This window comes from Tamandua tetradactyla, chromosome 5, assembly GCF_023851605.1.
Source record: "Tamandua tetradactyla isolate mTamTet1 chromosome 5, mTamTet1.pri, whole genome shotgun sequence".
NCBI classification, from domain to species: Eukaryota; Metazoa; Chordata; class Mammalia; order Pilosa; family Myrmecophagidae; genus Tamandua; species Tamandua tetradactyla.
Genome location: NC_135331.1, coordinates 44088663 through 44217538, shown reverse-complemented (window position 1 = coordinate 44217538; position 128876 = coordinate 44088663). Strand labels below are relative to the sequence as shown.

The 128876-nt window shown below is 39.2% G+C and overlaps 1 protein-coding gene and 2 non-coding genes across 6 annotated transcripts; 2 read left to right on the top strand and 1 right to left on the bottom strand.

Moving 5' to 3' along the window:
- The first annotated feature begins 41573 nt into the window (after window positions 1-41573).
- LOC143685341 (U6 spliceosomal RNA) lies at window positions 41574-41679 on the top strand. Its single transcript, XR_013176587.1, has one exon. It is a non-coding gene; the product is annotated as a U6 spliceosomal RNA (small nuclear RNA).
- Window positions 41680-53740: 12061 nt separating this feature from the next.
- Window positions 53741-117471, top strand: ERICH6 (glutamate rich 6). Of its 4 annotated transcripts, none has more exons than XM_077160776.1 (15): window positions 53741-54156; window positions 54849-54906; window positions 57661-57752; window positions 65558-65620; window positions 65856-65911; window positions 66019-66135; window positions 68726-68839; window positions 71277-71434; window positions 73080-73150; window positions 74026-74171; window positions 75272-75313; window positions 80134-80219; window positions 86295-86450; window positions 88602-88653; window positions 117208-117471. In XM_077160776.1, the coding sequence occupies exons 1-15, from the start codon at window positions 53787-53789 to the stop codon at window positions 117469-117471; spliced, it is 1845 nt and encodes a 614-aa protein (XP_077016891.1). In that variant the 5' UTR covers window positions 53741-53786. The 4 variants fall into 4 exon arrangements, with proteins under 4 accessions (XP_077016891.1, XP_077016889.1, XP_077016890.1 ...); XM_077160774.1 differs by having other exon boundaries at window positions 88602-88830; XM_077160775.1 differs by lacking the exon at window positions 75272-75313 and having other exon boundaries at window positions 88602-88830.
- Window positions 74788-74890, bottom strand: LOC143685373 (U6 spliceosomal RNA). Its single transcript, XR_013176616.1, has one exon. It is a non-coding gene; the product is annotated as a U6 spliceosomal RNA (small nuclear RNA).
- Window positions 117472-128876: the final 11405 nt, after the last annotated feature.

Genomic DNA, 128876 nt, shown 5'->3' with positions numbered 1-128876 from the left:
CAAGGGAGAGACCGCCCATCCCTCGTGTGGCCCGCTTGCTGCCCTTCTCCCTGGCCAGCCTCCCCTGTCACCTGTCCCTGAGGGACTGGAGGGGGTAGGGCTCTGGGTGTGCACTCTGTTTCCTTATATTTCTGGCTATGGTATCGATGCTCATTATTCAAAACCTAACTTGTTTCTCCACAACTCAAGACACATCACCTGATTGCACTTTGCACTGTGCTTTTACATTCTTGTTAAAATTCAATCACAGCAAACACTTTGAGACGGGTATAATCATTCCCATTAACAAATGAAGAAAGCAAGGCTCAAAGGGGCTAAGTAACTTGCTCAAAGTCATACAGTTGCAAGTGGTAGAAATGGAATTCAAACCCAAGAATGAGGTCCTTGCAACAGCCCTGACTGCGCGCAAATGTGACTATAGTCTAGAAGGAGTCCTAAAGTATAAGACAGAGAGTCTAATTACAATAGCAAAATACGCAAGTACATAAACTATGCCACCACAAAGCAAATTAAGGTGAGAGGAGGACATATAAATTGCTGTGACATGCACGGAAGGATCAGAAAATGCTTCTTGGAAGACGTACTGTGTGGGATAGGTCTCCAGGGTTGGAGAGGACTTTGCAGAGCTGGGGTAATTTAAAGGATATGGTAATTGAAAGGATATGCCAAGAGAAAGGAGTAGTCTCTCCTTTCAATCTCAATCCATTTAGTGGCTAAATCCAGTCTCCTGCAGCTCACCATCCTCTCTGCAGGGTTTTCCATGTCTCACATTTCTTGTTTCCCTATAACCCTAGCACTGAACACAAGGCGGCCAGTGAATATTTGCAGAGCTCAACAGTGTCTGTGTGGTCTCCTAATGCCAGCCCCTCCCTTTTCTAACCCATCCCAGTACTATTTAAATTGCATGGCCAACCGTGCCCACAGCTCCTTCTATAGAATTTTCCTGGCCCCACAGTTCCTGGAAAACCTCAGGCGAACCCCCATCAGTCCACCGACCCACAAGCGCACTGCCACACTGCTAAGACCTATGCCAAAACCAGCCCGTGCATTGGCTGAGCAGTGGCCAATCAGATTCTCCTGAGAGGATGGAGCCTGTGAGTGGTGGGCCGCCACCCCCCATCCCCCACCCCACCCCCACCTCCACCCCTCCCCCGCCCGGGAGAGCCACCGGAGGCGCAGGAGAGGGCGGGCGCCCTCCCCCCACCACCAGCCCACCCTTCCAGGCCCTGGGCCCCATGGGACAGCTCAGCTGTGTCTGGGAGATGGCCTATGGTGCCCTCACAATCAACTCCCCTTGTTACTTTATCCCTCGTCTCAGTTTTAGACCATATTTATTGATTCCCGCCATCAAAGGTGAAGAAAGTAACACCCTTGAGCTTCCTCCGGCTTTCTGGCTTTGTTTGAGTCTATGGTTACTGTCAAGATTTATAACGTTTCAGAAAACCTGTTTTTAGGTGGAGCATGGGGGCCTGGAAGAGATGAGGTGGGGCGGGGAAAGGGAAACGGGGACGAGAGGGGGCGCCGGGAGGAGGGAGGGGGACAGGGAGGGAAGCACGGGGAGGGGCTGAAGGGGGAGAGAGGAAAGTATGGGGAGGGAGGAGGGGGGAGGGAAGTACGGGGAGGGGGGAGGGGGAAGGAGGAAGTACGGGGAGGGGGAGGGGGAAGTACGGGGAGGAGGGAGGGGCGAGGTGGGGAAGGAGAGAAGCACGGGAAGAGGGGAGGGGGGAGGGACGCATGTTGGTGGGGGGAGGAGGGGAGCAGATGGGGTGGGCCCTGAGGCCGCAGGTAGAGCCGTGGGTACGGAGCCCAGGAAGAGATCCTCACCTTGGAGTCAGAACTCGTCCAAAGCGCAGGGGACTCTGCACCGGGGAGCCTGAAGCCCAGAAGGGACCGGCCAGGAGGACTCATCCGAAGGTCCAGCTTCTGCAGCTCGCCCGACACCTGGGACGCTCGCGGAAATGGAGGCGACCCAAAGAGAAGAGGGAGGGTCACAGAGACCCGAGGTCACGGTCCGGTCAGCCCCGTGGAGGCGCAGCGTTACTGCCGGATTCGTGAAATTGAGTGGAACTCACCGATTCTGAACCAGGCCGGTCAAAGGCACCCCTCACAGCCCGGTCCGCCTGGACAGCACCCAGCTCTCCGAGAACTTCAGCAGCAGCGCTCTCGGAGCTGGGTGGACACGGAGGGGCAGGCGCGTACTGCGAGGACGCCCTTATCTTGTGCGCAGGAGGCGGGGATGTCAGCTGCTGCCGCGGGTGACGGGTGCCTCAGGGGTGGGGTCAGGGTCCAGGGGAGTGTTTAAGTTAAAAAACATCCCGGCCATTGCACTTCCCCCACAACCCCGCAAAACGGATTTTTTTTTCACGCAATGATGCTTCAATAACGGGAGAGTCGCTTGGAAAAAGAATGAAATGTGACCCCCGCCGTACAGCATACAAAAGGAATTTATTATCGAAATTTTTCAAAAGAAGAAGGTTAAATAATATGATGAACTTTATGTGTTGATCATCAGTATCAACAATTATCAATATTATTTCATCTATCCCCTCACCTGGAGTTTTTAAATCAAATCCCAAGTATTATATCATTTCATCTGAATATATTTCAGTACAGAATAATCTGAAGATGAGGACTTTAAAAGAAAATATACTCACAATTCTGTTATCACATCTATAAGAAACTAACAATAATAACCCCTTAATATAATTAAATATCCCATCAGTTTCTTGTTGCAGTGTGGTCTGAGTTGGGATCCATACAAAGTCCTTACACTGCTATTAATGAAATGGTTCCTAAATGGCTTTTAACCTACCCGCTTTCCCTCATCTCTTTTCTTTTCTAGCACTTATTCATTGAAGACAAAGGATTTCCTGTAATAGCGTTTGGTGAGTCTCATGCATTCCCAGAATATCATTTAACATATATCCTCTGCTCCCAGCACTCCTTGTAAATTAGTAGTTAAGACTAGAGGCTTGATTATACTCGATTTGATCTCTCCCTGTCTCTCTGTTATCATTTATTAGGGGCTACAAAATGACATTCCAAATCTATCATTGCTTCTTCTTTTAATAACTAGAAAACTTCTAGAGTGAGAAACTTCCCCTCTTCAGCTATTTGGTTATCCTGAAGGACGTTTCACAAGGGAAAGGTAAGAAAAAAAATGCTTGACTAGCTTGCTTTAATTTATCAGATTTCAAAAATAAGAAGGTAGTTGGGTGGGCCACCGTGGCTCAGCAGGTAGAGTTCTCACCTGCCATGCATGAGACCCAGCTTCGATTCCTGGTGCCTGCCCATGTTAAAATAAATAAAAATAATGAGGTAGTTCCCTAGCACCCTCCAAAAGTAACAAATGAAGTACATTTTAGAAAATGCATTGATTTAAACATTTTTTATGTATTTCAATCCATTGCAGCTATTATCCTCATTGATAGATATTCAAACCATTTATCTTAGCCTGGTGAATACTTATTCAGCTTGATTCCTCTGTCCTTTGGACATGACTGTAGAGAGTAATCTTCACTGTTCCAGGCTTGTCTTGTCCTTCCCCAGCACTCAGCCTACAATCAACTAAGGAACCTTGGTTTCTTTTGGTGGGAAATAATATTCAAGACCACAGTCTGGGCACCAGATAAATTCTTTTTATTCTCTTTTTTTTGGCGTGGGCAGGCACCAGGAATTGAACCCTGGTCTCCAGCATGGCAGGCGAGAACTCTGCCACTAGCGCCACCATTGCCCACCCCACCCCCAATCTCTTCATTTCTTGAGTGAGTTTGAATGGTTTCTCTGCCTTGTAGTCTGAAAAACACTTTGACTAGACTTTCCAATGCTTCCACTATATTGCATCAATAAAGAAGCAAATATGTTCACATAAATCTGATTTTAAATCTCCCCTGCTTTAGACAAAAGTATCAAGATAATTAATTCAATGAGGGAAAGAATAGTCTTTTCAACAAATGATTCTAAGACAATTGGATTTTTACATGCAAAAGAATGAAAATGGACCCCCCCTTCCTCAAATCGTATACAAAAGTTAAATCAAAATAGATCAAAGACCTAAATTAAAAGGCAAAACTATAAAACTCTTAGAAAAAAGCATAGGCATAAATCTTTGTGATGTTGGATCAGGCAATTATTTCTTATATATGATACCATAAGCATAAGCAACAAAAGAAAAAAGAGGTAATAAGATATCATCAAAATTTAAAACTTTTGTGCTTCAAAGGACATCATCAAAAAAGTGAAAATACAACCCATAGAATAGGAGAAACTTTTTGTGAATTATGTATATATCTATTAAGGGACTTGTGTCTAGAATATATAAAGAGCTCTTACAACTCAATAATAAAAAATAACCCAAGTTTTTAAATTGGCAAAAGATCTGAATAGACACATACCAAAGAAGAGAGACATATGAATGGCCAATGTACACATGAAAAAATGTTCTAAATCATTAGCCATCACAGAGATGCAAATCAAAATTGCAAGGAGATACACTTCACACCATTACAATGGCTACACTCAAACAGATAAATTCTCACAAAAGTTGAGGATGTGGCGCAATTGTAAACCTCATATGTGAGAATGGAAATGTAAAGTGGTACAGCTGCTTTGGAAAACAGTCTGGCAGTTCTTCAAAAGGCTGAGTACAGAGTTACCATGTGACCCAGTAATCTCATTCCTAGGTATATGCCCAAGAGAAATGAAAACATATGTTTATGAAAAAACTTGTGCAAAAATACTCATAGCCAATCAAGGAGAGGGCGGGGTTAGGGGTATGGCATGTATGAGGTTTTTTTTCTTTTTTTCTTTTTATTTCTTTTTCTGAATTGATGCAAATGTTCTAGGAAATGATCGTCGTGATGAATGTACAACTATGTGATGATATTGTGAATTATTGATTATATACCAAGAATGGAATGATCATATGGTAGGAATGTTCGTTTTTGTATGTCATGTTTATAAAAATTTTTTTTAAAGCGTTAAAGAAATGAACATTTACATGCTTCAAATCTAAATGAAACTGCTAAATGTATTAAAAAAAAATGCTCATAGTATTATGCATGACAGAAAAAGTGGAAACAACCCAAATGTCTATCAACTGATAGATAAATAAAATGTAGTATATCCACACAATGGAATATTATTCAGCAACGAAAAGAAATGAAGTACCGATACATGTTACAACATGGATGAATCTTGAAAACATTGTGGCAAGTAAAAGAAGCCAGTCACAAAATAACCTCTAGTGTATGATATTATTTATATGAAAAGACCAAAATAGGAAAATCTGTAGAGACAGAAAGTAGACTAGTGGTTGCCTAGGGTTGGGGAAGTTGGAAAATAACGGAAAGTGGCTGCTAATGGGAACAGGATTCTTTTCTGGTGATAAAAATGTTCTAAAATTGATTGTGGTGATGGTTATACAAGTCTTTGAATATGCTTAAAACCATTGAATTGTCCACTTTAAATGGATGAATTCTATGGCATGAGAATTATATCTCAATAAAGCTTATTATATATATTAAAATATATATATCTCCCTGGCTTTCTGGTGTCTCTAGGACATGAGGTGACATTCATTCATTCATGTATTCATTCAACACACATTAACCAAGCACTCACTATTTATTAATTGAGTTATTCATTTACACAACAAATATACATTGACTGCTTACCCTGTGCCAGGCACTATTCTATATACTGAGGATCCAACAAAACATACAAAAAAAAAGTCCTTGTGGAGTTTACATTCATGTGGAGGGAAACAGACAAACAAAATATATGAGAGGGTTTCATACAGTGTGACACATTTGAAGGCAGTAAGTGCTGTGGACAAAATAAAGCAGGAAAGGGGAATGAACGATCAGTAGGGAGTACAGAGGAGGGGGAGCGGGCACAATCATGAATAGAGTGGACAGGAAGGTCTCACGGAGAAGGTGACGTTTGAGCAAAGACGTGTAGATTTCGGGAGAGGGGGTGGACATTCCAGGCAGGGGAAATAGCAGATGCAAAGGCCCTGAGGTGAGTGTGCCTGCTGTTAAAAGAATATCCAGGGAGCAGAGAGTAAGAAGGAAAATAGGAGGAGATGAAGTAAGAGGAAGGAGAACTTCTGCTATTTTCTTGTAGGGGAGCATAGTCCAGTGTGTACATGTAAGAGTAGCAGAGATTACTCTGGGTAGTGACTCTAGGAGGTGTGCAGGTGCAGCTTGCATGGTTTCAAGATAATGGCTACAATCAGAGATTACGAGAGGTGTGAGATTCAATTGTTGAATCTTCAAGACTCTTGAGAGTCAGCTGATAAGTGCAGCTATTGTTAAAAGTGAAATTATGTAAATCTACAATTAAATAAGTCATATTTACAACAAGGGTAGTAATACTCACACCTTTGCAATTACTTTGCTACATTTTACAACTATCCAGGCTTTTGAGGTTATTTGCATCTATTGTACGTTTATGGTGGAAATACTATAAAAGGTGTGCTATTGTACCTCGCAACTCCGAGTTAAATGATGTCACATTGGTAGCTAAAATGGGCCATGGTGGGTCTTGCTACATCCAGAAATTGGTAAATGTTACAAATCAGGGCTTAGTTTATTATTTTGTTTTCTATCTAGACTTAAGAAAGTGATGGAGAAAAGATTTAACTTTTAAGTGTCATGTTTGGATTCATTACATTGTGAATAAGAACACAATGTTGAGGAAATATTCTTCTAATAACCAAAAACTATTATCCAGTTCAGTAAAACAGTCCGTCCCATTGTTGATGACGTAGATGAGCTAGTGAAATTCTGATAAATGTCTTCATTGCCTCACTCTTACCTTACTAGTATACACCAAGACTCTTGTGGCAACTACATTTATTCATTGTTCTAGTTTGCTAGCTGCCTGAATGCAACACACCAGAGATAGATTGGCTTTTAATAAAAGGGGATTTATTTCATTAGTTCTTCAGAGGGAAGACAGCTAATTTTCATCTGAGGTTCTTAGTTATGTGGGAAGGCTCAGGTAATCTCTGCTGGCCTTCTCTCCCGGCCTCTGGGTTCCAACAGCTTTCCCTGGAGTGATTCTTTCTGCATCTCCAAAGGCCTGGGCTGAGCTGTGAGTGCTGAGATGAGGCATGCTGAGCTGCTTGGGCTGTGCTATGTTGCGGTCTCTCATTTAAGCACCCGCCAATTAAATCAAACATCATTCATTGCAGTAGGCACACCTCCTAGCCAAATGCAGATGTAATTAGCAACAGATGAGGTTCATGTACCATTGGCTCATGTCCATGGCAATAAATCTAGGCACCTTTACCTGGCCAAGCTGACACCTGAATCTAACTACCATATTCATCAATTTCAACTATAGGTTGGCCACATATACAAGGGTTCAGCAAAAAGCAGAGAAAAATGAAATGTCTAAAACATGATCATGGTGATGATATTGTGAGCCACTGATTGCATCCCATGTATGGAATGTTTGTATGGTAAGATTTATCAATAAGTAAAAAAAAAAGCAATGAAAGCACTTTTAGGGAATCAGTTGACTACATGGTATTTACAATAAAGGGAAACTGTATTTTCTTACAATTTGTAAATTGTGTGCTACAGATTGATAAGATTTATAAAAAAATTATTCAGGAATAGACACTTATTTTTCCACAGAACCGGTTGTTAACCTTTGCCAGCACACCTCTGGGCACATACCAATATTTCAAATGCAATTTTACAGATCTTGGGGCCCAGGCAGATAGAGGGGATAGAGGCCTCTTCTGGGCAACGAACCAATTAAAAGGAAGGGAACACTTCCAAAATCATTCTGTTCTGAAATCCAGAGTCCACCAGGCTGGAAGCCAGGGATTCCTTTGTATTTCTATTTATGGTTACTTACCTTCTATTTCCAATAGATGATTCTAGTTCTCTGTTTATGGTAGTAATAGACTCTCCTTTTCACACAAACATTGTTTAAGGTACAAAGAATAATCCACTTCAATAATAATATGAAGTAAATAATAATACTGGCCAATCACAGAAGTGACCACTAATGCGGGTCTGCAATGAGTACAATTTAGGAGACATTGACTCGGTGGTTGGGAACCCAGGCTTTGAAGATAAATACCTGGGCTGCTAATGGATGGTGGTGTTGGAAGCACAACCTGTGAGTATCATTAACACCACTGAATTGTATATTTAAAAGTGGCTAAAATGGGAAATGTTATGCTGTTTTTATGTTACCACAATACGGAAAATGTAAACACAAAATTCAGGTGCTTTGTGAATTTACTAGCCTCGTAGTCCTCGATGTAAAATGGGGATGGTGCTTATTCTATAGGAAATTTCAGCGAAATTCAGGAAGCCCAGGGCTGAGTAAAGAGGGGTTCTGGGAAGGAAGCCTGGTCTGGGGCCCTATCTCCTCTCTCACCAAACACTGGGCAATGTCTTCGACTTCCTCTCTCCAACATGTGTAAGATGAAAATATCTGTTCACACACACACATCAGTTTTTCCTTCTGTAACTGAGTCACAGCAGCAGAGAACCCTCTCTCCATGACTCAGCATCACCACCACCACCAGCACCACCCTCCCCCTCCCTCCTCCTCCCCCTCCCCCCCTCCCCCACCTCCTTATCACCCTTCCCCCTTCCCCACCATAGACTGATGTTACTTTTCAGCTCTTGTTGGCTGGAGTAGCTGGTTCTTGCAGGAAGCCAGCTACTGTGACAGAGTGAAATAAAAATTGTCCCCACCACAGTGGATTATATCAGTTTTGCATTTTTTTCATCCTTATTCTTTTTTTCTTTAACTTTCCTGGAGGGTTTAAAGGTTATCGTGGAAGTAGGGAAAGTAGAGTTTAATAGTTAAATACTATAAACTATTTGTTGTAAAAGTTTTCATCCTTGCTGTATTAACTCTGGGGCAAATCAAACAGGCCAGAGTTTATGTAAAAAGGCGCCACGGTGGTCACAAGTGCCTTCAGGATGGCCCAGTAGAGCCTGTGGTGGTGTGTGGGGCGTGCGGGATAAAAAGAGGACAAAGGATTGTGGAAACCTTGTGCCTGATGCTCCTTTTATCGACGGTATGGACAGATGAGTAAAAAATATGGATTAAAAAATAAACAAATAGTAGGGGGAACAAAGCTTAAAAGCAATTGAGTAGCTTGAAATACTAGAAGTCAATGAAAGGGAGTGTGGTAAGGGGTATGGCATGTATCAGTTTTTTCTTTTTCTTTTTTCTCTTCTTCTGAAGAGATGCAAATGTCCAAAAAAATGATCATGGTGATGAATACAGAACTATGTGATGATATTGTGAGACACTGGTTATAACCATGTCGAGAATGTTGGCATGTTGGTTTGTTGTTTATAATAAAAATATATAAAAAAGAAAGAATGGCTCATTACTATTTGCCCACCACAAATAATAATATTGATAATTAACTGAACAATAATAAAACCTGAAAACTTTTTTTTACTAAAAACAAAACAAAGAGGACAGGTCTCTGCCCCTGCCCTCAAAGAATTTACCAGCCACTGGGGAAGACCAGTGCATTATGTTATCGTGAGAAGGCCTATTGGCCTCCCCGCTCCTCGCCTCAGATTGCCTTTCTCTGTGTTAGGCTGCTTTGCTCACAAGAAATGGAGATTCAGTCAAGTCTTCAAGAAACAGGCATTTATTGTAATAATAATAATAATAACATAACACTAGCCAACACTCTGTGCTTTCTAGGCCCCACTGGCTGTGCCAGATCCTCCTTCTGCCCTTCAGCCCTGCTCTGTGCCCTGGCAGGCTGACCTCTATGTTTTGGTTTTGTTTTGGTTTTGTTTTTATCAGAGCAGTTGTAGGTTTACAGAAAAATCATGCAGGAAGTACACAGCTCCCATATACCCCTCTGACCTCTGCTGCATTCACTTAACTGCCTTGCCCTTTGGCCTCCAACTGGATTGGCCTTTGGGCAGCCTGGGCAGGAGATCAGAGCAAGGGAGGAAAGTGGGCTTGGGATGTGAATCCCCTCTGCGCCTGCTGTGTAAGGCCAGGCTGGTACAGTTGCACGTCTTTATTTTTTTTATCTTTGCTGCACACGGATGTTGATTGTTTCTCAAGCTCCCAGGGTTGAAGATGTAGGGTCAGGGGCTGGCAGGTTAAGATGGGGGGGCTCCCCCTCTACTTGTCCTTCTTATCATAGGTCACAGTTGCACTTCTATACGGAGCTCCACAGTTCCTGTCTGCCACGTATACCGACCCCCCAACCCTCATCAGACCTGGGAATTACATGAGCTCCCTGCTCTTACTAACTCCCAGGTACTCCACCACCCTTGGTTGGTTTCCCTTCATCCTCCCCACACCTTTGTAAACAGTCCCTTACCCTCTCATCATTTACCCATATTGAGTGTCCTACCCAGATCCAGATTGCTACATACAAATAGGGTGCTTCATATATGCCCGACTCCTCTATGCATTCTATATCCATTGTTTAATCATCATAACAACCCTACAAGGTAGATATCAGTATTAGTCAGCCCTAGTTTACAAATGAGGGAACTGAGGCACAGAGAAGTCAATTTCTTGCACAAGGTCACACAGCAGTAAATAGCAAGGCTAGGAATCAAGCCCAGGCAGTATACCTCCTGACACTACTCTGTATTAGGATATATAAGAGAATAGGAAAGCGTATGTCTATTTTTTCTTCTTGAGAGCACAGGAGCAGCTGCACAAATAGGTTTATGGGAGTCTATAATGTACTTCAGAAACAGAAATATCATCCAGGACCTACTGAGGTCCTCCAGCCTCACTATCTCACAGTTTCTGGTGCTGCAGCATCCCTGTGACTCAGCCAATGCACTCTGCTCCTCCTGCCACTAGCACCTGCTTCTCTGTGCCCTCCTTCTCTCACCCTCATGCCTTCAGCCAGGGGCCTTCTCTGTGTGTGTCCTTCAGTTTCTACCTTCCACCCGCTCCTGCTGACAAAGTCCCCCAAGAGATGGTCTGCTCGATTCAGATGGATTCCAGTAGATGTGCCCTACTCCAAAGGGCACTGACCCCTACAACAGGTGGTACCAATGGAAAGATCCGAACACACCCAGGACAGAACTGTTTATGGCAGAGAATACAGAAACATACACGACAGTGACCCTGATAGGAGCTTGTGCAGCCTGCAGCAGAGATACGGGCCTTCCCATGGCGGGTGGTGCATACATCCTTCCCAGTTGTTCTGGAGACCCTGGCTGCCTGCCTGCTCTCCCCTCGAGCACAGAACTGATGCAAAACAACCCCAGCAAGTTATTGTAAGTCTAGGTGAGGCAGGACTCAGCTTCCCAGGGGCACGGGCAGCAGGTTCAGGCCTCAGGCCTGCCTGAGGTCCATTTCTGCAGGTGTCCACTCCTCGTCAGCCAGCTACAGCCAAACTGGGAGGACCACATAGAGCAGAAGTACAGAACCAGGCCAGTGACCCATCAGAACCCACTGAGGGGTCCTGCTCCGAGGTCTCTAGGTGTGGCTGGCTCCTCTACAGCACATTCTTTAGGCCCCTCCACGCCACTCTCCATGACCTTCCCATGGGTTGCAACACACCGTGTGAACTTCATGACGTCACCTCTGCCCAGACCATGTCTCAGCTCCGAAGGTCTCTCCCACCCTTCTTCTGGCAACCTACTTCTTCCTCATCCTTTAAAACACACTCCTGAGAACCCCACCCCCATCCAGACACCCCAAACTGTATCAGCTGTCCTATCCTCAATGGTCACCCTCCTGGGTTCTCTGGAATAGCACCTTCCATGGTGCAGTGGCACTTTTGGCTGTCTCCTCTCTTAAACCGTGGGCTCCTCAAGAGCTCTTGGCCAGTGTCTGATTCCTTTTTATATTTTAGGTGCTTCTCCAGACCAGGAACCCAATAGATGGTCCCCAAATGATCGTTAAGGAAATGAAGAGGTGAGGCGCCAGAAACATAATTTTTTAAATAGGAAATAGGATGATGACTATTGCTTAGATCTGGTCACCCCAGCAAGGAATGGAGGCAAGCCTTGAGTGCAGTTTAGTTAAGAAAGTGATCCCAAAGCACATCAATGAGGGATGTGGGGAGAAGAGAACACGCAGGCAGGAAGGCACAAGGGTGCCTTACCAGCTGGTGCTGGCCATGGGCAACTGTGGCCCAGTCCTTCCTGGGACTCCTGAGGCCATGGGCATGATGAGAATTGCCCATCTGAGGTGTCTTCACCCACTGGCTCCCGCCCCCTGTTCATCAGATGTTGCCCCTTGGCATGGTAAGTCCCTTACAAGTCCTGGAGACAACCAGGAGGCGTGTATGTCTGTGTCCCATACCACAGGCTCAGAGGGACATCCGGAAGGAAGTGAAGCAGTCTCAGTCCAGCTAAAACAAGGGCCACACCTGCACAAAGCTGGTTGTCATGGCAGCGGCTGGGGTACTGGGTCCACCAAGACAATGTACAGCATCCATACAGGTTTGTATAAAGAGTAGGAAATGTTAAGGCTGAAAAATAGGTTTAGGGTTTGTAGAGGGTCTTTCATATTAGCCCAAAGCATTACAACTTTATTTGGTAAGCTATGAGGAACCAATGAAAACGTTTTATGCAATGCCATAAATGGCAGCACCAAGGGGTGGCTTGATTCGTTTTAGCCCTCCCAACCCCCCATAAATCCAATTAGCCCTTCCCCAAGTTCGCTCTCAATAAACATATAATCTTAGTAAAAGCCAAATGCAAGTCCTCTATTCCTAGTTCCGTCAGTCAATTACCACATCTAAGTTTATCCTATATAGAAATGCTGAGCCCGGGTTGCGTGCAACTGTCTCTCTCCACCCTTCCATGAAGTAATCCCATTAAAATGTAGTTTTAAATGTTTAGTTCTTTACGTACATCTTTAAGATCTAAAGAAAGAGGAGCTTGGGGACCTCTAAGAAAGAAACCAGTCAACAGATCTTCCTTATCGCAATCCACAGAGGTCTTCAGATGATGGAGGACCAGTCAGGCTTCCAATTTCCAAAAAGGCCTAGAGAAATAGTGGGGAAAGGAAAATGTAAAACCTCAAACATGAAAGGAATCAAGAGGGATGAGTCTGGAGAGTACATGATTTGCAAAAGATAGTAATTTTTTTAAGAATCCTATCAGGACAGTCATACAATGAGAGCTGGCCTTCGGGACACCTAAAACTTAATCCTTGATGCATGTTCATTGCTCCAAACAGTGCAGGAAATGCTCCTCTATTTTACCTCTCGACTCTGGCGGCAGCTTTATATGAATATCCTCAGTGGTTCCTTTGTCTTTCCATGGTAAATTAGGTGTTCCTGATTCCAAGATCAGAGGCAGGAGAGAGTGAGACTGATTTTCTTGTGTGAGTCAGAGCCTGGAGCACCAAACACAGAGTTCACCAAGTGTTCTGAACAGTGATGACATTATGCGGACATGATTATGGACCTCGGGTGTGACGTTTAATTAAACCATTTCATTTGCTCAAGGGCACTCTCACTACCGGGGCCAATGTAAATTACCCATCACCCAGAAATTCTGTTTATGGGAATTAATCCTAATGAACTAACAAAGAACGTGGGTTAAGGGGTTTAGCACAAGAATCTTCACCAGACTGGTTTTTTTTTTTTTTGCATGGGCAGGCACTGTAAATCTAACCTGGGTCTCTGGTATGGCAGGCAAGAACCCTGCCACAGAGTCACTGATCCCCCCCCACCCCCTCGACTGTTCTTTAAATTAGCAAAAAGTTTAGCAAGAATCTAACTTCCCAAGAGAGGTAGATTACTTAAATAAGAATAGTATTGTCATAATATCTAATACTAAGTCCCAAATTGCCATAAATGTAAACACTTTATAAACTTTGACATAAGGTGAAAGGAATTTGTGGTATTTCCCAGAGGTAATATTGTAGATGGGATTATAAGTATTTTAAATGTTATTTTTGCTTGTTTTTTTCCATTATGAGCACCAACTGCTCTTGCAACATAGAAACAATAATTAAAGAAAGTGCACAGGGTGGAGAGATCCCATTTTTGAGCCCCACTGCTCAGGCACAAAGTGGTCATAACTTCCTTCTTTTTCCAGTTCCAACTCATGAAGCAGTTTATTCCAACAGACATTTATCTGGTGTTCTGGTTTGCTAGCTGCTGGAATGCAACATACCAGAAATGGAATGGCCTTTGTAAAGGGGAATTTAGTGAGTTGCTAGTTGACAGTTCTAAGGTTGAGAAAATGTCCCAGTTAAAACAAGTCTATAGAAATGTCCAATCTAAGGCATCCAGGGAAAGATGCCTCGGTTCAAGAAGACCGAGGAAACTCAGGGTTTCTCTCACAAATGGAAGGGCACATGGTAAACACTGTCACAGTTTCTCTCTCATCTGGAAAGGCACATGGTGAACACAGAGTCATCTGCTAGCTTGTTCTCCTGGCTTCCTGTTTCACAAAGCTCCCCGGGAGGCGTTTTCCTTCTTTATCTTCAAAGGCCACCGGCTTGTGGACTCAGCTTCTCATGGCTATGTCATTCTGCTCTGCTCTCTCTGAATCACTTTCATTCTCCAAAATGTTTTTTCTTTTATAGGACTTTAGAAACTTATCAAGACCCACCCAAATGGGTGGAGACATGTCATTACCTAATCCAGTTTAACAACCACTCTCGATTAAATCACATCTCCAGGGAGATGATCTGATTACAGTTTCAAACATACAGCATTGAATAGGGATTATTCTGCCTTTATGAAATGGGATTTAGATTGAAACACGGCTTTTCTAGGGGCCATACATCCTTTCAAACCAGCACATCTGGCTCCCTCTAGGACACAGCAAGCACTGCAAACTGCTGGGAACACAAAGGTGAATGAATTACAGTCTCTGTCTTTGAGGAATTCATATTGAGTGGAGACATACACACTTCAACAGACACTCATCAGGTACCTCAGGCACACCTCGGATTTAAAGCACAAAGTTTGGGAACTGGTTTCTTCTCCCTATATGAGCCACCATCCTCCTCTGAAGAATCTATTGCAGAGTCCCTGAGGTCTCTTCCATTATTTATTAACTGCCAAGGTAGGGTTTCTGAACATTTCTAAAAATGATGGATCTTCCTTGAAACCATGGGCTTTGTTCATACTTGGAAGATGTTTCTTCATTAGCTGTAGCTTCAAATAACAAGAGATGAAAGTTGCTGGTGAGAGAAAGAAGGAATTGCTCCAAAGTTTATAGATCTCCCAGAGACTGGATATCTTGTTATAAAGTGCTTTGTAAGGCACAACTATCCCACTGGAGGCTTCCAAGCTCCTCCGGTCAGAGCTTCCCATCACAGGCAGCAGGCCACAGGAGAAACTGAGGGTTCTCATGAGAATATGGTGTACATAGTATACAGCGTGTGAGAAATGGTTATATTCCCTCTTCACAGGCAGGCACATATGAGTAGAATCCGAGTAAAGCTACTATTCTTCCAGAAGCAATATCCTCTGTATAGTAATAATATTTGCCTTCTATAGTAGAATACCACAAGACACTATATTAAAGGAAGACATTTCGTTTCCTTCATACTAGACATTTTATATCTTCTGCTCCGAGTTTCAAGAATACCAATTTTTTTAAAAATTGCAATTGCATATTGCCCCCTGGCGTTCAGTTATATTATTGCTCTCCGTTGTAATAGCACGGACGGAGGTCTGGGCTCCCTCTACTTCTTCCCAGAAGGGGGGAAATAAATGATTGAATGTGTGATAGAACTGTCAAAGGCACACATATAACAGCCGCATAAATCGTGAAACATAAGTCATGGCTCTACTTTTTCTGTAACAATATAAAGTTTGCTAATTTTTTTTTCGGGATAATAACAACAGTCAATATTGATTTCATGTTTACCGTGTGCCAAACACAAGGCTAAGAGCATTGCATGCGCTGACTCGTTTAACCCTCGCAGCAGCCGTAGGAGGGGAGGAGCTTGCACAGTGCCCCACAATTCAAGGGTGGGGGCACGTGGAATATCACATCAAAACGAAGCAAAATCAACGGGCGAATGATCTGCAGAGAGACGTGTACCGGACTGATGCCCACGGCAGGGTCCGTACTGTTTATGGTCGATGTGCCGTTATTAATAATGTCTGGGTGGTGTGCTTTCAGCTTATCCTAAAATAGAAGCCATTTCTTTTCTTTCTTTTTTGTAAACAGCTTTATTGTGATATGGTTCCATACCATGCAATTCGCCCATTTAAAGTTTACAAATCATTTTTTTAGTATATTCACAGAATTGTACAGCCATTTCATCATCTCAAAAAGAAACCCCTTGCCCATTTAGCAGTCACCCCCTATCCCCTCAGTACCCTCAGCCCTAGGCAACCACTAATCTACTGACTATGGATTTTCCTAGCCTAGAAATTTCACATAAATGGGATAATACCGTATGCGGTCTTTTGTGGCTGACTTCTTTCACTTAGTATAATGTTTTCAAGATCGATCCCTGTTTGGCCACGTGTTAGTATTTCATTTCTTTTTATTGCCTAATAATATTCCATTGCATGAATATACTCTATTTTTATTTATCCATTTATCAGCTGATGGGCATTTGGGTTACTTCCAACTTTGGACTATTACAAATAACGCTTCTGTGAACATTCATGCACACATTTTTGTATCCTCAGGGATGTGCAAAGGAATGCAATTGCCGGGTCAGATGGTAGCTCTATATCTAACCATCTGAGGAACTGCCAGGTTGTTTCCTAAAGTGGCGGTACCTTTTTTATCGTCCCACCAGCAAGGTAGGAGGGCTCCAATTTCTCCACATCTTCGCCAACACTTGTTATTATCTGTCTTTTTAATTATAGCCATCCTAGTCGGTGTGAAGTGGTAGCTCATTGTGGTTTTATTTTGAATCACCCTGACAGCTAATGAAGTTAAATATCTTTTTATGTGAAACCATTCCTTTTTTTTTTCTTTATTGAGAAATCTTCACACACATACAGTCCATACATGGTATACAATCATTGGCTCACAGTATCTTCACATAGCTGTGTTTTCATCACCATGATCATTATTTAGAAGATTTGCATCACTCCAGGAAAAGAAATAAAAAGAAAAGAGAAAAAATTCATACATACCAAACCCCTTACCCCTCCTCCCTCTCATTGACCACTAGTATTTCCATCTACCCACTTTATTTTACCCTTTGACCTCATATTTTATTTATTTTTATTCATATTTTTTTACTCATCTGTTCATACCCTAGATCAAAGGAGCATAAGACACAAGATTTTCACAATCACAGTCACATTGTAAAAGCTACATTGCTATAAAATCGTCTTCAAACTATTCCTTTTTGATTTTGATAATACAGTAGCCATGTAGGCCAAATTAATGCTGGCTTGTTTTACTTTAGTTCACAATCTAAACATTCCAGGTAAAATATGAGTAAGGAACAATCCAAAGTGATGAAGTTGAAAATTCCGAAAATGCAAGTGACTGTTTACTCAGTCAACAAATATTTATTGTGCTCCTGTTAGAGGCAAGTAAAGGCAAGAAATTTTGCTGGGTCCTGGGAAAAGGGTGCACAGGCACTCGGAGGCAGTCTCTGCCCTGATGGTGCTAAACGTTCTAGGAGAGGGAGGGCTGACATGAAGCAATATTTACATAATTAGTCAACTACAATCATGAAAAATTCTATGAAAAAGAAGTAATGGGGCTCTGAGACATATCACAGAGGGTCCTCACTTCATCACAGGGCTCAGGGAAGGCTTCCCAGTGGCAGTGGTGCTTGAGTGGACGGCTCCAGGATGAGTTCACTGTCAGGAGAGGGGTGGTGGCATGGAAGGGCTCTGTGCTGGGTGGAGCCGGGACGTTGGCCACTGGGGCTGTGGTGCTGCCAGCGGAGGGGACAGGAGGCCTGTACAAGCCAGAGAGGGAAGCCACAACACGCAGGCCAGTACATACACATTGCGTTTAGGGTTCTGATCTGTGTCTCACAGACAATAAATAGTCATGGCTTAAAGGGTTTTAAATTGGGAAGGCAATAGGATTGGATCTGCACTCTGGCTACAATTTGGAGAATGAAGAGATTTGAATAGATGGAGGCAGCCCTTTCAGGAAGCGATTTAACTGATCCAGGCCAGAGATAAAGATAATTTAGTCAAGGGTTGGGGGCAATGAAGAGGAACTGTGGAGAGATTTGAAGGATTATTAGGAGAAAAACTGAAGAAATAGTGAACGATTCGATTTGGAGGTGAGAGAGTAGAGGATGTGAAGGGTGACTCTTACAAATGGATAGACGGTGGGGTCAGGGACTAGATTGTGGGTACCCCAGAAAAGGAGTAGGTTCAGTGAGGGAAGATCACAAGCTCATTCTGGAGAAGCTAAACATAGATACCCAGGAAACACCAAAGTGGAGAGGTGAGGTGGGCCGCTTGATAAAGTCTGGAAAGATACACATTTGGGATCCTCACAGTGTAGATAGGAAATGTGGTGATAGGTGAAAATGAGCTTATTTAGGGAAAAGGGCAAGGAATCAGAAGAGGAGGGAGCCCAGAGTTGGGACATGAGTCATGCATCCCTTTCTTTAGGTCGCACAGAAGTGGGTTAGCCAGCAGAAGAGACTGAGGAGAGAGGTTTAAAGGTAGAGTGAGAATTAGGAGACTGTCGTGTGATTCAAGCCACAAGATGAAAGAGCTTCGAGGAAGGAGTGATCAACAACATTGAAAGCGGCTGAGAGGACACGTACAAAGTGATCATTCCATTGGATTTAGCAACATAAAGGTCACTGGTGGCCTTAGCAGTTGCGGTTGAGTGGTGGGGGCTGAAGTCAGTCTGGCCTGAGATGAGAAGTGAGGGGAGACGAGGAAATGGAAACAAAGCCACTAGGCAACTCTTTCAAGAAGGGTGTCAGCAAAGGGCGGAGAGGCAGAAGCAGCTAGAAAAAGAGGTCAAGGTGGGGGCTGCTGAATTTAAGATGGCAAGATGGGGCATGTTTGACCGTGCAGGAGAAGGCTGCAGAAGAGGGAGGATGAAGGAATAGAGGGGAACCACAGCTGAGAGACAAAGAGGCCAATTCTGGTTCCCCTGCCTGCTGCCTGTGTTCCTCATCTGTAAGGGGGGTGGGAGAAGGAACTATCACACCAGACATCCAGGAGGGTTAAAGAGTAGAATGGATGGAGTGGGCTGAGGTTTGGATTCCAGAGCCACACGGGCAATCTTCACTCCTCACCTGTTCTTTGCCCATTTATCCTCCCTTAGTTCCTCCCGGCCATCCCCAGACGGTTCCAGGCTCACAGGGCATGTCAGTGCTGACAGCGTGTGAGCATACGCTCACCAAAAGTCCTGTACTAGAAAGTTCAGAGCAGCATGACTCACGATAACCTCAAACTGGAAGATGCCCAGATATCCATCATTAGAAAAACGGATAAATAAGTCATGGTATAGTCACTCAATAAACATATATAGTAACAAGAGTGCATAATCTACAATTACACACAACAATAAGGAAAAAAGAAGGCAGATACAAAGCGGTTCATTTTGGATGATTCCATTTATATAAGGGACAAAAACAGACAAAACTAATCGATACTGTTAGAAGTCAGGCAGGGATTCCCATGGAGGGGAGAGGGGTGGGGAGTGAATGGAAGGGGAGGTAAAGGAGGGGAGTTTTCAGGGGGCTGCTAATGTTAATGTTTCTTGATCTGGGACTGGTTACATGTTCATTTGTGCAAATTCCTTAAGCTGTGAACTCCAATATGTACTTTCATAAAAAGTTAAGCATTAAATAAAGTACAAAAAAAAAAAGACATGTTTGTAAAAAACCCTCCTTAGTACTCTCCACATCCATCTTTCAAATTCGAGTTCCTTTAGCAGGTCAGTGAGGTAAATTCTGAAATGCAAAGCAACCAGAGGATTTTGCATTGTTCCCACAAAAACAATAATACCAGACCATAGAATATCTGTTAAGAAAATGCAGAGCAATTCTTGTGTTAAAAGCCCAGTGTGATGGTGTCATGATGTAGTAGTGTCTAACTGGTTTTGTAATAAATCCTTTTGTATTTAAAAAAAACTGGCAATGTGGGACAGAAATCCTAGAATGAACTGGGACTCAGCATCAAGGGATTGAGAAAACCTTCTCGACCAAAAGGGGGAAGAGAGAAATGAGACAGAATGAAGTGTCAATGGCTGAGAGATTTCAGAGTTGAGAGGTTATGCTGGAGGTTATTCTTGGGCATTATATAGATATCACCTTTTTAGTTAAGGTATAATGGAGAGGCTGGAGGGAAGTGCCTGAAAATGTAGAGCTGTGTTCCAGTAGTCATGTTTCTTGAAGATGACTGTATAATGATATAGCTTTTGCAACATGACTAAGCAATTGTGAAAACCTGGTGTCTGATGCTCCTTTCATCTATGGTATGGATAGCTGAGTAAAAAATATGGGTCAAAATTAAATAAATAATAGGGAGAACAAATGTTAAAACAAATTAAGTAGATTGAAATACCAGTGATCAATGAAAGGGAGTGGTAAGGAGTATAGAAAAAAAATAGGGGGAACAAAGGTTGGGTAGATGGAAATACTAGTGGTCAATGAAAAGGCGGGGTAAGGGGTATGGTATGTATGAGTTTTTTCTTTTTCCCTTCTATCTCTTTTTCTGGAGTGATGCAAATGTTCTAAAAAATGATCATGGTGATGAATATACAATTATGTGATGATATTGTGAGTCACTGATTGTACACCATGTATAGAATGTATGTTAAGAATGCTTGCATTGTATATTGTTTATCAATAAAAATAGTAAAAAAAAGAAAAAAAAGAAAATGTGTTTAAGAACCACCACTTTTCAGAGGAAAAACTAAATGTCTTCCTAGGAGTTGAGGTCCTCCATTTAGCTTTTTGGGTAGCTTTAAAGGAAGGGTTTTGCCAACTCAGCCTGAGTGTCCCAAAGATGTCTGCATGGGGGAGAGAAAGGGAGAGTTTCCAGTCACTTTGTCAGCCCAGGCAATTTAACCTCCTTATTTGAAATGGCATCTAACTGTGGAGAAGTTGTCCTGACCCTCTCTACAGAATGCTTGCCCAGAAAGCTGGTGGCGTGTGGATGGACAGCCACTTCTGCTCATGTGAGACCTGAAGTCTGGAATGCTTCAGGGACAAACCCGGGAGGCAGCCACAGTCCTACCCAGCCTTCTCCTGCCTGGGTCCATGCACTTATTTTTCTATTCATTCAGAATTTCTGCCCGGATTTTTGACAGGGCGATGGAGTAGCCTATGTCTGTACACAATATCAAAGAACTTACGTTTTCTCCTTGTTTCCCCAGATTAGATCCCCTCGGATTCCAGGGAACTAGAACTGGACTGTGTGAGCCCCACACTGCTGGGGAGTTGACCCGAGGGGCAGCCTCCTCCCTGCCTCTTGCTCCCATCCCTGCATGTCCTACATTTCTTGTTCCTCTCACACTGGGGCTCCTTCCTGTTTTCCCAGATTTTTCCCCTTCATGTCCCGCCAAGGATCAGCTGTGAAACTGCAAGGTTAAAGAGCACTCTTCCTCTCCTGGCCTGCAAAATGCCACTTGGAATTGGAAATAAAACAACCCACCCTTAGCTACATTGCTGATATCAATCATCGAAAGTGAGAACTAGAGCTTCCATCCAGGTTTTAGTCATTTCCTCAGGAAACAAACATAATTCTTTCTAGGATTGATCTGCCTTCATTTTCAATTCCATTCTCTAAGCTGGTAATAGTAACTCAGTTATCTTATTTGGTACATTCAATACCTTCCCTAAAATAAAAATAAAAAATAAAGCAACTAGATAAATTGTGTTCCATCTTGACCTGAAGAACCAAGACTTATAAAATCCGCATTAAAATATGAATAAGCTATACAAATAATATTCTGCACATCTTTGAGAAGTAAACACACACTGAAATCTCCTGATCAAAGACACTTCATGTGAAGAGCTTTAAACAGTCTTTACAGGCTATTCAATTGGAATTAGCAGGGGAGAGAGAAACTGGGTATTAAGAAATCAAAAGTAAAGCGATTATGCACATCTATGTTAAAGAGTTTTACCTGTTTTTTATTGTTTTTTTTTTTTGCGTGAGCAGACACCAGGAATTGAACCTGGGTCTCCAGCATGGCAGACGAGAACTCTGCCTGCTGAGCCACCGTGGCCCAGTTGTACCCATTGTGCTGGTTTGAAAGCAAGCATGCCCCCTAAGAAAAGCCATGTTTTAATATAAATTCCATTTCATAAAGGTAGAATAATCTCTATTCAATACTGTATGTTTGAAACTGTAATGAGATCATCTCCCTGGTTGATGTGATTTAGTTAAGAATGGTTGTTAAACTGGATTAGGGGATGACATGTCTCCACCCATTTGAGTGGGTCTTGATTAGTTTCTGAAGTCCTTTAAAAGAGGAAACATTTTGGAGAATGAGATATTCAGAGACAGCAACACTACGAAGCAGAGAGTCCACCAGCCAGCGACCTTTGGAGATGAAGAAGGAAAACGCCTCCCGGGGAGCTTCATGAAATAGGAAGCCAGGAGAGAAAGCTAGCAGATGACGCCGTGTCGGCCATGTACCCTTCCAGCTGAGAGAGAAGCCCTGACTGTGTTTGAAATGTCCCTTCTCACTTGAGAGAGAAACCCTGAACTTCATCGGCCTTCTTGAACCAAGGTATCTTTCCCCGGATGCCTTTGGTTGGACATTTCTATAGACTTGTTTTAATTGGGACATTTTATCGGCCTTAGAACTGTAAACTAGCAACTCATTAAATTCCCCTTGTTAAAAGCCATTCCAGCAGCTAGCAAACTATAACACCCAGCTTTGATAGAAATAATCCCCTCAGTAATACAATGGTGAAGGATTCCAAAACTTCACAACTGAAAATGTAGACCTTCATGACGTCATTTACTGTCATTCGTATCTCTTTTTGCACCTGTTAGAAGAAAAGTCAAGCCAATCAAGTTGGACACAAATTACAGCATTCTCAAAATGTGGTCTTTGGCCAGTAGCCTCAGCATCATCAGGAAATATGTTAGGAATGAAAAATTTCACTCCCACTCCAGATATACTGAATGAAAATTCTAGAGGGTAATGGCCAGGAATCTATATCTTGACAGGTCTCCCCAGTGATTTTGATGCATGTTCACACATGACAGTCACACTCAAATTCATTTTTCCCTAACCCAAAATCATCAGGTACCCCAACATCAGGAATGCATCCTTGGGTCACTGGCCCATTCTGTACGTGAGATGCGTTCTGAGATGCCATTCTCTTAACCAGGGCCCATGATAGAGACTGTTAATCATCCCTCAGAATCCGTTCTGCTCTCCTTTGGCCTATAATATAAAATCACACCCTCACCCCCCACCCCTACACTCAACCACAACTTTCAGCAGGCCTCATGGCCTCCCAGCTAGAAATTACATTTCCAATCCCCAATTGCCTCTAGATATAGCCATACAAATAAAGAGTTTGAACCAACGGTCTGTGGACAGAAGTGATGTGTTCAACTTCCAGATTATATCCGTGAAACAACAACAGCCACTACAAAACCTGGCTGCCCTACTCTTTCGTTTCCCCTCTCCAACTAGAATGCATATGTGCTGCTGTTGGCTGGCATTAATTATGAGAATGAGGATCACATTCTAAGGGAAGCAACAAGATGGAAAGAACTTGGGTCCTTGGGTGCTCATCTATTAGAGCTGCCCCAAGAGATTAAATCACTCTTTTTCTGGACTGTTACACAAGAGAGAAATACACTTGAATTTTGTTTGGGCTACTATATTTTGGGTCTTTATTACAGCTACCTAGCCTGTACCTTTAAAGGGCAGAGCTTCCTTCTTATGTCTCCACTAATATTTCCTGAGGCTGATATTTCATGCACTCTTTCCCATAAATCCACCTTTTATTTATATTCCCATCTAAGACTATTGGATTCTACTTCCGGTAATTATGCACTAGATACTTTGGGACCCACCTTCTCACAGAGAACATCTAATGTACTTAAAACAACAACAAAAAAATCGACTTAAAGGAGTTGAGTAAGGCAGGTTAAAATAACTAATGTAAGATCATTAAGACTCCAGAGTCTGAATTCTGGACTCCAGAGAGGTGAGACCGGCATTTGGGCATGCTTGGTCTCTAGAATTTTTGCCAATTCTATAGCAAGTAATTGAGAGACTGAGCAAGATTTTTGATAGCCTTGAATGGGCTAAGGGATAAAAATAAAAGCCAAAGTTCACCAAAGGTGGGAAAGAGGTCCTAATAACCCCCACTGACTCTGAGCATATCGGTGAAATGGGGAGTAGAATAACCCTCATGGGAATTGAAACCCAGCTTTGAACCACGGTTATCATTAAAATTGGATTAAAATCATCCTGCCTTCCTGAAGCCTATGCAATTCCTCTTCAGAGGAAGATTATATAATCCTAAACCTTCAATTATTTCCATAAACAATCTTTTCAAATAACAGCATCTAGAAAATAGTACAAAACAGCCAGGCATTTAGAGACAAGACTATGTAAACAAAAACAGTAACAAACTGAGCCCCCAAAATAGACAATAGAAACAGACCCACACATAAAAAATAACTATGCATACTTTTATTTTTTTGGCATGGGCAAGCTCCGGGAATATGCATACTATTTTAAAGGAGACAAAAGACAAGACTGAATTGTAACAGAGGATTCAAAAATTTTAAAAAGCTATCTTACCAGAATAAAATAATTAAAACAAATTTTTTTTCTGAATTGTGTCTATAATCTATTAAAAGGGTATGTAGCAACTTTGACAAGGACTAGTATATACTTGTTATGATAAAGTGGAAATTCTTCTTTTCAACTTTCTAATTTTGTTGCTAATATGTACCAATATAACAAGCACTTAAAATTAAAAAATATATATATATGGACAGAACACATTTTTTTTTAGGTTTATTATTATTTTAAATAAATGACAGTTTTTAATTTCTGGGTTTTAATTTAGAGTATGGTAAATATTGATAGATATGGCATTCATAAACAAAAGCTCTTTGGAGGGCCTCAATAATTTTTATTTATTTATTTTTTAAACATAACAACACACAAACACATTCTTACCATATGATCATTACATTCTTGACATATAATCAATAACTCACATCATCACATAGTTGTGTATTCATCATCATCATGATCATTTCTTAGAACATTTGCATCAATTCAGAAAAAGAAAAAAGGAAAAAATGCATACATACCATACCCCTTACCCCTCCCTTTCATTGATCACTAGCATTTCAATCTACTAAATTTATTTTAACATTTGCTTCCCCTATTATTTATTTATCTTTAGTCCATATGTTTGACTCATCTATCCATATGGTAGATAAAAGGAGCATCAGACACAAGTTTTCACAATCACACAGTCACACTGCGAAAGCTGTATCATTATACAATCATCTTCAAGAAACATGGCTACTGGAGTACAGCTCTACATTTTCAGGCACTTCCCTCCAGCCTCTCCAATATACCTTAAGTAAAAAGGTGATATCCATATAATGCATAAGAATAACCTCCAGGACAACCTCTCCATTCTGTTTGGAATCTCTCAGCCACTGACACTTTATTTTGTCTCATTTCACTCTTCCTCCTTTTGGTTGAGAAGGTTTTCTCAATCTCTTGATGCTGAGTCCCAGCTCATTCAAGGATTTCATCCTAGGATATTTTTAATAACCAAATAGAAATTCTAGAATTAGGAAAGTCTGTGCCAGTCCTTCATTATGGGAGAGGTTTTGCAAGGTCATCCTCATGTAAATCCCATGGAATGCGTCCTCCACCAGAAAGAGCAGAGAGGAGATATGCTGGACCATCAGAAACAGTCCACCAGAGGGCTTTATAACTACAAAGAGAACAAGGATAGTTAGTAAAATTAAATAGAGGGTAACAAAGTTTCTGAAGGTTTCCAAATTCTGTACTTTCCCTAGTATAGAATTTTAGCTTAACTAAATTCCCCACCCCTCCCCATGCTTGGCCATAGTCTCTTCCTCCACAACCCCCTACTTTCTTGCCTCTGTCTCTGGAAACCCCTGACCCTGTCCGCTTGCAATTGCTCTGTTCTGCCCCCAAGATCTAATCTCCACAATGTTTCCACTCACTCATCAGTGAGGTCAGGAAGGAGCTTCTGGTTCAGCAAACATGTTACACAGAACAGATCAAGACAACCCCCTGGGGAATCACCCCCAAAATGCCTGAGGTTATTTCTTCACCACTGGAAACAGCAGAACAGTTTTTCTTCTTCTTCCCACCTTCTCTTCACCTCCCCGCACCCACCACTCATCTCCCACCAATGGACACAAAGAGGGGCAGAGAACTTTCCAACTGCAGCGAGCACCACCATATCAGGCACGGGGGGAGGGGGGGGGGATTTCCTCCCACCTCCCCAGGGAAGGGGAAGCCCACAGGGCTGTGGTTGAGGGGGAGGGGGACTTCGTCCTCTGGTCATGAATTGGGACTGCTCATAGAAGCCCCTCAGCATGACGTGGGCACTTATTTAACTTCAGAAATCACTCAGGTAATATTGCAAGTACATATTTCTTGCAAAAAATGTCAAACCACACAAGGTACATACACCATTTCATTCCCAACCAACTCATTCCTGCTTCCCAGAAGTATTTGCTTTTAAAAACGTATCCTCTCTTGGGCAGGCCACTGTGACTCAGCAGGCAGAGTTCTCACCCACCATGCCAGAGACCATGCCAGAGATACTAGGGAAAGTACAGAATTTGGAAACCTTCAGAAAATTAAACCTCTGTTTAATTTTACTAACTATCTTTGTTCTCTTTGTAGTTATAAAGCCCTCTGGTGGATTGTTTCTGATAGTCCAGCATATCTTCTCTCTCCTCTTTCTGGCGGAGGACGCATTCCATGGGATTTAGATGAGGATGACCTTGCAAAACCTCTCTCATAATGAAGGATTGGCCCATGCAAAAAATAAATAACTAAAAGAAGTATCCTCTCCCTGTATATTTGGGTATATGGGTGTGTTTATCTCAATCTATGTCTAGAGTTGCAATACAACTGAAAGGTATGAGATGGGTGTTTATTCATTTCTTGAGGGAGAGAAGTTCCAGCTATTTCATCCATCAATATAGGCTAGAACAGAAAATAATTTTTAACTCAGTCATCTATTGCTTCATAATGAACTACCCAAAAACTTAGGAAAACAATCACTTAGTTTAGTTTACAATTGTGTAGGTCAGCTATGCAGTTCTTCACATCTGGGCCAGATGACTCATTTCTGTGGTCAGCTAGTGGGTCAGCTAGAGCTTTCATTCACATTTGGCTACTTGACAGATGGTTGGTCTAGGGCCCCTCGGCGGTGATGGCTTGTCCCCACCCCACATGTTCTCTCACCTTCCAGCAGACAAGCCTAGGCTTTATCACGTGGTGACCTCAGGGCTCCAAGTGTCAAAAGCAGGCAAGAACCCACTGCATAAGTGCTTTCAGCTTCTGCTTACATGATATTTGTTAAGGTTCCATTAGTCAAAGCAAATCACACAACACACCACCTGCATTCAAGGAGTGGAGAATGGACTCCTCCTTTTGATGGGAGGAATAGCAAAGGTTCATTGCAAACTGTATGTGCAGGGAAGGGAGGAATTTGGGGCCCTTACAGCAATCTACCACACTCCCTAGGGCAGGAATAGGACACCTGAGAATTCCTAAGGGTAGCTCTTAGAAGCTACGGCACCTTATCAGAAGAGCAAGGAGTGCCCATGTCTAGGGAAAAGGCACACCCCTTTTTCAGATCCTTTGTGCTTTGAGTATCTGAACGGAAACTCTGCCTCCCTCAAATGCCAGCTCTAGGAAGGAAAGACAGATGGTTCTGGGTCTATGAGAGGGCAGATACTGGACCAAGCCTGGCCCAGCACTTCCAGGGCAGCTGTGATGGGAACAGAGGGGCTGAACGTTGAGCCGAAACTTTGTGAACCCAAGCAAGGGGCAAGTCTGGAAGCACTTAGCAACCAGAGAGGTAGACCATCCTCTCTGGAACGACCAAAGCGGCAGCCTGTGTGGCCCAGCTGTGCCAACAAGGCAGGTGAGGGCTTCAGTGATCAACTGGGAAGAGAAGACAGCTGTGACTGCATTTTCACACCAAATTTATGGATAAATTTATATCATTTATTTTTAATTAATATTTAATCATTAAAGACTGCCCTAATGTGTTTGTCAATGCACCAAGCTATAGCCTCAACAATTTGCACACTTTTCTGACTGTGTGTTTTATTATAATAAAAAGTTTATACTTTCGAAAATTGCCCCAAATTGATCATCAGAGTGCTAAGGATGTACAGAGTTTGGCTGTTGCAGGAATTACATTGCCCTAGGAGCCAGGAAATGGGAGCTCTAGGCCCCATGCTGCATTAACTAGTTCTGCGGGCTAAGACAAGCCACCAGGGATCTCTGAGCCAGAGTGGTTCACCCAGGAAGTGAAGGGTTACAGGAAATTATAACTGCGGTAGATTGGATTATGTCACCCCTGGAAAGGCATGTTCTTAATCTTAATCCGAATTCCTGTGGCTGTGAACTCATGTATAAATAGGACTTTTTGAAGAGGTTCTTTAAGATTTGCCCATCTTATATCCCTTTTTAATTCATGGTGTACTGGAGGGGAGTACCTGAAACTGTAGAGCTGTGTTCCAGTAGCCTTGTTAGATGATTGTATAATGGTATAGCTTTCACAATGTGACTGTGTGATAGTAGAAACCTTGTGTCTAATGCTCCTTTTATCCTGGGCATGGACAGATGAGTAAAAAAATATGGATAAAAAAATAAATAATAGGAGGGATAAGGGGTAAAATAAATTGGGTAGATAGAAATACTAGTGGTTAATGAGAAGGAGGTGTGAGGGGTATGGGATGTATGAGTTTTTTTTTTCCTAGAGTGATGCAGATGTTCTAAAAAATGATCATCATGATGAATACACAACTATGTGATGATATTGTGAGCCACTGACTGCATACCATGTATTGAATGTATGTGTGCGAAGATGTGTCAATGAAAATGTTATTAAAAAAAAAAAGATTTGCCCAGTGAATTAACTTAACCCATTATTACTAGAAGCCTTATTTATAAAGAGAAGAAACTGGAAGCCAGAATTCAGAGAAAGCCACTGGGAGGAGCCAGAAGCCAGAAATCAGTGGAAACCTGAAGAGCAGACACAAGGGGAGAGAGATCAGCAGGTAAAGGGAGGCAGAGATGCGAGCCAAGATACCTCAGGATTGCCGCAAGCCAGCACCAGAACCCATCACATTGTGGAGAAGGTACAGTCTTGTTGACGACTTGATTTGGGACTTCTTAGCCACCAAGCCTCCAAAACTGTGAGACAATAAAGTCTTGCAGATTCCCAGACACACTGAGGGATGAGAAACAACTGCACGTCACTCTCTCTCTTTGCAAGTTCATCCACCCACAGCCCAGCAGCAGGTACTCTGGGACAGTAGTTCTATACGAGGGTGTGGGAACTGGAAAGACCTGGAGTCCTCTGAATCCCACCATCAAAACTATCCGCTCAAACCAGTGAATTCTCTAGATCTCAGTTCCCTCATCTCTAAAGTGGGCATAATGATTCTACTGCCTTTACTTCCTAGGATTAAATAATAAGCTGAATGGACTCTGCACAGGGCCTAAAACAGAGAAAGCACTCTATAAATATCTGCTCCCATCATCATCATCCTTCAATTATGATTATTATTATAATCATATTAGGTTCTTGAGGACAGGGATGGAGTTTTATTCGTTTCATACTCCTGGAGCACATTATAAGCTCAACAATGAAGAAGTTAATCCCTCCCAATTCATTCCTCAAATCCTTGCACGTAATGGGAAAAGCATGATATTTGAACCTAAACTTTCTCCTAACTAGATACTCATGCAATATTTCCTAGGTAAATTATTTAACTGAGCTCGGTTTCTTCATGTTCACAAATGGAACTAGGGGACCCCTATTCCCTTCCAGCTCCTGCATTCACTGGTTTACATTTCTCCTGGACTCTGATTCTTCACTTCCAACCCTGCTGAACAACCTGGACACCCCATTAAACTCACACCTGCAGAAAACCCTAAACTAAACTAATCATGCCCCCTCTCCTTCAGACTAACTCCTCCCAACTTTCCTATTTGCATTGAAGACACAGCGATCCTCCCAGCTGCCCAGGCCTGACCCTTGGATGGTGCCATCCCCTGCTTCTCTCCCTGCCCTTCGCAACACACTCCGGTCCTGCCAATCAATCCTTAGGTTCCTGTGTCTTCCTTTACAGCACCTCTTGCTCCCTATCTCTCCTTGCTGGTCCCTCACCTCCACCTTGGTTCAGCAGTGAACTGCAACAGCACCTTGACTGTTTCCCAGCACTAGCCCCACCACACTTCCACTCCTTTCCACCAACACAGCATGTGCCTTATCAAGGCCAACCACTGCTCTTGTTATTTTCCCACTCAAAAACCCTTCAATCACTTTGGCTTAGTGATTGAAGCCCAAATTCATTAGCTTGACAGCCAAGGCCTTATCTCCCATTGTCTTCTGTGCACACCCGGCAAACCAGCCAAACGGTTACTTCACTGTTTTTGGAACATGCCATATACTCTCATCTCCTGTCTTCTCCCTCATTCTCCTGCTACATCCTCTGAGAGCCATCTCTTTAATCTCATATATGTCTTTCCAAATTCTCTGAGGTTCCACTTTGAGGAATCTGGCCTCAAGAATTATTCTAATAAATAATAGGGGGAACAAATTTTTATATAAATTTAGTAGATTGAAATGCTAGAGATCAATGAAAGGGAGTGGTAAGGGGTAGAGGAAAAAAATGGGGGAAACAAAGGATAAAATATATTGGTTAGATGGAAATACAAGCAGTCAATGAGGGAGGAGTAAGGGGTATGGTATATATGAGTTTTTTCCTTTTTTCTTTTTTTTTTTTTTATTATCCCTTCTCTCTTTTTTTTTTTTTTTAATTAACGGAAAAAAAGAAATTAACCCAACATTTAGAGATCATACCATTCTACACATGCAATCATTAATTCTTAACATCATCACATAGATGCATGATCATCATTTCTTAGTACATTTGCATTGGTTTAGAAGAACTAGCAACATAACCGAAAAAGATATAGAATGTTAATATAGAGAAAAAAATAAAAGTAATAATAGTAAAATCAAAACAAAACAACACAAAACAAAACAAAAACCTATAGCTCAGATGCAGCTTCATTCAGTGTTTTAACATGATTACTTTACAATTAGGTATTATTGTGCTGTCCATTTTTGAGTTTTTGTATCTAGTCCTGTTGCACAGTCTGTATCCCTTCAGCTTCAATTACCCATTGTCTTACCCTGTTTCTAACTCCTGCTGAACTCTGTTACCAATGACATATTTCAAGTTTATTCTCGAATGTCCGTTCACATCAGTGGGACCATACAGTATTTGTCCTTTAGTTTTTGGCTGGATTCACTCAGCATAATATTCTCTAGGTCCATCCATGTTATTACATGGTTCATAAGTTTATCTTGTCTTAAAGCTGCATAATATTCCATCGTATGTATATACCACAGTTTGTTTAGCCACTCTTCTGTTGATGGAGATTTTGGCTGTTTCCATCTCTTTGCAATTGTAAATAATGCTGCTATAAACATTGGTGTGCAAATGTCCGTTTGTGTCGTTGCCCTTAAGTCCTTTGAGTAGATACCTAGCAATGGTATTGCTGGGTCGTATGGCAATTCTATATTCAGCTTTTTGAGGAACCGCCAAACTGCCTTCCACAGTGGTTGCACCCTTTGACATTCCCACCAACAGTGGATAAGTGTGCCTCTTTCTCCGCATCCTCTCCAGCACTTGTCATTTTCTGTTTTGTTGATAATGGCCATTCTGGTGGGTGTGAGATGATATCTCATTGTGGTTTTGATTTGCATTTCTCTAATGGCCAGGGACATTGAGCATCTCTTCATGTGCCTCTTGGCCATCCGTATTTCCTCTTCTGAGAGGTGTCTGTTCAAGTCTTTTTCCCATTTTGTAATTGGGTTGGCTGTCTTTTTGTTGTTGAGATGAACAATCTCTTTATAAATTCTGGATACTAGACCTTTATCTGATATATCATTTCCAAATATTGTCTCCCATTGTGAAGGCTGTCTTTCTACTTTCTTGATGAAGTTCTTTGATGCACAAAAGTGTTTAATTTTGAGGAGTTCCCATTTATTTATTTCCTTCTTCAGTGCTCTTGCTTTAGGTTTAAGGTCCATAAAACCGCCTCCAGTTGTAAGATCCATAAGATACCTCCCAACATTTTCCTCTAACTGTTTTATGGTCTTAGACCTAATGTTTAGATCTTTGATCCATTTTGAGTTAACTTTTGTATAGGGTGTGAGAGATGGGTCTTCTTTCATTCTTTTGCATATGGATATCCAGTTCTCTAGGCACCATTTATTGAAGAGACTGCTCTGTCCCAGGTGAGTTGGCTTGACTGCCTTATCAAAGATCAAATGTCCATAGATGAGAGGGTCTATATCTGAGCACTCTATTCGATTCCATTGGTCGATATATCTATCTTTATGCCAATACCATGCTGTTTTGACCACTGTGGCTTCATAATATGCCTTAAAGTCAGGCAGCGCGAGACCTCCAGCTTCGTTTTTTTTCCTCAAGATGTTTTTAGCAATTCGGGGCACCCTGCCCTTCCAGATAAATTTGCTTATTGGTTTTTCTATTTCTGAAAAATAAGTTGTTGGGATTTTGATTGGTATTGCATTGAATCTGTAAATCAATTTAGGTAGGATTGACATCTTAACTATATTTAGTCTTCCAATCCATGAACACGGTATGCCCTTCCATCTATTTAGGTCTTCTGTGATTTCTTTTAGCAGTTTTTTGTAGTTTTCTTTATATAGGTTTTTTGTCTCTTTAGTTAAATTTATTCCTAGGTATTTTATTCTTTTAGTTGCAATTGTAAATGGGATTCGTTTCTTGATTTCCCCCTCAGCTTGTTCATTACTAGTGTATAGAAATGCTACAGATTTTTGAATGTTGATCTTGTAACCTGCTACTTTGCTGTACTCATTTATTAGCTCTAGTAGTTTTGTTGTGGATTTTTCCGGGTTTTCGACGTATAGTATCATATCATCTGCAAACAGTGATAGTTTTACTTCTTCCTTTCCAATTTTGATGCCTTGTATTTCTTTTTCTTGTCTAATTGCTCTGGCTAGAACCTCCAACACAATGTTGAATAATAGTGGTGATAGTGGACATCCTTGTCTTGTTCCTGATCTTAGGGGGAAAGTTTTCAATTTTTCCCCATTGAGGATGATATTAGCTGTGGGTTTTTCATATATTCCCTCTATCATTTTAAGGAAGTTCCCTTGTATTCCTATCTTTTGAAGTGTTTTCAACAGGAAAGGATGTTGAATCTTGTCGAATGCCTTCTCTGCATCAATTGAGATGATCATGTGATTTTTCTGCTTTGATTTGTTGATATGGTGTATTACATTAATTGATTTTCTTATGTTGAACCATCCTTGCATACCTGGGATGAATCCTACTTGGTCATGATGTATAATTCTTTTAATGTGTTGTTGGATACGATTTGCTAGAATTTTATTGAGGATTTTTGCATCTGTATTCATTAGAGAGATTGGTCTGTAGTTTTCTTTTTTTGTAATATCTTTGCCTGGTTTTGGTATGAGGGTGATGTTGGCTTCATAGAATGAATTAGGTAGTTTTCCCTCCACTTCGATTTTTTTGAAGAGTTTGAAGAGAATTGGTACTAATTCTTTCTGGAACGTTTGGTAGAATTCACATGTGAAGCCATCTGGTCCTGGACTTTTCTTTTTAGGAAGCTTTTGAATGACTAATTCAATTTCTTTACTTGTGATTGGTTTGTTGAGGTCATCTATGTCTTCTTGAGTCAAAGTTGGATGTTCATGTCTTTCCAGGAACCCGTCCATTTCCTCTAAATTGTTGTATTTATTAGCATAAAGTTGTTCATAGTATCCTGTTATTACCTCCTTTATTTCTGTGAGGTCAGTAGTTATGTCTCCTCTTCCATTTCTGATCTTATTTATTTGCATCCTCTCTCTTCTTCTTTTTGTCAATCTTGCTAAGGGCCCATCAATCTTATTGATTTTCTCATAGAACCAACTTCTGGCCTTATTGATTTTCTCTATTGTTTTCATGTTTTCAATTTCATTTATTTGTGCTCTAATCTTTGTTATTTCTTTCCTTTTGCTTGCTTTGGGGTTAGCTTGCTGTTCTTTCTCCAGTTCTTCCAAATGGATAGTTAATTCCTGAATTTTTGCCTTTTCTTCTTTTCTGATATAGGCATTTAGAGCAATAAATTTCCCTCTTAGCACTGCCTTTGCTGCGTCCCATAAGTTTTGATATGTTGTGTTTTCATTTTCATTCGCCTCGAGGTATTTGCTAATTTCTCTTGCAACTTCTTCTTTGACCCAGTTGTTGTTTAGGAGTGTGTTGTTGAGCCTCCACGTATTTGTGAATTTTCTGGCACTCTGCCTATTATTGATTTCCAACATCATTCCTTTATGGTCCGAGAAAGTGTTGTGTAAGATTTCAATCTTTTTAAATTTGTTAAGACTTGCTTTGTGACCCAGCATATGGTCTATCTTTGAGAATGATCCATGAGCACTTGAGAAAAAGGTGTATCCTGCTGTTGTGGGATGTAATGTCCTATAAATGTCTATTAAGTCTAGTTCATTTATAGTAATATTCAGATTCTCTATTTCTTTGTTGATCCTCTGTCTAGATGTTCTGTCCCTTGATGAGAGTGGTGAGTTGAAGTCTCCAACTATTATGGTATATGAGTCTATTTCCCTTTTCAGTGTTTGCAGTATATTCCTCACGTATTTTGGGGCATTCTGATTCGGTGCGTAAATATTTATGATTGTTATGTCTTCTTGTTTAATTGTTCCTTTTATTAGTATATAGTGTCCTTCTTTGTCTCTTTTAACTGTTTTACATTTGAAGTCTAATTTGTTGGATATTAGTATAGCCACTCCTGCTCTTTTCTGGTTGTTATTTGCATGAAATATCTTTTCCCAACCTTTCACTTTCAACCTATGTTTATCTTTGGGTCTAAGATGTGTTTCCTGTAGACAACATATAGAAGGATCCTGTTTTTTAATCCATTCTGCCAATCTATGTCTTTTGATTGGGGAATTCAGTCCATTGACATTTAGTGTTATTACTGTTTGGATAATATTTTCCTCTAACATTTTGCCTTTTGTATTATATATATCATATCTGATTTTCCTTCTTTCTACACTCTTTTCCATATCTCTCTCTTCTGTCTTTTTGTATCTGACTCTAGTGCTCCCTTTAGTATTTCTTGCAGAGCTGGTCTCTTGGTCACAAATTCTTTCAGTGACTTTTTGTCTGAGAATGTTTTAATTTCTCCCTCATTTTTGAAGGATAATTTTGCTGGATATAGGAGTCTTGGTTGGCAGTTTTTCTCTTTTAGTATTTTAAATATATCATCCCACTGTCTTCTAGCTTCCATGGTTTCTGCTGAGAAATCTACACATAGTCTTATTGGGTTTCCCTTGTATGTAATGGATTGTTTTTCTCTTGCTGCTTTCAAGATCTTCTCTTTCTCTTTGACCTCTGACATTCTAACTAGTAAGTGTCTTGGAGAACGCCTATTTGGGTCTAATCTCTTTGGGGTGCGCTGCACTTCTTGGATCTGTAATTTTAGGTCTTTCATAAGAGTTGGGAAATTTTCAGTGAAAATTTCTTCCATTAGTTTTTCTCCTCCTTTTCCCTTCTCTTCTCCTTCTGGGACACCCACAACACGTATATTTGTGCGGTTCATATTGTCCTTGAGTTCCCTGATACCCTGTTCAAATTTTTCCATTCTTTTCCCGATAGTTTCTGTTTCTTTTTGGAATTCAGATGTTCCATCCTCCAAATCACTAATTCTATCTTCTGTCTCTTTAAATCTATCATTGTAGCTATCCATTATTTTTTCTATGTTTGCTACTTTATCCTTCACTTCCATAAGTTCTGCGATTTGTTTTTTCAGTTTTTCTATTTCTTCTTTATGTTCAGCCCATGTCCTCTTCATGTCCTCCCTCAATTTATCGATTTCATTTTTGAAGAGGTTTTCCATTTCTGTTCGTATATTCAGGATTAGTTGTCTCAGCTCTTGTGTCTCATTTGAGCTATTGGTTTGTTCCTTTGACTGGGCCATATTCTCAATCTTTTGAGCGTGGACAGTTATCTTCTGCTGCTGGCGTCTGGGCATTTATTCAGATTTCTCTTTGTGTTGGACCCAGCAAGGTTGTAATATTTTTCTGTGAAATCTCTGGGTTCTGTTTTTCTTATCCTGCCCAGTAGGTGGCGCTCGTGGCACACGTTTGTCTGCGGGTCCCACCAGTAAAAGGTGCTGTGGGACCTTAAACTTTGGAAAACTCTCGCCGTCCTGGGGGTTCGCTAGCCGAAGCGGCTTGAGCCGGCCCTCGGTCCGAACGCAGGGAGGGTTGCTGGTCGCCGCAGCCAGGGAAAGAGCCCGTCCGAATTTCCTAGTCGGCCCTGGGCAACAAGCGTGGCGGGAGGGCGCCAGCGGCAGCGGCCCGCCCGAGAGAGTGCACGTTCCCCGGGAGTCACGGGTTTGGAAGGGGCCTCCCCCACCCGTCACCATTCTCCGCGGCCTGGGGGGTTTCCGATCCAATTCTCTCAGTTGGTCCGGGGGCTGCGCGTGGTGTGGGCGCCAGTCGCCTTGGTTTCAGGGGACCGCCTCTCCAATTCTCCCAGCCGGCCCGGGAAGGGGGAAGGGAGTAACTCCGGCCGCTTGCCACCCCGCCCGGTAAGGCCCGCGCGCCTCGGCGATCTCACCCGAGCTGCTTCTCTCAGCCAGCCAGCCGTTCCAGGATGGAGTACGCTGTCTTTTTTATCTCTGTTGTGGCTTTGGGCGCTTTCTGTATCGTTTCTACTCCCCTAGTAGGTGTCCTGGAGAAGAAACTAAGATCCGCGCGTCTTACTAAGCCGCCATCTTCCAGGAAGTCCTCCTTTTTTCTTTTTATTTCTTTTTCTGAATTGATGCAAATGTTGTAAGAAATGATCATGGTGATGAATATACAACTATGTGATGATATTGTGAGTTATTGATTATGTACCAAGAATGGTTAGAACGTTCATGGTTGTTTGTTGTTATGTTTAAAAAAATAAAAAAAATTTAAAAATATGTATATATATATATATATATACTCAATGTCAAAAAAGAAATATTCTAAAAAGTGGAGAAAATTTTCACAGCACAAGTGTTTTTATAATAGTGAAAACAACCTACATGCTTAATAACAAAGGAATAATCATTAAAATCCTCTAGCTTATGACAGTTTGAAACTGTCATATATTCCAGAAAAGCCATTTTCTTTAATCCTCATTCAATATTACTGGGTAAAATCTTTTTTTATCGTTTCCATGGAGATGTGACCCACACAATTGTAGGTGGCAACTTTTGATTAGATGGTTTCCATGGAGATGTGTCTCCACCCATTCAAGCTGGAGTTGCCTACTGGAGTCCTTTCAGAGGGAATCATTTCGGAAAGAGCCCACAGTGTGGACAGAGCTCACATAGCCAGAGATCTTTGGAGATGCACAAGGAAAACGCCCCTGGGGAAGTCTTATGAAATGAGGAAAGAAAGCCAGCAGATGTCACCATCTGCCCTCCTGGCTGACAGAGGTGTCCAGAAGCCAAAGATCCCAGCAGATGCCAGCAGTGTGCCTTTGCAGCTGACGGAGGGGTTCCAAACAATATCAGCCTTTCCTGAGTGAAGGTAACTTCTTCTTGGTGCCTTAATTTGGATACTTTCATGGCCTTAGAACAGTAAACTTGCAGCTTAATAAATTCCTTTTTAAAAAGCTGTTCCATTCCTGGTATATTGCATTCTGGAAGCTTAACAAATGAAAACACTGCTGTTTCTTCAAGGCTTAGAAGAGTGTCAACTATGTGACATATACTCTATAAATATTTTTTTGAGTGAATGAATTACTGAGCATGTTAAATGAGTTGATGAGTGAATGAATGCATGAATGCAAAGTCTTGTAGGAGGCAGGAAGAGAGGGATGACCTTGGAATTGTTAGTTTCGGCAAAGAGAAAGGGATTCTCTTTCTCTGTAACTGTGGGAACAGTCCAGAGACCAGAAATAGAATTAAGCCTACAGATCAAGCAGGATGGACTCCAAAGGGCAATGAAGCTGGGCTGGACCTCAAAGAAACTAATGAGAAGATATGAAGTCAGGGAGTAGAGAGTAGGCAATTCAAGGACTGGCATAACAGAAGACTGATATTTCCGCCCTTTTCCTTATCAACCTTCCTCAAGGCAGACTCTGCTAGTGGTATAGAAATCCAGAAGGAGCTCATCCTCGGAAATATTAAGAGCGAAGGTAAAGTGGATGTCACTTCTAATTAAGAGGCATAAACATGCTTTCAGGAGTCACCTTCTGAGAGGAAATTGTGCGGAAGAGGGGATCTGACGTTTAGAAAGATGCCCTTCAAAGCTAACACAGCCAGGCACATCCCTAATAAGCCATCATGATGCCTAGGGTTCTTTGCTATTGTACATCCACTGTGAATCAGCACAATGCTAAACAAAAGCATTCCAAGAGACACTGTGCTTTCTTCATAAACAGAGAGTTATCTATGACATTTTTTAAAGCAGTCTGCACAAATGTTTGACCTGGGCAAAAATTTACTCTCTGTCCTTTCTCAAAGTGGTCATATTCATGGCAGATTTTAGAGAAAAAATATTAAATAGAAAGGGAAACAAGCAAAGTGCCAATGATAACAAGAAAAAAAAACTTACAGAATACCATGTACATGTGATAGAAAAATGATTTTTTTTAACTCCACTGAAGCACCCAAAACATTATTTTACAGATCTAGATTTCTAAACAGAACTACACGGCCCTAAAAATGAAAATAAAACTCAAGATCAGTTCTCATTAAGAAAATGAAAATAATTGCATTTATCTCAAAATAGCCCTAAGTGGGAAGGTACTGATATCTTCACTTTACAGATCAGGGAGCTGAGGCTCAGTAAGCTCAAAATCAGGCAATTAGTGAGGAGTGCTGCCTGCTGCTTAAACCCCAAGGTCCCAGCTCCATGGAGGCACTGAGGATGGGGGAGTAGGAAAATCCAGCACCACCTCATCTCCGAATGGCCTAATCAAGACAGTGGCATTCCCTGATTGGGAAATAGGAAAACGTTCTTTGTTGAATAAGTGGATCCAAGGGAAGATTTCCTTAGACTTTCAAAAAGAATTTAACAAAGGTTCTAAGTGAGGGGTATTTAAAAAATTTAATTCACCACTGATTTAACGAAATGTCAAATCAATCATAAAACTAGAGGGAAACCAGCCTCCAGCCCAGGCATGTTTAACCTCCTCTTAACCAGCTCCCACCTCACCCTCCCAACCCTGAGTTTGGCTGTGCTCTGTGAGCATCCTGGAAACTGAACCAAACTTGAATTTTCTTGAACCCAACACCGTCCTTCCTAGAAGAAGCCAGTTAGATTTCATGACCTCTAAGATCCCTTCCAGCGTCAAAATGCTATTATTGGGAGTGAGGCTAAGTGGGAGATACTGTTCCAATATCATGAATGTAATTAATGTCACTGAACTGTGCACATGAAAGGGATTAAAATGGGAGCTTTTGCGTTGCGTATTCATTACCACAATAAACGATTTTTAAAAGTTAAATAGAGCTATTATTGCACAGAAAAGGATTTGACTTTTTCCTTTTTTAATTCAACCATCTTACTGAAATCTCAACAGTGCTACTCACAGTTCCCAGTGCTGACCCCTGCTTACTGATCTTGAGTCTGAGTTGTCCTTTTCTCTCCTCCTGGAATGCTTTTCCATTCGTCTCTCCAGCCATCCTTTTACCCTTCCTTCCGGAGCAGCTCAAATTCCACTCTTGTCTGTGCCCACTGCTCTGCTAGATCACTTCTTCTTCCCAAACATATCCATTGTATTTTTCTCTCTGACTCCTGAAGTGCAGGGACAATTTTGTGCCTCACCCCTTCTACCTACCCCCAGGGCCTGGCTTGACCACTGTTAGTGGTCAGTGAGAGCAAGACTGTGCCCCTCCTATTCACTGCCATGGCCCCGGCATCCAGTAGAGGACTAGCTCCTGGTGATGCTCAATAAACATTTGTTGATTGATTTGATGGTCATAAAATAGGGCCTAACTTTTCACTTCCTCCTTCCTTGTACACTCAACTGGTAAAAATTCACCCTGGGCTGGAAAGCTCATGGCCTAAAACCCCCCTTTGCAGGTATTTGGCTTTAAGGGAGGGGGGGAAAGAAAGCAGCCCCTGACACCAGGAACTGACCTGATATTCACAGTTAGTCCTCAACATTATGGCAAGCTGATCTGAGGCTGACAGCCAGCCAAGTCATTCTGTTCTCCTGTTGGACATAAATATTCTCACAGAATAACAACCGCAGACAAGGTTACTCTGACACAGTGATAAACTGAAACAAAGCAGGGTCTCTTCATAGTTTTTTTAAACACAGAAAAAAATCAGGTCACTGTGCCACCCACAAAATACCCCACCATGGACTCATTACCATTTTCTGATAGCATTCAATCTAGAGTGAAATCTCACTTCCTTAGACTCACTCCCAAATCATACAACCAAAGCATAAATCCTGGTATAAGTCCTTTCTAATATCCTTTTACTGAGATACCTTGCTGCAATGAGTAATAAACCAAACTCATTTACCTACAGGTGTGTCCTGGCGGTCTTTTGGCTAAAACCAGCCTTGACAATTGTAGGCAGTCATTTCACATTCATTGATATCCATAACCATCTTAGGCTAAGCATTGTTCTTCTCAGTTTATACCTAGGGAAATTGAAGCATAAAAGGGTCGAGTGATTTAGCCAAGATCATACAAGGAAACATGTAGGCTTAACTCAGTAACTTAATGTAAGGGTCTGTCCTGCATCTGTTTTGCAACCCCAACAATTTAGAATCTCAGTTCACTTCCTTCACCTTAGAGACTTAGGCAAGCATACAGAAACACAATCACTCCCACTAGGAACACTTCCCCATCCCTAGAGACTTTTAAAAGGGAACAGAACTCATGGTGAAGGTGTATGTTTCAATCTGGATAGTGGGTAAATGGATGTCCATTATAATATTCTTATATTTGGGGGGGGGGGGGAATACTTCAGAAAAAGTAAGTACAATGGGCTGAAAACAAAGTCCAGAAAGACAGAAAGACCTACTAGGTGGTCCCTAGGTGGTCGGATGCCTTAGGTTTCCTCCACTTCCAGGATGGATGATGGATGGAACTAGCAACAAGAGGGCCAGGACTTGAGAGAAGCACTCATCTCAGAAGGAAAATTTAAGGGACACCAAAAGACTCAAGATAATAATATTTAATGCAATATTTAAAAAAATCAAATGCACAACTATGGCCCAAGGACTAGGTACCTGTTTTTGTAAATAAAGTTTTATTGGAAGTTCTAACAAGCATCTGTCTACCCAATAAAAACCAAATCCTGCACCCACAATACCAAATGGCATATGAGCGTCCATCGCTAGAAGGTACTTCCCTGTCTTTTAGGGCAAACAAACAAGCAAAAAAGCCAGAGTGCTTGCTCCAGTGGCACATCTACTAAAATTGGAATGATACAGAGAAGATTAGCAGGGTCCTGTACAAGAATGACACAGAAATTCATGAAGTGTTCCATATTTTTAGCAGTAAGAGAGAGGCAATTCATCACATATAAGGCACGCACAATAAGAATAAGTCCCAAGTTTTCATCAGAAATCATGGAGATGAGAAGCAGTTGTACAATATATTTAAGGTGCTGAAAGAAAAAAACTGGCAACTAAGAATTCTTTATCTGGCAAACTGTCCTTCAAAAATGAGGGAGAGTTTAAAATATTCACAGATAAACAGAAACTTAGAGAGTTCATTAACAAGAGACCTGCCCTAGAAGAAATATTAAATGGAGTGCATCAAGCTGAAAGGAAAAGACAGGAGAAAGAGGTTTAGGGAAAGTGTAGAAATGAAGAATACCAGTAAGGTATTAGAAAAGTATAGAGTATAGAAAGAGACAAAAATAAGACATGACATGTAAAAGTCAAAGGACAAAATGGTTGCAGTACTATCTTTCCAGTAACAACATTGAATGTAAATGGATTAAACTCCCAATCAAAAGATACAGATTGGTGGAATGGGTAAAAATAAATAAATAAATAAATAAATAAATAAATAAATAAATAAACATGATCCATCTATATATATCGATCTATAAAAGACTCATCTTAGACCCAAGGACACAAATAGGTTGAAAGTGAAAGGTTGGAAAAACATATTCCATGCAAATAGTAGCCAGAATAGACATGGGATAGCTGCCCTAATATCAGAAAAATAGATATTAAATGCAAAAGTTAAAAAAACAACAACAAAGAACATTATATATTAATAAAAGGAAAACTCCATCAAGAAGAAGTAACAACCATAAATCTTTATGCACCTAGTCAGAGTGCCCCAAAATACATGAGGCAGGCACTGAAGAGAGAAATAAACATTTCTACAATAGAAGAAATAGCAACCATACATATTTATGCACCTAACCAGGGTATCCCAAAATACATGAAGCAAACACTGGAAAAACTGAAGGCAGAAATAAACGTATCTACAATAATAGTTGGAGACTTAAATACACAACTCTCATCAATAGATAGAACATCTAGATGGAGGATAAATAAATTAACACAGAACTTGAATAATATGGTAAATTAACTAGACCTAACAAACATATACAAAGAACAGTGCACCCCCAAAATAGCAGGACATACATTGTTCTCGTGTACTCATGAGTAATTCTCCAGGATAGACCACCACATATCAGGTCTCAACAAATTTTAAAAGATTGAATTATGCATACTACTTTTTCTGATCATAATGGAATTAAGCTGGAAATCAACAACAGCTGGAGGACTGGAAAATTCATGAATATATGGAGGTTAAACAACATATTCTTAAACAGTCAGTGAGTCAAAGAAGAGATTACAAGAGGAATAAGTAAATATCTTGAGATAAATGAAAATGAGAACCCAACATATCCAAACTTATGGCATATAGAGGAAGCAGTGCTGAGACAGAAATTGATACCTCTGTCTACATTGAAAAAGAAGAAAGAACTAAAATCAAAGACCTAACTGCACTCTTGGAGGAACTAGAAGAACAGCAAACTAACCCAAAGGCAAGCAGGAGGAAAGAAATAACAAAGATTAAAGCAGAAAACAAATGAAATTGAAAATTTAAAAAAAAATAGAATCAACAAAACCAAAAGTTGAATCTTTGAGAAAATCAATAAAGTTGGCAAGCCCTTAGCTAGACCAACAAAGAAAAAGAGAAAGAAGATGCACATAAATAAAGTCAGATATGAGTGAGGGGAAAACCCACAGAAAATTTTTTTAAAAATCATAAGAGGATACTATGAGCAACTGTATGCCAGCAAGTAGACAACTTAGATGAAATGGGAAATTTCTTAGAAACACACAAACAACCTATACTGACTTTACAAGAAATACAAGACCGCAACAAAAACAAAAACAAAGTAAAGAGATTGACAGGGACATCAAAAACCTCCCAACAAAGACAAGCCCAAGACCAGATAACATCACAGATTAATTCTACCAATCATTCCAAGAATAATTAATACCAATCCTGCTCAAACGCTATTGAAGAGGAGGGAAGATGACTGTCATGGTTAGGGACAGGTGTCAACTTGGCCAAGTTGTGGTACCTGTTCATCTGATTGGGCAAGCGCTGGTCTGTCTGTTGCAATGAGGACATTTCATAGGATTAGGTCATGATCACGTCAGCTACATCCACAGCTGATTCCATTTGTAATCAGCCAAAGGGGAGTGTCTTCTGCAATTAGTGATGCTAAATCCAATCATGGGAAGCCTTTTAAGGAGGACTCAGAGGAGACAGGTTGCATTCCTGCTTTGGCTGGTGAGCCTCTCCTGTGGAGTTCATCCAGGCCATCCATTGGACTCATCGGCTTCGCAGCCTGCCCTGTGGATTTTGGACTCTGCGTTCCTACGGTCACGTGAGACACTTTCATAAATTTTATATTTGCAAGTGTTCCCTGTTGGTTCTGTTTCTCTAGAGAACCCCAACTAATACATCTTGGTACCGGGAGTGGTTCTTAAGGAACAGAATCTTAAAAATGGGTTTTTATGAATGGTTTTCTACTCTGACTGGGCTCAGAGACACTAAGGACTCTGATTCCCGTAATCAGAATGACACTCCCAATCCATGGACTGAGTTGGCAAAGGAGATAGTCAAAATATCATCATTTGATTCTCCTAATGCTTCGCTTGTACGAAGCCAGACTCTGGGGGATAATGTTTTTGACACCTTTACAGAGTTTTGTAGGAATAAGAGTTATAGAGATGTTGGTTGGTTGTTGTTAGATACACTGTCTACATTAAAGGCTGAAAGGGATGGGCTTAAGGCTTCAAACAAGAAGCTTAAGTGCCATCTGAAAGATGTAGAGGTTTCTATGAGTATCCTGAAGGAAAATTTTATTTCCTGTAGCCGTAGACTTGAGATCTCTGAAAATCAGACTCAGAATCTTATTGTTAGAGCAGCAACTTTACAACGTAAACTGAAATCTCAGTCTTGCATGGTGTCTGCCGTTAAAGTGAGGGCATTGATTGGAAAGGAGTGGGACCCTGAAAAATGGGATGGTGACATATGGATTGATAATGATGTTGGGGGTGAGGTTGAAACCCTAGACCATGCTGAGCCTTCTTTAGATAACCCTGTAATAGTCTGCCCTGAGGACATAGCCGCCCCACCTCCAGCTTGCCTTGAGGAATTGGCCACCCAACCTCCTCCTGAAGGGATTAGCCCTAGAGTTATTAATCCTGTTTCACCAGATGAAACTGCAAATGAAAGCCCTGAAGCAAATGGCTTGGAAGATATTTCTAATTCTTTTCATGACCCACCCCCACCATCCCTCATTTCTTCTAGACCTATAACTAGACTAAAGTCCCAACAGGCCCCTAAAGGTGAGGTACAAAGTATCACACATGAGGAGGTACGTTATACTCCAAAAGAACTGTGTGAGTTTTCCAATTTATATAGACAGAAATCAGGGGAATATGTGTGGCAATGGATCTTAAGAGTGTGGGATAATGGTGGGAGGAATATAAGGCTGGATCAGGCTGAATTTATTGATATGGGCCCACTAAGCAGAGATTCTGCATTCAATGTTATAGCTCGAGCAGTTAGAAAAGGTGTTAACAGCTTGTTTGGGTGGTTGGTTGAAACATGGATCAAAAGGTGGCCAACATTACCTGAAATGCCAGAACTGCCCTGGTATAATGTAGATGAGGGGATCCAGAGGCTTAGAGAGATTGGGATGTTAGAGTGGATTTATCATGCAAAGCCTGCTCGTAAGAATGTCCAGAGGATGCACCTTTTACCAGAACAGTGAGAAATAAATTTGTGAGACTAGCACCATCATCCCTCAAGAGCTCTGTGGTTGCACTTCTCTGTAGGTCAGATATTACTGTAGGAACTGCTGTCACTGAGCTGGAATCCTTAAACACAATGGGGATGACAGGATCCTGAGTTGGCAGAAGCCAGGTGGCAGCACTTAATCACCAAAGACAGGGTAGACGTGGGTATTATAATAGACAACAAACTCAAAGGAGGCATCAAAATTATATGACACGCAGAGATTTGTGGCATTGGCTAGTAAATCATGGGGTGCCTAGAAACACAATAGAAGGGCAGCCTACTAAATTCTTGTTGGAGCTGTATAAACAAAAGAGTTCTAGGTCAAGGGAACAGAAGTCTAACCTGAATTACAAAAACACAGAGTCACGGCCCCTTAACCAATTTCCAGACTTGAAACAGTTTACAGACCCTGAGCCCCTTGAATGAAGGGGAGGCCAGGTCCCTATGGGGAAGAAACCTGTTACACTGCCACAAATTTATACTGTTAACCTTCCTCTAAGTCTTCCCCAAGGAGACCTACGGCCTTTTACCAGGGTAACTGTGCATTGGGGAAAAGGAAATGATCAGATATTTCGGGGATTATTAGACACTGGTTCAGAAGTGACATTAATTCCGGGGGACCCAAAACGTCACTCTGGACCACCAGTCAGAGTGGGGGCTTATGGAGGCCAGGTGATCAATGGAGTTTTAGCTCAGGTCCATCTCACAGTGGGTCCAGTGGGCCCCCGGACCCATCCTGTAGTTATTTCCCCAGTTCCAGAATGTATAATTGGCATAGACATACTGAGCAACTGGCAGAATCCCCACATTGGTTCTCTAACTCGTGCAGTGAGGGCTATTATGGTGGGAAAGGCCAAGTGGAAGCCACTAGAATTGCCCCTACCAAGCAAAATAGTAAATCAAAAGCAATACCGTATTCCTGGAGGGATTGCAGAGATTACTGCCACTCTTAAGGACTTGAAGGATGCAGGGGTGGTGATTCCCACCACATCCCCATTCAACTCTCCTATTTGGCCTGTGCTGAAAACAGATGGGTCTTGGAGAATGACAGTGGATTATCGTAAACTCAACCAGGTGATAACTCCAATTGCAGCTGCTGTTCCAGATGTAGTATCATTGCTTGAGCAAATCAATACATCCCCTGGTACCTGGTATGCAGCTATTGATCTGGCAAATGCTTTTTTCTCAATAGCTATTAGTAAGGACCACCAGAAACAGTTTGCTTTCAGCTGGCAAGGTCAGCAATATACTTTCACTGTCCTACCTCAGGGGTATATCAACTCTCCAGCCCTATGTCATAATCTTGTTCGCAGAGACCTTGATCGTTTCTCCCTCCCACAAGACATCACACTGGTCCATTATATTGATGATATCATGTTGATTGGACCTAGTGAGCAAGAAGTAGCAAGTACTCTAGATTTACTGGTAAAGCATTTGCGTGTCAGAGGATGGGAGATAAATCCAACAAAAATACAGGGGCCTTCCACCTCAGTAAAATTTCTAGGTGTCCAGTGGTGTGGGGCATGTCGAGATATCCCTTCTAAGGTGAAGGATAAATTGCTGCATCTGGCCCCTCCCACAACCAAAAAAGAGGCACAATGCCTAGTGGGTCTTTTTGGATTTTGGCGACAACATATTCCTCATTTGGGTGTGCTACTCCGGCCCATTTATCGAGTGACCAGAAAAGCTGCTAATTTTGAGTGGGGACCTGAACAAGAGGAGGCTTTGCGACAGGTCCAGGCTGCTGTGCAAGCTGCTCTGCCACTTGGGCCATATGATCCAGCAGATCCAATGGTGCTGGAAGTGTCAGTGGCAAATAGAGATGCTGTCTGGAGCCTTTGGCAGGCCCCTATAGGAGAATCACAACGCAGACCCTTAGGATTTTGGAGCAAAGCCTTACCATCTGCTGCAGATAACTACTCTCCTTTTGAGAAACAGCTTTTGGCCTGCTACTGGGCCTTAGTAGAGACTGAACGCTTAACCATGGGCCACCAAGTTACCATGAGACCTGAGTTGCCTATCATGAGTTGGGTGTTGTCTGACCCACCAAGCCATAAAGTTGGGCGTGCACAGCAGCACTCTATTGTAAAGTGGAAATGGTATATACGAGATAGAGCCAGAGCAGGTCCTGAAGGCACAAGTAAGTTACATGAAGAAGTGGCCCAAATGCCCATGGTTTCCACTCCTGCTGCCACATTACCTTCTCTTTCCCAGACCAGAGCTATGGCCTCTTGGGGAGTTCCTTACAGTGAATTGACTGAGGAAGAGAAAACTCGGGCCTGGTTTACAGATGGTTCAGCACGATATGCAGGTACCACCCGAAAGTGGACAGCTGCAGCATTACAACCCCTTTCTGGGGTGTCCTTGAAGGACAGTGGTGAGGGGAAATCCTCCCAGTGGGCAGAACTTCAAGCAGTGCACCTGGTTGTTCATTTTGCTTGGAAGGAAAACTGGCCAGAGGTGCGTTTGTATACTGACTCATGGGCTGTTGCTAATGGTTTGGCTGGATGGTCAGGGACTTGGAAAGACCATAATTGGAAAATTGGTGACAAAGAGGTCTGGGGAAGAAGTATGTGGATAGACCTTTCTGAGTGGGCTAAAAACATGAAGATATTTGTGTCCCATGTGAATGCACACCAGAGGGTGACTTCAGCAGAGGAAGATTTTAATAATCAAGTGGATAAGATGACCCGTTCTATGGATACCAGTCAGCCTCTTTCCCCAGCAACTCCTGTTATTGCCCAATGGGCTCATGAACAAAGTGGTCATGGTGGTAGGGATGGAGGTTATGCATGGGCTCCGCAACATGGACTTCCACTCACCAAGGCTGACCTGGCTACAGCCACTGCTGAGTGCCCAATCTGCCAGCAGCAGAGACCCACACTCAGCCCCCGATATGGCACCATTCCCCGAGGTGACCAGCCAGCTACATGGTGGCAGGTTGATTACATTGGACCACTCCCTTCATGGAAGGGGCAGCGATTTGTTCTAACTGGAATAGACACATACTCTGGATATGGGTTTGCTTTCCCTGCACGCAATGCTTCTGCCAAAACTACTATCCGTGGGCTTACAGAATGCCTTATCCATCGTCATGGTATTCCACATAGCATTGCTTCGGATCAAGGAACACACTTCACAGCAAATGAAGTGCGAGAATGGGCACATGCTCATGGAATTCTCTGGTCTTACCATGTTCCCCATCATCCAGAAGCTGCTGGATTGATAGAACGGTGGAATGGCCTTTTGAAAACTCAATTACGGTGCCAACCAGGTGGCAAAAACTTGAAAGGCTGGGGTAATGTTCTCTAGGAAGCTGTGTATGCTCTGAATCAGCGTCCACTGTATGGTGCTGTTTCTCCCATAGCCAGGATCCATGGGTCCAGGAACCAAGCGGTGGAAATGGGTGTGGTGCCACTCACTATTACTCCTACTGATCCACTAGGAAAATTTTTGCTTCCTGTCCCTGCTACCCTGAGTTCTGCTGGTCTACAGGTTTTAGTTCCAAAACGGGGTGTGCTTTCTCCAGGAGAAACAACAGTGATACCACTGAACTGGAAGTTAAGATTGCCACCTGGCCACTTTGGGCTACTTATGCCTCTGGATCAACACACCAAGAAGGGGATTACATTACTGTCTGGGGTAATTGACCCTGACTATCAGAAGGAAGTAGGACTGCAACTACATAATGGAGGTAAAGAAGAGTTTTCTTGGAATATAGGAGATCCCCTGGGGCGTCTATTAGTACTACCATGCCCTGTGATTAAAATCAATGGAAAACTGCAACAACACAATCCAGGCAGGACCACTAATGGCTCTGAGACTTCAGGAATGAAGGTTTGGGTCACCCCACCAGGCAAAGAACCACGGCCAGCTGAAGTGCTTGCTGAGGGGAAAGGGAACATGGAATGGGTAGTGGAAGAAGGTAGTGATAAATATGAACTTCGACCACGTGATCAGTTACAGAAACGAGGACTGTAATGCTGTTTTGTTTGTGTTATACTATTTAAGTTGTAAGATATCAAGTTTAAGAATGAATGTTGCCCAAGGATTTGCAAGCTATTCTGGAGAGATTTAATGTGTTTCCAGTTATATGCAGGACAGTTGAGTATTGTCAAAAAAAAAAAAATGTGTGCTTATTTGTTTTCATTTGGAAATTAAGTATGGTCTAAGGTGATATATATATATGTGCCAAGTTGACAAGGGGTGGACTGTCATGGTTAGGGACAGGTGTCAACTTGGCCAAGTTGTGGTACCTGTTCATCTGATTGGGCAAGCGCTGGCCTGTCTGTTGCAATGAGGACATTTCATAGGATTAGGTCATGATCACGTCAGCTACATCCACAGCTGATTCCATTTGTAATCAGCCAAAGGGGAGTGTCTTCTGCAATTAGTGATGCTAAATCCAATCATGGGAAGCCTTTTAAGGAGGACTCAGAGGAGACAGGTTGCATTCCTGCTTTGGCTGGTGAGCCTCTCCTGTGGAGTTCGTCCAGGCCATCCATTGGACTCATCGGCTTCGCAGCCTGCCCTGTGGATTTTGGACTCTGCGTTCCTACGGTCACGTGAGACACTTTCATAAATTTTATATTTGCAAGTGTTCCCTGTTGGTTCTGTTTCTCTAGAGAACCCCAACTAATACAATGACCTTACTCATTTATGAAGCCAGCATCACCCTAACACAAAAGCCAAATAAAGATGCTACAAGGAAAGAAAATTACAGATCAGTTTCCTCAATGAATATAGATGTGAAAATCCTCAACAAAGTAATAGCAAATCAAATCCAATAGCACATTAAAAGAATAATACACCATGATCAAGTGGGCTTTATCCCAAGTATGCAATGGTGGTTCAACACTAGAAAACTGATTAATGTAGTCCACCACATTAACAAATCAAAGGAGAACAAAACACATGATCATCTTGATTGGTGCTGGAATGGTATTTGATAAAACCCAGCATCCTTTCTTGATAAAAACACTTTGAAAGATAGGTATAGAAGGAAACTTCCTCAACATAATAAAAGCTATATATGAAAAAACCCATAGCTAACATCATACTCAATGGCAAAAGACTGAAAACTTTCCCTCCAAAATCATGGACAAGACAAGAATGGCCACTGTCGCCACTGTTATTCAACATTGTGCTCAAAGTTCTAGCTAGAGCAGTTAGGCAAGATAAAGAAATAAAAGACATTCAACTTGGAAAGGAAGAGGTAAAATTTTCACTGTTTGCAAATGACATCCTCCTATATTTAGAAAGTTCCAAAAATTTTACAACAAAGCTACTAGAGCTAGTAAGTAAATTCAGCAAAGTGGTGAGACAAAAGACCAACACACAAAAATCAGTAGTGTTTCTATACTAGTAAAGAGCAATCTGGGGAGGAAGTTAAGAAAATCCATTTACAACAGCAACTAAAATAATCAAATATCTAGGGGAAACTTTAACCAAGAATGTAAAAAAAAAGATCTAAATAAATGGAAGAACACCTGTGTTCATGGATCGGAAGACTCAATATAGTTAAGATGTAAATTCTACACAAATTGATTTATAGATTCAATAAAAATTCCAATAGACTACTTTGAAGAAATGGAAAAGCCAATCAGCAAATTTGTTAGAAAGAGCAAGAGGCCCCGAATGGCCAAAAAACATCTTGAGAAAGAACAGAGTTGGAGGATTCACACTTCCTGACTTTAAAGCGTATTACCAAGCTGTAGTGGTCAAAAAGCATGGTACTGGCATAAAGATACATATATTGATCAAATAAATAGAACCAAGATTTCAGAAACAGACCCTCATATCTATGGTCAATTAATTTTTGACAAAGTTGCAAATCCACTCAATGGGAACAGAATAGTCAGTTCAATAAATGGTGCTAGGAGAACTGGATATCCATATCCAAAAGAATGGCAGAGGACCCTTATAGCACACCTTATTAAAAAAAATTAACTCAAAATGGCCAAAGACCTAAATATAAGAGCTAGAACCATAAAACTCCTAGAAGAAAATGTAGGAAATCATTTTCAAGACCTTGTGGTAGGGGGCGGTTTCTTAGACTTTATACCTAAATCACAAGCAATGAAAGAAAAAATAGATAAATGGGACTGCCTTGAAGCTGAGTACTTTGTCCAAAAGGTGAAAACATAGCCTACTTAATGGGAGAAAATATTTGGAAACCACATATTCGATAAGGGTTTGATGTCCAGAATATATAAAGAAGTCATACAACTCAACAATAAAAAGACAAACAACCTAATTTAAAAATGGGCAAAAGACTTGCCTAGACACCTTTCCAAAGAAGAAATGCAAATGGCTAAAAAGCACATGAAAAGAAACTCAACATCACTAGCTATCAGGAAAAGGCAAGTCAAAATCACAACGAAATATCATTTTACACCTCCTAGAATGGCCACTGTTAAACACACAGAAAACTACAAGTGTTGAAGAGGACATAGAGAAATAGGGACACTTATTCACAACTGGTGGGAATGTAAAATGATACAGTCACTGTGGAAGACAACTTGGCAATTCTTCAGGCAGCTAAGTATAGAATTGCCAAATGATCCAGCTATCCCGGTATATACCTATATATCAGGTATACACTCAGATGAACTGAAAGCAGGATGTGAACACACATTTGCACACCAATATTATAGCGGCATTATTCGGAATTGTCAAAAGATAGAAACAACCTAAGGATCCATCACCTGATGAATGGATAAGCAAAGTGTACTGTATACATACCCTGATGCTTTAAAGTGTGTGTACCCCTAGAAAAGATTATGTTCTTAAAGCTAATCCATTCCTGTAAGTGTAGACCTATTGTAGGGCAAGCTCTTGATTAGGTTATTTCATTAGGTTATTAGCTCTATGTAGATCTAAATCTCTTACTGGTGTCCTTTATAAGAAACTGAGAGAAAAGGACACACAGAAGTTAAGTGAGGCAGAAGCTAAAACAGAGAGACATGAGAAGCTCAAAGAGGAAGCCACTGAAGCCAGAAGCTAGAAGCAGTAAAACCTGGGAGAGAAGGGAGAGACCAGCAGCTGTGCCATGTGCAGCATGGAGTCCCAGATCACCAGTAGCCTTTCTTCAGGAAGAAGCCATCATCCTGTTGATCCCCTGATTTGGATATTTTCATGGTCTCAGAATTGTAAACTTGTAAGTTAATAAATCCCCATTATAAAAGCCAACCCATTTCTGATATACTGCATTTTGTCAACTTTAGCAAAATAGAACACAAATGATGGAATATTATTCAGCTGTAAAAAGAAATGAAGTTCTGATAGATGTGGCAACATGGATACACCTTGAGAACACTATGCTGAGTATAATAAGCTGGACACAAAAGGACAAATGATGTGTGTTCTCACTAAGATGAACTAATTATAATGAGGAAACTCTTGGAATTAAAATCTAGAGTGTAGGTTACCAGGAGACAGAATTATGGTAGAGAATGAGGAGCTGATGCTTACTTTAGGCAGAATATTCAATAAGGTTGATTGGAATGTTTAGAAATGGATAAAAGTGGTGGTAGCACATTACGGTAAGTGTAATTAACTGCACTGAATTATGGGTGTGATTATGTTTGAAAGGGGGACTTTAGGGTTTTGTATGTCACTAGAAGGAAAACTAGAGTATAAAACACGGACAGTTGATCCCTGTTATCGACAATGTCTGTGGTTAATTGTACAAATATAAGAATGTTTTCCCATGAACTAGAACAGATGTACAAGGTGTTAACAATAGGATGGTATATGGAAAAAAAAAAAACAACTAATGCAAACTACGGACTATAGTTAACAGTAATATTGTAATAGTCCTTCATAAACCGTAACAAAGTACTAAACCAATGCTGTGTTCATTCTAAGGGTATATAAGGATTATGAGATTTTTATTTTTGGGAAATGTGAACGTTCTCAAATTGATTGTGGTGATAAATGCACAACTTTGTAATTACAGTGAGAGCTACTAAGTACAGACTTTGGATGGATTATATAGTGTGTGAGTAAAAGTGTAAAAAAAAAAGCCAAAAAGGCTCCAAAAGAGCTGAGAAGATAGGCAGCTGCCAGGCGGCTCTCAGACCCGGGAGAAGGGGATTAGAGAGAAGCAGGCTGGAGTCCGGCTCCCCCGGCTGCAGCGCCCCTTGGCTCGCCAACCGCCCACGGTGGTAAAGGGGTCCGGGACCTTTAAATCCCGGAGGGGCCAAGGCGAAGCAGCGTCCGGTCGCTCGGGAAACGCACGCCCTAGAGCGCAGCGTGCGGGGTCGCAGGGCGACGTGGCTGCGTCCGCCGCTCCCCGGCTGTTTGCCCGCCATGGCCGCCTCGCGCCCTCAGCGCAGCTTCCCAGAGCCGGGGAAGGAGGAGAAGACTCAGAATAGGGGAAACGAGGCCGAGGGGCAGGAAGAAGAGGAAAAAGGAGAGAACGGGAAAGGAGAGGAGGAGAAACAGGAGGCCGAAGCCCTTGACACGTCCGACAATGAGGACTTGTGGACGCTCATGGCCGAGGGTGACGGCGAAGAAGACGGAGAGGAGACATTCATCCCCCGCGTCGTCAGCGTCAGCAGCCCCAGCCTGAGCCCGACGCCGCCGCTCAGCAAGGAGTCTAGTGGTTCGCAGAGCCTGACGCGGAGCGACAGCCCGACCCGGCGCGAGAGCCCACAGTCGGCCACCTCCTCCCAAAAATGTACCGGCGCCCCGCCCTTGTGGGCGCCCCAACCCCTAGGGCAAAGATGGTGCACCTGGCCCAACCGGTGTCTGGTTCCCCAGTATGTGCACCACCCTCTCCGCACACACTGCAGTCTATCCGAAGTTCGAGCTTTTCATCACTCTCGGTCTCTGTGTCTGTCAAAGGCACTGAAAATCTTCCCTGGGCTGTTGCAGTCGTTCACTATTCTTCCTCTCTGTCTCTCTGTCTCTCTGTCTCCTCTCTGTCTCCTCTCTGTCTCTCTGTCTCTCTCTCTCTCCACCCCCCCCCCCCCACGCACACTTGCAAAACGTGTCACTCCTGGTGATGGAGTAATGTCTTAACGACGTTGCACTATTAAAAACATGCTCCTGAGAAAACGCAATTCACTTTTCTATTTGACATCGCATGCTCAAAGCACTCCAGACATTTCTAAGAGAGACGGAGGAGTTAGAGTAGGTGTCTCAAGTTCGGCACTATTGACGTGTGGGGTTGAAAAGTTCTTTGTCTTGAGACTGTCCAGTGCATTACAGGATGTTTAGCAGCGTCCCTGGCCTCTGCCCCTTGGATGTGCTAGTAGTGCCCTCCATCCTTTACACCAATCAAAATGTCCCCTGGTGGGCAACATCACCCTATTTGAGAACCACTGATTTAGAAGGAATGGCTAAATTTTTTGATGTTTCATTCAACAGCTTTTCCTAAAATATTTCAAACATTTAGAAAAGACATATCCGAAACGGATATAGATAGGTAAGAAAATGTGTTTTCAGTTATTATTTCTTAAAGCTGTTATTGTTTACCTACTGGGTAAACATGTCAGGAAGTAGAGTAAAATAAGGCAGGATATTTATTTTATTCAAGCTAAATTTACTGAAACTCCACGCTATGGGTTACATATTGTGAAGGAGATAATGACAAAGTCCCTGCCTACCTCATGGTCTTTCCTCTTTTTTGTTTTTCTTTTTCTTGTTGTTGTTACTGTTATTAGCCTTCAGGCACTTTAAATAGTAAGATACCATACAGACAACTTTTGGAACATCTGTATATATCTTTCCTTAAACCTCACATGAACATGAATCCACAATCATGAATTACTGTTCACCTAAGCTTTGCCTTTATGAGCAACTTTTAAATTCTTAAATATAAGCATTGTCCTGTCCCATGTTCGTGTTTTTATTTATGCTTTTTTTTTGTATGCTGTATAACAGGGTCACATTTCATTATTTTTCCATGTGCATACTCTGTTATTGCAGCATCATTTGTTGAATATTTGTTTTTGCCTGTTTGTTTGTTTTTTGGGGGAAATGCATGGACCTGGAATAGAACCCAGGTCTCCCACATGGCAGGCAAGAATTCTACCATGAACTACCCTTGCATCCTTTTATTTATCCTTTTAATTCACCTTTTCAATAAAAGATAATAAATGCACATGGTTAAAAAATATAAGTATACAATGGTATAAAATTTTAGCTCCCCACCTTTTCCCCACCTCCAACCGTTCTCACCAGAGTTAACATACTGTTAACAGTTTTTTTGCTTCCTGGGGGAAACAGAAGTAACTGCAACCAACTGCCCAGTATAAGCGGAAGAGAACTGACAGGCTCAGCTCTTCTAAGTTAAGTCCTTGAACTTCTTTGATGATTGTCCACAGCTCCCTCCTCTCTGCATTTGGTAGAGTCTGAGCCAGGACCTTCTCAGGAGTTCCCTTTAGGAGAACCTTACTTGCTTCTCTTGACTTAAGCTGTGGTATTGGTTATTCTGTTTTTCCATCAACCTGACACCATCTATTTTCTTTCTTTTAGGGACATTTTCAATAATAGCTGATTACTGATGATACCTGTCTTGTTTTCCAAGACTTTTTGTTTAGTTTGGTTTGGTTCGCTGTGTGTTGTTTCAGTGAGATTTTGGAAACGAAGGGAAGGAGAATTGTGTGCTTAGCTGTCACTTTACCCTGGAATTCTTATTGTATGATTTCAAAGCCCATAGGAACCTCTCTTTCCTAGATCAAATTCTTAATTTTTCCTTATAAGTTGTCCTAAGGAGGTGCTTGTTTTATATTTTGAAGCATTTGCTAGTGAATTTGGTGAACTTAGTAAGGTTGTGAGTGATTTTTAAGAACTCTGTCCTGAAAACTTATAAAAATGCAACCAGTGTTGGCTCAATGTCTACTTTTAATTGCCCTCTTCCTTTGTAGTTAAAAATGGAACAGACTTTGGGAGGCAACAGAAGGTAGAAAGAGACATTGTCTTTTCAGGCCAGACAGGTCCAGGTTCAATCTGCCTCTACCACACGTTTTCTTTGAGAGGTTCCCTAAATCTCCACGGACTTCTGTTTCCTCATCTGTAAAAGGGGAATACTAATACTTACCTTGACTGATTTTTGTGAGGATAACGTGATATCATACAGGGAAAACAGCTGCTGTGTTTCTACTGCTACATATTAAGTTCTAAATAAATGTTGACTTTGTTATTACACTCAGTTTTCTACCTTTACACAGAATTTCTTTGTGTGACCTTTGGTAATTGTATAAGGAAGTAAAGAACTTAGATGAATAATGTATTGATTTCTGTTAACCATTGAATTAGAAAAAAAATTAAATGTGGTCTAGGAATTTTTTTTCAGTGTTCCTTTACTCTTGGCTCCTTTAACTTGTTTCTCTGGGATGTTAAACAGGACTCCCTCTGAGACTTGCACAGGTAGCCTCAGCAAAGGAGTTCTTTGCCTTTTACAGAACACAGTAATTTCAGAATTAAAAACCCACTGATGCCATATGCCTCAGAGCAAAGAATCCAAAAGGAAGGTGTTGTAAGAGACATGAGAGAGCTGAAAAAGGTGAAAAGGTGACGAGTCTAAAATTGACTAAATTATTTGAAAAACTACTATTTGATCATTTCAGAAGATCTGGCAAATTATTCCAAAAAATGAAAGAGACAAAGTAACTTAAGCAATAGCTATTGTTTACTTGTTGCATAACAGTTATTTTAACTAATAAAAGTCAATAAATTCCTCCCTTCCTGCCGTGTCAAATAATCAATTTAACAACTTGTAGAAGGGATATAAATCATTTAATTACAATACACTTAGTTAACTGCAGCTCTTTGAAAAGAGTATGGATTTTTTTAAGCTATTAAAAATGAGCGTGTGATTTTTCTTAAATTCAAGTAAATATTTAAGCACACATACTTAAATAGTAACCATAATAACCACCACAAACAACCACACGCATGCACAGATAAAGCAGTAGTAATTTACTCTCTGAGGAAAATAATAAGGTATCAGGACTCTCGGGATTTAGGAATACTTTCCAAAAAACAGATTGGATACAAATGCATGTGCCTGACCTAACTCTACTAAAGAGAAAAATCTGAAAGAGAGTATTTCAAAGAACACAGAATCAGGTCTTCTATGTGCATATGTTATTTGATTGTTAAACATTCTATATTTAGAAGACCAGCCAATAACTATTTAGCTGTACTGAAAACTAGAATTTTGTCTAAATTTCAGGACTGTCTATCAAAATTTATATCCAGGAATTCAAACATCAGTACAAACAGAAGAAAGCTGGCTTCAAGACATGTTTGGCCAAAAGTACCTGAGTGAGTAGTTTGATTTTTTTAGCTTTTTCTAGGAGGTGGGATGGCATATTGGAAAGAGCATAAGTATAGAAGTCCAGTGAAGCTAGGTTTGAATCTCAGCTCCTGAACAAACTAATAATGTGATGTTGGGCGTGCTACTTAACTTCATTGTCTCAGTTTCCTGATCTATTGGTAATGGAACTTCTGTTACAGGATTGTTAGGAGGATCAAAATGAGATTAAAAATGTAAACTTCCAGGCACATTGCATTCAGTTAATGGGAACATTTAGGTTCACATCAAGAAATAATCTGCCATTACATTTTTCATACATTTCTTTGTCTTTTTCATGATAGAAATATAATGAAAAAACAGCATGCTGTTTTTAAAAAGTCAAACCATTAAGAAATATATAATAGAAAAATTAAAATTTTACTGATCCCAGTATATTCGTTAGAGATAATCATGAATAACTTTTCTTTTCTGGCATTTATATTTAACTTTCATGAGATGTCACTTATTTCTCAAATACTTATTGAGCATCTACCATATGCCAAGCATCTTTCATAGACCAAGCCCTACTAGGGAAACAGCAGCGAACAATACAGACAAAATCCCTGTCTCAGTGATTTTATATTAAAGTATGGGCAAAAGAGTTATATATGAGAAAAACAAAATACAAAATAAATTTAAAAATAAATATAGTACATTAGGTGACTATAAGGGCTTAGGAGAAAAAGCAGGGAAAGGGTGGAAAGTATAGGAGTAGGAGGGCTGCACATTTATTCAGGGTGCTCTGGGAAAGGTGCACTGAGAAAAGCTTCTTTGAGTAATGTGCTGGTTTAAAAGGATGTATGCCCCCTAGAAAAGTCATGTTTTAATCAAAACCCCATTTCATAAAGGTAGAACAATCCCTATTCAATACTGTATGTTTGAAACTGTAAACAGATCATTTCCCTGGATGATGTGATTTAGTCAAGAGTGGTTGTTAAACTGGATTAGGTGATGACACGTCTCCACCCATCTGGGTGGGTCTTCATTGGTTTACTGGAGTCCTATAAAAGAGGAAACATTTTGGAGAATGGGAGATTCAGAGAGAGCGGAGTCCACCAGCCAGCTACCTTTGGAGATGAAGAAGGAAAATGCCTTCTGGGGATCTTCATGGAACAGGAAGCCAGGAGAAGCTAGCAGATGACACCGTGTTCACCATGTGCCCTTCCAGATGAGAGAAGAACCCTGACCATGTTCACCATGGGCCTTTCCAGATGAGAGAGGAACTCTGACTGTGTTTACCATGTGCCCTTCCACTTGAGAGAGAAACCCTGAACTTCATCAGCCTTCTTGAACCAAGGTATCTTTCCCTGGATGCCTTTGATTGGACATTTCTATAGACTTGTTTTAATTGGGACATTGTCTCAGCCTTAGAACTGTAAACTAGCAACTCATTAAATTCCCCCTTTTAAAAGCCATTGCATTTCTGGTATATTGCATTCTGACAGCTTGCAAACTAGAACAAGTAAAAACCTGAGAAAGTGAGCCATGAAGATCTCTGAAGGCAGAGTATTTTAGGCAGAGGAAGCAGCAAGTGCCTTCTTCTAGAACAGAAAGGAGGCCAGTGCAGCTGCAGTGGAATAAGCAAGGAGAAGACTCCAAAAGAATGAGATCAGAGAGGAGACGCCGAAGGAATGAATTCAGAGAGATAATGAGGACTGAAGGGTTTCAAACAGAGAAGTGACACAATCTGGCATATATTTTAATGGCTCCCGACTGCTGAGGAAATGTTGTAAGGGGTCAAGGGCCCACAGGTTGGGCCCTGGGGCACTCCCTTGTTAAGAAGTTGGGCATTAAGAATGTTCATGTTTGTATGTTGTTTGAGTTTGATAATAAAAAATAAAAAAGAAAAGCTGGGCAGATGAGGAGGAGACAACAAAGGAGACTGAAATAAAAGCTTCATGTAGGTGAAAGGATAACCCATCAATTGTCCTAGATGCCAAGGAAAGAAGTATCTTAAGGAGAAGGGAACAATTAGCTAGGATCAGATGTTACCTAGAGGCCAAAGAAGATGAAGACTGAGAATTGACAACTAGATCTATTGTGAGGAGATCATTGGTGACCTTGATAGGACCCATTTTAGTGTAATTGTGAGGGTGAAGACCTGATTGGTATGGGTTCAAGGGAGACTTGGAGAAAGGAAATTGAAGTCAGTAAGTGAAGAACAAAGAATTGCCCAGTACACGCCTATTTCATTGCCAAGTTTTTAACAGTATAACTAGTACATAAACACCATTGTATTTTTTGAAAATCAAACACAAATAAAATAATAGTTTCTTTTCACCATTATCTCCAATTCCAGAGGTCACCACTATTACCATGGGTTGTTTATCTTCCCAGGTAGATCTTTTTCTAAACTTTTGTATCCATATATATATATGTAGTGAGAGAATTACAGACAATAGTTTGGTCCTTTTTGTTTGTTGCTGTTTATGGTATCACACTGAATATATTGTTCTATCTGCTTTTTTACATAACAATATGCCTTGGACATTTTTCCAGGTCAATAAATGCAGGTCTTCCTTATTCTTTTAAATGTTGCATAATATTGTACAATGTGGATGTGCAGTGGTTTATGTAAAGATTCCCCAATTGATGGGGAATAAAATTGTTCCCAGATTTTTACTGATGCAGTGTTAACCCTAAGCATTCTTCTCTTTATGTACACATCCGAGTGTTTCTCCAAAACAGATGCCACAAAGTGGTTTTATTGGGTGAAAACATATGCATACTAATTATCACCTCTGAGACTTTCTTTTTTCTTATCACTCTTTTAATGGTTTGACAATCTGGTAGGTCTAAATTATACTGTATCTTACAATTTTATTTGGTATTTCTTGTTTACCAGTGAAGTTGAGTCTTTTGCTACCAGCATGATTTTTTGCCATTTGAATATCCTCTCTTCTTCAAATTAAGCAAATAAACACGTATGCCACTTGTTCTTTTGCCCATTTTCCACTTGGGTTGTCTTTTTTTTTTTTTGGTACCTCTTTATATATGATATCATACTTTGAATTTTGTTAATATTACAAATATTTCCTCCAAATTGTCTTTTGTCTTTTACCTTTGTTTGTGGTACAATATGTGATCTAAAGTTTTGATTAAGTAAGTTTTTTCTTTTGTGGTTTTTACATTTAGTGGCTTATTTAAGAATTCTTTCTCTAACTCAAGATTATAAATACATTTTCCTATATTTTTTCTAATACTTCTATGATTTTATTTTTTACACTAAGCTTCTTAATCAATATGGAATTTATTTTTGTGAATGGCTTGAGAAAATATCCATCCTTAATGTTTCCATTTTTCCCAATAACTATGCATTAAATAGTTGAACCCTTCCCCTCTGTTTTTTATTTTTATTAATTTTTCAATTTTATATATATATATATTTCTTGAGATAACTTCATGCACCATATAGTCTATCCAAAGATATAATCAGTGGCTTACAATATCATCAATCTCATCACATAGTTGTATAGTCATCATCATGATGAATATTTGCATCACTTCAGAAAAAGAAAGAAAGAGACAAAAGAAAAAACAACAATAAATCCCATACTCCTTACCCCTCCCTCTTATTGACCACTGGTATTGTAATCTACCCAATTTTTTTTAACCCAATCCCCCCCCATTATTTGTTTATTTTTGTCCTTATTATTATTTTTTTAAGTCTTTTCTCCATACCCTGGATAAAGGAAGCATCAGACACACCATTTTCACAATTACACTGTCACATTTTAAAAGCTATATAGTTATGCAGTTGTCTTCAAGAATCAAATCTATTGAAATGTAGTTCAACAGTTTCAGATATTTTCCACTAGCCATTCCAATACGCCATAAACTAAAAAGGGATATCTATATAATACATAAGAATAACATCAACCACCGAAGCTTTATTTTGTCTCATTTTTCTGTACCCCCCTTTGGTCAAGAAAGCTTTCTTAGTCCCATGATGCGGGGTTCTGATTCATCCCTAGGAGTCATGTCCCACGTTGCCAGGTAGTCATGTCCCATGTAGGAAGTAGGACATTGAATTCATCTGCCAAGTTGGCTTAGAGAAGCCACATCTGAGCACAAAAGAGGTTCTCTGGGGGTGACTCATAGGCATAATTAAAAGTAGGCTTAGCTTCTCTTTTGCAGGAATAAATTTCATAAGGGTGGGCCCCAAGATCAAGGGTTCATCCTTTTGAATTATTTGTTCACACTGCTTATAAGAATATGAGGAATTTCCCAGATGGGGAAGTTTAATATTTCCTCCTTTCTCCCCAGTCTCCTAATGGGACCTTGCAAATACTTTTTTATTCTCTGCCAACATTATTTTGGGATGTATTAGGGCATCACAGTAACCTGTACAAACCAACAAGATCTCACTCCCTATTCAAGATTCCATGTAATATGGTGTTTGAATAAAATAACCATATAAGTTAAATTAGGTAATGCATTACCCAAAATTCACAAAGAAGTTAAAGTTTTAAAATATGGACTGTATCATCCTTTATCCTCTATTCTGATTTACCTTAGTCCTATCCAGATAAGAGTCATCATATCTCTACTTGAAGTCTGATCACTTTTTCAATTTTTTAAACAGTTACTATATGGGGTAATGCTGATTTTCATAGCTTCAGACCTCTAACTCTGAGTCTCAGGTGTCACATAAATACCTAAAGTCCCAGGGAACACCAGATTATACACAAATAGCTCAGAATGGCAGAATTTAGAAAAACAATTACAACTCCAGAATAGATATGACTGCTGTAAGAGCTTACACTCTAGGACCTTTCACAGTAGGCCCCAACCTGATAACCCACACTCTCAACTTCAATTCTCCAAGTTTGTATATTATAGTTAGTCCATATGAGTGAGGCAGGTTAATGTTTGTCTTTTTGTTTCTGACATTTCATTCAGCATACGATTCTCAAGATTCATTCATCTAGTTGCAGGCCTCACAACTTCATTCCTTCTTGCAGCCACTCAGTAGTCCATTGTATGTATACACCACAATTCCTTCTTCCCTTCCTCAGTTGATATTCCCGTAAGCTACCCCCATCCATTGCAAATAGCAAACACTGCCACCATAAACACCAGTGTGCAAATGTCCATTCATGTCCCCACACTCAGTTCCTACAGGTATATACCTAGCAACAGGTTTGCAGGATCATATGGCCTCCTGTGGAACCACCATGCTGCCCTCCAGGGTGGCTGCACCATTCCACTTGCCTACCAACAGTGAATAGGTACATCTTTTTTTTCACATTTTTTCCAGTATTGTATCTCTCTCTGTTCATTTTTAAACAGTTTTATTCACACATCATACAATCTAACCTAAGTAAAAAATCAGTTGTTCCTGGTATAATCATGTAGCCCTTCCCCTCTGTTTTGAAATGCTGTATTTATCCCATTCTAAAACTGAATTATTTGTATTTTACTACACCAGTACCACAGTGTTTTCATTATTTTAGCTTTGTAATATATTTAATATTTGATAAAGCAATTATTTCCCTCCTTATTCTTTTTAAAAATATTTCTAGTTATTCTTGAGCATTTACTATTTCAGAAGCACTTTAGAATCAGTTTGTCAAATTCCACTGAAAAATCCCTTCAGGATTATATTGACTATATAGATTAATTTGAGAATAATTGACATTTTTTTAAATATTTAGTCTTGCTATGCAGAAATCTAGTATACCTCTCCATTTTTTTCGAATCCTCTTTTATAGTTTTTTTCTCATATAGGGCTTATGCAGCTCTTATTCATTTATTTTAATGTAGCAATCAAAATCTTTTTTTATATTATATTCTCTAATTAATTATTGTTGATGCATAAAAAAGCTATTGATTTCTATATAATAATCTTGTATTTAACCTCCTGCTGAACTTTCTTACTGATCCTGTGCTGGTTTGAAAGGAAGTATGCCCCCTAGAAAAGCCATGTTTTAATCAAAATATCGTTTCATAAAGGTAGAATAATCTCTATTCAATACTGTATGTTTGAAACTGTAATCAGATCATCTTCCTGGATGATGTGATTTAGTCAAGAATGGTTATTAAACTGGATTAGGGGACGACATGTCTCCACCCATTTGGGTGGGTCTTGATTGGTTTATTGGAGTCCTATAAAAGAGGAAATATTTTGGAGAATGAGAGACTCAGAGAGAGCAGAGAATGCTTCAGCACCACAAAGCAGAGAGTCCACCAGCCAGTGACCTTTGGAGAGGAAGAAGGAAAACACCTCCCGGGAAGCTTCATGAAACTGGAAGCCGGGAGAGAAAGCTAGCAGATGATGCTGTGTTCGCCATGTGCCCTTGCAGCTGAGAGAGAAGCCCTGACTGTGTTCACCATGTGCCTTCTCACTTGAAAGAGAAACCCTGAACTTCATCGGCCTTCTTGAATTAAGGTATCTTTCCCTGGATGCCTTTGATTGGACATTTCTATAGACTTGTTGTAATTGGGACATTTTCTCGGCCTTAGAACTGTAAACTAGCAACTCATTAAATTCCCCTTTTTAAAAGCCATTCTGTTTCTGGTATATTGCATTCTGGCAGCTAGCAAACTAGGCCAAATCCCAATAATTTGTCAGTTAAAAGTCTACTCCTGCAAATAATGGCAGTTTTATCTCTTCCTTGATTTTAGTGTATCTTTCCTCCATGTTAGGAAAGTTTGATCTAATTCTTATTGTATAGTATTCCTTAATACTGTTGTGTCATATAATAAACTTCAGGGGTTGGTTGGTTTTGGTTTTGTTTTGTTTCGTTTTGAGCTTTTCCCAAAACAAATATTGCTTTGATGAAAATGCTTATGCATTCTTTTTCTTTTTTTTGTATGCTGTAAGGTAGGAGTCACATTTCATTCTTTTTCCATGTGACTATCCCATTATTGCAGCACCATTTGTTGATTTTTTTTCTTTTTTTTTTGAAGTGCTGGGAATTGAACCCATGTCTCCTGCATAGCAGACAAGAATCCTACCACTGAACTACCCTTGCACACTCTGCATTCATTTTTAAACAGCTATTTTGACATTTCTGATGGGTAAAATGACTGGAAACGTATTTATTTTTTTTCAGATACTCTACATTTCCTCCCTTCCCCATCTCTCCCCACAAGAAGATCAGCTTTTGAAGTCCATCTCTTTCCCTGAAACAGCTTTTGCTGTCCCTGGCTCTGTTGGGAAAAGGGGTCACTTACATCTCAGCAGCCCCCTTCCTTTGACTCTCCCTTAGTCTGTAGGTGCACTGATTGTTTTTTCATCATTCCAATCCTGTCTGCCTTATATCTTGTAGACCTTTACTCAAAGTCACTGATGTATTGATAGCCTCCTTCCCCATATCCATTGTTGCTCTGTAACCTGGGGAGGAAAGAAAATAAGCCTGGTAGTTTAATTAACTTTCTGGACCTGAAACCCCCCCAGCATCCTCCTCCCTGAAAAAACTCATACAGAATAATGGACATAAAGTAGACATGATAGCAAAAGAAACTGAAAACATAAGGATATGCATGCCATGATTATAAGCAAGTACAATAGGTATCTGTATAGTATTCTAGGACTAGAAAGGAGCAGAGAAACATTATAAAACATGATAAATTAGAGAGGTAAGTTTCCTAAGTTTGGTCCTTATTGTTGATAAAATGTTATTTGGAAAAAGACAAAAAGTTGGAAGAAAGATAAGACAAACATATATAAAAGGTATACTTATTTAAGAAATATATTTTATATTAAACTTCTTTTCTATTTTGTCAGAGTTGATGACAAGTACATCTCTTTTTTTTTTTTTTTTTACAGAGATGGAAATATCCCCTTTGTCGAAGAAACTTGAGCCTAAAAGTGTAGCTTCTGAGATAAGAGGTAAATAGGTGTTTAGAGTCATCCCCTTTTGCTGGCAAAAGCAAACTACCATTAACGAACCAACTTTAAAAGGTGCCCATACCCCTTTTAAAAAAAAAACACTTCCTGAAGACTGTATGCAAGAAGGTGGTAAATATTTAAGATTTTAGGTGTGTGAATGGAGTAGGAGGATAGAGAAATGGAATGCATAGCACAAAGGTGAACTTTTCTTCTAAATCTATCAATTTCTCTTCAGGAAAATGGGTAATTAATCCAGAAGAGTCAAAATTAAATATTTTGTGTCAGCTGGAGGTAAGAAATATTTATCACATCAACTAGTACACTATTCTTGTGCCTTAAAAAAGTAAAAAGATTGTTCAGTCTTCAATTTCTCACTCTCTCTTTTTTTTTTTATTTAGTTTAAGGAAGATTTCATAAAACTATTTGAGCCTTCTCTGAGAACTTTACCCAGCATTGGACCACCATCCATTCTGTCGTACAAACCAGAGATTTCAAATTTAAATATTAAATTTAAGGTGATTTTAATTCATATTCTTTAAAAATTATCATTATTGTAATAAATGACATAAAAAGCCACATGAGAATTTGCACAATAAATAGTGAACCTAGTTAAAAAAATAATCAAAGAGCTCATTTGCCTGAATTAGTATATAAACAGGGTGGCCAAAAAGCGTGGAAACATAGATAAGCATTTGTCTTATCTGATCATTTTAGTGCCTGTCTCAGTTTCCCAGAGCTGCTGTAACAAATTACCAAAGACTGGTTGGCTTAAATAACTGGAATTTATTGTCTTATAGTTTTGGAGGCTAGGAGTTCAAAATCAAGGTTCCGGCAAGATCATGCTTTCTCTGATCTGAAGTCTAGCATTCTGGTGATGACTTGAAGGCAATCCATTATCCAACTTCTGCCTCCATCACATGGCCACCTCTCCCACTGTGTACAAATTTTCTTTACTTATAAGGACTCCAGTAATACTGGATTAAGGCATAACCTGATTCAATTTGGTCTCCTTAACTAATAGCACCTTTAAAGATCCTGTTTACAAATGGTTCACATCCACAGGACCTGGGGTTGGGACTTGACCATGTCTTTGTCAGGCGACATGATTCATTCCCTAGCAGTGATCGATTAATGCTTGCACTTGATGGGTGATGGAAAGCTCAACTCAGTGATTCCAACAGGTGGCACCCCACCCTCCCCTCACGTCCCTGGTGGGATAATAATTTCCAAACGTGGATTGGATGACGTGGCCATTTGGAGAGAGTTGCATGTCCACCAGATTTGAACCCCCTTGATTACTTTCTCAGGGATACATGAAAATTTCAGGTTTATTCACTGAAAATAAGAGACCTTAATTATTCACAGATGCATGTGCAGGAACTGATAGATATGCTGTGGTTGATGCATTGATGCTGAGTTCACAGCACATTGAAGTATGCAATGCTAATGAGCAGCTACATGTTGTATGTATATGTAATGGATATTATTTTACAGTTTTATTTTACAAATGGGTATAAATTTGCAGTTTATATTTGCCCAGGTTTCTAGACTTTATGGTCACCCTGCTGACTCTTCAGGCTGAAATTCTTTATTCAAACATAGCACCCTCCTTTTCTGAGCCACAAAGCTTATATCCAGGCAAGTTTCTGGAGCTGGGGTTACAATCTCTTTCCCTGACACCCAGAGATAAGCCTGAACATAGGAAAGGCCTTAAGGCCTTTCTGCCAGGGAGCTGTCCCTGCACTAGCCCCAGGACAGAAATGGCTTCTGCTCCTAGGACATGCCTTTTAGGCCCTCTGAGACTGGGTCTAGCTCAGGGACAGGGGCAATTGGCTTGCTTATCTCCAGCCATACCCTCTTCAGGTACAGATCCACAAATGATCTTTTGAAGCATCTCCACCTTGCTTCACCCCTGTTCCTTAATGGAATACAGAGATCACCGGCTGAGGAATTCATTACCAAATCCCAGTGTGGAACAGGTTGTAAATGGCCTGACAGTGTTCTCTCTGCCCTAATCCATCATTTGTAACTTCCTAGATCTTTCATCTCCGTATTGTAAGGCTTCACTTCCCAAGCATTCTGCTTGTAGTAATATGCAATACTTCCTATCAGGTAGTCTTGATGATCTATAGATATTGGATATTACTCTAAAGTGGGGAATCCCTGGCTGCACTGGCCACTTCAGTCACCCTCTGAGCCCATGTAGGTGAATATTTTGCCAGTCCCAGATAATGATTGCCATAACAGATACAGATGTCCTGGTGATATTCATGATATACAAGAATCTCAGCCTTTTTCTGGGCTCAGGAGCCTTTTCTATCACAGACATGAATGAACTCAGGCCATTCGCGCGGCCGTAGTATGTCAAGCCATCACTGAGTCAGTTGAGCCCCTAACTTGGTCTCTCTTCTTTGCTTCTCCCCATCTCCCCCTCCTGAATTATCTTCACAGCACAGACAGGAGAATGTGTAGCCCCACCCTGAAGCTCCCTTGAGATGACTCTAATTTCTTTCAGACAGTTGATAACTGTAAAAGCTGGCCTACACAGGAATGTCAAGGCTTTTTCTTACCTGACACCTCTTGAAAGAGTATATGGTATTCAGACATCTGAGGCCATTTGTGTAAAATTGAATATAGGTTATCCTTTGTCTCTTGCATCTAATTTTGCACACTGTACATTCCCCTTAGGGGCTTTGTTATCAAAAAAGTTTACATTAGATGAGCAGTTTTCTTCTTATGTTGGGGACCCATTCCAAGGACCCACGTATCTCCTGATGAATTCAGTTCTGTCCTGGTGAACTGCACCAGACAGAAGTCCTCCAAGTGCCTCCTCAGTCTCTTTGAACCTCACAGCCTGTGAGAGGAAATGCTGTTGCCTTAACTGGAATATGCAAATTTTGCTGGCTTAGTGCCTTCTGGTATGGGATCTCAGTCCCTTGAAAGTTCCCCAGGAATTTCAGGGAGTTCCCAGGGTGCCTGACATTCCCTGCCACCTTGCTGTCCCACTGAACATACACTGATTCTGTCCAGAGCCTTGGCTCCTGCTGCTCACGGAGTCTCTTGACCTTGTTGTAAGTTCTTCTTTATTTTTCCCCCTTTATGAAGGATGAAGAGGAGGAGATATCAGCCCAGTGTGAATTTTGTGGGAGAGATATAAGAACATTTCTTTCCAGTGTGGATGTTTCTTCTGACTACAGTATCTATGAACTAACAAAACATGTAAGTTTAAAGCAGATTTACTAAGGGGAATAGCATTATTTTTAAACACGTGTATAGTGTTTCTTCCTGCATGTTTCATTTGTATTGCCATTCTTAAAACAGTTATGTGTTAATTATCAGGGAAATGCAAATCAAAACCTCAGTGAGATACCACTTCACACCCACTAGAATGGCTATAATCAGATAGTAATAAGTGTTGGTGTAGAAGTACAGAAATTGGAAACCTCACACACTGCCGAGGAGGGAAAATAAAGTAGTGCAGCTGCTTTGGAAAAAAGTGTGGCAGCTCCTCAAAAAGTTAAACATAGAGTAACTTTGTGACTTAGCAATTCCACTCCCAGATATACGCAAGAAAACTAAAAACATGTGTCCACACAAAACTAGTACATGAATGTTCATAGCATCATTATTCACAATAACCAAAAAATGGACACAATCCACATAACCATTAACTTATGAATGGATAAATAAAATGTGATAGATTCATAAAATGGAATATTATTTGTTAATAAAAAGAAATGAATTACCAACACATGTGTTTTAGTTAGGGTTCTCTAGAGAAACAGAATCAACAGGAAACACTCGCAAATAGAAAATTTTAAAAACTGTCTCACGTGACCGTGGGAACACAGAGTCCAAAATCTGCAGGGCAGGCTGTGAAGTCAGTGATTCTGATGGAGGGTCTGGACAAACTCCACAGGAAAGGCTCGCCAGACGAAGCAGGAAGAAGGGCCTGCCTCTTCTGAATCCTCCTTAAAAGGCTTCCAGTGATTAGATTAAGTATCACTCATTGCAGAAGACACTCCCCTTGGCTGATTACAAATGGAATCAGCTGTGGATACAGCTGACATGATTATGATCTAATTTTATGAAATATCTTCATTGCAATAGACAGGCCAGCACTTGCCCAGCCATATAAACAGGTACCACTACTTGGCAAGTTGATACATGAACCTGACTATTACAGTCCACCTCTTGTCAACTTGGCAGCTATACATATCACCTTAAACCATAACTAATTTCTATATAAAAAACAATAAAACACACATTTTTTTCTTTCACCTAACAATACTCGACTATCCTGCATATAACTGGAAACACATTAAATCTCTCCAGAATAGGGTGCAAGTCCTTGGGTAATATTCATTCTTAAACTTGATATCTTACAATTTAAATAGTATAACATGGACAAAACAGCATTACAGTCCTCGTTTCTGTAACTGATCATGTGGTCATAGTTCATATTTATCAACCTTCTTCCACTATCCATTCCATGTTCCCTTTACCCTCAGCAAGCACTTCAGCTGACCATGGTTCTTTGCCTGGTGGGGTGACCCAAACCTTCATTCTTGAAGTTTTAGAGCCATTGATAGTCCTACTTGGGTTGGGTTATTGCAGTTTTCCATTGATTTTAATCACAGGGCATGGTAGTACTAAAAGATACCCTAGGGGGATTTCCTGATTCTCAAGAAAACTCTTTTTTTACCTTCATTGTGTAGTTGCAGTTCTATTTCCCCCTGATAGTCAAGGTCAATCACCCCATACATACAATAATGTAATCCCCTTCTTAGCTAGTTGATCCAGGGGCATGAGTAGCCCAAAGTGACCAGGTGGCAGTCCTAGATTCCAGTTCAGTGGAATCATTGTTTTTCCAGGTGGAAGCACTCCCTCTTTTGGAACTAAAACTTGTAGACCAGCAGAGCTCAGGGTCACAGGGACAGGAAGCAAAAATTTTCCTAGTGGATCACTAGGGGTAATAGTGAGTGATACCACTCCCATTTCCACCCTTGTTTCCTGGACCCATGGATCCTGGCTATGGGAGAAACAGCACCATACAGTGGATGTTGATTCAGAGCATATACAGCTTCCTGGAGAACGTTACCCTAGCCCTTCAAGGTATTGACACCTAGTTGGTACCGTAATTGAGTTTTCAAAAGGCCATTCCACCGTTCTATCAATCCAGCTGCTTCTCGATGATGGGGAACATGGTATAACATGCTATAACATGGATGAACCTTGAAAACATTATGTTAAGTCAAAGAAACCAGTCACAAAAGACTATGTGTTGTATGATTCCATTTATATGTTCAGAATAGGCAAATCCATAGAAACAGAAAGTAGATTAGTGATTGCCAGGGGCTAAGGGAATGGTCAACGGGGAATTACTGCTAAAGTCTACAGTGTTTCTTTTTGAGATGATAAAAATGTCCTAAAATTGACTATGGATGGTTGTTTAACTCTGTGAATATACTAAAAAAAATTGTTGTACATATTAAATGGGTGAATTATATACCATACAAATTATATCCAAATAAACCTCTTACCAAAACAAAAAAGTGTTATTATATATTGTTATCCAAACCCCATTAACCATTTTTATTTTTTCCCCCTCTAATCATCATCTAGGACTTAGGAAAATGAACTCTTTATTTTTCAGAGCACTTGTTGTATCCATTTCCAAAATCTGCTTGAATACATCTTTGAAGAAGAAAAGAAAATAAAAAGTGTGAAAGCTGATTTGATCTGTATTGATCCACATGCAGCCCATGGCAGTGAAGTCGATAGACTCAAGGCCAAGGAGAAAGCCCTGCGCAGGTAACCCACCTTTGGTACTGGAACTCAGATAGGCCCACTTATAGAGAATATTTTGTAAAATGAACCTTTTTTCCAAAATTAATCATCTTGAAGACATATTTTCAGTGACAAAATTAAAATTAGTCATAGCAAACCTATTACAATTTTTGGTGGATGTCATGAGATTCAGAAGCTTTCAGAAATTGGAGACTCACTGATTTAAAAGCAGTGTGAAAGTTAGACAACTGTACAATTAGAGGGAACGCAGTCCACACAAGACTACCCTCATTTCTGATACCAGTTGCGTGTTTTGGAGCTTCCAGAAACCACCCTCAGGCTCAATAATTTGCTAGAAGAACTCAGAAATCACTAAGAGTTTTTTCATTTTATAACAGGGAAAGGAAACAGATCTAAATCAATCAAAGGAAGAAGCACATTGGGCATAGATCAGGGAAGCGCAAGCTTCTATTGTCTTCTCCCCACAGACTGGCATCTATGTGACAATATTAATAGAGTATTGCCAACCAGGAAAGCTCACTCAGACTTTGAGGTCCAGAGTTTTTATCAAGGCTCCTTCATATAGGCATGATTGATTGCCCACATGGCTGATCTCAGTCTCCAGTCCCTCCAGAGATTAACTGATACCCATGTGTTCTAGTTTGCTAGCTGCCAGAAGGCAATATACCAGAAACAGAATGGATTTTAAAAGGGGGAATTTAGTAAGTTGCTGGTTTACAGTTCTAAGGCCAAGAAAATGTCCCAATTAAAACAAGTCTATAGAAATGTCCAATTTAAGGCATTCAGGGAAAGATACTTTGGTTCAAGAAGGCTGATGACATTCAGTGTTTCTCTCTCAGCTGGAAAGGCACATGGCGAACATGGCAGTATCTGCTGGCTTTCTCTCCAGGCCTTTTTTTTTCATGAAGCTCCCCGGGAGGCATTTCTTTCTTTATCTCCAAAAGTCGCTGGCTGGTGGACTCTCTGCTTTGTGGTTCTGTGGTATTCTGTCATCCTCTTCTGCTCTTTCAGAATCTCCAGCTTTCTCCAAAATGTTTACTCTTTTATAGGATTCCAGTAAACTAATCAAGACCCACCCAAATGTGTAGAGTCACATCTCCAGCTAATCAAATTTAATATCCACAAATGATTGACTCAAATCTCTGTGGAGATGACCTCATCAAGTTTCCAACCTGTAGTACTGTTACTCCCACAAGATTGATTAGGATTAAAGCATGGCTTTTCCAGGGTATATGAATCTGTTTAAACTGGCACACCATGTGACCCAAAGCCCCCACCCTAAAGCACATTGTTAGAAACTGAATGACCACAGGCCCCAGGTGAACAAAGACACTCCTATCAGCTATGACATCCCGAAGACTTAGACGTTACTTCCCAGAAGCTAAGGGCAAACGCCAAACCTCTCTATGGACAAGGTTAAACTCTTTCTTCAAAAAGTACAAATTTATCTATCTCAGTCTCTCAGGGTAATTCAGAAATAAATACCATATTGGAGAAATTTATCCACTAAGTTTATATAGGCTGTATTCACAAGTAATAACAAATAAAAATGATAAAGTATGGCATTCAACTAATTAAAATTTAGAGTATACTGTTTTAACCTTCAACTACATTTCAAACTTATATATTATATATTTTGGTTTTATAGAAAACAGGAGCGACAGATGGTCAAACATCTTGCAATACTATCAAATGAACATTCTAATTTTACTGAAGAAGGTGAGTTCATCAATACTGATGCTATGTATCAGCTGTACAACATCAGAAAGCTGAGATGATTGACCAAGGGCTAAAACAGGTGTATTTTTAAATTTAAATTTAAATTTTTCATTTCTAAGAACAATAAATCCTGCCCAAATCAAAATGATCAGGAAATCTGCTGTTTCAGTTGCCTGATCTTTGTAATTCCTAGTCTTCATCTCGTTGTTATTATTGATTGAAATAAATAAGCAACATTCAAAGATAGCTACAAAGAGCTTTCAGCTCATTGTGTTTTCTTTTATTAAGGACATATTCCATTTTGTTTTCAAGCCTGGGTATGGAAAATCTTTCAAAAATAAATTAGTTTCTTTTCTTCTTATGTTGGTGCAATCACTTGGCTGGCCTTGTAGGTGTTTTTCTAGTACAGTCAGAGGAGCACTGATTTTAAAATCAAAAGTTATAAATTTATATCCTTGCTTCTGTCTTTATAGCCTACCTGATTTTGTAAATTCTTAATCTTTCTGTGCATCAAGTCTTCCTTTACTACTCAGAACTATTGAAAAGATATTTAGGGAACATATTTGTGTGGGTTTTTTCTTGTAACTAAATCCCTATTTTAATTTAATTGATATTCAACCATTTCTTATTAAAACTAAAGATCAGAAAATTCCACTTAGTGAAAATTATCATTTTTCTTCTTTTAGCTACCATAATGAAAGTCCTCATTTTTTTAACATAAGAAAATCCTAATTTTAACATAATGAAGGCCCTTATTTTCTTCCTTTAAAGAAATGTCTGATGGATTTGTCATTGAGTTTGAAATTTCATTTTAGAAGAGAAGTATTGAAAATTTTAAGTTGTATATTATTTTCATGTGATTCTTTTTCCATTAGATTCAAAGCACTTAAAAACTATTTCTTATCAACTTTCTGTGGATATTCCAGAAAAAGATTCAACTGATAAAACAATATTTGATTTTCTACTAGAAAACAATAATATACCCATTGTGTGTTGTGATTCTGGGATAGCAGGTGGAAAGGTAATTAGCTTAAAATTTTCATACTTGCTACTTTTAAAAAATCTGTTTTACCTAAAAATTATAAAAGCTCTCGTGAATATGGAAGCTAGGCTACAAAACAGTTTAGTTATTTGCTGAATATAATTATACAGATTTGACCTTTTAATTTCTACTGAAGAACTTTTAACAAAATTTTGTAAATTTTTTTTGGGTGGTTATTTTGATTAAGACCTTTTTACTTTCAAAATGTGGTCACTGCACATGAATGAACATTTGAGACTCAGGGTAAACTAGATAGAGGGGAAGAAGCTCCCTAAAAATCCCAGCTACTCTCCCCACAACTACAAAACGTATTAATATTTTAACAGTTTTACTAGACCTACATTACTCAATATGGTAGCAACTACCACATATGACTATTAAATTTTTTTTTAGTGTTACCTTTTCTTAAAAATAGTTTTATATATTCATATGTCATACAATCCACAAAATGTTCACAATCTCATCACATAGTCATGCATTCAGCACCACAATTTTTGAACATTTTCATTACTTCAAAAACAAATAAAATAAGAATAAAAAAGAACACCCCAAACATTCCTCCCATCCCCCTCATGACCCCATTATTTATTTATTTAAAAATATGGAACACTTCACAAATTTGCATGCCATCTTTGCTCAGGGGTCATGCCATTCTTCTCTGTATTGTTCCAGTTTTAGTGTCTGTGTTGCCAAAGCGCGTACTCTAGTGTATTTTAAAAAATATTTTCATGGAGATATCTTCACACACATACAGTCTATCTGAAGTATATAATCAGTGGCTCACAATATCATCACATAGTTGTGTATTCATCACCATGATCATTTTGAGAACATTTGCATCACTCAAGAAAAAAAAATAAAAAGAAAAAACTAATACATCCCATACCCCTTACCTCTCCCTCTCATTGACCACTAGTATTTCCATCCACCCAATTTTTTGTACCCTTTATCCCCCCTATTATTTATTTATTTATTTTTGTACTTATTTTTTTTACTCATCTGTCCATACTGTGAATAAAGGGAGCATCAGACACAGAGTTTTCACAATCATACAGTCACATTGTAAAATTGTCTTCAAGAATCAAGGCTACAAGGTCAAGAATACAGCTCAACAGTTTCAGGTACTTTGTACCTCTATCATTTATATATAATTTTATGTCTTTTTTTATTTAGTTGTAACAGATTTTTTCCATGATATTACATGGTTTACATTAACATCATTTTAATAACTAGGTTACTTTCCATATAGTCTTTATTACCATTTCTCTGTTATTGGACATAAATGTTGTTACCATTTTTTTTGTAATACCACACTAAACAGTTGTTATAACACTGCTTAGAATATTTCTGTGTAAAAATCTATTTCTACATAGGTATAGTTCCTTAGAATAGATACCCAGTAATAAATTACTGAGATGAATTTTGCTTCTCCTGAGTGATACAGAATTTAAGGAGTGGAAGTGGCTCCAATTGCCTGACAGAAGTAAATCCAAATCCTCTTCGAAGGAAGGTCCTCAAATTCAGTCCTCAAATTACTCCTACAAATTATTTTTTTTAAGCTCAGTTACCAGCACACAGTAAAAAAACCCAGAACACAAGGAAAGTCAACACCACAACTGAGAACCCAGAGGAATAATATTCAACATGAAAACATCTGCAAAGACTTTGGAAATTAAAGCAATCTATGTTTATAAAAATAGAAGATCATCTTGAAGATATATAGACGGTCCAGAAAACTATAAAGGGACATTGCAGATTTTAAAAGAAAAAAATAAACTTATAGAAATGAAAAAAAAAGAAATTGAAGACTCAGTATGAGTGTTTAAAAGCAAACTAAACTCCATTGAAGAGAGAACTAAAGTATCAACATACACCATGGGGGACACAAAAAGATGAGCAATGTGAAACAGAGGATATGATATGAAAAATTAAATGAAAGGTCTAAAATGTATTTATTCAAAATTTGGAGAAGTAGTGGCTGATAATTTTGAAGAACTGGTGAAAGAGACAATCTACCCCTGTGAGTAGTCCAATGAATGCTGAACAGGATGAATTTTGTTTCTTAATCCTAGATACATACCAGTTTGAAAGGATTATATACCCTAGAAAAGCCATGTTTTAATCCTTATCTACTTTTGTGGAGGCAACCATTTCTTTTAATCTCTATTCAGTACTGTAGGTTGGAAACTTGATTTGATTATCACAGCAGAGATGTGGTACACCCAATTGTGGATATCAACCTTTGATTAGAGGGAGATGTGACTTCACCTGTTCCTGGTGGGTCTTGATTAGTTTACTGGAATCCTCTCAAAAGAAACCATATTGGAAAGTGCATGAGAGCCACGAGAGCCCATATAGCTAGAGACCTTTGAAGATGAAGAAGGAAAATGCCCTCAGTGGAGCTACATGAAAACAAGAAGCCTGGAGAGACAGCTAGCAGAAATTGCCTTGTTTACCACATGCCTTTCCAGTTGAGAGAGAAACACTGAACATCACGGGCCTTCTTGAATCAGGTATCTTCCCCTGGATGCCTTAGATTGGACATTACTATATCCTTGCTTTAATCCATGGCCTTAGAACTGTAAACTTTGAACTTAATAAATTCCCCCTTTTAAAAGCCATTCTGTTTCTAGCATATCACATTCAGGCAGCTTGCAAACTAGAATGACACATCATAGTGAAACTCCAGAAAACCAAAGAGAAAGGAAATAATCCTAAAAATAGCCAAAAGAAAAAAAGAGATCAGTAGATGAGTCTACTGTTAAAGGAACAATGATCAGGTGACCTCCTAAGAGCAGTAATAGAAGCAGAAGGCAGTGGAATGACTTCATTGCCCTAAAAGAGTATAACTGCCAATATAGAATTTTATACCCAGTGAAAATATCGTTCAAGAAAGAATGCCCATAAAAGATATTTTTTTCTACCAGAAACTAAGAGAGTTTGTCATTAATATCTCCTCACTAAAGGAAATTCTTTTGGGTATTTGGATGGTCTGAGGTTCAAAAAAGAATGAAGACCAAAGAAAGTGGCATATGGCATATATGAATAAAACTAAAAGTTTGCTGAGAGTACAATAAAAGGAATGTGGGGTTTCAAAAAACAGTACAGAATAATAGAATATGGCAAAAATAGCACATTATTTAGGAAGGAGGCTACATGGAATTACAGTGTTCTAAGGTCCTTGGTTTGGAAAAACAGCAAATAAATATATTAACTTCAGACTTTGATAAATTAAGTTTGCTTCCTTAAATTTATAGAATAACCAGAAAAATAATAGAAATAGATGGTATAACTTCCAGATTAGTAGAGGTAAAAAATGTATATAAAATGATTTCTTTAAATACCCTCAAAAAAATAAGGCAGGATAGGGAAAAAAAAATTCATATAACAAGGAAATGAACTGAAAGCACCAAATACTGTCAGTAGTTACATTAAATGTTAACAGACTAAATGTTCCAGTAACTAGACAAAGGCTGTGGGATTGAATTTTTTTTCTTAAAAAGACAAAACCCAACTATATAATGTTTCGAAGATTTACAATAGATCTAAAATACAGGGATACAAAAAGATTAAAAGCAAATAAAATTATATACCATGAAAATACTAACCAAAAGATTATATTTATAACCTTTATTTATATCAGGTATGAAGTGTTACTAGAGATAAAAAAAAAAAAAGTCACTTCATGATGATAAAAATTTCAATTCACCAGGAAGATATAACATTACAAAATCCATACCACTACCACCCCATAATACAGCCTGGAAATATATAAAATAAAATTTACAGAGATCAAAGGGGGAATAAGGAAATCCATGCTTGTAGTAGTATATTTTACTTCTCTCTCTCAATTGAGAGGACTACTAGTACAAAAAAAAAGTAATATTATAGTAGATTTAACAAATTTAACCTAATGTTCATGGGTTGGACAATTAAATATTTTAAAGGGTCATTCTTCCAATATTGATATATAGATCCTGTGCTGGTTTGAAATGATGTATGTGCCCTAGAAAAGCCATGTTTCAATCTAAATCCCATTTCATAAAGGCAGGATAATCCCTATTCAATACTGTATGTTTGAAGCTGTAATCAGATCATCTTCCTGGAGATGTGATTTAATCAAAAGTGGTTGTTAAACTGAATTAGGTGACGACATGTCTCCACCTTCTTGGGTGGGTCTTGATAAATTTCTGGAGTCCTATAAAATAGGAAATATTTTGGAGAATGAAAGAGATTCAGAGAGAGCAGAGCAAAACGACATAGTCCATGAGAAGCCGAGTCCACCAGCCAGTGACCTTTGGAGATGAAGAAGGAAAGTGCCTCCTGGGCAGCTTCATGAAACAGGAAGCCAGGAGAAGAAGAAGCAGATGATGCTGTATTCACCATGGGCTTCCAGAGGAGAGAGGAACCCTGACCATGTTCACCATGTGCCTTTCCAGATGAGAGAGAAACTCTGCCTGTGTTCGCCATGTGCCTTCTCACTTGAGAGAGAAACCCTGAACTTCATCGGCCTTCTTGAACCAAAGTATCTTTACCTGGATGCCTTTAATTGGATGTTTCTACAGACTTGTTTTGATTGGGACATTTTCTCAGCCTTAGAACTGTAAACTAGCAATTTACTAAATTCCCCTTTTTAAAAGCCATTCTGTTTCTGGTATATTGCATTCTGGCAGCTAGCAAACTAGAAAAGATCCAATGCAATCAAAATCAGATTCTAACAGAGTTGTATATGTGTTTGTATTGGGGGAAAAAAAAGCCTTGACAAGTTGATTCTAAAATTTTTGTGGAAATAAAAAGCACCTAGAATGTTCCTGAAGAAGATTAGGGTTGGAGGGTTGTGAGTGCTACCAGACATTAAGGCCTAGTAAATATATATATAGTAATTAAGACAGTGTAGTATTAGAGCAAGATAAACAAGGAAATCCAACATGCAGGATAAAGAGTCCAGAAGCAGACCCATGCATGCATGAACATCTGATTTATGACAGAGGTGGCATGGCACAGTAATGTGAAAGGATAATCTTTTCAGTTGTCCTGAAGCAGTTGTTCATGAGTCACACTAGCCCACCGCCCTTGTCCCTTCCTGCATGATCTGGAAGCTGAAGCTTCTGGGCTGTGAAAACAAAACAGCTGTGGCTTTGGGGACCATAACAGATGACCTGCAGACATAGAAGATGCTCAAATTGAAGGTGTGTGTTCTGTGCCGGGAGGCACATCCTTAAGGCTCAAGGCAAGATCCTCCCCTTGGATCAGCTGGCCCTAGACTCCCCCAAGGGCTGCCGCACCATTCTGCTCTCCCGTTCCCGCAAGGGCCTGGAGGTAACAGGCATTTTGGCAAGGTCCCAGGAACCCCACACAGCCATACCAGACCCTACAGCCGCCCTAAGGGCCCAAAGTAAGAGCAGCAATGGAGGCTTCAGCAGGCATGCCACAGCTGCAAGAACTAGCCCCAGATCCTGATGTGATTAAAACGACCTTGGATGCAAAAAAAGTTTTTAATTAAAAATAAGATTTATTGAAATATAATTTATATGCAGTGAAATTCACCCTTTTTAGGTGTGCAGTTCTCTGAATTTTGACTTATGTATATAGTTGCATAACTCTACCACTGCACTCAGGATAGAGAATTTCTGTCATGCTGAGTTTGGTTTTTACCTTCTTTTGTTTTGTTTTCATGGTAATATGTGCATAAGGTAAAAAACATGTAACAGATCTTTAAAGAGATATTCAGTGTTAGATTTCTATAGAAAAGTTTAACAAGTTATACTGTAGAGGTTGGGGACTATCTTTAATGATTCCTAAGGATTGTTCCCTATCTCTGAAACCATACAAAATGGTTTGTATCACTGTCTCAGAACCATTGTGCATTGTTGTCATACTTAATGCCTTGTATCTAAAGCCATTAACAGTTAAGTGCCTTTTAATTTCCTGTGGTGTATAGATCATGGCCAAAGAGTTCTTAGAGAAGCACTACAAACACGGGAGCAAGTTTCTGACGTCATTTCCAGATGGGGCAACACAAATATTGTATCCTTTCTTTTGACAAGTTATTTTTATTAGCATATATTTTTCCTTGCTGTTTTTTATGTCTATGAGCCTATATAGAGATAGTTATTTAAAATTAATTGTTCAACTATTTGTTCATAATATTTTATAATGTGCCCCCTTAATATAATAATATATAATATTATGAGAATATAATAAGCAACAAATATAGATATGCCACCATTTTTATAACCACATAGTAATTTCATTATAGAGATGCAGTATACAAGTCACTTAACCCAACCCTTTTGCTGAACAAAGGTAGTTTCGAAAATTTTTTGCTATCATATATAACAGCTAAATGAACAGCTGTGTGCATACTTTGCTGCATGCTTGTCCTTCATGTCCCTGAATTAAATACATAGGGGTAGAAATTCTGGGTAAGAAATTATGGACATTTTAAAGCTTTAATAATATTTGCCCCAGAGAAAATTTGTACCATGAACAGCATGTTATTTTGATTGTTATTTAATAGAGAAATTCAATACATATTTTATGGAACACTAGGTTTTTAATCATTGGAACCTGTCTGATGGCCAGGCCATTTTATATCCCTAAAGAAAGACCTTACACTATCTTATTTATTTATTTATTTATTTATTTTAAATGCAAACACTCATAATTTTTGATCATTCATTCTACATATATAATCAGTAATTCACAATATCACATAGTTGCATATTCATCATCATGATCATTTCTAGGAACATTTGCATCTATTCAGGAAAAGAAATAAAAAGAAAACAGAAAAAAAATTCATACATACCCTACCCCCCACCCATCCCCCTCACTGATCACCAGCATTTCACTCTAGATTTATTTTGACATTTGTTCCCCCTATTATTCATCTTTATTCCATATGTTTTACTCATCTGTTGATAAGGTAGATAAAAGGAGCATCAGACACAAGGTTTTCACAATCACACAGTCACATTGTGACAGCTATATCATTATACAATCATCTTCAAGAAACATGGTTACTGGAACACAGCTGTACATTTTCAGGCTCTTCCCTCCAGGCTCTCCATTACATCTTGACTAACAAGGTGATTTCTATTTAATACATAAGAATAACCTCCAGGATAACCTCTCAACACTGTTTGAAATCTCTCAGCCATTGACACTTATTTTGTCTCATTTCAATCTTCCCCCTTTTGGTCAAGAAGGTTTTCTCAATCCCTTGGTGCTGAGTCTCAGCTCATTCTAGTGGTTTTCTCAATCCCTTGATGCTGAGTCTCAGCTCATTCCAGGATTTCTGTCCCACATTGCCAGGAAGGTTCACACCCCTAGAAGTCATGTCTCACATAGACAGGGGGAGAGTGGTGAGTTTGCTTGTTATGTTGGCTGGAGAGAGAGGCCACATCTGAGCAACAAAAGAGGTTCTCTTGGGGGTGACTCTTAGGCCTAATTTTAAGTAGGCTTAACCTATCCTTTGTCAGGTTAAGTTTCATATGAACAAACCCCAAGACTGGGGGCTCAGCCTATAGCTTTGGTTGTCCATACTGCTTGTGAGAATATCAAGAATTCAACTTGGGGAGGTTGAATTTTCCCCCATTCTCACCATTCCCCAAAGGGGACTTTGCAAATACTTTTCCACTCACTAATCGAATCACTCTGGGATTCATCAGGACATCACTCTGGACAAACCAACAAAATCTCATGTCCTACCCAAGGTTCCATGTACTTATGTTGTTCAACCAGCTATCTACATAAGTTATATTAGGAGATGCACTAGTCAAAATATAAATTTTGTACCAAATAGACATTTTTTGCTTGTCTCACACATACATTCAACTTTTAAAATATTAATTACCATCTATTTTCAGCACCGTGCAGTAATGACATTCCTTTGTTCTTCCTCCTGCAAAAACATTTTTTCAATTTGTACATTTAGTCACTATCATTATATGCTCTAGGCATTCCTAGATTATACCATCTCAATCTTTATCGTCTGTCTTTCTTTGTGATTTTATTTATGCCCCCAGCCTTCCTCCCTCTATCATTCTCACATTCAGCTTCATTCAGTGTTTTAACATAATTGTATTACAGTTAGGTAATATTGTGTTGCCCATTTCTGATTTTTTATATTCAGTCCTGTTGCACAATCTGTATCCCTTCAGCTCCACTTACCCAATATCTTCCCTATTTCTATCTCCTGATGGTACTGTTACCAATGAAATATTCCAAGTTTATTCACTAATGTCAGTTCATATCAGTGAAACCATACAGTATTTGTCCTTTTGTTTTTGGCTATTCTCACTCAGCATGTTCTCAAGGTCCATCCCTGTTGTTGCATACTTCATAACTTTATTCTGTTTTACAGCTGCATAATATTCCATCATATCTATATACCACAGTTTGTTGATGGACATTTTGGCTGTTTCCATCTCTTGGTAATTGTAAATAATGCTGCTGTAAACACTGGTGTGCAAATGTCCGTTTGTGTCCTTGCCTTCATGCCCTTTGAGTAGAGACAGCATATAGATGGGTCCTGTGTTTTAATCCATTCTGCCAGTCTATGTCTTTTGATTGGGGAGTTTAATCCATTAACATTTAGTGTTATTACTGCACAGGTAATACTTTCTTCTACCATTTTGCCTTTTGGATTCTATATGTCATATCTAATTTTCTTTTTTTTTTTTACCTTTACTCATAGTCTTCCTTTCTACACTCTTCTCCACACCCCTCTCGTCTGTCTTTTCTTACCTGTCTCTAGTGCTCCCTTTAGTGTTTCTTGCAGAGCTGGTCTCTTGGTCACAAATTCTCTCAGTGATTTTTTGTCTGCAAATGTTTTAATTTCCCCCTCATTTTTGAAGGACAATTTTGCTGGATATAGAATTCTTGTTTGGCAGTTTTTCTCTTTTAAGAATTTAAATATATCATCCCACTGTCTTCTTGCTTCCATGGTTTCTGCTGAGAAATCTATACATGGTCTTATTGGGCTTCCCTTGTATGTGATGGATTGCTTTTCTCTTGCTGCTTTCAATATCCTCTCTTTCTCTTTGACCTCTGACATTCTGATTAGTAAATATCTTGGAGTATGTCTATTTGGATCTATTCTCTTTGGGATACATTGCACTTCTTAAGTCTGTCATAAGAGTTGGGAAATTTTCAGTGATAATTTTCTCATTAGTTTTTCTCCTCCTTTTCCCTTCTGTTCTCCTTCTGGGACACCCACAACACGTATATTCATGCGCTTCATATTATCATTCAATTCCCCGAGTTCCTGCTCATATTTTTCCATTTTTTCCCCTATATTTTCTTTTTCTTGTTGGATTTCAGATGTTCCGTCCTCCAGTTCACTAATCCTATGTTCTGCCTCTCGAAATCTACTATTGTAGGTTTCCATTGTTTTTTTCATCTCTTCTACTGTGCCTTTCATTCCCATAAGTTCTGTGCTTTGTTTTTTCAGACTTTCGATTTCTTCATTTTGTTCATTCCTTGCCTTCATTATATCCTCCCTCAATTCATTGATTTGGTTTTTGATGAAGTTTTCCATGTCTGTTCGTGTATTCTGAATTGTTTCAGCTCCTGTATCTCATTTGAATTGTTGGTTTGTTCCTTTGACTGGGCCATGTCTTAAATTTTCCTAGTGTGATTTGTTATTTTTGCTGGCATCTAGGCATTTAATTACCTTAATTAACTTATTCTGGAGATTGCTTTCAATTCTTTTACCTAGCGTTTTCCTCCTGGATGAATTTGTTGTCTATCTGTTCTTTGACATTCAGTTCAGCTTTATCTACATCTCTAGCTTAGGTTTTGTTTAACAGGAGAATTTTTCAGTTCTTGTTTTCTTGCTTCTTGCCCTGTTTGTATGGTGCCTTTTCCCCCCACCCTTAGGCGGGTCTACTTAGGTATTATAGACCCCAAGCCAGATTTTCCCAGATCAAACTGGCCTTCTGTCAGGAGGAAAGAGTCACCTGTGTCAGTTTTCCCTGAGGGTGAGACCCAGCAGGTTGAAAGACTTTCCTGTGGAGTCTCTCGACTCTGTTTTTCTTATCCTGCCCAGTGAGTGGTGCTTGTCTGGCTGCAGGTCCCACCAGCATAAGATGATGCAATACCTTTAACTTTGGCAGACTCTCCCTGCTGGGGACATGATGGAGACAGAGGAGAGGTTGTAGGCTGGTTTTAATGGCTGCTAATTACCAAGCCCTGGTGTCTAAATTCCTTGAGGGAGGGATTGGCTTCACCCCTCCCCTGGGGAAGGCACAGGCTTCAGACAAGCCCTCAAACGAGCTTGTTTCTACCTATGTCTGGGGCAGTTGCAGCCTGAGAAGCCCTGCTGCTGCATCCAAGGGCAGTCAAGCCTTTGTAGAAACACATCCACAAGTACCTCTGTTTCTTTTTTTTTATTTTTTTATTTTTCCATCAGCCCTGCCCCCTTGGTGCCGGGGCAAAAATGAGTGACCTCCACTTTGACCAGGTTCACCTGAACTGGGGGCCTATTTTTAGTATTCAGAATTTGTTAATTAATTCCACAATTGGCATTTGGTTGGGCTCAGCCCCTGCTGCTGGTAAAGTCTTTTTCCTTTCCCCTGTGGGAAGCAGCCTGTCAGGGAGGGGTGCCGGCCACCACGGCTTGGGGAACTCATGGTTCTGGGGGGCTCGCTGATGGTCCAGCTGGTCCAGACTGGGGTACGCTGTGTGTCCAGTCACTGACATGGCCCAGGAGCTGTTCTGTACTATTTCTGGTTATTTAGTAGTTGTTCTGGAGGATGAACTAAAACACGCACATTACTAAGCCGCCATCTTGGCCTGGAACCCCTCTTTCATTATCTTAAGGAAAGTTTTTAAAGTTTAATGAAACAAAGAGTTCTTTTCGGAAAACTGGGGCCTTCCTTTTGTAAAGAAAGTAACTTTTAGTTATAGATTCCTAGATATTTAGTCAAAACCCAATAAGAAACCAGAAAATGACTTTCATGGCATAGAAAAAACATAATGAAGTTTTAGTTACCTAAATCCTATGAGAGAAAGTTCAAGTTAATTTTTAAATTATATAAAAATTTTTTAATAATTTACCTATTTTTTATTATTTAGTTAAACTTTCATACCCTGGCATTAATTTTTCTTAACTTTTTTGAAGGCTGTGCCCGATTTTCAAAATGATTCAGAATAAGCAATATTGTTACTTCATTTCTGGACTTCTGATCAGCTTAGATATTGGCTGAGTATTAATATAATGAATTTATTTTATTGTTTAGTGTAATGAATATATTTTATTATTTTTGATACTATTGGAAATGAGATTGTTTTCTTAATTTCATTTCTGGAATGGCCACTGCTAGTGTATAGAATTAAAATTTATTCTTGTATACAGCAACCTTGCTGAACTCATTTATTAGTTCTAATATATATTTGGGGGGGGATTTCTTAGGATTTTCTATATACAAGGGCATGCCATCTATGAATAGAGATAGTTTCAGTTCTCTTTACAATCTGAATGACTTTTATTCGTTTAATTTTTGCCTGAAACTGCCCTGGCTAGAACCTCCAATCCAATGTTGAATAGAAGTGAAAGTGAACATCTTTGTCTAGTTCCTGATCTTAGGGGGAAAGTGTTAGTCTTTCACCACTAAATATGATATTAGCTGTGGGGTTTTCATAGATGCTCTTTATCAGGTTGAGGTAGTTCCCTTCTATTCCTAGCTTGTTTAGTATCATTATCATGAAAGAGTGTTGGATTTTGTCAAATCTTTTTTTTTTTGTATCTGTTGAAATGATCATATACCTTTTGTCCTTTATTCTATTAAAATTGTATATTATACTTGAATGATTTTTAGGTGTTAAACCAACCTTGCATTCCTTGGATAAACCTTACATCATAACAGTGTATAATCCTTTTTATATGTTGCTAGATTCAGTTTGCTGATATTTTGTTGAGAGATTTTGCATTTCATAAATATATTTTGATGTACATAAAAATTGTTTAAAATTTTGTAATAACCATATCTTCCATTTTCAGAATGTTTTATAGTTTCAAAGGCTTTTTCATAAATTTAATTTATTCCCAGAATAGTCAAGGGCCAGAACAACTCATATGACCTTATCTGAGCTCAGCTATCCATCTGGAAACCTAGCTATCATCAGAGTTCCCAACAAGATAAATGGTTTCACTTTTATAATCCAGGAAGACATGTCCACTAATCCTGCAATACTGGCAGTGCTGAATTCTTCTGGCAGAAGTTCTTGTTATCATCCCAATGGAAATGTCTCGTAGGTTTCTGGGTTCCTTCTGCTGCCATTTTGTTTTTCAGTTTTGTGATATTTCATTTTTCCTTTTAAATGATTAAAAAATGATTTTAAGATTTAGTTAAGTTAATGGTCTTTGCACAGTTATGTTCAACTCAGAGAAATTTTTTATTTATGCCATTCCATAGGTGCCTCAGTAGGAAAATCCCAGGCAACTATACAAAATGAAGCCCATTATACTCTTTCTGTAAACAGCAAGAAAATATGAACTTTACAACTGCTATATAGAAAAGAGTCTCTAAATAAATTATATGGACACTGTATGGATTTTGGATATGAACCCACATAGTCTCTGTAGAGCTTGTGTCCTGATAATGCTAGACTGCTTCATCAGTAGCAATAGTTTGCCAATGGACAGCTGCTACCCTGTGTTGTTTGTAATCATCTGAGATATATCCCTACCTAGTAAGCTTCCCATAGCCAAAACTAACAAGAAGGAATTAAGATCCTGATTCCATTTTGGTCTACTAACTTATGTACTCTATGACTTCATATTATTTTGTTTAGCTTCACAAAGTAAAATTGGGGTTATAGCTTCAAACATGATTTAAACACTTCAAACTTTACAGAAAAAGACACATCCTCCCTTTAAATTATTTATAGATATAACAATCTCATCTTAAGATGCTCTTCCAATAGTTGGCAAAGTTTCTACACTGTTGCCAATACATGATAAAGTTGGACACAGTGAGCTATTTGTCTTTTTAGTTCAAAGCAGTAGGCTTTTTTGTTGATACATCACTACCATGTATATTGGAACATTTCTACTTATTATTCAGAGTTTTATAGTAACTCTGTAATTGATGGAGCACTATATTAAATCTCACAAGACTACTCTCCTATGAAGTAACTCCCCACCTCCAATTGAACTTCTAGGCACTCTGACACAGCTTTGATACATTCATAGCACCTTCTATATCCTTCTCATATTGCAGTCCTTCTCTCCTGATGGAAACAGTACCTTGATGGCACATCCTGAACTGTTATTACATAGCAGTGTATCTACACACAGTATAGACTCAAATAATGTCTGGTAAATGAACAAATGACTGATTTATCTGGATAATTTTAGCTGAATATTATTTATACCCACACTTTTACCACATTGAAGAAAAAACTAAGTCACTCCCTTCCCGGATATAGTAAGAAAATCACCTCAATTTCCTATTTGTGCTTTTGTTATTATATTACTGCCATTAATCAATACCAGGTAAATGAAATGTTAGTTACTTTACCCTTGAGGGCCCTCATGGCCAATTTATCTACTTTTTAAAAAATAATTCATTATCAAATTAAGCCAATTTTCTAAGTATCTGCAATAGTGCCAATTCTCCCTCTCCAAGGTGGGGATGGTGGTCCAAGTTTGAAGAAGTTGAGAGAGTACGAGAAGTAGATAATTGAGTACAATGGCATAGTCATTAATTCCACCAGATCACAGATTGTGTTGGACTAAATTTGTATGTAATATAGTTAAATATGGCATTAGTGATGCTAAGAGAAAGGAGAGGCCAGGTTAGTCTATGTTCTACCTTCTGCTCAGTTACAGAGCTCTTCCCTTCCACAGCGATCTCAGAGATGACCCCTGAGCCGCCCCTGCATACCCCTACTCCTGATGAGAGGCCTCCCAAGATGATGCCTGGCTCCCAGTTGGAGGGTGCTGTGAGAAAACAGCTCATTTGTTCTGAGGCCAATTCTGCCCCCTCCAGAATTTTTACCCACTGGTCTTCATTTTGATGTAGAGAAAAGCTAAGGACTGGTCTCCTTCCCTCTTTCAGTGTTCTAAGAAGGCAGGCATAGTTTAGTCTCCTGCATCTCTGATTTCCAGATTAAACCTATCCTGGCCCTTCTTTATCCTTTCCAGCACATAATTTTCTGGACCCTCTCACCTATGGACCCATGGTGATTTATCAGTATGGTTTCAAATTTGACCCAGTAATTCAGATTAGGATGTAATTTAGTCGTAATACTATCCCTTCTAAGATTACCTGAGGTTTTTTACCATTCATGTACTATTGGTTAGCATGAATGTTACTCCACTTGGTTAGTAAGAGGCAGGACTAACTCAAGGCTCCATATAGCATTACTGTTTATGATTTTTAATTTTCTCCCATGCAGGTTATACATCAATATCTTGGGAGGTCAATGTTTGGATCAAGCAGGCAACAGAGTAAGGGCTTGGAATTGGTCAAGTTCTGTTGCTTCCTCTTCCTTCATTTCATTTAAACCCATCTTTCTGGCTCTGAACCAATATGTCGGAATTCGCATCTTAGAACAAGACAAAATTTCAGTCACTTTTCTAGCAATGGGTCAACAGGCAAGAATCAATTTTGGAATCAGAGTAAAGGTATGCTCATTTTTAAAACAGCTTAAGTCATTGAGAATAATATGGGCACAGTAACTTTTCGTTATTACTGATAGATTGTACTTGTGCATGACTCTGCTGTCCATGATGGATTTTGAAATTCAATGAAAACACAAAGTGAAAGTTTTATATAGAATTCTTTTTAGTTCAGATTTGGATGCAGATAACTTTATTGTGTTTACTCTGTGGCTGAGTAATGCTGCTTTAGGAATTTGATTTTGGGATATTGTTTTGTGTTTTCTCTTTTTTCTCTGTGTTATAGTAGAAAGCCTGAAGCTTAGTCAGGAGACCTGGGTTCTAATCCTAGAACCCAAGGATAATTCTAATTCAAAACTAAGGATAAGCCCTGTCTCCTTGGAGCATCTTCCCAGACCTCTTAGTTCTTCACCCAGTCAGAATTCCTCCTGTCCTTCCCTAGGTTTAATATGTACTCATCTCTGTCCTAGCACTCACTAAATTATCCTTCCTTATCTCCATGGATGCTTTTCCTACTGGATGGTGAGCTCCTGGAGGGCACAATCTTTTTCTTGGTAATTCCTTTATCGCCCATACCAGGCCCAGGGCATGGCCCGGAGAATATACCCAGTGACCGGCAATAATGCATAATTGTTAAGAACATGAGCTTCAGGATTAGAGATAACGTTTCAAACCTCAATTCTGTCATTTTAGATAAGTGACTGAATTTAAATTCCAGTTCCCTCATCTACAAAAGGAGGATAATGATTCCTACCTTATAGATTACTGTGAAAATCCAATGAGAATGCAACGTATTAAGTATAATACTTGGCACTGAGTAAGTACTCAGTAAATGGTTGCTTGATATAGATGTAGATCTAGATATGAATAGAGCTATCTATATCTAGCTGTCTAATACATACATAACATATATAATATGTGACTTAGAACAAGTCTCTTTAACTCTGAGGACTTAGTTTTATCAATATTAAAGGAAGAGATTCTTCCAAACTTTGAAGGTGTCTTCCACCTCTGAAAAAGTCCATGTTTTTAAGTATGTGGAAAAATGACCTCAGTATTCCATTGAAGCAGGAATATCTCATGCACACCAAACAAAAGGGAAATTTCACATTTAGATTCATCTAACATATAGAGAGTCCATAGAGTCAGTTTTAGTTTGCTAAAGCTGCCAGAATGCAATATACCAAAAATGAAATGGCTTTTAAAAAGTGGATTTATTAAGTTGTAAGTTTACAGTTCTAAGGCCATAAAAATTTCCAAACTAAGGCATCCAGAGAAAGATACCTTGACTCAAGAAAGGCTGATGTCTGTCTCATAGGAAGGCACATGGCTGGCATCTGCTTGCTCTTGTTCCAGGTTTCTTTGCTTTCAACTTCTGACGCCAGTGGATTCCTCTCTAGTGTATTGGGCTTTCACTTAGTTCCCCCAGGATACACCTCTGGGCTCTGGCCTGCTTAGTATCTCATGGGAAGGTTACATGGAAACATCTGCTGGGCTCTGAAGCATCTGTTCTCCAAGCATATGCATCTGAGGATTCTCCAAAATGTTTCCTCTTTTAAAGGACTTTGAATGGGTGGAGTCACATCTCCATCTAATTAAAAGGTCACACCCACAGTTGGGCATGTCACATATGTGTGGAGATAATCTAATCAAAAGCTCATGCCCACAATTGAGTGGGTCAGTCTCCATGGAAACAAGCTAATGAAAGGTTCCACCCTAAACAATAGGTCTGGCCCCACCAGATGGATTAGGAAAAGGATATGGCATTTCTGGGATACATAACAGTTTAAAACCAGCAAAGCATCTAAGCCTTTATTCTGCTACTTTCAGTCAAACCAATTACTGCAGCCAAATGTTTAGGCTCCAGACAAGTTTCTTTCTTGATTGGGCATTTACAAACAGCCTCCTTTTGATTCAGTACATTCATGGTAAATGCATTCATACCTAAAATGAAAAAATGTAAATCACTCTCTCTCTCCTTAGAAGTAAATTTTAATTAGGAAAAAGATTAAAGGAATATCTTTGTAAACTATAATTCAGCTATAATAGTCTCACTCAATTTGTGGTTTGTATCAATCATTATTCAAACAAACTAATAAAAAAATCAAGAAGAAAGGCATGTTAGTGCTTCTATCAGGGTATATAGGAATTAAATTTAATTTGCAATTGTAGATGAATATGGAGCATTTGACTATGGATTAATGAAAAGAAAAACTTAATAGCCATTAGGCTTTTAAAACTCTAATAACCAAACATCTAAGTTAATATAATAACTTCCTAGCACATACATTTCTTTAGAATTTCTCTCTTAGACTGAAGAATATGATTGAAGAATTTTATTTCTAATTAAAAATGATATATGTGACTTTTAGTAGGTAAGTCATATTGTGGTAACTACATTTAAAGACAGTGTGACACAAAATGGAGAGGAGGGAGAAATATTAAATCACTAATAAAATTCCAGTGAGTAAAAAATGTCCCTAAAAGAGGATGCAAATAAATAAGATCAGAAATGGAAGAGGTGATATAACCACTGACCCCACAGAAATAAAGGAGGTAATAACAGGATGCTACGAACAACTTTATGCTAATAAATACAACAATGTAGATCAAATGGACAAGTTCCTAGAAAGGCATGAACAACCAACTTTGACTCAAGAAGAAATAGACGACCTCAACAAAGCAATCACAAGTAAAGAAATTGAATCAGTCATTAAGAAGCTTCCCAAACAGAAAAGTCCAGGACCAGATGGCTTCACATGTGAATTCTACCAAACATTCCAAAAAAAATTAGTACCAATCCTGCTCAAACTCTTCAAAAAAATTGAAGAGGAGGGAAAGCTACCTAATTCATTCTATGAAGCCAACATCTCCCCCATACCAAAACCAGACAAAGATATTACAAAAAAAGAAAACTACAGACCAATCTCTGTAATGAATATGGATGCAAAAATCCTCAACAAAATTCTAGCAAATCGAATCCAGCAACACATTAAAAGAATTATACATGATGAACAGTAGGATTCATCCCAGGTATGCAAGGATGATTCAACATAAGAAAATCAATTAATGTAATACACCATATCAACAAATCAAAGCAGAAAAATCGCATGATCATCTCAATTGATGCAGAGAAGGCATTTGACAAATTTCAACATCCTTTCCTGTTGAAAACACTTCAAAGGATAGGAATAGAAGGGAACTTCCTTAAAATGATAAAGGGAATATATGAAAAACCCACAGCTAATATCATCCTCAATGGGGAAAAACTGAAAATTTTCCCCCTAAGATCAGGAACAAGACAAGGATGCCTACTATCACCACTGTTATTCAACATTGTGTTGGAAGTTCTAGCCAGATCAATTAGACAAGAAAAAGAAATACAAGGCATCAAAATTGGAAAGGAAGAAGTAAAACTCTCACTGTTTGTAGATGATATGATACTATATGTCGAAAACCCTGAAAAATCCACAGTAAAACTACTAGAGCTAATAAACGAGTACAGCAAAGTGGAAGGTTACAAGATCAACACTCAAAAATCTGTAGTGTTTCTATACACTAGTAATGAACAATCTGAGGGGGAAATCAGGAAGCGAATTCCATTTACAATTGCAACCAAAAGAATAAAATATTTGGGAATAAATTTAACTAAAGAGACAAAAGACCTATACAAAGAAAACTACAAGAAATTGTTTAAAGAAATCACAGAAGACCTAAATAGATGGAAGGGCATACCGTGTTCATGGATTGGAAGACTAAATATAGTTAAGATGTCAATCCTACATAAATTGATTTACAGATTCAATGCAATACCAATCAAAATCCCAATGACTTACTTTTCAGAAATAGAAAAACCAATAAGCAAATTTATCTGGAAAGGCAGGGTGCTCCGAATTGCTAAAAGTATCCTGAGGAAAAAAAACAAAGCTGGAGGTCTCATACTGCCTGACTTTAAGGCATATTATGAAGCTACAGTGGTCAAAACAGCATGGTACTGGCATAAAGATAGATATATTGACCAATGGAATCGAATAGAGTGTTCAGATATAGACCCTCTCATCTATGGACATTTGATCTTTGATAAGGCAGTCAAGCCAACTCACCTGAGACAGAACAGTCCCTTCAATAAATGGTGCCTAGAGAACTGGATATCCATATACAAAAGAATGAAAGAGGACCATATCTCACACCATATACAAAAGTTAACTCAAAATGGATCAAAGACCTAAACATTAGGTCTAAGACCATAAAACATCTAGAGGAAAATGTAGGGAGATATCTTATGAAACTTACAATTGGAGGAGGTTTTATAGACCTTATACCCAAAGCAAGAGTACTGAAGAAAGAAAGAAAGAAATGGGAACTCCTCAAAATTAAACACTTTTGTGCATCAAAGAACTTCATCAAGAAAGTAAAAAGAGAGGCCCCCATAACTCGTGGAATACTTGGGCCACATGCAATACTGATCACACTGTCAACTTCATTAAAGGAGAGTCCTCCATGAAAATGTTACCTTTTCTAGACTGATAAAGAACCTCTGAGTGTGCAATTTGATGAAAGCATCATCATTTTGCTTACCCAGTGCTTATGTTGTTGTGAGTGTAAACCCAGAGGAAGACAATTGACAGCTGAGCTGTTGACCATGCAGCCACTGGAGTTAGTGAAATTGAAAGACGTATTTATAGAATTTACTCAGGCAGAGTGGGTCATGCTGGATTCATCCCAGAGAAGGCTGGTCAGAGATGTGATGCTGGAGAATATCAGTCATCTGCTCTCAGTGGTTCTTTTAGGCAGGGAAGATAGTGTTAAAGAACAAGAAACGCCATCTGTGCATCATATCTGTAAGAAAGAATATCTACCATCATGTCATTGGAGCAGAATTCTCATACTCAAAAGAATGGTATTATATGTCATAAATTGCCAGAAGATTATACTCATGGTTCCAGAGTGATTCAACATATATTAACTCACAAAGGAATGAAATCCTACTTCAGCAATCTATTTGGAAAAGCCCTCCATGATCTATCATCTTTTAATCAACAACAGAATTTTCACCCTGGAAGAAGAAGAAAAATTGGGGGCATGTAAAAAGATAAAGCTGCAAACCCAGCAATAAAGAGATTGGTAGACACTGCTCAGAATGGAGCGCCAAGAATCCGATCTTTGGCATGGGTAATTTTCCTGCAACTGTGTTATACCATTTCCTAGATTCTACTGTTCAATGTCAAGAGTTTCTTCAGGTAAATCTTTACATAGTCATCTATCCAGGAGTCAAGTCACACCTTGAATCTGTCATGGGATTCACCAGAACAGCCTTGCTATCATGGGGAAGTTCATATAAGTACAGGTATGTCAAGCAGTTTTCAGACAGAGACAAGTCCACAGAATCCTATAAGCTGAAATTAAATTGAATAGTGGTGGTTCTATAAGCTTGTAATGAAAATCTCTAAAATGGAAAATGGTGGAATAAGAAGCACAAAGTTTCCATTAGTGAAAACACCTAGAAGACAGGTAAAAACTGTCCAAATCTGCTATTCTGGGCTCAAAAGATCAGTGGAGTACCATGCTGGAGGAAGCAAAAGAGAGTTGTGATGGAGAAACTGTAGTGAGAAATTCACTTGACTGTGCCTATTTGCACTTACTCCCCACCCTTGAGTCTAGTAGTTTCTGGTCAGCCCAGTTCCTCTATGTCAGGATGCTGTGGACTGGAATTTGTGAAATCCCTTGCCACATTGGGAACAGGGTAACATGGTACAGTTCTGATATATTTGTTGCTCAACAAAATTGGACATCTTGATCCCACAGCCTTGCCCCATTCCATACAGGAACCCATGGTGCCTGGAGCACCATTGTTTACTCAAAGAGAAACTGCCATGAATGACTCAATTGGCCATGTGTCATGGTGCCCATATTCAAACCCTAAGACCAAAAGCTTCTGATAGGCCTACTTACTGCCTAATGGGCTACTGCAGACTGAAAGATTTGGGGAAGTTATCCCTCTGCCAAGAATACAGGTGGATGCAGCAGAGCCTGGCCCAGGAGTTGATCTGCAAAATTGGATTTCTAGGTCTCCTTTTGGTCCTACCCAGGCAGGTTCTTGAAATGCCATTATTTCCAACTCCCATAGAAATAGAGCAGACTGAGTGCTAAAATACCTTGCCTTTGTTGTTGCCAAATTGTGCCATCTGTAAAGGCTTGGAATGTGTCATCTTGGGAAGTTGTTTTCCTGATCCTCTCTCCAAGTCCCTTTGGAATTCTTCTGTACCCCCTGCATGTGACCTTGGCCCTGTTTTGGCTGGGAAATACAAGCACAGTGCCATATAAGAGCTGTTACAGAACCCTATCAACAACAAAATCTTAGACAACAGAGGGAAACCAGACTTCAAAATCTCAACAACTTAATTAATGGCCCAAATAACAAGCACAAAAGTACAAGCTATACTAATAAGTAAGAATATGGCCAGGTAAAGGAAGAAATTTAAAAGAGAGATGTAAAAACAGGAACAACCACTCACAGATATTCAAGCAAATCTCCTAAACCATTTCAGAGATGAAAGAAAATGTGTATTAATATCCTTATTAAAGGATATTAACAAGACACTGGGTGAGCATGTAAGAAGAATTTGAAAGCCTGGAATAAAACTAACAGAAAGACGATAGATGAGATTAAACATATGTTAGATGAAAAGAGCAGCAGTTTTGAAAGGGCAGAAGAAATAACTAGTAAGAATTAGTCCTGCAAGGTAGGACATCTGAAATAAAAATGAGAAAAAAGTACATAGAGATAAGAATGGAAAATTTTGAGCAGGATCTCTGGGAATTGAATGATAACATGGAAATCAAAACATACATGAAATGGGTTTCCCAGAAGGAAACAAGAAGGGAAAAGAGGCAGAAAGTATATTCAAGTAATTAATGGCAAAAAAATTCCCAAGTCTTATCAAAGACGTATAAATACAAATGCATTGAAATCCAAACAGAATAAATCCTACTAAACCCACTCTGAGACACATACTAATCAGAATGTCAACTTCCAGAGAGAGAGGATTTTGAAAGCATTAAGAGAAAAGCAATTCATTACATACAACAGAATTGGAATTAGATTAAATGCCAATAGCTCTGTAAATAAACTCACTACTGTTCCCTATCCATAAGACATGACTTCCAGTGGCATAAGCCTCTGTAGCACTGTGGGACATGATGTCCAGGGACAATCCTTGCCTTGTTCATATGAGTTGAGAGTGACTAAAAGTGGAGAAAGAAATGGAATAAAATACAGTTTCAGCAGTTAAAACTTTCAAATTGGGTTGAGAAGTCATTCTGGAGGTTTTCTTATGCAAGTTGTAGCCAGATATTTCACACTACCACAGTATGCCATAGTGCAAACAACAATATTCCTGTAAACTCTAGTGTAAACTCTAGGGAGTGCCTGTCTGCTCTATCTAAGTCTATGTAAAGATTTGCTTAGTAAGTTTATTTTCTCAGAAAATTAAATCCTCCAGATTGATCATAGGCAAGATAAGTCTTGAAACCCATAAGTACCAGTCACTCCAGGAAAATAACCAGATTAATTCATCTATCCCAGAAATCCAATACCCCTTCCCTGCATGAAATAACTGAAATAGCCCTTACTCAGGTAGCCATGAAGGATGAAAATAAGTGAGAAGAAAGAGGTATAATTGAGAAGTTGAATTCTGTAAATGACTGTGATTACTGACTCATTATATAGACATTTCTTTATAGAGTATAATGTTTTAGAATAACCAGAAGGAAGTAACTGAAGTTGTGGAACTGAAATCCAGTAGCTCTGATCTCTGATAATGATTGATAAGTATATTGCAAAGAAATAGTTGTCTGTGTTTGTATGGATCAACTTCAGAATGTTTTCTTTTGTTCCACTGACTGTCTTATTATAATCTGTCAATACTACACTGTCTTAACCTACCTCTACACAATGGGAGACAATATTTGGAAATGACATATCAGATAAAGGTCTAGTATCCAGAATTCATAAAGAGATTGTTCAACTCAACAACAAAAAGCCAATCCAATTACAAAATGGGAAATAGACTTGAACAGACACTTCTCAGAAGAGGAAATACAAATGGCCAAAAGGCACATGAAGAGATGCTCAACTTCCCTGGCCATTAGAGAAATGCAAATCAAAACCACAATGAGCTATCATCTCACACCCACCAGAATGGCCATTATCAACGAAACAGAAAATGACAAGTGCTGGAGAGGATGTGGAGAAAGAGACACACTTATTCACTGTTGGTGGGGATGTCAAATGGTGCAACCTCTGTGGAAGGCAGTTTGGCGGTTCCTCAAAAAGCTGAATATAGAATTGCCAAATGACCCGGCAATACCATTGCTAGGTGTCTACTCAAAAGACATAAAGGCAAAGACACAAACGGACATGTGCACACCAATGTTTATAGCAGCATTATTTACAGTTGCAAAGAGATGGAAACAGCCAAAATGTCCAAGAGACGAGTGGCTAAACAAACTGTGGTATATACATATGATGGAATATTATGCAGCTTTAAGACAGAATAAAGTTATGAAGTATGTAACAACATGGATGGACCTTGAGAACATTATGCTGAGAGAGACTAGCCAAAAACAAAAGGACAAATACTGTATGGTCTTACTGATATGAACTGACATTAGTGAATAAACTTGGAATATTTCATTGGTAACAGAGACCATCAGGAGATAGAAATAGGGTAAGATATTGGGTAATTGGAGCTGAAGGGATACAGACTGTGCAACAGGACTGAATACAAAAACTCAGAAATGAACAACACAATACTACCTAACTGTAATACAATTATGTTAAAACACTGAATGAAGCTGCATGTGAGAATGATAGAGGGAGGAGGCCTGGCGGCATAAATGAAATCAGAAAGAAAGATAGATGTTAAAGATTGAGATGGTATAATCTAGGAATGCCTAGAGTGTATAATAATAGTGACTAAATGTACAAATTGAAAAACTGTTTTTGCATGAAGAAGAACAAAGGAATGTCATTACTGCAGGGTGCTGAAAATAGATGGTAATTAGTATTTTAAAATGTCACCTTATGTGTTAGACTAAAGCAAAAAATGTTTATGTGGTACAAAATTTATATTTTGACTAGGGCATTTCCTAATATAACATATGTAGCTAGTTTGATTGAATACCATAAGTACTTGGAATCTCAGATAGGACATGAGATTTTGTTGGTTTGTCCAGAGTGATGCCCCAATGAATCCCAGAGTGATTTGATCAGTGAGTGGAAAAGTATTTGCAAAGCCCCCTTTGGGGAATGGTGAGAACAGGGAGAAATTCAACTTCTCACAAGCAGTGTGGACAACCAAAGCTTTGTTCATATGAAACTTAACCCCACAAAGTATAGGTCAAGTCTACTTAAAATTTATGCCTAAGAGTCACCCCCAAGAGAGCCTCTTTTGTTGCTCAGTTGTGGCCTCTCTCTCCAGCCAACACAACAAACAATCTCACCACCCTCCCCCTGTCTCCATGGGACATGACACCCAGGGGTGTGGACCTTCCTGGCAATGTGGGACAGAAATCCTAGAATGAGCTGAGACTCAGCATCAAGGAATTGAGAAAAACTCTAGAATGAGCTGAAACTCAACATCAAGGGTTTGAGAAAACCTTCTCTACCAAAAGGGGGAAGAGTGAAATGAGACAAAGTGTCAATGGCTGAAAGATTCCAGAGTGGAGAGGTTATCCTGGAGGTTATTCTTACGCATTAAGTAGATATCACCTTGTTATTCAAGATGTAATAGAGAGGCTGGAGGGAACTGCCTGAAAATGTAGAGCTGTGTTCCAGTAGCCATGTTTCTTGAGAATGATTGAATAATGATACAGCTTTCACAATGTGACTGTGTAATTGTGAAAACCTTGTGTCTGATGCTCCTTTTTATCTACCTTGTCAGCAAATGAGTAGAACATATGGAATAAAAATAAGTAATAGGGGGAACAAATGTTAAAATAAATTTAGTTTGAAATGCTAGTGATCAATGAAAGTGTGGGGTAAGGGGTATGGTAGGTATAATCTTTTTTTTTTCTTTCTGTTTTCGCTTTATTTCTTTTTCTATTGTCTTTTTCTTTATCTGAATTGATGCAAATGTTGTAAGAAATAATGAATATGCAACTAAAAAAAATGTCCCTAAAACTAATGGGTTTTCCAGAGGAAATGAACTTTCTTCACAATAACATTTTGTGTGTTTATTTGTTTGCTAATTTTGTAATTTAGTAAAAGGGTTGAGAGGGATGATCATGGACTTTAGAATCAGATGATATGCATTTGATTACCAGCTCTGCAACTGGTAATCTCTGTACAATGCATTTATCACTACCTTTTAACAGAGTTGTTACAAGGAATTAAAGAAAATTGTTCATATGCAAAACATGCAATAGAATACTGACAACTAATAACTGTTTTCTGATGTGGTGATAATAAAATGTAAACAATAAAACTTTTAAAATAAGATTAAAGGAAGAATTAGTTGTTACATGTTAGATGATTAAAGAATAATTAAATGCAAAAGGATGAATTAGATATTAAAAGTTTTTACTTTGGGAGAGTAAGCATGGCAGTGTAGGGAGGTGTGGAATTTAGTTAGTCCTCTAGAGCCACTAGTAAATAGCCAGGAACTGTTTGGAACTGTTTAGGACACATCCGTGAGCAGACACACATCGTACACTAGTCCGGAATGTGTGGAAGAGCCAAGATCACAGCACAGAGTTGTAAGGAAAGCCCCAAACTGTAAAGACTGGCACCTCTCCCCAATTGGCACAGCAGGCTGTTGGAGACACTTCCCCAAGGGAAAAAGAAGTCTCTGCTAGAAACAAAGGATGATAGCTCAACCAAGCTCCAGCTGCAGTTTTAATTAATGAATTTGGACTTTGTGTATAAGGTCCCAGCACAGATAAATCCAGAGCAAGCAAGAAAGGGAACCTGAGGTTTCTCCTGGCAGAGAGGAGGCAGGGCTGACAGAAAATGGAAAAAAAACAGAGGGTTTTGGCGTTGTCCAAGCTCAGAATACTGGAAAAGGGCTGTGCCCCAGGGAAAGGGGCACAAAGAGCCAGGTATCAACTCCAGAGCTTGACTGGGGCAACTTGGGAGCTAGGGACTGGCTCTGAAAAGGGATTTCTTCTTTTCTTTTTTTTTTTTTAAATTTTTCTTTTGCTTTCTTTTTAAAAGTATTCTAAGTAGCTCAGGCATTATTGCTGTCAGTACTGATCTAGGTAATGGTGGAGTTAAGATAGGCCTAAGAGACAAAGTAGTAAGTCAATTGAAAGACATAATTCCCTGAGGGGTTTATCTTCCCCAAGAAAAGGGGGGAGGGCAGGACCTAACTCAAGTGGCAGCCCTCCTTCAGAGAATTCAGATTCCAGTGGCTAGAAAAACAGAAACAGCTTAAGCTTGCTTTCTACTTCAGCCTCTGTCTCAACCATGCCCCTGGCAGGGTCTCCTGAAAATTAAAGGCACCACAACACTTTACACTGGTGGGGAACTGCAGGCTGACAAGTGCCACCTGCTGGGCAGGCTAGGAAAAGCACAGAGTCTAGGCACTTCACAGGCAAGTCAGACAACCTGCTGGGTCTCATCCTCAGGAAATCTTGATACTGAATACACCTTCCTCCTGAGATATGGGCCTGCCTTGTCTTGGAAAATCTGATTGGAGTTGAGTACATCTGGGGAGACTGTCTTCAAAAAAGAATTCCATATAGGCAGGGCAAGAACCTGAAAAAGAAAAGCTGAAAAATTCTGATCAGTTAAATAGAAGCTATGCAGATGTCTAGAATAAATTGAACTGAATGCCACAGAACAGATAGAGAACAAAGCCATCAAACAAGAAAGTCCCAGGGAAAAAGTGAAAATGACCTCCAGAATAAACGACCAAGGAAATCAGATGCCTAGACACCAGCAAAAAAAAATTATAAATCATACTTGGAAAAATGAAAATATGGCCCAGTCAAAGAAAAAACTGACACATCAAATGAGATACAGGAGCTGAAACAACTAATTAAAGATGTTAAAGCAAACATGCTGAAGAAATTCAAAAATCAAATCAGCAAGTTGAAGGAAGTGGTGGCACAAGGGCTGAAGGACATAAAGAAGATATTGGATAACCATTAAGGAGAATTTGAAAGCTTGAAGAAATAAGTGGCAGAACTCATGGGAATGAAAGGCGCAATAGAAGAGATGAAAAACTCAATGGAGACTTATGACAGGAGAAAGGATCAGTGAACTAGAAGACAGGACATCTGAAATCTTATGCACAAAAGAACAGGTAGGGAAAAGAATGGAAAAAATATGAGCATGTTCACAGGGAATTGAATGACAACATGAAGCACACAAATATATATGTTATGGATATACCAGAAGAAAAAGAAAAGGAAGGGGGCAGAAAGAATAATGGAGGATATTATCATGGAAAATTTCTCATTTCTTATGAAAGACATAAAATTACAGATGCAAGAAGTACAGCATACCCCAAACAGAGTAAATCTGAATAGACTTACTCCAAGACACTTACTAATATGATTATCAAATGTCAAAGACAAAGAGAGAATTCTGAAAGCAGCAAGAGAAAAGCAATCCATCGCTTACAAGGGAACCTCGATAAGATCATATGTGGATTTCTCAGCAGAAATCATGGAGGCAAGAAAGCAATGTTATGATGTATTTAAGATACTAAAAAAGAAAATCTGCCAACCGAGAATTCTATATCCAGAAAAACTGTTCTTCAAAAATGAGGGAGGGTGCATGGGTAGTTCAGTGGTTAAAATGCCCGCCTTTAATGCGGGAGACCTAGGTTCAATTCCTGGACCATGCGTCACCCCCCGCCAAAAAAAATGAGAGGTTGGGCAACGGTGGCTCAGTGGCAGAGTTCTTACCTGCCATGCCGGAGACATGGGTTCAATTCCCAGTGTCTGCCCAAGTAAAAAAAAAAAAAGAGAGAAGGAGGTAAGAAGACACAAATTTATTGGGTAATTGGAGCTGAAGGGATACAGACTGTGCAACAGGACTGGATACAAAAACTCAGAAGTGGACAGCACAATACTACCTAACTGTAATATAATTATGTTAAAACACTGAATGAAGCTGCATGTGAGAATGATAGAGGGAGGAGGGCTGGGGACATAAATGAAATCAGAAAGAAAGATAGATGTTAAAGATTGAGATGGTATAATCTAGGAATGCCTAGAGTATATAATAATAGTGAAATGTACAAGGTACAATTTTAAAAATGTTTTTGCATGAGGAAGAACAAAGGAATGTCATTATTGCAGGGTACTGAAAATAGATGGTAATTAATATTTTAAAATGTCACCTTCTGTGTGAGACTAAAGCAAAAAATGTTTATTTGTTACAAAATTTATATTTTGACTAGTACATCTCCTAATATAACTCATGTAGATAGTTTGATTGAATGTCATAAGTACTTGGAATCTCAGGTAGGACATGAGATTTTGCTGGTTTGTCCAGAGTGATGCCCCGATGAATCCCAGAGTGATTTGATCAGTGAGTGGAAAAGTATCTGCAAAGCCCCCTTCGGGGAGTGGTGAGAATGGGGAGAAATTCAACTTCCCCAAGTTGAATTCTTGATATTCTCACAAGCAGTGTGGACAACCAAAAGTATAGGCAGAGCCCCCAGTCTTGGAGTTTGTTCATATGAAACTTAACCCTGCAAAGGATAAGTCAAGTCTACTTAAAATTTAGGCCTAAGAGTCACCCCCAAGAGAGCCTCTTTTGTTGCTCAGATGTGGCCCCTCTCTCCAGCCAACACAATGAGCAGTCTCACCACCCTACTCCTCTCTACATGGGACATGACTCCCAGGGGTGTGGACCTTCCTGTCAGTGTTGGACAGAGATCTTGGAATGAGTGGAGACTCAGCATCAAGGGATTGAGAAAAACCCTAGAATGAGCTGAGACTTAGCATCAAGGGATTGAGAAAACCTTCTCGACCAAAAGGGGGAAGAGGGAAATGAGACAAAGTGTCAATGGCTGAGAGATTCCAAACAGAGTTGAGAGGTTATCCTGGAGGTTACTCTTATGCATCAAGTAGATATCATCTTGTTATTCAAGATGTCATGGAGAGGCTGGAGGGAACTGCCTGAAAATGTAGAGCTGTGTTCCAGTAGCCATATTTCTTGAGGATGATATAATAATGATATAGCTGTCACAATGTGACTGTGTGATTGTGAAAACCTTGTGTCTGATACTCCTTTTATCTACCTTGTCAACAAAGGAGTAGAACATATGGAATAAAAATAAATAATAGGGGGACTTCCTGGAAGATGGCGGCTTAGTAAGACGCGCGGATCTTAGTTTCTTCTCCAGGACACCTACTAGGGGAGTAGAAACGATACAGAAAGCGCCCAAAGCCACAACAGAGATAAAAAAAGACAGCGTACCCCATCCTGGAACGGCTGGCTGGCTGAGAGAAGCAGCTCGGGTGAGATCGCCGAGGCGCGCGGGCCTTACCGGGCGGGGTGGCAAGCGGCCGGAGTTACTCCCTTCCCCCTTCCCGGGCCGGCTGGGAGAATTGGAGAGGTGGTCCCCTGAAACCAAGGCGACTGGCGCCCACACCACGCGCAGCCCCCGGACCAACTGAGAGAATTGGATCGGAAATCCCCAGGCCGCGGAGAACGGTGACCCCGTGACTCCCGGGGAACGTGCACTCTCTCGGGCGGGCCGCTGCCGCTGGCGCCCTCCCGCCACGCTTGTTGCCCAGGGCCGACTAGGAAATTCGGACGGGCTCTTTCCCTGGCTGCGGCGACCAGCAACCCTCCCTGCGTTCGGACCCCGGGCCGGCTCAAGCCGTTTCGGCTAGCGAACCCCCAGGACGGCGAGAGTTTTCCAAAGTTTAAGGTCCCACAGCACCTTTTACTGGTGGGACCCGCAGACAAACGGGTGCCACGAGCGCCACCTACTGGGCAGGATAAGAAAAACAGAACCCAGAGATTTCACAGAAAAATATTACAACCTTGCTGGGTCCAACACCAAGAGAAATCTGAATAAATGCCCAGACGCCAGCAGCAGAAGATAACTGTCCACGCTCAAAAGATTGAGAATATGGCTCAGTCAAAGGAACAAACCAATAGCTCAAATGAGACACAAGAGCTGAGACAACTAATGCTGAATATACGAACAGAAATGGAAAACCTCTTCAAAAATGAAATCGATAAATTGAGGGAGGACATGAAGAGGACATGGGCTGAACATAAAGAAGAAATAGAAAAACTGAAAAAACAAATCGCAGAACTTATGGAAGTGAAGGATAAAGTAGCAAACATAGAAAAAATAATGGATAGCTACAATGATAGATTTAAAGAGACAGAAGATAGAATTAGTGATTTGGAGGATGGAACATCTGAATTCCAAAAAGAAACAGAAACTATAGGGAAAAGAATGGAAAAATTTGAACAGGGTATCAGGGAACTCAAGGACAATATGAACCGCACAAATATATGTGTTGTGGGTGTCCCAGAAGGAGAAGAGAAGGGAAAAGGAGGAGAAAAACTAATGGAAGAAATTTTCACTGAAAATTTCCCAACTCTTATGAAAGACCTAAAATTACAGATCCAAGAAGTGCAGCGCACCCCAAAGAGATTAGACCCAAATAGGCGTTCTCCAAGACACTTACTAGTTAGAATGTCAGAGGTCAAAGAGAAAGAGAAGATCTTGAAAGCAGCAAGAGAAAAACAATCCATTACATACAAGGGAAACCCAATAAGACTTTGTGTAGATTTTTCAGCAGAAACCATGGAAGCTAGAAGACAGTGGGATGATATATTTAAAATACTAAAAGAGAAAAACTGCCAACCAAGACTCCTATATCCAGCAAAATTATCCTTCAAAAATGAGGGAGAAATTAAAACATTCTCAGACAAAAAGTCACTGAAAGAATTTGTGACCAAGAGACCAGCTCTGCAAGAAATACTAAAGGGAGCACTAGAGTCAGATACAAAAAGACAGAAGAGAGAGATATGGAAAAGAGTGTAGAAAGAAGGAAAATCAGATATGATATATATAATACAAAAGGCAAAATGGTAGAGGAAAATATTATCCAAACAGTAATAACACTAAATGTCAGTGGACTGAATTCCCCAATCAAAAGACATAGATTGGCAGAATGGATTAAAAAACAGGATCCTTCTATATGCTGTCTACAGGAAACACATCTTAGACCCAAAGATAAACATAGGTTGAAAGTGAAAGGTTGGGAAAAGATATTTCATGCAAATAACAACCAGAAAAGAGCAGGAGTGGCTATACTAATATCCAACAAATTAGACTTCAAATGTAAAACAGTTAAAAGAGACAAAGAAGGACACTATATACTAATAAAAGGAACAATTAAACAAGAAGACATAACAATCATAAATATTTACGCACCGAATCAGAATGCCCCAAAATACGTGAGGAATATACTGCAAACACTGAAAAGGGAAATAGACTCATATACCATAATAGTTGGAGACTTCAACTCACCACTCTCATCAAGGGACAGAACATCTAGACAGAGGATCAACAAAGAAATAGAGAATCTGAATATTACTATAAATGAACTAGACTTAATAGACATTTATAGGACATTACATCCCACAACAGCAGGATACACCTTTTTCTCAAGTGCTCATGGATCATTCTCAAAGATAGACCATATGCTGGGTCACAAAGCAAGTCTTAACAAATTTAAAAAGATTGAAATCTTACACAACACTTTCTCGGACCATAAAGGAATGATGTTGGAAATCAATAATAGGCAGAGTGCCAGAAAATTCACAAATACGTGGAGGCTCAACAACACACTCCTAAACAACGACTGGGTCAAAGAAGAAATTGCAAGAGAAATTAGCAAATACCTCGAGGCGAATGAAAATGAAAACACAACATATCAAAACTTATGGGACGCAGCAAAGGCAGTGCTAAGAGGGAAATTTATTGCTCTAAATGCCTATATCAGAAAAGAAGAAAAGGCAAAAATTCAGGAATTAACTATCCATTTGGAAGAACTGGAGAAAGAACAGCAAGCTAACCCCAAAGCAAGCAAAAGGAAAGAAATAACAAAGATTAGAGCACAAATAAATGAAATTGAAAACATGAAAACAATAGAGAAAATCAATAAGGCCAGAAGTTGGTTCTATGAGAAAATCAATAAGATTGATGGGCCCTTAGCAAGATTGACAAAAAGAAGAAGAGAGAGGATGCAAATAAATAAGATCAGAAATGGAAGAGGAGACATAACTACTGACCTCACAGAAATAAAGGAGGTAATAACAGGATACTATGAACAACTTTATGCTAATAAATACAACAATTTAGAGGAAATGGACGGGTTCCTGGAAAGACATGAATAACCAACTTTGACTCAAGAAGACATAGATGACCTCAACAAACCAATCACAAGTAAAGAAATTGAATTAGTCATTCAAAAGCTTCCTAAAAAGAAAAGTCCAGGACCAGATGGCTTCACATGTGAATTCTACCAAACGTTCCAGAAAGAATTAGTACCAATTCTCTTCAAACTCTTCAAAAAAATCGAAGTGGAGGGAAAACTACCTAATTCATTCTATGAAGCCAACATCACCCTCATACCAAAACCAGGCAAAGATATTACAAAAAAAGAAAACTACAGACCAATCTCTCTAATGAATACAGATGCAAAAATCCTCAATAAAATTCTAGCAAATCGTATCCAACAACACATTAAAAGAATTATACATCATGACCAAGTAGGATTCATCCCAGGTATGCAAGGATGGTTCAATATAAGAAAATCAATTAATGTAATACACCATATCAACAAATCAAAGCAGAAAAATCACATGATCATCTCAATTGATGCAGAGAAGGCATTCGACAGGATTCAACATCCTTTCCTGTTGAAAACCCTTCAAAAGATAGGAATACAAGGGAACTTCCTTAAAATGATAGAGGGAATATATGAAAAACCCACAGCTAATATCATCCTCAATGGGGAAAAATTGAAAACTTTCCCCCTAAGATCAGGAACAAGACAAGGATGTCCACTATCACCACTATTATTCAACATTGTGTTGGAGGTTCTAGCCAGAGCAATTAGACAAGAAAAAGAAATACAAGGCATCAAAATTGGAAAGGAAGAAGTAAAACTATCACTGTTTGCAGACGATATGATACTATACGTCGAAAACCCGGAAAAATCCACAACAAAACTACTAGAGCTAATAAATGAGTACAGCAAAGTAGCAGGTTACAAGATCAACATTCAAAAATCTGTAGCATTTCTATACACTAGTAATGAACAAGCTGAGGGGGAAATCAAGAAACGAATCCCATTTACAATTGCAACTAAAAGAATAAAATACCTAGGAATAAATTTAACTAAAGAGACAAAAAACCTATATAAAGAAAACTACAAAAAACTGCTAAAAGAAATCACAGAAGACCTAAATAGATGGAAGGGCATACCGTGTTCATGGATTGGAAGACTAAATATAGTTAAGATGTCAATCCTACCTAAATTGATTTACAGATTCAATGCAATACCAATCAAAATCCCAACAACTTATTTTTCAGAAATAGAAAAACCAATAAGCAAATTTATCTGGAAGGGCAGGGTGCCCCGAATTGCTAAAAACATCTTGAGGAAAAAAAACGAAGCTGGAGGTCTTGCACTGCCTGACTTTAAGGCATATTATGAAGCCACAGTGGTCAAAACAGCATGGTATTGGCATAAAGATAGATATATCGACCAATGGAATCGAATAGAGTGCTCAGATATAGACCCTCTCATCTATGGACATTTGATCTTTGATAAGGCAGTCAAGCCAACTCACCTGGGACAGAGCAGTCTCTTCAATAAATGGTGCCTAGAGAACTGGATATCCATATGCAAAAGAATGAGAGAAGACCCATCTCTCACACCCTATACAAAAGTTAACTCAAAATGGATCAAAGATCTAAACATTAGGTCTAAGACCATAAAACAGTTAGAGGAAAATGTTGGGAGATATCTTATGGATCTTACAACTGGAGGCGGTTTTATGGACCTTAAACCTAAAGCAAGAGCACTGAAGAAGGAAATAAATAAATGGGAACTCCTCAAAATTAAACACTTTTGTGCATCAAAGAACTTCATCAAGAAAGTAGAAAGACAGCCTTCACAATGGGAGACAATATTTGGAAACGACATATCAGATAAAGGTCTAGTATCCAGAATTTATAAAGAGATTGTTCATCTCAACAACAAAAAGACAGCCAACCCAATTACAAAATGGGAAAAAGACTTGAACAGACACCTCTCAGAAGAGGAAATACGGATGGCCAAGAGGCACATGAAGAGATGCTCAATGTCCCTGGCCATTAGAGAAATGCAAATCAAAACTACAATGAGATATCATCTCACACCCACCAGAATGGCCATTATCAACAAAACAGAAAATGACAAGTGCTGGAGAGGATGCGGAGAAAGAGGCACACTTATCCACTGTTGGTGGGAATGTCAAAGGGTGCAACCACTGTGGAAGGCAGTTTGGCGGTTCCTCAAAAAGCTGAATATAGAATTGCCATACGACCCAGCAATACCATTGCTAGGTATCTACTCAAAGGACTTAAGGGCAAAGACACAAACGGACATTTGCACACCAGTGTTTATAGCAGCATTATTTACAATTGCAAAGAGATGGAAACAGCCAAAATCTCCATCAACAGAAGAGTGGCTAAACAAACTGTGGTATATACATACGATGGAATATTATGCAGCTTTAAGACAAGATAAACTTATGAACCATGTAATAACATGGATGGACCTAGAGAATATTATGCTGAGTGAATCCAGCCAAAAACTAAAGGACAAATACTGTATGGTCCCACTGATGTGAACGGACATTCGAGAATAAACTTGAAATATGGCATTGGTAACAGAGTTCAGCAGGAGTTAGAAACAGGGTAAGACAATGGGTAATTGAAGCTGAAGGGATACAGACTGTGCAACAGAACTAGATACAAAAACTCAAAAATGGACAGCACAATAATACCTAATTGTAAAGTAATCATGTTAAAACACTGAATGAAGCTGCATCTGAGCTATAGGTTTTTGTTTTGTTTTGTTTTGTTTTGTTTTGATTTTACTATTATTACTTTTATTTTTTTCTCTATATTAACATTCTATATCTTTTTCGGTTATGTTGCTAGTTCTTCTAAACCAATGCAAATGTACTAAGAAATGATGATCATGCATCTATGTGATGATGTTAAGAATTAATGATTGCATGTGTAGAATGGTATGATCTCTAAATGTTGGGTTAATTTCTTTTTTTCCGTTAATTAAAAAAAAGAAAAAAGAGAAGGGATAATTGGAGATGAAGGGATACAGACTGTACAACGGGACTGGATATAAAAACTCAGAAATGGACAGCACAATACTACCCAATTGTAATGCAATTATGTTAAAACACTGAATGAAGCTGCATGTGAGGTATAGGTTTTTTGTTTTTGTTTTTTTTGTTTTTTTTTCTTTCTATTATTGTTTTAATTCTTATTCTGTTGTCTTTTTATTTCTTTTTCTAAATCGATGCAAATGTACTAAGAAATGATGAATATGCAACTATGTGATGTTATTAAGAATTACTGATTGTACATGTAGATTGGAATGATTTCTAATTGTTTTGTTAATTCTTTTTTTAATTAATAAAAATAAAAAATAAATAAAAATTAAAAATAAATAATAGGGGGAACAAATGCTAAAATAAATTTAGTTTAAATGCTAGTGATCAGTGCAAGTGAGGGGTAAAGGGTATGGTATGTATAACTTTTTTTCTCTGTTATCATTTTATTTCTTTTTCTGTTATGTTTTTATTTCTTTTTCTAAATCGATGCAAATGTTCTAAGAAATGTTGAATATGCAACTAAGTGATAATATTGTGAATTACTGATTATGTATGTTTTATTTTGTTTCTTTATTTTTTTAATTAATAAATACATTTAAAAAAAGAAGACAGAAATTAAAAAAAACAAACAAACAATAAAAATGAGGGGCAGATTAAAATATTTTCAGATAGTTTAAATATTTAATATGTTGTTTTAATTTAAATAAATTATTTTAACTTAAATGTTAACATATCTTCAGAGAATTTGTGAACAAGAGACCTGCTCTATAAGAAATACTAAAGGAAGTACTACAGGCAGATAGGAAAAGACAGGAGAGAGATATCTGGAAAAGAGTGCCAAAATGAAGGCTACCAGTAAGGGTAAAAAGAAAGAGAGAGAGAGAACGCTCTTCTTAGAGAAAATCTGAAAGTCAAAATGGTAGAAGAAAGTATTGCCTTTACAGCAAAAATATCGAATGTTAATGGATTAAACTCCCCAATCCAAAGACATAGATTGTCAGAATGGATTAAAAACTAGGATCCATCTATATGCTGTCTACAAGAGACTAAACATGGAGTAGACAATGATGGTGATTAAATAAACAAATATAAGAATGTTTTTACATGAGAGAGAACAAATGAATGTCAACATTGAAAGGTGTTGAACATGGGATGGTATACAGAAAAAAAAATACAAAACAGTGCAAACTAGAGTCTAAGTTAACAGTAACATTGTAATATGCTTCCATTAAATGTAACAAAGGCAACATACCAAAACGGAATGTCTCCTTTCTTTGTGGAAGAAATAGAAATGTCCTCATATAGATTGCAGTGGTGAAGGCATAGCTATGTGATTACACCAGGAACCAGTGATTGTTTATTTAGGGTGAATTGTACTGTGTGTGAATAAAACTGTTTAAAAAATAAACAGAAATATACAAGTGCTGGGGAAAATATGGAAAGACGGATGTACCTGTTTATTGTTGGTAGGGAAGTAGAATGGTGCAGGCCCTCTGAAGAGCAATGTGGTGGTTCCACAGGAGATTTAAGTATAGGATCGCCGTATGATCCTGCAATCCCATTATTAGTTATGTACTTGGAAGAACTGAAAGCAAGGACACATTTGCACATGGGAGTTTATAGCGGCAGTATTCACAATTTGTAATGGTTGGTGGTGGTCTAAGGGTATATTGATTGATGAATGGAAGGACGAAATGTGGTATATACATACAGTGGAATACTGAGCAGCAATTAAGTTGTGAGGCATTCAATGAGGTGAATGGACAGCAGGATGAGTGAAATAAGTCAGAAACTAAAAAACAAATATTATAACACCTAACTAATATGGATTAACTATAATGTGCAAACTCTAAGACTTGACTTTGAGAGCACAGGTTATCAGGGGAAACCTTGCTGTAAAGGTTTCTAGATTGTAAGCTCTTACAGCAGTCACATCTATTTCTGAGTTGTAACTGCTATTTCTAGATGCTGAGCTATTTGTGTATAACCTGGTTATTTCCTGGAACTTTGAGTATTTGTGTGACACCTAAGACTCAGAGCTAGAGTTCTGCAGCCCTGAAAGTCAACATTACCCTTTACAGTAACTGTTTAAAAAGCAAACAAACAAACAAAAAAAGGAGGTTACAGTTCAGTTAGAGAAATGAATGAAGCTGATCTGGTTAGAACTAAGACAAATCAGACTAAAGGGTAAAGGATGATATTGGCTATATTTTAAAATTTCAACTTTTGTGCAAGGCCAAAGGAAGAGAAGTTTATTTGGTGCTGAATTTATATTTTCTGTAGCACATTATCTAACTGAACTTGTATGGTCAATTTATTTGAATACCATAATTACATGGAACCTTGAATAGAATGTGAGATCTTTTTGAGTTGTACAGGTTAGTGTGATACCCCAATGCAATCAGGGAAGAAGATAAAAAAGTGTTTGCAAAGGCCCCTTGAGGGACTGGGGAAAAACATGGAAATATTAAACATTCCCATGTGGGAAAGACCTGATATGCTCGCAAGCAGTGAGGTCTACCAATTTAGTAGCCCAAGCCTTTGATATTGGGGCTTGCCCTTATGAAACTTATTCCTGCAGAGGAGAAACTAAGCCTATTTATAATGATGCCTGAGTCACCTTCATAGAACCTCTTTTGTTGCTCAGATGTGGCCTCTGTCTCTCTAAGTCAACTCTGCAGGTAAACTCACTGCCCTCTCCCCAATGTGTGACCTGATTCCCAGGCCTGAGCCTGGTGTTGGCATCATGGTCTTGAGAAAGCCTTCTTGACCAAAAGGGGAAAGAGAGATGAAATAAAATTTTGGTGGCTGACAGATTTCAGATAGAGTCGAGAGGTCATTCTGAAGGTTATTTTTATGCATTATATAAATATATCTTTTCAGTTTTTGGTGTATTGAAGTACTTAGAGGGGGTGCCTGAAACTGTTGAACTGTAATCTGGTACCTTTGATTCTTGAAGATGATTGTATAACTATATAGCTTTCTTGGTGTGATTGTGTATTTGTGAAAACCTTGTGAATGATACTTCCTTTATCGAATGTATGGACAGTTGAGTGAGAAAATAAAGACAAAAAATAAATAAATAATACAGAGGTAAGGGGTACAGGATGTTTGGGGTAATCTTTTTTGCTTTTATTTCAATTTTTTATTCTTATTCTTAATTTTCTGGAGTAATGAAAATGTTAAAAAATCTATTGTGATGATGAATGTACAGCTATATGATGATACTATGAACCATTGAATGTATACTTTGGATGATCATATGGTATATGAATATATCTCAATAAAACTGCACTTAAAAAGCCTTTACTTCTCTCACTGTTCTCATGAACATCATTTCTTTGGCTTTTTTTTAAATTACAAAAGTGTCATGTGAATATATTCTCATATTTGAAGACTCAAACAATATAGATGTAGAGAGAATAAAACATGATATTCCCTTTTTATCCCTTCTTTCCAATCCCCAACCCCACAAGTAATTCCCATCCAAATGGGGTGTATATTTTCCCCATTCTATGTATATTTATAAATTATTTATATCCATCTTTTTTGTTTTATTATTTGTATTGTGGTAGTGGTTTCTGTTTTTTTTGTTTGCTTGTTTTCGACTTAATTCTTGAAGGTTTTTCCATGTCTACACTTCCAGGTATAGTTGCCTAGTTTATTTTTAAATTGCTACATAATAGGTCACATGTACTATACTTAATTTATGCTAAATATAATGGGCTCTCAGCAGCACTGGACACTATTTATCACTCCCTCCCCCGGAAGCAATTCTTTCCTTTCTTCCAGGTACTACTCAGTTTTTCTTCTAACTCATGGGATGTTCCTTCTCACTTTGCTGATTCCTTTTCATCTTCCGTTTTTCTAAATATTTATTGGATGGCCCCAGAGCTCACGTCCTTAAATACCATCTACATGCTGACAACTCTTGAGCTTATATCTCCAGGTAGATGTCCCATAAATTCCCAGACTTGCAAATCTCTGATTCCAACTCAACCGTGTATATTTAGATATCTAAGAGAAGCTGATCACTTAACACAGCAAAACTGGATTTCAAAGCTTGCTTTACACTCATCTTTTCCAGCTCAGATAATGGCAGTGTGTTATTTTAGTAGCACAGGCCAAAAACTTTGGAGTAGCTATCTTCTCTGTTTCACAATTCCACATCAACCCCTCTGCAAGTCCTATAAACTCTACCTCCAATAAACATCCGGAATCTTACACTCTTCTCATCCTCCGGTGCTATCACTCATTTTGTTTCTTGGATCTAATCCATCTCTTGTTTGAATTTATAGCAATGGCTTTTTAATGACTTTCCCTTCTTCTGCTCTTCCCGATCACCCAAGCAGTCCATTTCACACCATAACAGAGTAATACTTTAAAAACACAAGTCTGGTCAAAACTCCCTTGTGGCGTCTCATCTTACTCAGTAAAAACCAAGGTTCTATAAAGACCTTTAATGCCATACGTGCTCTTGGCCACCTTCTTCAATATTCTCAATGAATTACTCTTTTCTCACTCTCCCTGCTCCTGCCATACTGGCTTCTTTGTTGTTCCTAAAAAACATCAGGCATGTTACTGCCACAGTCTTTGCACTTGCCGATCCCTCAACCTAAAATGCTCCTCCCTCATTTAGCACACAGCTGCTCCCTGGTTTCCTTCAGGTTTCAGCTCAGAGTCCTTTCTTTACCACCCTGCCTAAACTTAGCAGCACACCCCCAACACACACATCTGGCACTGTTACAAGACAAAGGTTATGGATTCTTTTGCCCAATGTGCTCGAATGGCCAATTCCTGAGACACCAGGGTTTCAAAGAGAGAAAAACTTTATTACTAGGCATGCAACAGGAGATCAGATGGCCTATCAGCCCAATATCTGTCTCCCCAAACAGAGTAATTTTGATAGTTTTATAGCATTAAAAGATGGGCAGGTTTTAGGATAATAAACACAGTGGCTCCAGATGATGTAATTAGAGGTGATTTAATTATTGCACATGCACAAACTGTTTTCATGCTTAGTCACAGAATGTATGTAAGAAAATGGCAGCCTTAATATGATGACAGGTTTGATTTTTAGTATAATAATGAGGTATAAATGACTTGTATGTTAAAGTCTAAGCTACTGCACATATCAGGTGGTCCCATTTTGATTAAATCCAGTTTAAGTTATCAAGGTAACTTTGGACCTGGGGTGGGTTAGTTCTGGGTTGACCCAGGACCCTTCATTAATAAACATTAGGGGCTGTCTTTAGTGATTACAAGACTCTAAAGTTGAAAAACTGGGTGAGTAGGTACAAGTGCAGGTTCTTCACAAGGTTTTTACAATTGTAAGGACACAAGATAAAGGCTATACAATCATTATCAGAGTTCAGGGCAGCTGGATTACAATGAAAAGATTTCAGATATTTCCCTCTGTCTACTCCAATGCCAGAAAATAAAAAGGAATATCTGTATATATGATTCAGTAATCATAGCCATCCCTTAAATCCTCACTTCTCAGCCCCTGAGTACCTCTGGGGCTATGTGTCACAGATTTTAATATGCAGTGCACTTGTTTTCTTTCCATTCTAAATAGTTTATGATTTCCATTTTGATTTCTTCAACTCAGGAGTTGCTGAATTTTCAAATAGAATCATTTTTTTACTTACCTTCTCTTAATTTTTAAATGATTTCAGAATATGTACTGTGGTTTTTTTTTCTATCATTTAGAATGCATTCATATTGATTACACATTTTTATGAGTGTCCTGTGTACATTTGACAAAAATGATCGTGTACTGTTTGTTGGTACAAAATTCTGTACATCTAATTGTTCTACTTATACCTCTCAATATAGCCTTTTCTTATATACCATTGGTTTATTTCTGAGAAATGCATGAAAGTCTCCCAATATGATTGTGGATTTATTCATCTTTCCTAGTATTTCTATAAGTTTTTGCATTACATATTTTGAAGTTTTGTGAGGAAATTAAAGATAACTTTTCTTGGTGAAATGTACTTTATACCCCATGTTAGCTCAATTTTTCACCTAAATTATTTGGCATAACATGTGATGCTGTGTATCAGTGAAGGTTTTTGTTTTTATTTTGATAAAAAAAATTTAATATTATTAGTATGTATTATCACCAATTTCCCTTTTAATAGCCTTTGCCTTAAATGTTGTTTCTGATGCTAAATTGCTACACCTGATTTCTTTTTGTTAGCATTTTCTTGGTGCATGCATTTTTATCCTTGGATTTTCAGCCTTTTTATGTAGTTTTGAAATAGCTGTATCTCTTGCAAACAGCATATAACTGGATTTTGTTGATTTCCTCAGCCTAGCAGACTCAATATTTTAATACATTATATTTATACTTTAATGGTTACTTTAAAATTGTTCACACACATATTTAAACTTATCTTCTTTTCTGTGTGTATAGAATTAACTTTCAAGTCCTCTAGTTGTTTCTTTTCCTTGGCAACAATAGTCTCTGAAATCCCTCAGAGAATATTAATGACATGTATTCTAAAGTCTCCCTCTATTAATTCTATTCGCTTGAGAATTAGTTCCTCTGATAGGTAAGTCTGGTGCCTTTCTTTCATGGCTCCAAATTTCATCAGATATTTGTTCATTTTCAGTGTGTGATCATTTTTGCATTTAGGAATCATTTTTCTGTATGTTCTGCTTCCTGAAGGTTGCTTCTGATAATTGTGCAGAAGTGGTATGTGCTCTTGAGGGCGAGAAGGCTAAACCCACACTTGCCCCTCAGCCTGTGGGCACCACTATGCAACACCAAGCTCCCAGAAGGCCTGGGAGCTGTTTTCAGTGGGTCATCCTAATGGTCACCTCAGGGCCCGCGTCCACTTTTCATTTCTGTTGTTACTGAACTCAGAGTGTGTGTGTTTTGGCTTCATTTGATTATTTATCTCTGTATGGACATGGTCCCATTTGCTTTCTGATTTTTAGGAATTCCTTAAAATTATTCCTGCTGATGAGATCTTTCTTATTTTCGAGAACCATTGCTAATTTAATCTCTGAAAAGTTTTCTGTTATTTTATGGGATTTAGGGTTAAAGGGAATGTTGACTGTCCTGATCCATTCTTTGTTATTCTTCTTCTCTCCCTCCCTTTCTCCCTCTTCTCTCCCTCCCCCCTTCCTCTCCCTTCCCTCCTCTCCCCTCCTCTTCCTTTCCCTTTGATGTGGGGGTGGGATAGAAATGCAGAAAGAGATGCTGCAAATTTTTGCATCTTCTGTGGGTAAGTGATAAATGCCCCCTCCCAGCCTGGGCCTGGAGCCACAGGCTGTAGAAACACTTCCATAAGACAGTCCTGACAGTTCCATTCACCTTCCTGCAGCTGCTAGGAGACATCAGCCTTGAACAGCCAAAGGCTGTGAGGAAGTGGGGAAAGCAGAGGCCAAAGAAACGTAATGGAGAGGTTAATTTGTCATAAGGGTCCTCGGAAGGCAGGTGCATACTTGAGAAGGAAAAGGAGACCCCAGTCATTCTTGAAAACCCAGCTCAGGTGCTGCCTTCTGAGGAGGAGTGAACCCCTCAGTGGCTTCCCAGGCAGCCACCAGCCCACAGTCCAGCATACACCACACTCCATTCATTCTCTCCCCAAACCCCTCCCTACACCCCCGCCCCAGGGCATACTTCAGAAAGGCCCACGTTGAAGTAACCACGGTGCTCCCAGGCCTCAGCCTTGGAGTGTATGGGTTAAATTGCTTGACTAAATTGTAAGCTTTCGAATGTATCCAAATTCCATTTCCCTAACTCAGTCTGGGCTACTTTTAATCTCTCAGGTCTCCACAGTAACTTCAGCTCATTCCTCGTAATAATTAGAATAGCCTCTCCCTGTTTACAGATAACTAGCTTGGACCTTTAACAGAGAATCTAACTCCAAATTATTGCCACAATTTGGCTCCTCCCCTCCCGTAGCCGCACAGTCTCGATTTCCACTACAGGACCCTGAGCTTTCCTTTTCTTTCTCTTTGCCAAAAAGCTACCAAACCCCCAGGAGATTCCAGTCCTCCGGCACCTGAGCACGGATGACCTGCTGCTGCTGGCTTATTTAATAAAGATCCGACGCCTGTTTCATAAACTAGAAGGATGTGTGAATTTTCCTTCAAGCCTGGTTTGGGGCAAACTAAAGCCGCCTTCCTACCTTTCTTCACTTTCTCTGAAGCTGACTGCCCTCTGTCACAAAGCTGGTGTAAAGCAAGATACAATAAAAACGATAACAGCTATAATAAACGAGAACATTTAACTGAGAATTATGTTTTCTTTTCTTCACTTGTTGAGTTTTGAGGGGAGGAGAAAGTGAGAAGTTTCTAGAAAAATGTGCCAAATGACTAGGATCAACCAAGAAATATGACTTGTGTTCCTGGAGAGCTTGGGTCGAGGCAGCCTGGAGACCAAAGGACATGTCAAGCATGGAGTTAGATATGAATTTTATTAGAACTGAAGGTTAGTGTTCCACAAAGGGGCAGGGGAGTGCAAGGGATTATAAGGGCTCAGGACAAATTTCATAGGGTATGACAACAGAGTTTCAGCAGGGTCTCCTGACACGGGGTTGGAGGTTTGTTATCACCAGTGATCAGGGGAGGGTAGTTTCAATGCCTTGTTGTGATACCATTTGTATATGCCTTCTCCCTGAGGAGGTCTGATGCCCTTTTATGTCTGTCCCGGTCAGTCATGTAGGTGGCTACGTGCAATGCCCTGTTCTCAATATAGAGGAATCCCGAGCCCTGGATCCCCACACTTTGTTATAAATTTAGAACACATTTGCAATTGTCCCTGGGTTGACATTCTTAGCTGGAAACAACAACTCGCTTGGGGGACCCTAGAGAATGAGCAAGTCAGCACCGGTGTCCTAGCAGTCTACAGTTCTTTCAGGAAGACAGAAAGCAGGAAAGAATTTGATGCTCACAAAACCACAAGAAATGTTGGGGAAGCAAAGGCTGGGGAAGACCTCTGCAGGCCTTCAGGAAATAGGGAAGTGAAGGAATTTCAGAATGCCACTAAGTCACCACCAAAGATCTTAACTTCCACAGCACAACATGACAGTTAGGTGGGAGCTCTTTTAGAAGTCACTGCAGCCTTTTATTGCAGTGAAAGAATCATAAGAAACCACCATCAGCCCAAACATCTACCCCTGCCAAAGAAGAAGGATGGTTTTGATGCCAACAGCCCAGGGAGTTCTTGGAGAAATTGAAACCTCAACCAAGGGCTGGAGCTGTGAGGGTTCTTGACTCAGTCACAGGAAATAATTCAAGGGCTAGTCAGTGTGTACAGCCAAATAGTTAGTAAGTTCGATGCTGAAGAGCCCAGGGAGTTCTCGGACATGTGCTGGAGAGCCCTGAGGTTTCACAGTTGGATGCTGGAGAGTCCTGGAAGTTCTAGGCTGGGTGCTGCAGAGCTCCAGGAATTCTCTACTGGATGCTACAGAGCTCTGGGAATTCTCAGTGAGGTCAAGAACTTGACTGGGGGCTGAAGCCATGAAGATTCTTGACTCGGTTGCAGGAAAGAATTTGAATACTAACCAGTGTGTACAGCTCAAAACAAATGCATAGCAAAAGTACCTGCTTGAATTAAGATAAGTGGAGGCTTTCTAAAAAGGAGAAGCAGTCTGAGGTCAGGATCCTTGCATTATAGGGACTTAGAGAGGCCCTTCCCCCTGTGGCTAGGCAAGCACCCCTCCTAGGGAAATCTACATGGGAACAAGGCTGGCAAGGATATATTTCCCAGTTCCTGTGATTCTGGGGAGAGTGAGGGGAGGGTACTGAATCTGCAATTCATCTGTATCCTATGATAACATGACTTTAGCACAGAGGACAAGGTACAAGCATTCACTTTAATAGAAAGCAAAGTTGAGAGGTATAGGTGGAGAAAACTAAGGACATCCTGGGAGCACCAAAATCCTGCCTCGCTTGAACTTCTCATCCTCTCACTTCCCTGCTCTTTGGGAGAGAGAGAAGCATAGTGCAGGGGTCATTCCTTATATTGAATTCCAAATTTGGTGCAAGTGCTAAAAGAGATTAAGCCTATTCACTATTCACCCTAATATGGTATGAATTACTTAAATCATTTTCTTACTAAGAGTGGAAGTACAAGGAAGGGATGGAACTTACAGGACTTGGCTTTTTTTTTTTGGCATAGTAAGTTTGCTCTTTTGAACGTTGTTAACCCAGGATTAAATCATTATTTTTTTCATTTCCATTCTTACTAATCCCCATTGCTATTTTTGTGAAAAACTGGTACCAAAATCCAGGTATTAGTCAATGCTAAATGTCTCCTCCCACTTTTCCCCCTTTAGCTGTTTTCATTTTAATTCATAAACTTTTAATTTCTAACGAATGAGATGGGAACATTGAATTAATTGAGATAATGTATATCAATATAGTTCTGAAAAACAGTATATAACAGTACATCAGATTCTAATTAAAAACTATTTTTGGACTGCTGAGCCCATAGTAGATGCTGAATAGGCCTTGATTAACTGGAGAATGACAGGATAATGGGACTAAATCCTTTACATTGTTACTTCATGATTAATGTCAGCATTTTACATAGAAATATCTTCACTTTAATAAAGGAGGATTTACTACAAGCATTAAAAGGAATTATGATGCTTCTTCAAAATTTTATTAAAAGTGAAAGTGTTTCCAAGCAGAAAATATATTTATAAATATGTATTAGTGTAATATTTCAAGGCTGTTGAATTTTAGGGACTGAGTTATTAATTTTAAAATACCAATGTTAGAATTGTATGCACTTATATTTCCCAAAACTGGTTTGGGGATATGCTATCTTACTTAGGTTCAGCTATCAACTTGGCCAGGTGAACGTGCCTAGTTCTGTTGCTGTGGACATGAGCCAATGGTACATGAACCTCATCTGTTGCTCATTACATCTACAGTCAGCTAGGAGGCGTGCCTGCTGCAATGAATGATGTTTGGTTTAATTGGCTGGTGCTTAAATGAGAGAGCTCAACATAGCACAGCAGAAGCAGCTCAGCATACCTCATCTCAGCACTCGCAGCTCAGCCCAGGCCTTTGGAGATGCAGAAAGAAATCACCCGGGGGAAAGTTGTTGGAACCCAGACCTTATGCCAAAACTAAATGTGAGCAAGCCAGGGATGTGGGGGAGGGGTACGGGATTCTTTGCAGAAGAAAAAGAATGTCTTCATATAGATTGTGGTGGCAAAGTCACGACTATGTGATTTTACCAGGCACCATTGATTTTTTACTTAGGTTGGACTGTATGATGTGTGAATTAAACTGTTTAAAAATGAACAGAGAGAAACTAGTGCTGGAGAAAATGTGGAGAAAGATGTATCACTATTGGTAGGAAAGTAGAATGGTGCAGTCCCTTAGAGAGCAGTGTGGTGGTTCCACAGGAGGCTAGGGGTGGGGTTGCCATATGACCCATATGTGTTAGTTTGCCAGCTGTCAGAATGTGATATACCAAAACTGGAACAGCTTTTACAAAAAGGAAATTTAATAAGTTGAAAGTTTACAGTTCAAAGGCCATGAAAATGTCAAAATTAAGGCAAGCCTATAAAAATGTCCAAACTAAGGCATCCAGGTACAGATACCTTAGTTCAAGAAGGCTGATGACATTCAGGGTTACTCTCTCAGCTGGAAAGGCATATGCGATGTCTGATAGCTTTCTCTCCAGGCTTCTTCAATAGCTTCCCTGGGGCTCTGTCCATTCTGTTGGCTCTGTCAGTTCTGGTGGCTCTGAAGCTTTTCCCAAAATGTTCCCTCTTAAAGGGCTCCAGTAAGCAACCTCGCCTTGAATGATTGGAGACACATCTCCATGGAAACCATCTAATCAAAGGTTACCACCCACAATTGGATGGGTCACATCTCCATAGAAAAAATAAAAAAGATCCCACCCAGTCATATTGAATGAGGATTAAAGAGCAGGGCTTTTCTGGGATCTCCCACAGATTCAAACTGGCACACCCTGCAACCCCATTGCCAGGTATCATGAACGGACATTTCCACACTGGTGTTTATGACAGCAGTGCTCTGGATTTACAATGGATGCAGGTGGCCTAAGGGTACAATAACTGAGGAATGGAAGGGTGAACTGTGGTTGTTTACATACAACGGACTACTAAGCAGCTACAAGAAAGAATGAAGTTATGAGGCATGCAAGTAGGTGAATGAACCTTGAGGACAGTATATTTAATGAAATGTCAGAAGCAAAAAGACAAATATTCCTCACTCAAATGGACTAACTATAATATACAAACTTGGAGAATTGAAGTTTAGAGCATGGGCTATCAGGTTGGGGCTTATTGTAAAGTGTCCTAGATTGTAAGCTCTTACAGCAGTCACATCTATTCTAGAGTTGTAACTGTCATTTCTAAGTTCTGAGATTCTGAGCTATTTGTGTATGACCTATTGTTCCCTGAAATCTGGGGTATTTATGTGACACCTGAGACTCAGAATTAGAGCTCTAAAGCTATGAAAGTCAGCATTATTCCATACAGCAACTGTTTAAAAAGTTGAAAAAATGATCATACTTCAAGTAAAGATATGAATCTGATCTGGATAGGACTAAGGTACATCAGAATACAGGATAAAGGATTATATCGTCTACATTTTAAAACATCAACTTCTATGTGAGACCAAAGGAAGAGATGTTTATTTGGTACAAAATTTACATTTTGGGTAGTATATTATCTAATATAATGTGTATGGTCAGTTTATCCAAACACCATAATTACATGGAATCCTGAATAGGGCATGAGTTCTTGTTAGTTTGTACAGGTTAGTTTGATACCCAAATACATCCCAGAGTAATTTGGGCAAAGAATAAACAAGTATTTGCAAAGTCCCCTTGGAGAACTGAGGAGAAAGGAGGAAATATTCAACTTCCCCATCTGGAAAATTCCTGATATTCTCATAAGCAGTGGGCACAACCAATTCAATAGGTTGAGCCCTCAATCTTGGGGCTTGCCCCTATGAAACTTACTCTGCAAAGGAGAAGCTAAGCCTACTTATAACCTCTTTTGTTGCTCAGATGTGGCCTCTCTTTCTAAGCCAATTCGGCAGGGGAACTCACTGCCTTCTCCACTCCACAGGACCTGACTCCCAGGGGTGTAAATCTCCCTGATAATGTGGGACAGAACTCCCGTGGATGAACTGGGACACAGGATTATGGGATTTGGAAGCCTCTTGACCAAAAGGGGGAAGAGAGAAATAAGACATGATAAAGTTTCAGCGGCTGAGAGATTTCAAAGAGTTAAGAGGTTATCTTGAAGGTTATTCTTAAGCATTATATTGATACCCCGTATAGTTTATGGTGTTTTGGAGTGGCTAGAGAGAAGTACCTGAAACTGTTGAACTGTGTTTCAGTAGCTTTGATTCTTGAAGACAACAGTGTGATGGTGTGATTGTGAAAATCCTATGTGTGATGCTCCCTTTATCTAGGGTATGGACAGATGATTTTAAAAAAAAGACAAAAAATAAGTGAATAATTTGGGGGGATAAGGGATAATAAAAATGGGTAGATTGAAATACTAGTGGACAATGAGAGGGAGGGGTAAAGGGTATGGGATGTATGAGTTTTTTTTTTCTTTTTCTTTTTATTTCTTCTTCTGGAGTGATGCAGATGTTCTAAAAATGACCATGGTGAAGAATACACAACTATGTGATGAGATTATGAGCCACTGATTTTATACTTTGGTTGGACTGTATGTGGGTGAACATATCTCAATAAAAATATTTTAAAAAAAGAAAAACAATTCTGCTATGAAGTTGTCATATAGTAATATTGCATAAATTGAGTGAAAAAATATCTTACTAGTAGTGTGAGTCCTTGTTTCATTTACTCATGTGTATGATGTTTTTATTTTAGTTATATATGTTTATATTTTAATATAGACAAAACAATCATTCTTTGAAAACACACAAAAATGCACTTTAATAGAACAGATGGGTAAGGAAATTAAAACATTTTTCTGACAATAAACTTGGCAACAAATGTGTTTGACAGTCCCCTTCAGGGATTGAAACAAAAGGCATCTCCACAAGTCTACACAAATAACCTAGAATATGTGAACGAAATATTTTAGAACACATTTTGTTGGTAGCTTTTTCTGGTAACAAAAGTAAAACAAACTCATTGAAGAAAATTTGAAGAGTTCAGATAAAGTATAAATATTTTTAAAATCACTCACAATCCCAACACAAAGATAGCTGTCATTGCTATTGACTGGAAAAAAAAAACACCAGATAAATTAAATGCACATTACTTGTTAGTAAACTGGAAATAGCTTGTGAAATCATTAGGCTTTCCACCTTCACTTTTGTCATGATTGTTCCATGGTATCCCGGAATGCCTGATTATTCCACCTCTTCTGTGTCATAGTCATATGAGACTTGACTTTCACAAATCTGTAAGAATGTATGTGAACAGTCAAAACTAAGCAGTCTGGCCTCAGAAACTCCCCAGAAGGGAAGATAAAGTGGATTTTTAATTTCTCTTAGGCTGGTTTGAAATCAATAGAACATTATATACCTCAAAACAGCAAATAGTTCAAATAATCAAGGTTTTAAAATAAATATCCTTTGAAGGAACAGCCTTTGAAATTCCCCATTTCTTCATTTTCCTTGATACTCTAGTTCTCTTTAAATAATGTGGCAGTTCGTCTCAAAGAGGAATTTTCTATTAAAACAGATCCTTTTGATCACAACTTTTCTGATTAATTTCCTGATAATAGCACAGATTCTGAGATTGCCACATTGATTTCACCAAAAGGCTTTCCTTTCTACAGTTATATAATACTAATTAGACGTGCATGTTAAGATAAATTTTAAAAAACAAATAATCATAAAAATGAGCATGCCTATTACTTTTTAAAAAAATCTTTCTGAAAATGAGTCATCCTCCCTTATTCTTTATTCCATATATACAAATTGTCCTTCCCCTGCCTGGAGGTCAGAATTCCCTTTTTACAAATTATAAAATTGAGGTTCAGAAAGTTAGGTAAACTACATGGTGAGCCTGGGTTGCCATCCAAGGCCCACCTGCTCCAAAGCCCAAGTTCCCAGCATTAGGTTGCAATGCCTCTTCTCAAAAGGGGACAGAAGGGTATAAAATGAGCCTCACTATGATTAAAGAGGACAGAATTGAACGTTTTAGAAAGACCATGAGCAAAGTCCACATATAATTAACTCTCTTAAAGTCTAGGGTTTCACTAGCGAGTAAAAGGTTTCATTTGTCAAATAAACGTCTAATGTTGACTAGGAACCCTATCTTCGTGCACTGTAACAACCACTGGGATTATTATCTAGGATAAATGCCTTTTGTTCTTCACGTTCAAGAACTTTTCCATATTCCACTCCAACTCCTGCGTCTCTGTGTTGTTCCTCAGTCATGAAGCAAGGAAAGAAGCACAGGAAGGTAAAAGTAGGAATTCCACCCCCTCCACTCCACAAACTCCCAACCTCCTCCTCTCCCCAACTCCCACCAAAAAAACAGTTAAAACCTAAGAACTTATCCAGTCACTGTTCTGCATAACGCATAACGAGGGAAAGAACCAGGCTGCTCATCCGAAACCCAGAAGGTCTCCACAATCCATAAAAAGAGCCTACTTGCTGCAGCCTCTAAATTGTGTCTCAAAGTCAGCCAGCTGGGAGATCTCTGGTCTTCCAGAGCCTTTAATCACAAAATGACTAGCATCATGGCTTCCTGTGCATGGAAATGACAGATAAATCTTACTGTCTGTCCAATGAACCTCACACATTTGTCACTCTTGTTCTTTCTGAACAACCGTTCCAACCCTTCCCCTCTCCCTAGGGTTCTGACACAAATGTATTCACTGCAAAAAAAATTTGTAAAAAAAGAATGAATGAATGAAAATAAAGCCAAAGCTTTTCTAGTCTAAATTGCTTTCAATACATGCATGTAAAATAATGTCTGCAACATTTGGGATAGAAATAGTATATTCTAAAGCAAATTTTATACTTAATAATTTTTTTAAAAATACAGACACTTCTGAGGTCTTCTGAGGAAGATGGTAGAATTGGGAGCTACAGAACATACTTCTACAAAACACAGCTAGTGGACAGGAAAAAAACTTTCTGAATATATGGTTCTGGGGGCACTGAACAGCATACAGGAAGGGCAGGACTGGGAGACTGAGAAGATCAATAAAATTGCTAGACTGGCAAAGAAAAAAGAAAGAAGATGCGAACTGAGAGACAGGGCTTTACAACTGACTGCACGGTAAAAGGGTCATAAGAAGTTGTAAGAGGATATTATCAACAACTATATGCAAACAAATTAGACAGCTTAGATGAAATGGATAATTTCCTAGAAACAAACAACTTACACTGACTCTAGATGAAATAGAAGACCTCTACAAATGAATCACAAGAGATTGACACAGACATCAAAAACCTCCCAACACAGACAAGCCCAGGACCAGATGGCTTCACAGGTGAATTCTACCAAGTATTCCAAGAATAATTAATACCAATCCTGCTCAACGTCTTCCAAAAAGTTGCAGAGAAAGGAACACTATGTAACTCATTCTATGAAACCAGCATTACCCTAATACCAAAGCCAGATATAGATACTACGAGAAAAGAAAACTATAGAGCAATTTCTGTAGTGAATATAGATGCAAAAATCCTCAACAAAATACCTGCAAATCAAAACCAATAGCACATAAAAAAAAATACCTACCATGATCAAGTAGGTTTTATCACAAGTATGCAAGCGTGGTTCAACAACAACAAAAAATCAATTAAGGCAATCAATGTAATATACCATATTAACAAATCAAATGGGAAAATCACATGATCATCTAGATTGATGTAGAAAAGGCATTTGACAAAATCCAACATTCTTTCTTGATGAAAACGCTATGAAAGATAGAAATGGAAGGAAACTTCCTCAATACGATAAAGGACATATATGGAAAAAAAACATAGCTAAAATCATGGTGAAAGACTGAAAGCTTTCCCTCTAAGATCTGGAAGTGGACAAGGATGCCCACTGTCATCACTGTTCTTCACCATTGTATTGGAAGTTCTAGCTATAGCAATTAGGCAAGAAAAAGAAATAAAAGGCACTCAAATTGGAAAGAAAGAAGTAAAACTTTCACTATTAGCAGACATGATCCTATATTTAGAAAGTCCTGAAAAATCTGTAGCAAAGCTACTAGAGCTAACAAATGAGTTCAGCAAGGGGGCTGAATACAAGATCAACATGCAAAAATCAGTATTATCTCTATACACTAGTAAGGAGCAATTTGAGGAAGAAATCAAGAAAAAAAATTCTATTTATGATAGCAATAAAATATCTAGGAATAAAATTAACCAAGCATGTAAAGAACCCATACACAGAAAGCTACAAAACATTGCTAAAAAAAAAATCGATGAAGTCCTAAAAAAATAGAAGGACATTCCATGTCTATGGATTGGAAGACTAAATATAGTTAAGATGTCATTCAACACAACTTGATTTATAGAATCAATGCAATCCCAATCAAAATTCCAAAGGTCTAGTTTGCAAAAACAGGAAGGCCGATTATCAAACTTATTTGGAATGGTAAGGGGCCCTACATAGCCAAAACATCTTGAGAAAGGAAAAAGAAGTTGGAGGACTCACACTTCTGCAAAACAGCATGGTACTAACATACATTTATCGGTCACTGGAACCAAATTGAAAGTTCAGAAATACGCCCACAAATCTATAGTCAATTGATTTTTGACATGGCTGCCAAATTCACTCAACTAGAACAGAACAGTTTCTTCCATAAGTGGTGCTGTGAGAACTGGATATCCACATTCAAAAGAACAAAAGAGGATCACTATCTCATACCTTATACAACATTAACTCAAAATGGATCAAAGTCCTAAATATAAGTGCCAGGACCATAAAACTCCATGAAAAAAAAATGTAGGGAAGCACTTTCAAGATCTTATAGTAGGAGATAGTTTCTTAGACTTTACACCTAAAGCACAAGCAATTAAAAAAAAAAAAGATAAATATGACTGCCTCAAAATTGAATACTTTTGTGATTCAAAGAACTTTGTCAAAAATGTGAAAAGACAGACTGTTCAATGGGAGGAAATATTTGGAAACTACATATCCAATAATGGTTTAACATCCAGAATATATAAAGAAATTATACAACTCAACAATAAAAAGACAACTCAATTTAAAAATGGGCAAAAGACTTGAATAGACACTTTTCCAAAGAGGAAATGCAAATGGCAAAAAAAAAAAAAAAAAGCACCTGAAAAGATGCTCAACATCACTAGCAATTAGAAAAATGCAAATCAAAATCATAATGAGATATCATTTAACACCTACTAGAATGGCCACTGTTAAACAAACTACAGGTGCTGGAGAAGATGTGGAAAAATGGGAAAACATTTACTGCTGTTGGGAATGAAGAATGGTAGAGTCCTGTGTTCCTCAGGAAACTAGGTATAGAATTGCCGTATGATCCAACAACCCCACTACTAGGCAACACTGAGAAGAACTGAAAGCAGGAAGCAAACAGACATTTCCACACCGATGTTCATAGCAGCATTATTCACAATTGCCAAAAGATAGAAACATCCCAATTATCTATCAACTGATGAATAGAAAAACAAAATGTGGTATGTACATATGATGGACTATTATTCAGCTGTAAGAAATGATGTCCTGATGCATGCAACAACATGGATGAATCTTGAGGACTTTATGCTGAGTAAAATAAGCCAGACACAAAGGATAAATATTGTGGGATCCAGCAAATATGAACTAATTATAACGAGAAGACTTATGGAGTTAATATCTAGAATATAGGCTACCGGGAGATAGAATAAGGAAATAGAATAGGGAATTGATGCTTAATTTTTGCAGAAATTTTAATAAGGTTGATTGTAAATGTTTGGAAATGGATAGAGTTGATAGTAGCATATTATCAAGAGTATATAAACTGTGCTGAATTGTGGGTGTGACTGTGGTTGAAAGGGGAAGTTTGGGTTGTGTCTGTCACTATAAGGAAAGCTAGAGGATGAAACATGAGACTGTTTTGGACAATGACTGTGGTTAATTGTACAAATATTACTAATGTTTTTACATGAACCAGAACAAATACACATCACTGTTGTTAATAAAAGAGTGGTGGGCTGGTTCGAATTTGTTCTGTACCCTAGAAAAGGCCATGTTCTTTTAATCCATTCTTTTTTTTTTTTTTATTAATTAAAAAAAGAATTAACAAAACAATTAGAAATCATTCCAATCTACATGTACAATCAGTAATTCTTAATAACATCACATAGTTGCATATTCATCATTTCTTAGTACATTTGCATCGATTTAGAAAAAGAAATAAAAAGACAACAGAATAAGAATTAAAACAATAATAGAAAGAAAAAAAAAACAAAAAAACAAAAACAAAAAACCTATACCTCACATGCAGCTTCATTCAGTGTTTTAACATAATTGCATTACAATTGGGTAGTATTGTGCTGTCCATTTCTGAGTTTTTATATCCAGTCCCGTTGTACAGTCTGTATCCCTTCATCTCCAATTATCCCTTCTCTTTTTTCTTTTTTTTTAATTAACGGAAAAAAAGAAATTAACCCAACATTTAGAGATCATACCATTCTACACATGCAATCATTAATTCTTAACATCATCACATAG

Coding starts and splice junctions, on each gene's coding strand:
- ERICH6 (XM_077160774.1), top strand. CDS start 53,787: ATGGCCGCCTCGCGCCCTCAGCGCAGCTTCCCAGAGCCGGGGAAGGAG. Junction 65,912..66,018: donor ATATTTTGTGTCAGCTGGAG/GTAAGAAATATT, acceptor TTTTTTATTTAG/TTTAAGGAAGATTTCATAAA. Junction 68,840..71,276: donor TCTATGAACTAACAAAACAT/GTAAGTTTAAAG, acceptor TTTATTTTTCAG/AGCACTTGTTGTATCCATTT.